The following is a 109,036-nucleotide window of genomic DNA, read 5'->3' on the forward strand; positions in this document are numbered from 1 at the left end:
TTAAAAAGAACCAAAAACCGAATGAGGCGGAGTGAGAAGAGCGATTCTAACGGTAATTGGTGGCCACTTTCCTTCATTTTCTCTCCTTTTATTACTTAAAACACTTGGACACAGACTTTTAATATACGTGATATAAAGAATCACAGCAACAAAAAAGAAACAAAAAACTCAATTTAATATACGTATTAGAGGAATCACAACAACAAAAAAGAAACAAAAAACACAATTTCCATTCGAAGTGCACGTGCATTTGCACACATACATAAGTATGTACATACATATACATATGTATATGCAAAAACCGCGAGTTGAATATAATAAACGGTAAATTTCGAGTGGAAGTAACTTCAACGGGCGGCGATCACTTATTACGAACATTTTGACCGCGTTTAGCATATATTTAAGCCCGATTACCTGCGTTAATTTGATTAAATTAATACTTTTACACAGCAGTGACGTGCGTTCGCTGGCAATGCTCGCGAAAAAAGAAAGTGTGGGTGAAGGAGGGGGAGCATAAAAGAGCGAGTCTAACGGAAGCCCTTCATTTTCGCGACTGAGCTCCTCTCTTTGATCGCTTCTCTGAGCTGCGCTCTCTGGCCAAAGAAATTGCGGTACATTACTGTTGGTTTGCACTCTGCACAACGGACCACGTGGTATGTAAATACATATATAATACTATTTAATACATATGTATGTATGTACATATTTTAAGTGTTTAGTTTCTCACATGAATACACGGTAAGATAAGTTTTATTTCTTTCACCCCGCTTGCTCTGAGTACTTCCCATGCTATTCCAAGAGGTTGATGGAAAACCAGATTATTGCTGGTTTCCAGCGGGAACTACATACAATCGTGTCTCATGCAAATGTGTGATAACCGCAATCCTTTGAGCGAGATAACTCAAGGATCCAATTGAAGTGCCAGCCATCATCGGCCGGCAACTTTCGTCGCCGGTCATTAGCGACATCCAATCCAATCTCAATGGGGTCCTGGTCCTTGGCAGCGTCCCTGCCAACGGAGCGCACTCCAACTAAGTTCGGAATGGCAACTCAACTCAAGTCAACTCGTGGCCCGAGGGTCCACACCCACTTGAGGGGACTTCTCGAGGATATGGAGATCGGGCTGACAGCTGCAGGCGGTACCGACTGCAATTAGGAGCGGCACAAGTGCTTCCAGATGACCATCGTAAATTATGCAGACGCGCGGGCGTAACCCAAACATCCAAAACATGGAAATCAAATTTCGATGGGCCAGCGCACAGATGCACATGCGATGTACGGATGGATGTATGGATGGGGTTGGCCTGACCACTCGAAAGTATCGGATTGCCGGGCCGCAGGCGCCTGTGGGCGGGTCCTGCAAGGACTTGCGCCCCAGGATAAATCAGCCGGGAACAGCACGGAACCGCCTGCAGTTGCACTCCAACTCCCGCTCTCTCTCGAAAAAAACTCTAAAAAATAATTAAAGGCTCTTGGACACCCGAGCCAGGATAATGACAGCCTTTGTAATGCGAGACGCAACTTCTCCTTCTCATTCGCCTCGGCGTTCTTGTTAGCGTTTTTCCTTTGAATTTGCGCCGCAAACTTTTGTTTATTTGTTTTGTCAACATTTCGGGATCTCTATTTTTTAGAAGTCGTCTTGGGTTTCGTAGCAAGTTTCGTATTCGTTTCATTTCATTTTGGAAAATCAGGAAATGCAACTCAATCAAACGGAGATCCATCCGTCCGTCGACTTGTGTGGCTTTGCTCACACGCATTTTTCACGCTAAGCGATCGGCTCTTTATTGGCCTTAAAAAATATTGTATGTACATATATGTACGCGTATGTATGCCCGCTGAGCCCCCGGCAAAGGGCCCTCAATTTGTCATGCTCGCCGGGTTATTTCATCCTATTTTCATTTTCATTTTCATTCTAGTTGCGTAATGAATTTGTTTTAACCGAGAAACTGCCGTGTTGTGTCAAACACACTTGTGCTTAATTCGATAGTAGAAACTCTGTATTTATTATAGATATTAATTATATTTCAGTTAACTTTAAAATGTTAATTTATCTAAAGTTTCATAAGATAACTATTTTGTTCATTTTTTTTGTAACTAACTAACTTTGTAAGATTATTACACACACTCATTTCTTCTCGACTCACATCACTATTCACAAGTGGTGCTATTATTCTGAACACGACTGTCGCTGCCCAAAATGTGTGGAGTGAACTCTCTCTGCATGTGGCGCTTTTCATTGGATTTTCATTAATTTGAGCCGTGTAGTTTTTCCTTCCCGCTGCTTTTTTTGATGCTGTTGTTATCGTTGTTGTAATTGGTGTTGTTGTTATTATTGTACTTTTTGTGGTTGTTGTTTTTGAAGAGGGCGCGTAATTGATTTGTGGTTCATGCATCCTAAGCAAACAAATTGGATTTGCAGCGGTTGAGCGGTGAGTTTCGGTGTTTTTTGAGGGGCGAAAATTTGGGAGGCAAATCAGTGAAAATCGGGAAAGTCGAGGGGAACCAGGTTTCAAAATCGGCGGGTGACCATTGCAAAAATGTGTATTAAACTGGTAAAAATAATGGGTAATATTCCAGAGCCAGAAAGTACCAACTAATGTACATTTGACATTTGACATTTGATTGGAAAACAATCGAATAAAGAACCAGATAGTACACAAGTTCGCAGCTATGAACTTGTGATACTTCTTCGAAAGCCCATCTAAGCATCGATTTGGAATCGTATTCGACATGAAAGTGCCCCAACAAATTATAATCCAATTACTGCTTGCTCCAGCCCCTCGATGGTGAACAATCCATTATAAGGGTCCTTCCGGCGGCCACTCCACTATAGTAATACCCCCCTATAAGCCACGAATCCGAGCCGTTTCATCAATCATCCGCCCAATCAAATTCGCCGACTCATTCGAGTGACTTTGGTGTTGCTTTTGACACATTTCTCGAGCGCCAAATCGATCATTATCAGCGAATGCCGTCGTCGCAAACGCCCCACAAAAGTTAAGTAAAAACAATATAGACGTGTATATATGTATCGGTATACCCTTTAAAAGTCAGTTTTTATTGTAAAACTAATATGTGCTGGAAGAACTTTAGCTACAAGTTGATTGAAAAGTAATCATATCTCACTTGGGCTATTTATGTGATCTTGCATGCTTTCTATCTCGACTGATGTACCCTCTTTGTTAGGGTACGATTATTCAAAAATGACCAAAAAAGGAGAGAACGATCTGTGGAAAGTAGTGGGCAGCTCATTTGGAGCCCTGATTTTTGGTCATTTGGCGTCCGTTTCGTTCGCCTTGATTCGCCCTGTGTGCAAATTAAGTTTTATTAATTTAATTTTCTAACGAGCCGAGTGATCCGCGCCGCGATTTATGACCCCGAATTATATATTGAGACATATTGCGTACGGTTTTGCGGCTTATTTATTTCTAATTTCGTGCAGAGAAGGCATCGTAATGACCGCTGATGAGGTGTTTATGACCGCGGCCAGGTATCTCGGATATTTTGCATTAGTCACGCTTATTGTCTTCAGCCGAAACGGGGGCGTTTCTTGGCATTCGGTTATGGGTTATGGGCAATAGGCTTTATAGGTCGTGGATCGGCGTTACCCCTTTGTCTTTGCGCCGCATTTCCCGCCGCTTCGAACTCGGGGGCAGTCATTAGACACACAGGGAAACCGCACCAAAATCGAACCGCCAGATGAAACTGAAAACGTGAGAAATTGATTTCGATATGCTGGCGGTGAGTGAGTGAATCGCCGGAAGCCCATCTCTTAGGTGTGGCTCACAATCACATGCAGGTTGCGTTTTGGGATATATGAGCTTTTAAGTGGCGTGCATTCATGGACACCATAAAAAAAAAAAATAATAAAAAAAAAATAGAAAAAAAAACACTGCCAAGGAGTTTGCAACTCATTTTGTCAAGGTCTCATCGAAAGCTCCACGCGCCCCAAAAAAAAATGGAGGCTTCCATCAGTGAAAGTGCTCCCCGATGAAAGCCCGTGAATTACTCGCACCCATTTGTGCGAATTGGTATAATGGAGCGGCGTGCAGGAATGCCCTAATCGGGCCACTGAATACGGCCATCTATCTATTTGGCCAGGCCAAATAGCCCGGTCTACACACAATATACACCAAAATACACCCCCACTCCAAGCGGCCACTTAGCGGAACTCGAACTGTACGGCGCCCAAAAGTGCAGTGCGGAAATCAAACAATGCCATTAGGCTAATAATTGCCGCTCGTTATTGTTGTAATTGTCGGCATTGGAGGCTCTCTAGCTGCCAGCCAGACTAAACGTATTAATTAAGCTATTTATCTAAACTAATGCGAGCATTTAGTGGCCAAGACAAGAAGCAAATTGCACTCATTAGTCCGGCAGTCCGGCAGTCCGGCACTCCAGTCTTCGATGAGCCAGCCGGCCAATCGGTTTTTCTCCCAGAGATAATTGGCCCGGATAAGTAGCAAGTGGCCAGGATTGAGGAATGTTTTCGGGCCAATTGGAGATATCGTCGCTAGCCGGCGGGGCGATCAGCCTGCGATGCGGCGGCTATATCATCATTAAAGCCGCTCCCTGCTCTTAAAAACGGGACTGCGAACACTGCACTCGAAAAAAAGAACGCTTTCTTCAAACGCAACTTGTGCGCTCTAAGCCTTCATTTCACTTACAAGATAGTTTCGAGGTTACCCTTTCTCGCAGTGCAGCTTATCGGCTGCCGCGTCATTAGCTTGATTATGATTATCAATGAGCACATCGCCAACGCCGTCGCCGTGCCACATTAAACAACACAAGAACTTGTCTTTGTCTGAAAACTGGAACTGAAACTGGAGCCAGGGCTCTTTCCCGGGCTTTTAACTTGGCTTTGTCTTTGGACTTGGACTTGCTCAACTGACCGCTGAACTTATTTCACAAATTAATCGTTTGCCACGACAAGGAGTCCATCGGCTGCACCTTGAATTAAGCACTGGAAATATCTTCTTTTAATTAAGAGATCTATCTACAAGTAACTTATGTTATAGATTGAATACTTTGCTATTAAGTGGCATTTTTGTTAACTTAAAGTTCGAATTTCCTCACTTTTTGTATACTTCAGGGTATTAGAAATTCAGTCAATTCCCGCTGTCGCCATCGCTCGTTTTAATTTTCGCCTTAGTTTCGTTTTTGGGGCTTTGTAGCTCGTTCTCCGATGATTTCAAAGATCTGGGATCTCGGTTTCGAGATCTGGTGCGGTTGATAAAAGCGTTTGCCTGCTTCCCAGGCGGCGTGACAAATTGCCGGGACGCAGGTTTCAGATTGGTTTTTGTGCTGCGGTCGCAGGGTTTTTACCAGCTCTAATCATTGTGATTAGCATAATGATGTTGTCGCGGAGGGCGATGTACATACATGCATATATACTATACATCGATTTTGTCAGCTGTTGCCGGCTTCTGATTTCTTTAATGGAGCCCGGGGACAGAAGCCGGAGTCGCAGGACCCCAACTCCTGCACTTACACGTAATCATAATCGTAATAAAAGGCCACATATGGTTGCCAGGTAGCGATAGCTGGGGTACGCAGCTAGGGGGTCAGCCAGGGATAGGTAAAAGCTGGTGGGGGGACTGGCGGGGAGTTGGCCACATGTGCCATCCACACACACACTCGAAGCGAGTGAAATGTGCTCATATTTTAGCATTCCCAACCCCCAAAAGCAACGCAGGAAAAAGTAAAGCGGGCCATCAAAAAGGCAACAACATCATCATAAGCAGCATCCCCAAAACACTCGAAGAAATTGCCCCTCATTCTGCATGCTACGTGAATGTTTGGAGTTTTGAAGTTCATGTTCTTACCTTCAGATACTTTCAATGCAAGCATAAATATAATATATAATAATTCAGAATTTTGAAACGCATGAAAAGATTGTTTCGAGTGCTGCATGCCCCACCTTTATGGCGCTTCCCCGGCTACAATAAAAAGCCACAGAAACTGTCACCAGGCACAATGTTTGACAGATGGACTTGCTAGCTGAAGCCGAGCTCATCTAATTTTTGGTATTTGTTCTCGCTGCCGCTGACGGGGGTTCCTGAACCCCCCAACCCCCCTGCTACCGCATATTCCATTTCCGAAATCAGATTCGAATGCGCTGCTCGTGGATGGATCCTGCTCATCGCGTGTATCCTGCAAACCGCAATATGAATGAAGTTTTAATAGATGTCTACGGTGACACATTAAAGACCAGCCAAGCAAAAAGTGTTTGGCGGGGTGTGGGGGAATAGATGACAATGGGAAAGAATAATGAATCGCGCGATGCAAAGATACAAAGATACAAAGATACAGAGATACATGGGATACATGGGCTACAGGAAGATATATGCGGCAGAGGCTGGCAATATGAAAGTACACGGAATCACTCATATTTTACGACCCACACACATCTGGCACTTTAATGGGGATTGCTTGCAGCGGGCTTAAAAGATCATAAACGGCTGTGCTCGCGGTGCGCAAAGTTCATAGTTCGTGGAATTATGGGGGCCCAGAGATTGAATTTTAATTGGCGCGGCTTAAGAGTAACTGCATTTTATTGTAATCGCATTTTCAAGGAATACGGCCTGGGAAAGAGGGCGCATACAAATGGCATTGAAAATATGAAATCGCTGTTTCACAGATACTAGTTAGTAATTAGAACTAAGGATGAACAGCTGTCCAGCTTAGTAACACTGCGGTTTTCCCCTCCCCCCGCCATTTTTGAACGCTTTGTAATTTTTCATGGAGCCTTAATGTAATAACGGGAAATATTCCATATCGAAAAGGAATCATTGCAGCGCCTTTTATCGCTGGCAAAGTTTTGAAAGTTAGTCACTTACCTGCGAGTCGCCCCACCACACTCATTTCGCTCCTGGACCTCCGGCAACCTTTCACGTTGTTCGCCATAAACATAAAAGTTGCCTGCTTCCTTCCGCCGAACAGATGGGCGGCGGAAAGGGGGGCGTGCCACTTTTGGCAGGGGTGTTGCCACAAAGCCCCTGCATATTGTATTTATATTTTGTGATTTTAATGCGGCATTTTGTGGCTGCGGCTTTCACTGTAAGTGTAAGTGTGTGTTTTTTACACGTGCACTCAGCGAAAAAGTGTGTATCCTCTTTGTGGCCCCGCTTCATTTCCCTGTGAAAAAGTCAGCAAGGAAGAAAAAGCTGCAACTTCCTTTAGCACAAAGACTCGCATGATTGATTAAGAAACTACATTTCGCTGCGTGTACATGTGCTCAACATTAGCAGCAACATTTTTATGACATAATTTTTGTGTTGTTCACCAGCAGAGAACAGCAAAAGGTGGCACGGGGGCACCCAACAAAAAAGGTGAGCCACCGCCAGACAATCTGCATATGTGGGTACGGATTGCGATCCCCCACGTAACTTCGATGACCCGGCAGGAGTCTGCAGGATGGGATTCCGGAATGGAGGCGGTTGCCTTGGACTCTTGTTTTTACCCAGCACCACCTCCCCGTGAATTGTAATTACAAGCATGTAACCTAATGACACGCCGCTGCCTTTGGCCCACCCACTGCAAATCTCCTTCACATATATATGTGTATATGTGTATATATAAGTATATATGTGTGTACCCACCTTCGAAGGAAGGGAATCTCTCTTTTTTTTGGGTTCTTCTTGTGGCTTAAGTGGAAAATGTTGTACAACAAAAAATTGTGAGGGAAATGCAGGAAAGTGCGAGGTAAGAGTCATATCATTGCTGGATTTTTATGCCACGGGCTTTTACTTTAAATTTCACATTACTCAGAAATAGTACAGCATTAAGCGAATTAAAACAGAGCAGTGCCACCGCATGATTTAATAATTTTCCAGCTTTAAAATTTTCAAGCAGCTTAAATGGAAATTAGCTGTGAACGCAGCGGGTTAATGAAGACGACGACTGACATTGGCGAGGAATCGTTATACGCTGTGACCTCTGACCTCAGCCCGAATTCAAGTGCCTAGCGTATTCCTTTGCAGACAGGACACAAGCTCATTAACACACGGAAAAGTGTGGAAAACAAAAACGCGTCCCAACATCGCCAATTGCAGGTGTAATATTTCAATGTGCGTGGGCCTTTAACCCCCAACTGCCCCAGCTAAATTTATACTCCGACTGGGCTGCAACAAATACACTGAGAGAAATACAGCACATTGGCATATCTCATGACTCGTTGAAACAGAATTCCTTGCCAATTTTCTCGCAGTGCAGGCAGCGCAAATCGCACGGAGTAGCTGGCTGGCGAGTTATGTGCAGCCTAGAAAACAGGCTGGAAAGAAAACCAGAATAGAACCTCGAACACCCCGACCTTGTGGGTGGTTGGGTGTATTATCTTTTGAATTTATTACCTACAAATGTTATTTCTAGAACGTTAGACACCGCGCGTTCGCTGGAAGCTGCGTTGCAAGTCGAGTTTTATGCGCGTTCATTAGGGGCACCATGGAAAACACAAAAACCGAAGCCTGAAAAATACGCACAAGCCGAAAAACAGAGGAAAAAAGGAAATTGTGCGCAGGCAAGAAGGAAAGCCAAGCCGGGGCAAAAAACATCATTAAATTTATGAGAGACTTCGGCCTGGCAAAACACGTAAAACAGCTCGAAACAAAGCAGCTTTGGGGTTGCGGGGATATATATGCATATATATATATCCCGATAGGGGACCTCAACTTTGGCATAATTATCCCAGGTGGTTCTTAGGCCAAAAACTAAACATCTCGGCGGTTTTCCGGAATTTAGCGCAAGCGAAAGTTTAGTTCAAGCCGAAGAAAGGCGAGAAGAAATGTTTTATGTGCACGGCTGTGATTTGGCGAACATTCTGCGCAGAATGACCTTTGTTTTTAACAGGTCAATTCAATATAGTTCACTAGCGAGACACTGGGATTTAAACATATAATTATGAAGAATCTGCTGCTTCGGGCACTCTTAACCCTTTCTGGCTTAACCCAATGGCAGCCGAAGGCCAAACTGTTGCATTTCCGCCCATCTTGCCTTTCCGGTCTTTGACATTCACAACAGTTTTTCCCGGCAGGCGGCGGCGTGGTGGCGAAGGGGCAGGGTCATGACAGTTAGTCATAGCATGTTTACAGAGTGGGTGGTGGGCGAAAAACACACACACACGAGCGAGCGAGCGAGCGAAAAGGGGTGAGACTATGGGTGGAAAAGCAAGACAGCGACAGCGACCATAATGGCGTCATAAAGATGATATCATAATTTCCTACTTTGCTTTCCTTTTTCCCCATTATTGTGCTGCGGTCTCCCTCGCTCACAACACTTCCCTTTCTAGCCCGCTTCTCTCCGGTTTTCATTTGCTTTTCCCGCTTTTCCTGCTAACTGTTATTTGCTTTGCCCGCATTCACAGTAGGCAATCGCAGTGTTGGAAACTAATCCAAGGAATTCACTAAGTCAACTATCTAAAGTGTTCGGTTGTTATTTAGGATCATTATTTCAGCTTGATTTTTCTTAATATGTTATTTAAGCTAAAATAAGTCAGCTAAGCCATTTAGCTTTTAATCTAGTAATCTCTCAAAACATTCTTGGCATTATTTTAGATAGTAATTTTTTATAGCTAGTCAACTCGTTCGACTTTTCACTGTACCTTTGCAATTTTCAGTTTTATTTTTCCATTTATGTCCGCTGCTTGTTTAGCGTTTCTATTTGAATGGTGGCCAAACAATTCGTCAATATTTGTCAAGCCGTTTGGTCAAGGTGCCAGCTCCGCCTTAACCCCCTAAAGCCCCCGTGCCGCGGCCACTCTTAATGTGCTTGCAAATCGTTCCAGGAAATTGAGTGAGCTGCACACTCCAAGGAGAGGAAAAAAGGAAAAATAGTAGAACACAAAAAAAAAATATAAAACGCAAGCAAAATAAATTCCCTTCGTTTGGAAAAATTATATGAATAAATTTAATTTTATCAAGCGCTGGCGAAGAAAAAAGCCAAGAAAAAGCGGAAATATTTTGTACAACTAAACGGACCATGGCCGCCAGAAAAGCGGGGGATCCCCCAGACCGGAAATGCTGTACATTGAGGTCCTGCGATGTGGGGAAGTGGGGAAATGCAGTGGAAAGGGCTCTGTCTTTCGCTCCCCAAACTTAGAATCTATTTAAAGGCGAACGTTCGCCTTAAGTGGCGGCCATAAAAAAGAGTTGCGGAATCTGGAATTACGCTTCAGATCGCGACGAGCGTGGAATTCGCGTTTTTAATGGGCTCTACTTGGAAAGAGCACTTCCAGTTTGCAGTCAATATTTGCGGCTTAAAACATTTTCTGTAAAATTATGATCGTTATTATTATTTGGAAAAAGAATTTCTGAAATGAGCTACCAAGAAATTATAGATGTTTTCTACACTAAAATGTATAATTATTTGAATGTCAAATATATTTTCAAATCAATTCAAACATGAAAACGTGGCAAAAAATGCAAAGCTCCTAATTACCAATTAATGGGTGGCCAAGGAAAAGCTTTTACGACTCGTTCGCTTAGGCCATATTTCGTGTTAACATTTAACGCGCCCTAAAAGCCACCCCCCAAACCGCAAAATGGCCCCAACTTTAAGTTAATAAAATTTTATTTGCCTTTCATTTTCATTTACTTGAATTTTATTATTTTATTTTGATCATGCTGGGGAGAGGAGTGGAGTGGGGCGAGGGGCAGTAAGCCAAATTGACATGAAATCAAATGAAGAAATTTTTATGAAGCTATTAAAGCGAACAACAACCGAAACGGAACCGAATAAATAAATAAGAAACTGCAAGGACCTCAAGGAGCAAAAAGCCGAGAAGAAACATATTTCAGCGGCGGACGGAAATGGGAATGGGAATGGGAATCAAATCAAATCAAAGTAAAATTAAAAACCCATAAAAAAGCGCGCCTTAAGCCGGAAAAACAACTGGCGAGTGACAATATTAAATGGGCAAAGACAAAAACGAAACAATGACAACAAATGGAAATGCGCAATTTATATATTTGAGACTTCATTGCGAATAGATTGAAGGCATAAATTTAAGTAAAAATTCGTATATCATTAGTGTTGATAAGCTCTGAATGAATAGATCCGATAAAACTGTAAATGCATTCGATTAAATAGAGACACATATTTGACTAACATACTGCTCCAAATCCAGTTGGCAAATCCCTTGGAGCCGAAACGCAAAGTTCCCCATGAAATTGCCACCAAAAATTTACATTAACCCCATGGAGTGTGAACGTAAATATGTGCCAGCACATATCTCTTTCAGAATAATTAAATGCTAAAGTAGTGCCAGACTCCTCGAGGCTTCGGCGCTGACGCGGCGTGTTGGGCTTTGCCGGGAAAAGCCGGAAAAGCGGGGAAGCGGGGAAAGCGGGAAAAGTGTCAGCCTCGGTGGGGTTAAATGGCAAAGAAACTGAAAAGGCACACACACTCAAATGAATTAAAATGCAATTGAAATATGGCAAATGGCATGCGTCGGTTGTCGAGAAAACGGCTTGAAACTCTGATGGGTGGAAAATGTGAGGGAAATGCAACAAGCTTTCGGTATTCTGCATTCGATGCAAAGATGTCGCAAACATCCCGAGAACTGAGGCAAATAATTCAGAAATGCTTTACTCTAAATGCAATTATATTATTAAATATAATGTCTGATATAATATTGCACATACGTTTCCTTTTGAGCGATAACTCGCCGCTCAGCAGGACACAAATGTGGAAACGTGTTTCATTTTCACAGAATAATTTAAGCAAAAGGATGACTAGGAAATTGAATCAACAAATCGATTTTCACTTCAATTTTTTGCATTCATAGGCTTGAAACAAGTCGAATTTTAATAAAATGTGGGCTGTTCTTGTAATAGATGAATATATATATATTTTTTGCAACCAATCGCAGACTTTCACTATTGCCGCTCAACGAAGGAAGGCATTTGGCTTCATTGATTAATTGTTTATAATTTATTAGCAGCTAAGCGCCCAGGAACTTAAGTCTAATATTTCCCAGTAGTTTGCCGCACTCAATCTTTTATTCGTGCAGAGCTTATTAATATCGCACAAAGGACATCAATCAAACGGACAAATTGAAAATTATTCCACTGGACGGCAAGGTTGCAAAATGAAGTATTGAAATATTGCCAAGATCGCTTAATTATAAATTGGCGCATAATTAAAGAGCAACAATTGCGAGGACAATGATGTCTCGTCGTCGTTCGTCATCACCATCATCAGGTTCAGCCACCACGCTTTTCCAGCCCACCCACATTTCCACACCCATTTCTGCTCGGTCCGAGCGACGTCTTAAGCTTTGAAAACACTTCTTTGTGTCACTCTGGTATTTAACCTGGAGCTTTCGCCGCCAGTGGGTGGCTAATTGGAAATTTAAATGCCGCTCCAGCGCCCACTGATGCTGGCACGCCCCCTGCCGCCCACGTACCGCTGCTGTGGCAACGTCTCATGTCTAATTAAACGTGAAAATCCTTGACCTTTGAACCTTTTGTCGGCTGGGTTGGTGGCAGCTCGGCTCGGGAAAACCTCCAGCCAGCGGGGCCAAATCGAAAGAACAGGAAGTGAAATATTTGCGTTGGCATTGCTTTGACAGTGTTTGTCTGCACGCCGTGCACTGAGCGAAAAGGGTGCTAGCTTAGGATATATATCAGACTCTATTCTTGTACTTTGGACCTCTGGATTTTGTTGGCCAGTGTAGGCAGCCCCTTCTATGCTCTGCAGCGATGACAGTGGCTCATCTCACAAACATGTAGGGGTAAGGAAAACATTTGCCATTGTTGTTCCAAATGGCGTCACTGGCGTTGCAGCAGCAATTGTTGAAAACGCAATTTCGATTCGGGTCGCCCTACTCCTTCTTGTTCCTCGTCTTCATCATCATCACTGGGGCTGCCCCTCACTTTTGTATTTTTGTATTTTCGTTCTGGTCCCCCGAGCCACTCGAATCGCATTTCAGTTGGAGTGTGAATCATTTCCGTTCGAATTTGGTTCATTGCATGATTTTCACATTATACTCGCAGTAAGAACGTGGAACGTCGGGGGCCGACAGGGGTTAAGATCTTGGCAGGACCCTCGCTTGATTGTGTTTCCTTAACTTCTTTTCGAGCGCAATTATTGACGTGTGCCCCTTGGAATAAAAAGAAAAACGAAAATAAAAAATAGAAAATAAAACGCCAACAATGAGCGACTTACAACAGTCACGGTGCTTATTTTCCATTACAACTCCATTGATACTTAAGCAGTTTGCCTACCCTTTGCTTTTAAACAGTTGACTATGCCCGGCTCTTTGATAAATGTGCTGGTTACTACGAAATGAATTATTGTAAAACTAGAAACGTTATTTCAGTGCATTCATTTTTCCGGCTAAGAATCGATACTACATACTAATGGATAGCACAACGTCTGCTACGCGTTTCTCGCTTTTCTCCTCCCTCGTTTCTTCAGTTGGTATTATTTGCGCTCGAACGGCTTGAGTAGCATAATAATTGCCCTACTAGCGGCGGAAACGGAAGCGCTCATCACGCATCCCCCTCCACATCTTTGCTCTCGTTCGCACCCACTTGAGGCGAGCGTAAAAACAAAATTTTCGGCCTGACTAAATAGAAGTATCAACGCCGAAACTCAATTTCCAAACAACAACAAGCGGTGTGGCTGTACACAAATATATCAAACGCAAATACAATAACACGGGCATCAGGCGCTAAGCACACAAAACTTTAATATTTAAAATTTTCTATTGAAATGCCCGAGCAAACAGTCAAATACGAAAACGAGCGGGAGGCAACAAAACAAATCTGAGAAATGTACAAAATGCATAGACCAACGGAAGTGCCAAGCATTACAGATTTTGTAGGCCACGATTCGAGGCTGAGATACAGTGGACTAAAAAAATACATTTTATTTGTTAAACTATGTTACTGAAAAGGAAAATCTTTTCAAAAGATTTTGTACCAAAATTATATGTATTTTGCTTACAATTTTGAAAATAACCGACCAAACGTGAAGTGTCATACCTCGTTAGACTCGTAATTATATTGCCAATCGATTGGCATTCAAAAAAAACATTTTAATTTATTTCCGTTTTTTTTGCCAAAAATCATGATTAAAAAAAACTGCAAAAAATGGCAAAAAATATTTTTTTCCAAATCCGCAAGAATTTGATTAGGGTGGTTTCATTGGATCATTAGCTGCACAAAGCAGTCAAAATTATTGCACTGTGACGCATTTTAGCCAAGTTATGACAAATTTACCCCTCGTAGATATCGAATTTCCGTATAAATCCGATTACTGACTAAAAAAGATTGTTAGAAATAGTTTTTAATTCAGTTGATGTCATTAAAATTAAATCCATCCTCTGGTTTTTCAACTCGTTGATACCACTGTGCTTGAGGCGGCGCTTCCTTCCAATTTCCAGCTGTCATCGGCCACAAAATAACAAAAACAAGAGCGACTCGAACAACTGCAATCATAACAACACTAAAGAGGCAGAACACAAACAAAAGCGGCAACAACGTCGTAAAAGGGCAACCGAAATGAAAAAAGAAACTACCAGAAGAATGCCAGAAAGAATGAAATGGGGGCGGAGAACTAAGGGAAGAAAGATAAAAAATTCAAAGTCAAAACTGCTCGTATTCTGGATTTTCCGGAGTGCAGCAATTAGATTAAAGCTCCTTCCTCTCTCTTCTTCACCCACGAAAGCCTTACCTTCTGCGGATCGCATAGCACTGTCTCTTTCGCGCCATGTATAGCCCTCTCTTTCGGCAGACAGCTTCCGTTGTTCCGCCCTCGATTATGCGGAAACAACTCGAAAGGCTCAAGTACAGTGAAGATTGCACGAATGCAATTTGTTTCAAGTTGAAATACAATTTAAATCTTCAAGTTCACTGTTATAGATTTTTATTATTAGGCAATTTTTTTCTATTATGATATATTCTTTATAATCCCTTGACTATGCTACAGATTTGTGTATGTGTATGGATCGCCTAGTATTCCTAGTTCACTGTACCATTCATCTGCGGCTCATTGGCATTTGAAGCGTCTCGTGTTTCCGTCGCACATCTCCCTCACTCCGCATTTAGCCCCCTCTCTTTCTCTGTCTAAAGTCGTTTGTCGTTTCCACTAAGTAAGTAATCCCGATAAATAAGAGGAAGAGGCGACCGAGCGCCAAACGAGCATCCAAAATCCCAGGAAATATGCACAAAAATGTACATAAATTCGGGGGAAGGGGGCTCCCCAAACTGATCCACATGGACACGTGTGTCCCGCTCGGCATCGCAGCACCCTCTACCCGTCCCTGTCGCCCCGCCCAGGACACCGTATGGCCCTCTCGCTCCGTCCGCACCTCGGCATACCGCTCAACTACCTCATCTGCCGTTCTCGGCCATTCATTCCCATTCATTCAACGCTTCATTGCTGCGGTAATTGCTTCCAAATGCTTAAACGCTCGCATTGTTGTTGTCCCCCGATACACTGAGCGAAATTGGTATGCAAAAACTCCATGAACGAACACTAACATTTTTCACTCTCAAATTGCATTGATGCAACTCATGTAAACCCAATCTTATATTTGCTAAATCTTCTTATGCAAAAAGTTTTGGATGCATTGCATCGTGGTTTTTCTCGCAGTGCACTCTGATTTCTTGGTGTCGTCCCCACTCAGCACTATCTCTTCCGACTTCCAGTTTTCGGTTTCAAGTTGGGATGTCCAACATGTGTCGTCGTCATTGATTTGTTGTTGATGGGCATGCGACGGCTGCTGAGCTGTGCGAGTGCGACGGGGCGATGGGGCGATGGACCGGGACATCGGCTGTCTCGTTCTATTGACATTCGTCTGTCACAACCCAGAAATCAAAATTGGGGGAAAAAAATGAAAAGCGAAACGAGATCCCTGGCCCCAAAAATTTCCCAAAGACGCCCCTTTTTTGTTGTTTTTTCGGTTCTGGTGCGGCATTTTTTTCTTTTTCCTTTTTTTTTTTTGGGAGGCGTTACTCGTAAATTTTGGTATAAAAACATTTCGCACTATCGAAGATAAAAACGCAGTGCACTGAACAAAAATGTGGCCACGTTGCAGTGCACAAAATTCTTAAATTCTTTCAGTACTTAAAATGTAAACTTAAGAAAATAAAAGTAGAGTGTGTGAGGGTTTGTAAAGAAGTGGGCGGTGGGTGGCTAGTGGGCGGTTCGTGGGTGGGATTGGCATGGAAAGTTCTCAGTTGCATTCTGGGCCAGCTTTTAATTATGGGCCTGGCCTTTGTTGCAAACATCTGTTGTGTCTTCTTCACATTGCCTCCTTTTCCACTCATGTTCTTTTTTGCATGCGCATTTTATTTAAATTTTTAACCCCATTCCCAATCGCAGGGGAAAATAAGAGAGCAGCAGATGCGTGAATTGTCAATAGTTCTTCGAACTGGAAAAACTGGAGAGGGGGAAAAGCGCTTTTCAAGTGCTTTGTCACGAGATCACAGTGGGAACTTGGAGGCTGCCTGGCAGAACTGCAAAAAGTATGAATAACAAGCTTTAAAAAATTTTAATTTTTTTATTTTAATTTAAATCTATTCGTGAAAGATTTTCGCTAAAATTAAATCATGTTTTATGCATCAAATGACATACAACTATGTAGATATTAAAGCCCTGCTTGCTGCAAAGATTAAAATTTAATTGAATTATTTGTATAATTTTTAAAACTAAGCCATTAGCATATATTATTTTATAGTAATATACATTAGTGAAACCAACCTGGCGATGCCCACTGTGTTTTCGCAGCATTTGGGTGACCCATTCTCCGGTGGAAATGGAAGTGGCAGTGGGACTCTTTATGCCAGTTTGTCTTATCAATGTCAAGAGTTCGCCTTCCCATATAACACTTTTCCCCCGCGGGCCTGTCGCCTCCAATATATGACTCCAGCTAGGTACAGTCGAGTTCAAGCTATTAGCATAATAATGAAAAAACCAGTGATTCAATTAAATCAATCTTAAATAACCGTTGACCTAGTTTTAACTTTAAATCTTGCGATACTTGCAATGCTAGTTATAATTGAAAATTCGTAATTTGCCAGCGCATTGGTGGGAGTTATAGTTTTTAAACTTCTGTATGTATTTATATTTATAGTTTTACACACATTGCGATGTGGGGCATGCTGTTGGCGCTGTCACTTTTGTGTGGCACTTCCGCTTGTTTTTTTTTTCGTAGCTGCATCTGCCGGCCACCAATCAAGATTTTAATGCGTCGGGCCCGATGGCTAATTTATGCCGGGCTATAATATCACTTAAGCCCCCCGATATCTTCGCATGTGCATATGTAGGAGGCTCCAAAAAACGCTGGGCTGTTACCGAAAGCAGAACTGTTATATCCTTAACATGGCAGCCGACAGCCAACGACCTGGTTTTGAAAGCACGAAGCTGCCTTCGTTTCGCTTCGTTTAAATTTAGTACAACATGCTAGCAGGGCAACGGACAGAGAGAGAGAGAGCGAGAGGGACAGGCCGCGGAGCGAAAGAGAGGGAGCAACGCTCGGGTATTTTATTTTTAGCAGGCAGTACGGCACGCGAACTCCACTTTTTGGGAACACTTTTCCATGCCGTGCGGCTGCGGGAGGGGGTCCCAAGCGGGAACAGTTTTCCCCCCCAAGCATTTCACATTGTTTTTGCATGCGCGTGTGCCTCTGTTAACGCCGACGTCGACGCCGGCCGAGACGCCACAGCAGCGACGGCCAAAGAGCGATTTTCCTATAACAAGTTTTTAGTACGTGTTCCGATGTCGAGTAATTCGGTTGCGTGACGCTCGCAGCAACAACAAGCCACAAATACAACAACAACAGCAGCAAGCACAACATAAATTTAAATAATAAAACAGCCCCACAACCACAAATACTGCATCGCAATGAAATAAACAACAATCGCATAATGCCAGCAACCAAATTTTTTGAAAGTGCAATCTGTGTTTGTTCCTAGAATTAAACAAGTCTATAATATAAGTCACGAGAAACCATGCCGAAAAATCGAAAATAAAATCCTCAAAAAAATCTACGAAAATTCTAAAAAAAAAAATCACTAAAAAATACCCAATAAATCTCAACATAACAAAAAAAAAAAAATTAATTACTTTTTTTTGTTATTGTGTGTGCCTGTGTTATTGTGTGTGTTGGCCAACTTCCTGTGCAACCGGTCTGCAAAAGAGAAATATCCAGCCCATTCATTCAGCATCCGACGCTAGTTGCACCTGCAACAAAAAAGAAAAAAAAGAAAAAAATACGCAACACAACTAAAAAAGGAAAGAGAAGCGTTTTCTAGAAGTAGAAGTTGGCGACATAAACCCGTTTTTTGAGTGGGGGAAACAGCAGCGCCTCCAAGGCCAAACACGATATCCACTTGGTCACAACAACAACAACAACAAAAGCCACCTCGCAGGACCGCAGAAAACAAAAAAGCTGAGAAAAAAAAACACAGCAGCGAGCAACTTTCCACATTTTTCCTGGGCATTTTCCTTTATGGTAAGTCGCGTTTAAAGCACTTAAGTGGTGTGCAACTTGTTAAATAATCCAAGTTAAATTCAATTCGCACTAAGCTTCAGTTAACACAATTAATATTTTATCTAATATTTTTAAGCACATTATTTAAATTTAAGTTTTAAAGCACACACACACAGACTTTCCTAAATGCCTGAAAACCTGTGACTAGCCTGAAACATTTTTAGTTTTTACGTATTCCAATTCCTTGAAGGAGCTCTCACAATGTTTGTTTTATGTGCGATGGGTAAACTTAAAAAAGCCCAGAGGGGCTGGCAAGGGTTAAGAGGTCTGAGCTGGGCTCGAGGACTTTTACTCAAGACCGAAAAATGTTTCTCCTTCATATTTGATGCAGCTAAGTATGCTATGCTTTATTTCCCCATTTTCCCTGCGAGCTTTTCCTTTTGTTTAACTTGCATTTGGGGGGCTGTTGCTTGAGTGCAAGTGAAACCCAAGCCGGGCCAATCATCAGTCAATCCAGCCATCAATCAATCAATCAATGCAAAATGACTTGGAACTTTGTTTTCTTTTTTTGATGTCATGAGGCCGTGGTATGTACATGGCGAAAATGTTTCAAGTCAATTAGGCAAGGCGCCCACGTCATAAGTGTGTTAAAAAGAAATGAAAAAGGTAGGTGGGTACGTGGGACGTGTTGCCCGGGGGTCAGAGGTCGGATTCCGCTTCCGGACTGCGCTAATGGAATGACCAGAACTGCCAGACTTCCACAGCTGAGCAAACTCACTTGGGTGTGCTGGCTTACAAGGGCTATTTATGTTGACTTAATATGCATAATTATTTAGTGGCTTTTTTTCTCATTTAACGCTGAGTCTGCACAAGTTAATTAAATAGTTTGACCTTCTCTCTCTCTCTTAAGTACACTGTGAGCTTTTCTGTCTAATTATTTTACTTGTAATATGACATATTAGTACTATCCATGATAATTTCTAACCACTTTTCAACTATCCACAGTTATTTGTATGCAACTTAAAGAGTTCCAAGCTCCTCGCTTTTGCGCAGACAAACTCTTTGACAGATGAGATTTCATTTGGCTTAGATTCCCGTGCAATTTAATTGTAGTTCGCGAGCGAATCGCTTGAAAGTCGGTGAAAAACCCCTGCGCGTTTCCCACTCCATTAACTTTTAGCCAATTGCCAAAAAATGACAAAAGACAACAGCAACAAACAAAATTCTTGTTTGCCAATCAAATTTTTCAAGTGAAGACCACAACAAAGCAACTGGCGAGGAAGAACGGGTAATAGCGACAACAAAAAAAGGGGTGGTCGCCGAGAGGGGGCGGGGGGCGGAGTATTCGGAAAAATGTGGGTGGAAAACCTCAACAAACCAGACCAAAAATATTTCTCTCTTCTCCTGTTTTTTTGGTGTTTCACTTTTTTTCGTTCTTTGAGTCATAAAATTTCTGATTTTTTTCAAGTCGAAACTTTTCTAATCAAATTAAGAGTAAGGCAAATGTGGGAGTTGGGTGTGGGCGGCGAGGGCGTGGCAGTGTGATGCTGTGAAAGTGAAAATTATCTAAGCCAATTTAAAGTCCAGCGAGATATTTAGAGTACAGTGCAGTTCATCAACTTTGGTCCAGTTCTCAAATAATAAATTTTATAATAAGTTAAATATACAAAGTATAGTAACTTTAGACGCTTAGATTAGACTACCATGTAGTAGTAGTAGTTCTTCAAAAATTGACAAACACACACAGTGGACTTTAATAATCGGCAACAAAAAAATATATGAAACTGAAATGTGGAACAATAAATCCAGCGCCATAGCAAATGGAATCCGTATCCGTAAAAGTGCACACAACTTCACAGACTTCTCAACTCTGATCCCTTGCCAGTGATTTAACGACGTGAAACGCACTGTGCTGCCCCATAAAAATGTTCATCATCATTTGTTGCTTCGCCCAACTGCAAATGGGCAAAAGTTTACACATCTCAATGACCTTGGGTACCAGGGAAAAAAAAAATACCCAACAACACCCACACCCACCGTCAAAAAAAAAAAAACATATTTATTTATAAATACGATGCGAAAAGCGGAGCGGAAAAAAATAGAAAAGTTTGCTGCATAAAACTGAATTACCGGAAATTGGCCAACAAAATAAAAGGGAAATAAACGGCAATGCGAAAAAATGCTGGAAGCCCTTGGTTTTGGCCAAAAGTAGGTGGCCAAAATGGAGAAGGAAACGGAAAAGTTTTTTTACCTACTTTGAAAAGCGGGAAGAAGCTTGGCAAAAAGTGAAAAATACTCACGAGCATAGGTACTTATATAAATACATAATACATATACATAAACAAGAAACTAGTGCCAAACTTTGCTGCCAAAGTACGATTGCTCCCAATCAACCTTGAAAAATGCAGCTTTTAACTATCGATGGGTATTTATATTTATGATGCAAACAGCCAAATAGCATAACTATTCTTGCTGCAGATGCTGGCCAATAAGAAGGTGCTGTCTTGCTACTAAAAAGTATATTAAGTAGGATAACTAAATATTTAGTAAAAGTGCCACAAGTAGAACTAAAGTTGCTCCTTTCCTTATACAAGTTGTTAAATGCCTAGGACTTATGAAGAAACAACGAAATTATGTGCTTAACTTCTGGTTTTTCCAGCAGCTCGAAAAAAGTGCGCCATAATTTCAGCATTTTCCTGAATTTTCATTTAAATTTGCGTGCCTTTTTGCGGCTCCTGATGCTTTTTGTTGTAATTGCAAGTGCGCCACTTGCTTTTGACACCTGCTTTTCATTGGGTGGCTTTGCTGGGGTGTGGCAATTGCCGGCGGGGGCGGGGGTCATTTATTATGGCCAGCTTCTTGGCTTTAACGAAAACCCACTACCACTCCACCCGCCCATTTTTCCTTCGGCTCTCTCACACTTTTTTTGCTGTTGCTGGCTGTCGCCGTTTGTAATTGACATGAAAATTTAATACCATAATTTTATTTTGCACTTGGCCTACACTCCACGCCCACCTACCAACCGCCCACCGCCCACCGCCCACCGCCCACGAACGCCTGGTGTTTGCCTTTGTGCTTTTTTAGATTAGAAAAGTTTGCGTCCTTGTTTGTAATTTTTATTTTTATTTTATGTATACATTTAGCTTGCTCTTTTTCTTGTTTTCCTACGCCTATGCAGGCCAAGCTGTGAAAAGGGCAAAGTTTTCGGTCAGCTCTCGAGTTTTTAAAGTGGACAAAACTGCAGTTTTCCCCCATTTCTTCGCATTTTCCCGGCTGGTCGAATATTTTGCTGAAATAGATCGAATTCTATTGAACTTAAATGTATTTTACACGATTTTTGCACAAGCACACTCTCAATTTCTTCAAATAAACGTATTAAATTACAATTTTAAGTCCACAACATTTTCACATGTCTCTGCAACCAAGAAACATTGTCAAATATCCAACCAACTTAATTTTTATTAAATTTTTTATTAATTTTCATTCGCCTGGCGAAGGAGGGCTCCAATTGAGCTGCGATTGAGTTGAGTTCGTCTCACTTTGGTTAATTTTCATTTATTTGCAGGGGTGGCATTTTCATTTCGCTTTGCCGTTGTGCAAATGTTCCACTGTTTTTTCCGGCAGGGCTTTCTTTCTTTCCTGATTTTTGGCATGTTTTTTATGTTCGTTTTTCCTTTTTTTTTTTTTTGCCCGAAGTTTGTGCCTCCATTTGAGCAGAAAATCGCGTCGCTTGCTGCCGGCGCTTTCTGCATTTGAATGACCTGGCAGCGAGAGAGCATGCTTAATAATTCAATTCATAGGCCCAGTCACGAGAAGGAGTCACGGAATACAAAACATATAGTACAAACATACCTATATATATATATATATATATATATATATATATATATCTGTATCTCTGGGCACATTATGGTACGGTAGAAACAAAACAAAACAAAAGAAAGGCAAAAGGCCGGCACTGAAAGAAGTTGGCCACTCATCCTTCGTTATCCCTGAAGGGCCCTGGCATCCTTAAACAGAGTGACACCGTCCAGGAGCTGGCCGACCCGTCCTGCCCTTGCCCATTTCACCTCCACATTAGAGCCGCTGTCTGTTTCTGCTGTTTGCCTTCATTTGCATATACAATTTTTATCCAACCAGCTACAAGCGTTTATTTGCCGACATCCCGACCATGTTCCTGTCCATCTTATGCTCCAAATGGCGAAAAAGTAACCGAAAGGTTGCAAAACATGGAAAATCGTTGCAAAAACACACTCTTCGATCACGAGCATCCTGAGGAATATCAGGTATCGAAGCAACTCTATCAGATATCGAAACTATATTGATTCAGAAATCACCTGGCATTTAAGTGAGCCAAGTAAGCAGCGACTTTTCTAGAACATTGCCTAAATATTTAAATATTTCAACTTAGTCAGCAATGTTTCATTGATTTGGCTGGCTCTTTACTCATATTTTTTAGGCCCACTACATGGCTGACTTATGTATGTATATGTATGTCTATGTTTGTGTGTGCCAGACAAACATCGGCTGGTGGATGAGGGGGGTATGCGCCCCCGGAAAATGCCTGCTCATTTGTAGCTGGGAAATTGCTTTGGCTTGCAGGCTGGCCGAAATTTAATTTGCCTAAAATTGTTAAATGAAGCCAAACTTCAGGCGCAGACAGGCGCACACATACACAGCTCAGTTTGTACTTACGCTTTGTTAATTTAGTTATTAAAAAGAGATTTTTTAGCTCATTGAGCTTCCTCGAAATGTTGTGCGCAAAAAAAGCAACTATGCATGTATGTGTGTGGGCTCTTTATTTTACGCATAGAGGTAAACGAACATTTCACATCATCTCATACATGTTCGGGCTTGTCGAGAGGTAGCTTCTTGGTCATGCTCCTGGTTATTCTTCTGGGTATTTCTTCGGGCTTCGGAACGTTTACGGCCGCAGCATTGGCATCTACGGTAGGTTTGTTTTTTGCCTCTTGAGCACGTGCCTTGGCGCGTACAGCGGCCTGTTTGAGAATGCGTTAAAATTGGGTTAAAAAAGATAGAAATGAAAAAAAAAAAATGATTACTTACAGCTCTAACCTGGTTGAAGTACTTGTCTTTCCAGCTCAAATTAGACCTTTTTAATACTTCATTTGACTCGGATGGTGATGCCGGCAATTGATGGGCCAATCTGGCCAAAATTTTCTTCCACAAACGTTTCCTATTGCGCCAGGAGGTCATTTTGTATAGGTTCTTAACGCTATGAAGCACGCCAGAATTGTCAGTGTGACTCGCCACCGACGCGCCAATTTATCCTGCTTAAAGTATGACCATAACGCATAATGCAACATTTAATACCAGATATATAGCTGATAGACGTGGTAGGGGGCAATACTAATTAATGCGACCACTCCACCAATAACCATGTCGCGATTTCAAATAAGTGGTGCAAAGAATTCGGAGTTTCACCCGTGCTCTTGATGCAAGGTATGCAAGTTGAGGGGCCAAAAAGGAAAACAGCCTTGAGGACCAGTCAAAAGCTGGAAAATGGTCAGGAAAATGGAAAATGGTGCTAGGCCAACCCGTTGACTATCCAATCACTTACTCCACTCATTCATTCATTCGCTCATTCATTCATTTCGGACTCAAACTCGGACTCTCGGGTCGACTTTGCATTTAAATCAATTTAAGCGTTTTACAGTCAGTTGAACCTTTTGTGCTTCATGTCATGTGCACACCGACACACACACACACAAACACCCGCACACAGGAAAACCCACAGGCATAGAAACGGAAAAATGAAATGGAAAATGGGGGAGGTGGAGGTGGGAAAGTGAACGGTGGCTTCCAAACTGCACAGCAAAGTCGACCGCAAAAATAGAGATGGCTTGAAGAAATAGAAAATCCCCAAAACAGAACGCTTACGAGCGGTATTTTTGTTTTCGAACATTTCCCAGCTAATAATAAAAGAATTTTTTATTGAATTTTCAACATTCTTACAGTAGATATTCAATAAAAGAAATACCTACAGCTATGTGAATCTGAGGTTCACGGCCCATAATTCCCGATCAAATGGTATGGGTAGGGTTGCTGATTGTTATGCAACGCTTGGACTGCGATATTCATCGATTCGCATTTCGTAAGCTCATCACGTGCTCATCTCTAAGAAGAGATGCCTGTGCAGAGCAAGAAAGAGATGGGTAGCAAATTATGCAGACACTTAACTATGCCATAAAATTATTCGAATTCTGCATCAATTCTTTGCATTCGTATTCCTACGTACGTTCCGGATACTATCCCCTTTTGTTTTTGCTTTCGTTTATAACTCGAATTTTATTTATTTTTGCCCAATTCGCAGAAAATATGTGAAAACTTGCGTCTCCACTTGCAGGGTTCGTATTGGAAAGCAAAACAAGCAGTTCACTGGGTCTAGGAAATTCAAAGACCTAACAACACTTGGCGCACGAAAATTATGCAGCTAAAAGGTTGCTTACATCGTTTCAACCTATTAAAAAAAAAATAGAAATGTTGGAAAAGCGTAGAATTTTGATGTGATCTTTAGTAATCAAATGGCAACTTAAATTCTGGTGCTTAACCGATTTAAAATGATTTTTTGCGCTGTGGCAGCAAACGGCGGCGGCAGTGATGATTATTATTATTTTTCCTGGCACCGCTACTTTTGTTAAACCCAAACAAGCGTGTGAAAATTGCAGCTGTGTAGGGACGCGAAACAGGATGCAGGACACAATGGCTGTGTGCGTTGTCCTGGCAACAACAATTGTCACAATTGTTAAAAATTTATAATGATACTACGAACTTTTTATGTCCGTCTGGGCACTCGTGTAAAATATTAAGGCAGCCCGCACTAACAAATTTGTGAAAACATTTATTCACTCCGCATTATGTACATACATAAACATACATATATGCACTATTTTTTGTGCGAAAATTAAATACAAATGCAATTTTTACAGTCGCACTGTGTCAACAACAACACCCGCCGTCTTTCCTTTAATTCGCTTTGCTGTTTCGTTTTAATGAATTTGTATATGTATATGTTAAACACATTTCGGTGCCACAAAATAATGGCAAAGAGAACATAAAACAAAAAACGGTAACAAAAAGACAACAGAAAAACGGCAAATGATAATGAGACGGAGTGGCGGGAAAAAACCGAAAAACGAGTTAGCAGCACAAACAGGTAGCATTTTAAGAAAATTACCATTATTTATACAAATTATTTGTTTATTTTACTTAGAGCATTGCAAAGGCAATAGACTAGTGCACCACACAAACATACATGCAACACGATGAATACATGGAAAACAAGTAAAAGCCAAAATAGTAACATCACTTTCATTACCGCCGAAAATCAATTGATTTGCATGCAGCTGTGATTTGACCACAATTGAATCGATTAGCAATCCCTCAACACTTTCCCCGCTAATTGCATTCCCTGTAACTTTTTTGCGAGTGTCGCAGCATTCCGCCGAATGCCGAAACAACAATTAATTAATTAAAAAAAAAATAACAAAAAATTAACTTTAATGGGCGCATGGATACATCGGCATGCTGATTATAAATATTTGCGCGCCGAAAAATATTCTAACTTGGCTTTATTGCGATTTGCCGCCGATTGCCAGTGTTGCAAAACCACCGCCTCACAATTTGCGATGATTAATACGGAACAATGGGGGAAAGCGGCGAAATTCCGTGCGGTGGGCGGCAAATTGAAAACCCAATAAAACACTCAATTTATTTAAATTGCATACGATTGACAATCCGCACAATTGAGCGCAGATGCACTCGAAGAAAAGCTAACTTAATCGCTATGCTAGTTGTAGGCATTATACTATCTAGAAAATCGAGCAACAAACTCGATAGTTTTGTATTTATGTATTATTGTGATTTCAAATAACTAGAATATTTGGAATTCCGTGTCATTTTACGCCGAACGCACTCATTTTATTCCATTTCACGGAGCTCTTCCTTTTTTCGGGCTTTTTCTCCTGGGCGTGCGAGTGTGTGTGGTATATGTACATGTGTATGTGTATGTATATGTATTATATATGCAGCTGATTAGTTAAACAGGACACGTAACGCTTACCACAGCAAAAGTGACAACAACAAGCGGCGTAAAAAAAAAAACACTCGAATATGAATGACAAGCGGAATACAAAATGCGCGAAAAGAGACAACAGAAAAATGGGCAAATAAAAACGTAAGCAAATCAAAAATTTTAGGGCAATCGGGAAAGCTGCAAAAAAAACAAAAAAAAAAATAAAATAAAAACCCTCAAGAAAATTGTGCGTTTTCACGAGGCGGAAAACGCTGATTGGGCCAAATTTCCTCTTGACCGAGATTCGGGATTAGGAAAAGAAAAGAATACACAAGCTATTAGCAAAATGTGAAATGAGCTTCCCATCCATGCAACTCTGTATTTCTCAGATGCGAAATTTAGTCAAATTCCATTGGTTTTCAATTCAGTTACTCAAACTTAAAGATGCGCGCACCTTGAACTTATGTTACTTTTTCGCAAGCATCTTGTTTGTTCCCATCGCCGAATTCCCGAAACTGCGGCAATTAGTGGGCGTATTGGGTGGCCACGCCCCCCGGCGGCCTACGCCCCAGCATCCCATTTGTCATAAAACATAACTCAGCAATTGCCCATGCCCCAATGAGCCCACGTACGCCCATCAATTGTCGTTTTTATCAGCGTACCATGTCGCGAAATGTTGATTTTTTTTTTACCATACACTCAGAAAAAATGTGCTACGAATGCTGTAGCATAGTTAGCAAAGCATATAAAATATAAATTGCTTGAAATCAATTAATATATTTGATAAATTTGTGGTTTGTCTGATTTTAATTGTTATTATTATTATTTTTTTTTTTTTTAATTTTTCCCATTTCTCGGTTATTATTTCGCGCAGTGCCTTTATTGCTGGCTTTCCTTTTATTTTACTCGCCCTCCTAAAAGTGGGCAACAAAAAAGTGGGTGGCAAGTGGAACAGTGGAAACAAAGTGCGTATTATTGACGCCCCAGCCTGTCTTCTTTGTTGCTGCTGCCGCTGTAGCAGTTACAGGGTATTAAAAAATCGAAATGCATGCGCAGTATGTTTGCGCTTGCAAAGATTAAGTTGTTTGTGGCGCAACAATTGATGAACCAAAACCTTTAAAATGAGCAAAATAGCATTAATCCTATAGCTGTGATATTTTTTTAAGTTATTTAAGTTTCGGGCAATTGTTGCAAATATTGCTGTTGTTTTTTCCTATCTATTTGCAGTTTCCATCGCCCGATTTTTGATACTGTGGCCCTCATCTTAACTTGGCTAATCAAAAGCTTACTTGTGTGTTTTTCTGCGTGGGCTTCTTTGTCTGCTCAGCTTGATTTCACATCAAAAGCTGGCAAGCTGGAAAAGTTAAATGCGTCGAGCGGATACTTTTGATTTTTGACATGTGTGGGCATTTTCCGATTATTCAAATTAAAGCCGCCTGCAAGGCCATCAAGAAGCCAAGGCAAATTTTTGAGATAAAAGCATTTTTTACACTGCTGGTTAGATAAACAGTTTCTTTTTACCTTTTTTTGATATTAAACTAGGACTTAACACACACTTTCTTGGTAATTCTATTTGGTTGCATTTAATTTATTAGCACTAGTTAGTGTTTTTGCAAATTGCATTATTCGGCTTGGCTTGTTTTCAAAATGCTCGTCGTTCGTTCTCGTGTAAAGCGGAGTATATTGCCATGCCCCCACGTATCTGAATGCTCATTAATAATTGCAGTTTTGGCCAAAATGGAGCAGACTGTAGCCATTAGTGCGTGGCCGCCTCATCCTCCCGCAGGACTCATGAAATTCAAAACTATCTCCGCCGACCCACCCCCTTTCTATATTTTCCAGCTCCTCAGTTGCCCCTCAATTTTGCTGCTGCAGCCGATAAGGATGTTTAAAGTCGTGGCTGGGGCGTCGTTAGTTCACCGTACGCACCCCTGCCGCCATTTGTCGCCCAGCCAGTGGTATATATGTATATGCACACTATCCGGCATACCCCAGTGCGTATACGCAATATTTCAGTGCCAGCCCCCCTCCGACGTAATGCAGAAAACGCATAGGAGGGTCTGTGCGAGCTGAAATGTTTGGGCTGCTATCTGTTTTAGGCCTGGTTATCATTACCCAGCCCCTGCCACACCCCCGTGTCTCATATTTTTGGCCACAAGAAAGGCAATGCGTTTTCTGTCTTGTCATATGATTCAATGAATTTTTCACACAGCTCGGCAGCAAGGGGGTTCATTGTGGGTATGCACTGAGAGAAAGCAACCGCTGTTCTTCTTATCTATGCGGCAATAGGGAAAGCATTCTCAAAAAATTGAAAATAAAATCCAATCTAACAATGAACGTAGCAAATCAGATACTGGAATATTTTTCCTCAGTGTGGCGATGTCCTGGCCAAATAGCATGACAAATGCATGCAACTCGGCAGGAGCGAGGCTCCAAAGGACGAAAGGGGAGATCGCTTGTTACATGCGAAGCCAAAAAACATTGCAACCCAAGAGCAGAGCCGGGACAAAAGGGGGGTTCCTGGCGGCTTCCTAGGGGGGAGGGGGGATTGTGAGGCGACTGGTGTTATGATTGTTTCACGAGCTGACAAATAGAGCAACATGGCTGGCGGATGGGGGTCGGTTGGTTGTGCAGCCGCACTTTTAGCAAAATTTATGCCCCTCCCTGGCAATGAGCAATGGGTTTCGGGGAAAAGCGCCATGGAAAAGCGGGCTAAGGAGCTGGTAAATCGAGAGATATAATGGGCGTGGCTGCAGTAGGCATATGCTGCCCAGAACTCAAAGTCGATGCCAAAAGTGCTGTGTTTAGCTGTAGCAGTAAACTTGTTTAATTCCAATTAATAAAATAAAAAAAATAAATATATCAGGCAATTAAATTAATTAATCAGGCAATCTTAAATGAACGTAAAAAACATGCTTAAATCACTTGAAATTCATTTACCTGACCAGCAACTCATCATTGCCTTGAAAATCCCATTCAATTTCCTGTTCAATATCCTTTAATCAGACCGAAAAGTGTGCTACAAATTCCGGCCTTTTCCTACATTATATCAAAGTATTTATAGATATATATCTATATATATATATCTATCAAAATTAATATTGCATAGCCAAGCAGGAGAAGGAAGAGGAAGCAGAAGAGGGAGCAAAAACAGCCATTTGCCTGGCACATTAATATATTTATCAAAATCGTTTCCTTGCGCGCTTTTTCCTTCGAACGAATATTGTTTTTTCCATCGTCCTGCGAAACGACGTGACATAATTAGCAAGGGAAGGGGCGTGGCCCGTGGCATTAGGGCGTAAAAATATTAATTTCCACTTAAATGAAAAATTATGCTCAATTTGAGTGCCGACGCAGCAAATAAATTTTTGCACATAAATTCCCAAGCGCTAATAACAATAACAATAATAATCAGCGACATTACGGAGTATTTTGTTTCGCGCGAAGGGGGGAGGGGGGGAGTTGAGTGGGTGTGTCGTTGTGGGCGTTTGCCCAAGTGGGAGTGGCAGCTAATGCTCGGCTATCGTTGGGCGATTAAAATTTTGTTATTAATTAGATGCGCCCGGTGTCGTGTAATAATTCACAGCTCATCCATATGCGTTGCACGTGTGTGTGTGTGTGTGGGTGTGTGTGTCGGTGAGTTGTTAATGTGTTGGGCATTAGTGTGAATGTGCGCTTGTGTGCGTATGTTTCATGTGGCAATTAAAGCGCTGATCCAAAAAGTCCTTTAAAAACACGAGAAACATCTAAACTTTGGGTACATTTATTTAATAATGCGAAAAAAGTATTTGCAAATTACGTATACGCCACCGTAGTTATAATAATAAAATTAAATTATTTTGCACTTTGAATAAATACGCTTTAAAGGGCCTAACGAGATTTTTATGTGAACGATTTTTTGCGGCCAAAAAAAAAATGGAAAAATGTTGCTCCAAAATTGAACAGCTTTTCAGCATTTTGTGGCCTTGCCTGCCCCGCCCACTCCTTCGCCCCCCAATAACGCCCCTCGCCCCGCCCCCCTTTAACTACGCCCATGGCCGGGGGCCGCTATCAATTTCAATTGCGTTTATGCCGCTGGCAGTGTAATCAGTTTTTCGCTTATTGCCGCTAACTTCGCCGCACACAACGAGGTCAAATCAGACACGACACGCCCACTGCCGCCCACTCCACTGGAAATCCACTCATAGAGCCAGAGTATTGGATAATTGGGCTATGCGAAAAATCAGCAGCCATCACCAAATCCCTGTGTACATACATATGTACACTATTGTCCACTTTATTTACTCTATTTAGTAGCACCGCTTCATTTCCATGCCGCACTTTTCAAATATTTCCCCTGTGTGTTTATTTGTTTTCTTACTTCTTTATTTTTATTTTTTGTTTTTGGTACGTTTTATAGTTTAGTTTAGCCGAAAAATGTTCTTTTGTTCGATTTGTGTGCCTGCAATTGGCGAGAAATTCAAATTAAATCAATTTTGTTTTTGTAATTGGAGCTTGTCAATTGCTTTGATGTTGTTGCCACACGATTCGTTATTCTATTTTCCGTCTGTTTTCGGTTAAGCAAATAAAATGCAATGCCACACAGAATGGCCGAGTGGAGAAGCAGAAATATACAAAATTGACATAAACTAAAGAAAAATATTGCTGACAAAATCGTTATAAACATTGATTTTCAACCTGTTTACCTGTTTTTTCTCTTTTTTTGTCCGCTATTTTCAGGTGAGTTGGCAAACAGAGATTTCGAGTGCTTTCAATGGGCTGTGTAAACTTGATAAGTGAGTGTACTTTGGTAATTAAGTTATTTTCACTGCGAAGGTAAAACAAATAAACCCAAGAAAATCCTCATTTATTTAAAAAGAAACGGGGAAATACGGGAAAAAAATAACAAAACGCCATTCTCCTCCAATAAATTTATTCACATTTTCCGCAAGTTTCCATCTATTTTCCAATTTATTTCAGCCCCCTCAAATAATTTTTTGCAGTTTGTTTCGAAGACAGATGCGGCAAGAGGTGAATTCATTTTTAATTAAAAACAAGCCACGCCCACCGCAAAAAGTAAAGCACGCAAAAAAATTGCGAAACATAACAACTAGGGATAGAATATACACAAATATATAGTTCATATACATGTACTATGTACATATATATACCTAAAAACCACAAAAAGCCCCTCTTTTATTTATTTTATTTTTTTGCCATCTTCAGTCAAATTCATTTCGGGTAGAAAAATGTTAGCTGTGTGCAGTTTCTTTTTTTTTTTGCCAGTTTTCTTCTATATTTTTATACTTTTTCCTGCGACAGCTTTTCATTTGGCCGTGGAAAACCCCGTTCCATTGCCATTTCCATTTCCATTTCCCAGCATCCCAATGAAGCACTTTCTGGCTTAATGCCTTCCTAATTGAAAGTTGCAAAAATTACAGGTGAAAGAGACGGCAGAAAGTTTTTGCCCAGCAAACCGCAAATAATAACAAGAAGGAGTGGGAAAAGCGCCTGCTGGGAACAAAGCCCGCGACGAGAGGAGTGAAAAACGAGTGGAAACGGGTGGAAAATGTCGAGCTATTGACTACAAAAATTCTACAGCAGCACCCAAAAGAACGCAGAAAGAAAACGCCGCTGCAAAAGATAAAACCAAGGGATATTATGAAAAGAAATGCGGGAAAAGTCTTTCTGTAGATTTGTACATTTGCACAGGCTATATATTTATTTTCCATAAAATAAAAAAAAAAGAAATAAAAACAGTCCTGCTTATTAAGTTTCAAAATCTCTACGAATTTAAAGCCCATTCGATATGTGCGTATATTAATTAATCTATATTTTTTTTTGTATTTAAAGAGATATACTTTTTTTTACTTTTCTTTGCCAAGTGCCACTAATGCACTGACCTTGACTGTGCCCGCCAGCTGTTGAGGTAGGCTAAGCAGCTTATCTGCTGGCAAATGCATTGGAACCGCGTTCTCAATCAGATCGGGTCAGCGCCCACTGACACCCATCTTAACCCGCAAACGCCCCCGGGCAGGCGCTTAACCCATTCCAATTGGCAAGTGCCCATTAGTCGGGGGCCATTTAATTAAGCGGGCGTGGCAATTGATTATAATCGGCGGCTACCGAAAGCGAACGGCAAACAAAACGAATATCGAAATCCAAATCGAAGTCCAAATCCAAATCCGCATCCAAATTGATTGCCAAATTGAGGGCCGAATAACGAATAACAGGCAGATAAATAAATACATAAAAGGGTGTAGGTCAAAACACGCGTGACCTTGCCGAACATTTTGCACAGCAGCTTTTCCCGCTGGCCATAAATAATTTATTGCAATTTTCCTCTCTCATTAATTTGCCAACAGTCAAATGGCAAATAATCGGAGCCCCAAGGCTCCAAATAATTCCATTAACTGGCAAATACAAATCCAAATTACGCAAATAAAACGGAGTTTCGTAATTTATTATGTCAATCAGCCGGAGGTAACACTAGCCAAGAATTATAATCAGTTAATATGCTTAAAATCGCGCAATTTGATTTCCAGCTCATCACTTTTAAAAGCATCTCCATTAAGAAAATAAAATAAGATTTTTTTTTTGCTATGATTATTGTGATAAAAATGTAACATTTATTAATCTAGTCATTTCATCTAGTCGTTTTTCATCGCATTTTATTACCACTTCACCAAAGGGTTGATTTAGTTTGTTTAACACTTCTGTTTGGGTTTATACGATTAATTAACAAATTAATTGGGGGGCAAATGCGGCCTCAACTTTACGCGCCGCTAAGTCAACAGAAATCGAAAACTTTTCAAATTGTCATAATTATTCAAAATCGTTTTCCGCCCAATTTGAATACAGTTGGGCCCGCCGCTTTTTTTTTTCTTTTTTATTACTTTTCCGAGCGGCGATTCCAGAGACGTTCTTTCCTTTAATCACGCCTCTTTGATTAATGGCTCTCCGGCAATTGACAGGAATTTGTTGTTTGTAGTAAGAGGGGGAAAAAAAGAGGAGCCACGAAAATAGAAATAGGGCTAAAAATGTTGCCAAGAATTTTTGCGGCCCGGCCAGAGACAAGCGACAATGAGACAAAATTGTCGCAGATTTTTCTCTTTCTTCTGGATTTTTTCCTATTTTCCATGCCCTGCGGCATTCAAATATGCAACAGCAAAGCGGCGGAAAAGCAGGAAAATGGTGAAAATGGGTTGGGAAGAGATGCCTGGGCATGCCAAAGGTAGCTGCCAATTTATTTTGCATTTTCTTGGCCGATATTGGCCATCCCTTTTGCTTCATACTCTTCCCAAAAAGGTAAAAGAAAAAAATAAAAATAAAAATAAAAATAAAAAAAAAATTCATTTTGTTAAATCTCTGATCGAACTTAACTTTTATTTAAGGAAAATTCAACCAGCGCAGTTCTTTGACGAATTAAAAATTTAACGCAGAGCATTGGTACTCTATAATTTCATATTCGTTGTGTGATTCTTTGGCATTTTTTTTTATTTTATTTTTTTTTTTTGGTTCTGGCCCGGTTTCTTCTCGTTTTTATCGCGACATTTTGCTGCATGTGCGAGGGTTTTTTTTCCAAGGGGAAAGTGTTTGGGGGGCTTGGAATTCCTGCATAAATCGCATTGATACGGGCACAAAAAGGAGCAGGAGCAGTTTTTCCCTTTGTTCGCCGCTAGACTTGGCCACGTTTTATGGCCACGCCCCCTCTTAACCCATGAGAGCGCCGCCCTGGTCTGCTTAACCTGCACGTGATGTGAAAGAATCGCTATGCCAGCTGAGCCCAGAACGTGTCCTTCCTCCAAACTCCCAACTGCAACTCCAATTCAGATCTCAGCTGGAGTCTACGTCTGTCCTGGGACACTGAGAAAAAAAATGTGTAACCCAGCGGAAAACATGAAGCTAAGTTGCACAGGTTCCAGATACAGTAGCTCAGTTTGTTCTCGGTAAACTGAATATAACTTTATTAAGTTCTGGTTTCTTGCAGTGCAGTCCTAATGATAAGTCTGAACTTTTTGGGGGGTAAGTTGGCCAGGGGTTATGGTTATATCCGGAACTCTGGTTGCATGTGAGTTCATGTGACAAATGAGCCAGCAGCCAGGATTCAAGAGTGCGGAAAGAAAGAAATTTGTAGATAAAAAGCAGTTTGCAGTTTGGCGGAGGAAGGGGGGCAGTAGGGGAATGCCATCGGAATGCATTATAGCATTGTGGTATCAATATTTGATCGGAGATCCAGTTCACGTTCGTCCATTTACAATTTAGATTTTCATATTTTGGGCGCTTATACCCAACTAAATTAAATACCAAGAAATAAGATTAATACTTGTATTTTACACGATATTTGCGACACACCAGAAGTTCTCTTTAAGCCAGGCCAAAAGGAACTTTAAGCCAAATGCTCCCCGCCAGTGAGCAAATTTCCCATCACTGATTGACTGCCAAAAGCGAATAATTCAAAGTTCCTGACAAACTTTCCCTTTTGTTCCTGCCATTCCTTTTCCTTTCTTTTATGCTCTCTTGTTTATTTTTTCGACTCGCTTTCGCCCTTGATTTTGTTTTTTTTTTTGGCTTTTGCGAACTTGGCCCTAGAATTTATTTTTATGACTCACGCACTTTTGCGGCTTCCGCTTGGAGCTGCTGCTCCATCAAAATGGAGCCATCAACACCTGCTTAGAGGGAAAACTGGGTGGAAATTCAGGGGGGAGGTAAGCGAGAGTGAGGGGACCAAAGCGCGAAATATTTATTTCGCTGGCAGAGAAACTTGGCTTTGAGTTATGGCCGGCTGTCTGCGGAACTCAATTTGAATAAATTGTTGAAACAAAACTCAAGCATATATGCACCGGGAAAAAAAAGGGTGGGCACACGCGCCGCAAATGTAAATAAAAAGCGTAATACACTCGCACAAAACTCAAACAGAAGGAGCAAAGCCATAAAAATGAAGGCTAAGATGAGGGTTAGGTCCTGCGGGCCAGAGGACCTGCAAAATGGGGGCAGTGATTTGCTTTCCATCCCCCCTCCCGCGCCAAACTTTTCGCGCTGCGACTTTAAAGCGAAGTTTACGGATTGGTAGCGAGTACTTTTCCTTTTTGCCGTTTGATTTTTCCCCCATTTGTTGGGCATTGCAATTGCCAACAGTTGGGAAAGTAAAGTGGCGCTGGTAGAGGTTTTTCCATGTGTGAAGAATCAAGGCGCATACATTAGAAAAAAAGAAAAAGAAAGTACAGTGCGACTTGGAAAAGAACGACAGCAGGAGCTAACAATTCAATCAAAATGAAAAGCAATTAGTTTGGCTTAGAGTGAGATGGGGTGTTAACTTGTTCTTTGCAATAAGAAAAGTAAAACTTTGCTCTTAGCGTGCGTTCACTGTAGCCGCCCACGCGGCTTTTAAGCTTATTTACTGCTTATATATTTTAACACTCCCCGTGCCCCTAAAAACTGGCACAGCTTCCTCTGACAACGCCCCCACCTACCCCCACCCCACGAAGTTCCACCTCCCCCTCGAAGTTCACCCCTCCCCCCGCGCAATGCGAGAAATGAAACCGAATAACAACAACAAACGATTTCCCTCGGCCTGGTCGGCGGTATTGGAGCGGGCTTCAACTTCAATATATATTTTATTTTTCGGCAGCACTTCCGTGGCAGTCAGCCAAACCCCCAGTAACCCCCCACCCCCCCCCCCCCTCCAAAGGGGCATCCCGAGCGGCGAATCCTGCAGCCACCCCCCTCTCGATGGCCCTCAACATGACAAATGGCTGCAAATCGTCTTCCTGTCGCGACCGCCGCGTTGACAGCAAATGGTTTTTCCTTTTTTTTATTCTGTTTTGGGTGTTTTTTTGTTGTTGTATTTTTTATCGTTATTTTTCATTATTTATTTATTTATTTAGCATTGCGTTATATTTATGCCCCCTTTCTTGCGCCTTATAGGACAGCTCGAAACATTCTTATCTGCAAGTTATCCGGGTTTTCCGCGCTTTCATTTTTCTTCTTCTGGCTAGCTGCCACAAAATAGGGCCACCATTAAAGTCAGACTTTAAGCAACAGTTTGGGCTTAAAGTATTATTTAAAAAGCAACTTTATTGGTCTGAATGTAATGCAAGAGCTCGGCAGCCAAGTTGGAGATAAGACTGATTTAAATAAAGCCATTCACCTTGAGAGTAATGGGAAATATTCGTATTAGGGTCCTTCAACCGCCGCCCCTTCCCCTTGAAATGTCGCCCAAAAGTACTCGACTTTGATTTAAGCCGCAACGCCCACTGGCAGGGCTCGATTGAACCCAAAATGAACCCGGGACAACCTTTTCCAAATTGGTAAATTTGCGAAATTCAAGCGTTTTGAGGTTTGGCGACCTTTCAACCCTTCAACCCACCAAAATGTCCGGGCACCGCAGTCTTGTCAACTTATTTAGTGCTCGGCCGCAAGACCCAATCACAAACATACGAACAAGATGGGGAATATTAGCTAGAGAGTGAGACGAGACATATGGGCGGGTGGGAGAGAGAGAGAGAGAGAGAGGGAGAGGGAGAGGGAGATGGACAGCCATACATACATACGTAGGGTATATGGCGCGGGAAAACAATGCACTGGCAACACGCAATCCAAAAAGTGAACTAAGTTCAGAGGCGGAAATTTCGCAGCGACCGCAGCGACCAGAAAACAGAACCGAAAACCAAAGCCAACCAACACACCGAGAAGCCGGCGTGGGGTTAACGGGGGCGTTAGGGGGTTAAGAGCGGCTGCCAACTAAACATTACGCATACGCCTCGTTGTCTGCGCACCTACACACACTTGACCCACAGATGGGGCTCACATAATAGCATTAAAGAGTAGTTTTCATATGCATTTTAAAGCATATATCTAGATATTATAAACTAGATATTATTACATTATTTTATTATGAAGATCTTAAAGGTCGCAACGAAAAAGCTGGCCAAAAATCCATCTTGAACATGAATAGTGGTTTGTACGCAGACATATCACATATGTTCATAGATCGCTAGAATGGGTTATATTGTTTTGACCGCGAGTGTATGGACGTCTGACCATTCGGCGGACCAGCGGCAGCTGGAAAAGCTCTCACAAAAGAAGCAAACAAAGCGGAAGGAAATAAGGAAAAAAGTGGGCGACGACCTTTTCACGAAAATTCATTGTCAAGCCGTGTGTGCCGAGGAAAATGAGGGAAAATGGGGGAAATGGGGGAAATGGTGGATGCCGGGGCGCGAATGAGAGGGGGAATGAGTGGACCTGCACCTGACACGAAACTGTTGACGAAGTCGGGCCACTTCAAACAGTTTTCGCCCACCCGACGACCTCCCGAGGCCGTTTATTAAAACTAATTAAAATGTTTAAAACATTTATAGAACAAACGGAATGAAGGGGAACGAACGAGAGGGGGGGGGGCGGTTCGCCAGCACGGGAACAATACACTGGCAAGGACATTCAAGGGGAGCGAGTCCTTAATTGCCGCAATTAACGTTGGCAACAACGCACCAACCCAGCAACGCCCATTCTGAATTTTGTTTTAGTACCAGAACAAAACCGGAAATACTTTATGCTATTTTTTTTGCTTAAATGCAATATTTAGTGGCTTAAATTGAAGGCAGTAACTGTGAGTGCAAAAAAGTGAGTGCTTTTCTAAGAAGAGATCCTGCGAAAATCGGCCACAATTCGCTTTCGTTGACCTCGTGTAACTTTCGTTTGCCGGATTTCGCCGCCGTATTTCCCGCTGGCATCCTTCGGAGGATTCGGAGGACAAAGATCCTTGTGCGTCCGGCACTTCATCAATCCCTGCTGCTCGCCATATCCCTTTCTGAGCTGTTCCCATTTTAGTTTCTGCGAGCCATTCACAAACTGCCAAGGAGCGGGATTTTGCTCCCTTTATTTTCGCCTTTATCCAGCAGATTTTCATTTTTTTTTCTTTTTTTACTCCTCTTGATTTGCATTTCTGCTGCTGACATCGATTTGGCCGCTTTTCAAGTGCACAATTCTCTTTCATTTCCCTTTCCCACACGTCTCCTCTCTGCTCGCGATTCCTTTTGTTTTCTTCGCGATTTTTTGTTGGTGGATATCGTTGCGCGACATTTGCATAAGCCCGCATAGAGCCACGCCCACCCCGCCCTGCTGATCCATGTTGAGTGTGCACTGGAAAATGAAAAGGCCTTCGTTTGATCGCAAAACGGTGAAGATGCGAAAAGTAGTGCTAGTTTATACTGTACTAAAGACGGGGAAAATCCTTCAAGTGATCTGTCTAGTAGTTAAAATATGCATTATTGCCAAATTCAAGGATTTATAGCTGCCTTTTTGGGCCGTGCATATTGGCTATATGGTTTATATAGCACCCACTGCACTTTATTATTTACTGCATTGCCAATATCGTCGTCGTTGCACTTGCACCCAGCCACCCACTGCCACTGTTTCCACCCCCTGCAACTCCCCCGCACCCCCGCACCACAGCTCCACTCATGCGCAAGGACAAAATGCTTTTCCAAATTGATTGAAGGCGCGCTTCGGCTAGATAACTAATCAATACATTATTGTAATATTATGCCTAAATCTAACAAAATTTATCTGTGCAGGAGGAACCAAGAACAATTTAACACTTTTTTTTTTATGAAATTCCACATGAAATTAAACAAAAATACATTTTTGATGGCCGGAAAAATGTACTTAACTATTCGATGGTAGCGCAAAATATGAAATTCCATGCCACATTTTTCATATTTCACATTTTATCTACGAATCTTCCAACCGCAGGGCGCAGGAATGTATGCAACATTTTCTGTTATTCAACTGCACCAAATTATTTTGGAAAAAAAAGCAGCAGGCAGGGCAAAAAAAAGCAGAGAAACCAAATGCATGTCCTAATTGATGACAGGGCAAACATGGGCCAAAGCAAAGAAATAGGAGAAGTAGTGGAGCCAATAACAACAAAGGGGGGAAATCGAAACTAAGCAAAACAAAAGCTAAAACCGAAACCAAAAAAAGAAAAAAAAACGGAAAACGGAAAACGCAACGAAGTTTTGCACAATTTAGTGCACATTGTTGCCATTTATTGTTGTTATTGCCGCTGTAAAATTGACTTAACTGTACTGCAACAGCAATAATAGCAGCCCCCGACCCCTCAGCCAGCCCTGACCTACACTGGAAATAACAGCACGGCACAAAGCTCAATTCACGTTTGTAGTCATTGAAAGCTTACTAGTTGTGCAAGGTCACACTGCTGGCTATCCCCCATCAAGCAAGGGCACACTGCAAACTTTATGATGATCCCAGCATATTCTAGCATATTTTTAGTCATACGATTTTTCCATGTGCACAAAGGCATTAGAAAATCCCTCCTTGGTCTAACCCTTTTTTATTTCGTCCTACTGGTTGGGGAACTTTGTGCCCATTATTGATCCACTGCATATAGGAGAGACTATTCCACCTTAGCAGAGGGGCGTAACCTCGCTCAACTCTCGACCCCTGCCCTTTCAGAGCCCCTCACCTCCCCCCCTCCGCCCATGGGAATGCCTAATACGGGTCTTTATTTAATTTAATGCCATTTTGTGCTGCCACCCCACACAAAAGGGATGAAGCCGAAGGAACAACAACCGCAGGAGCAACAACTTAATATTCATAATAATAATACGAGCAAATAGACTGTGCGAGAGATAGGAAAAACATCAAATGCCACAAAGGGCGAGCAGGATGGGCTTCTTTAAAGGCGCATATAGTGTTGTGTACTCAAAAAAAACAAAAAATAATAATAAAAAAATGGAGCAAAGAGTTGTTTATACCTTGCATTAGGTCGCCTTGAATGTAGTATATATTTATGTGACTAGTGAAAATATTGCATTAATTTAGCAGTCGCTTTCATTCACTTAAGTTCGCCCTCAAAATGCAGCGACTTCTTGCACTTTTCAATGTGCACTCAGCATAAGCTTTACAATTTCTTTAATATGTGTTTATTTTGCTTGGATCGTGCACCTTTTAGCTGTGCCACTTCCACATGTTGACACGCTGTGCAAAATGGGGAAATGGCAGTGCTGCACAACAAATGAAAAAGCAATGCTACGATTTCGTATCACATTCTGCACTTTTGGCTCATTTAACTACACAAATTATTTCGTTTATGCCTTGCAATGCGTTTTTTTTTAATACTTCAACGAAAGTTGTTGCAGTGTACTCGTATTCATTACTGCGTGAATGATTCATTCGATAGTCGCTGCAGTTGCAGCTATTCCCATGTAAAAGTTCTGCTCGTGTGTGTGTGTGTGTGCGGTGCATCTGTGTGCCGTGTGTGTTTAAAAAAGAGAGATTGTTTATTATACAGCAGACGGCGGAAGGCAGCGGCGCATTCGCCTCCTTCTTGCAACAATAACACAAAAACACAAAGGGAGCACAACAACAACGAGAAGCACATGTCCGCTTGGGCGCCTTGTCTTAACGCCCCGCGCCCCGCCCTCGCACCCTCCAAATTCCCAGGACAACAGGCGCCTTGTTGCACATGAATAGACACGCACACACGTGCAATTACCAGCACCCACCTACTCCCCCCTCACCCTCTCGTTTTTTCCTTATTTTTCAGTACTTTGCTTAAACGCTTTAAATTGTTTTCCATTTTCCGTCTGTCCTTCTTTTTTTGCTTTTTTTGTTCGTTGTTGTTTTGGGGCAAGGAAAATTTGTAGCTAAGCGCATTTGGGGAATTTAAACTCATTTTGTGAGCCTTTTCGTAAATCGCCCAGGACCTCGTCCCTTTTCCTGAATTCCCATTAAGGGAATACACTGAGTGGGCAAAAGATATGTTTATCCAGGCCCCAAGTAGCAATTTTCCAAGGAGCATGCAATAATATGTACGTTTATGCTAAATAAAAAGAATAATAAAAATAACAATTAAAAGCTTAACCAAAGGCACTTCTATCGCAACATTCAATCGCTTACGGAAATAGTTTACAGTTTCATAATTGAAAATGCAACAAAGTGCGCGGCTTGCCAGCGAACTTTATGCAAAATTTCGTTATTAATTAACGCACTTCACGTAACCGTTTAAGCCAACAAGCAGCTGATGGCCAGTAATGAAATATTTCGCCTGCAGTTAATTACACACAGTTAACTCGTTCGCTCGCCGGAATTCGCCGGATGCCAATTGAATCAATTTCCAATTAGAATTTCACTTCGCCATCGCAGCGCCATCTAGTGTAAATATTGTGAAGCACTTGCACCGCGGGTCGAGAGAGTCCAACATTTGAACTTTGCTCGGCAATACTTAGCAGGGGCGTCGACGGGGGGAGCCACTTTTCGTTGTTACACTGAACAAAAATATGGAGAATATGCAGGGAAAACCACCGCCTGCGCTTGCTGCCAACAAAAAAAAATAATAACAATAAAACCCCCCCATTAATAATATCCCTGGTGCGCCACTGATCTATCGCATATTAGAGGTGCCAAAAGGGAGCGGTGGGCGGCGGGTGTGGTGGGGGCGGTGCGCTCTGCTTTATTGTTGTAGCGCAAACAATTTCGTGTCATCCGCAATTAGGCAGGCTTCAGGCTCAGGCTCGCGTAATATCGATTTAATTGCGACCGGTCGCCGAGGGGGGTTAAGATGGCCCACCAGGGGTTAAGCATATATGCATGAGGTATCCACAACAACAAGGTGGATAATGTGGCCGCGGCGGATTGAAAGAAAAGCGAATGCGACACGCAAGCCTTCGAAAGACGTAAATGAACGATTCCAACGATTTGAATGCCAGTCATTCGAAGATTTATAATTTATACAATTTTGAAAGGAAATCATTATTGAAACTACTTTAAGCCCAATATTCTGGTAGCTTAGCTGCCCGAGGCGCATTAAAGAAGGACACGTTTCAGCTGCGGATTATACCAATGCCAATACCAATGCCACGCCCCTGCAATTCTCCACACTACATGCATAATTGAATTTAGTGTGCCGCTCGGTCTCATTCCCATTCGAACTGAATGAGGTTCCAATTTGATTGCATTAACATTTGACATCGCACAGGAGCACAGGACTTTTGCTCACAATGGTGCAGACGTGCCAAAATACAAAGGGCCCAACACTGCGAGAAATCGGGTGTGGGTTGGTGGGCGGCCTGCCTTGTGGCGCATTTTAAATTGATGTAGCCACTCTGGAGCAACCTTTGCGGATTGCTTTCAGTGACGATGCCACACTGATGTGTGCATACATTAACAAAAGGTTTTCGTCCTTTCTGCAGCCGCCCGTGTTTCTCCTTTGTTTCCGGTGGCCTTCGCTTAATATGCAGGATTTTGTTATTAATATTCAATTAAAAGGCTTCAGCGGGCAGTGGGCGTGGTCGTTGGCAAATGCGAAGGCGGCGCGAAAAGTTTTGCTTAGCTCGCCGATGCTTTTTCCTCCTTCGTTTTGTTTTCCCTTCGACAAACCCCCCCCAAAAAAAAAAAACAGAAAAAAAATTGATGAATTTATTGGCCGAGCCACGCCCCCTCCTGCCCGACGCCCACGACTAATTTATAGCTGCTACTGATGAGCGGCAAGAAGAGGACCAAGTGGCACCAGCTGAGCAACATAAATTTGATTACGATTTTTCCCTATTTTGTTGCTCCTTTGCCGACAGTGGGAACAGTCACGTGTCCCTAAACTGTTCCCAGTTCTTGCTTTTTTGAACACAAAAATTCCAACTTAAATTATAAATAGCTGGTAAATTCCAAAAAAACTGCATTTTGTTGAAATATTTTTTACACCACATCTTTAAGTTAGTCGCTTTGTGAAGTAAACTTCCGCCAACTCAAATAAAAAAGGATAATAAACACATGACAATCCAGCAAGTACGCGTGCGAGTGTGTGCGTGTGTGTGTGTGTTAATTTGCTCCAACTTGCCAGTGTGTGTGTGTGTGGCGTAGTTTTCCAAAGAGGAGGAAAAACTTTTGTTTACCCAATGCTAATGCTGGGAATGAAAGATATTTCCAGCGAAAATTCCTTCGTGAGGGATCTAATTAACATAATGTTGGGAACACCCCCACTCCTGTTTTCCTTCCTTCCAAGCGTCTCTATGACACTGCACTTGTGTGGGTGTAGGTGTGTCTGTGTATTTGCTTGTGTGTGTCATTAGCGTTTTCATGGCATGTGTTTTTCCGCTTTTCCTGTCTCCGGTTTAAGTTGCCGTATTACACAAAGAAAAACGGTGCACTAAATAACAAACAATATGCACGTTTTTTGTGTTAAAAATCTTTGAGCAAGTATTATTAAGTTAATTTCAATTATTTATTTTATTTACAGTTTTCACCGAATTTCTAAACTACTTACTTCTCTCGCTTTTTTTTTTTTTTGAGTCCGTCTTCTTCTGTCGTCAGTATACCTGTCTCTCTCGCTTTTCCTTTTCTGGTGGCATTTTCAGCACGTGCGTTCTCAACAATAGCAACAAAAACAGTAGTACCTAAACTAAACCAAACTCAAGTAACTACAAAGGCAACAAGAACGCCGACAGTCGGCAATTACAATAAACAAAACAAAACGCAGCGAATTCTGGAAAATGAAGGAAACGGTGGGATGAAGGGAGGGGGGGTGTGAGAAAAAGACACAGAAACGGAAAGGAAATGGGTTACTCGTGCAGGGGAAACGACGAGGTGGGGGGGTCTCGAAAAATGTACGATGCCCCGATTATGGTTATATTTCGAAAAAGTACAGTCAGCAGGCAATTAACGCATAATATGCGCATTAAAAGCGATTCTCTAACACTGGATTTAACGAATCCAACGATTATGGAACACTGAACGGCTAAAAATAATAGGAAGAATTATGCAATGCTTATAAAAAGGACACACATTTTACTCAATCCAAAACATTCGGATTCCAGCTGCAGGTTAATAAACCTTCATATTTTCCCTGCTCCACTTCACTTAGCTCTGGACAATCGTAGTGATTATAGTAATTCATGATCTTGGGGACAATAAAAACCAAGTGACACAGCGATGGCAGCCCGAAAGTAATTTTAATGTCTCGCCTGGAAGTACATAAAAGCCGAAGTCGGGGGGCACGGGAAGAAGAAAGTTCCAATCCTCCGGGTCCCAAGCACGCAAAAGAAAATGCTGAAAGTGGGGAGGGGGCGGGGGGTCTGCAGACTATCGGGGAAGTGGTTTTTACTATCCAACGAGAATCTACCGCAACTAAAAACAAAAGTTATGTGTGCACGAAAAATCATGTCCAGTCATTTCCTGTACAACTTTGGCCGAAGGACCCATGGGGTCCTGCCACACACAGCTGGAGAGGGGGGTGGGCATTGGGGGCCTACAAGCCCCCTCCCCCCCCTCCACTCAAGCCAAGCCGCTTTCATTCGCTGGCCTTTTATGGTCATAAAAATTTTATTATAATTTTTAATAATTTAGGCAAGCATATTGCTGCCAGCGCAGCGAACCAGTAGCTATCCAAAGTTTTTCCACAGTTTTCCTTTGCCTTTTGTCAGCGCCCTGTTCCCCCCCGCCCCCGCTCCTACCTTTTTATCACCTGGCATATACGCACGCCGGGCATTTCCGGCTCTATATGTGCCCCGACTCTTCTGGGCAACGGACAAAATACGGACGGACACGGATACAGACAGTGGAGCACAGTAGTCGCAGTCAAAGTGCAAATGCCGTAAATCATGGCGCTGGTAAACAAGCAACAGAGGCAGCAGAGCACCAAACAGAAAACGGGGCGAAAACAATCAAGCAGTTATATAGCACTGGCAAATATCCTGGAAAACTAGTCCAAGCTATAGGCACTCGTTTTTTAGTTTACCCATTTATTGTAACTTTGATCATCAAGAGTTTCAAGTTAAATAGAAAAAGTGGCATATCAAATTTCCCTACAACTCATACGTCTAGTCTAATATACCCTTGCCATTATATTGCCAGGGTATCATCATCAGGAAGAAAAAGCACAGAAAATAGCAAAAGGATAGCCGTATATAGCCATAGCCGCAGCTAAAGCGATAGTGATACGGATTGTTCGGATATATGTATATGCTGTCTTTCGGCGCGTTTCGTTAGCGTTTTAAGCGCGTTTTGAGCGCGTTCTGAGCTTCGTTTTTTTGTTCTGTTTTTTCCGCGCTTTTCGTTTTCCGTTCCATTGTTTCCTCTTTTGAACGTGTTGGTTTTGTTTTTTGGCCCTGCGAAGGTGGTGCCAATTTGATGAAATCGTTAGCATTACCCATGGTTAGATGTCGAAAGGTAGAAAATGGCTGGAAAAACTGGAGTCCTTTTCACTGTTTTAAGGATGAGGAAAACCCGAAAACAAGCTCACGATAAGGAGTTAAAAATGCTTTGCCAGAAACTTATTTCGCATATATGCAATTTAACTTATTTATGTTCATAAGTGTGTAACTTATTTGTACTTCTGCTTTAAATATTCTGCGAATAATACCAATGTACCAATTTTTCTCCCCAAAAAAAAATGAAGCGAAGAAAAATGCGAAAGGCAAACAAAAGCCGCAAATGCCAAGGCCAAACACCCACTGACAAGGGGATGAAAAGGAAAACTAGGGGGTGGTCCCATCCCATGTGTCATACATATGTTTGGCGGCCTGTTTGTTTATGGGGGCCCCCATTCAGTTGAGGAAATGTACACAAACCCAACGGAAAGTACAAAAATATAGACGACAGAATGTGTGAAAAAACGCGTTACAAAATCGCTGGAAAAAACAAATAAAAAAACTGCATAAGGCTCCAAAATGCGTGCAAAGTTCGCAGCGAATTTTAGTTTTTGGATTGTGAGTAAAAGGAACTTGTAGCAAGAAATGTGGCGAATTTGAAAAGTATTATTTTGATATTTCTTGGTGTTTTTGGGTCATTTGTTTGTTTCTTTCGGTGCACAAATGCAGTTACATTTTGCAGTTGCAGTCTGCTGCAGTTGATGGCACAAATCCAGACAACTGACAACCCCACACATTCCGCTCCGTAATACCAGCGTTTTTTTACCCACCCCCCCTCGTGATGCACACTCTGCTCCACGCTGGCCTTTCATTTGGTTTAAACTTGACCCACAAAACGAATTTTATTGCATTCGTTTGCCATGCGAGAAGTAAAGAAAAAAAACAAAAGTGAAAGGTGGAAAAGGCGAAAGGAAAGGGGATTTTAAACAGTCGGATGTCCTTTGCCTGGCTTGTAATTATTTCTTATGGCATCAGCTTGCATCCCGATTTCATTCGTTGCGAAACTGCAAGCTGTAATTCAATTAAATAGCGAAAAAACTCGAACAAACAAGCTGGGGATTACCAAGGAAATGCATTTTCCCAGAATTTTACATAAGTTGCTAATTGTTTCAAAAATGCTTTATGTTTGATTCTCGGTTTGATTATTATTATTGTATTAACTTTCCATTTCTATCTTCACTTTCTTTCAGCTGAGTTAACAATTTGCCGCTGAAAATGAGCAGAACGCGCAGCAGTCGCCTCCTGGTGCTGCCACTGATCCTTGTGCTGGTCCTGACGCTGCTCCTCCAACCGATTGCCGTCCACGCCAAGTCGAAGAAGAACAAGTCCAGCCAGAGCTCGCACCACGGTGACTCATCCCCATCCTCCTCCTCCTCCTCCTCCTCCTCGTCGAGTGGCTCCTCATCGGCGGCAGCGTCGTCCGCGAATGATGAGAGCAAGCCGAAGGGCGGCGACAATGGTGGTCAGCACTTTGCCATGGAGCCGCAGGACCAGACGGCCGTCGTCGGTTCTCGAGTGACGTTGCCGTGTCGGGTCATGGAGAAAGTGGGCGCACTGCAGTGGACCAAAGACGACTTTGGCCTGGGCCAGCATCGCAATCTCAGCGGCTTCGAACGCTACTCGATGGTCGGCAGTGATGAGGAGGGCGACTTCTCGCTGGACATCTATCCGCTGATGCTGGACGACGACGCCAAGTATCAGTGCCAAGTGGGTCCAGGTCCGCAGGGCGAGCAGGGCATTCGTTCGCGATTCGCCAAGCTAACCGTTCTCGTGCCGCCCGAGGCGCCGAAGATCACGCAAGGAGACTACCTGGTGACCACCGAAGATCGCGAGATCGAGCTGGAGTGCGTGTCGCAGGGCGGCAAGCCCGCCGCCGAAATCACCTGGATCGACGGACTGGGCAATGTTCTCACCAAGGGCATCGAGTATGTGAAGGAACCCCTGGCCGATTCGCGCCGAATCACGGCCAGATCGATACTGAAGCTGGCGCCCAAGAAGGAGCATCACAACACAACGTTCACGTGCCAGGCGCAAAACACCGCCGATCGGACGTACAGATCCGCCAAGCTGCTGCTGGAGGTGAAGTACGCGCCCAAGGTCACCGTTTCGGTGGTGGGTGGCGCCCTGGCGGGTGGCAAGATTCCCGAGGGCGCCGAGGTGATCCTAAGCTGCCAGGCCGACGCCAATCCGCACGAGCTCAGCTACCGCTGGTTCATCAACGATGAGCTAATGACTGGGGACTTTACCACCAAGATGGTAAGTGCACCAGCCGATGGTCAGCAAAAGAAATCCTACAACTCCTTCGATTCCCTTCCAGATCATTCACAATGTTTCGAGGCAATACCACGATGCCATAGTCAAGTGCGAGGTGGTCAATGCGGTGGGCAAGAGCGAGCAGAGCAAGAAACTGGACATCAGTTGTAAGTACTTCATGGCCATTAGTGGCGGTATGCCAGCTAATCCATCCGTTGTTCCACCACCCTAGTTGGCCCAGTTTTCCGCCAGCGTCCCGTTAGTGTGGAGGCCGATCTGGGCGCCACCGTGAGCATGCGATGCGATGTGGCTGGCAATCCGGAGCCCGAAATCGAGTGGATCAGCGAGAACTCCGACCAGGTGCGTCAAACCTTCGATTCACTGAAGTCAATGTGGTGTTTAACACTTTACACCCCAATCTTGCGCAGGTTGTCGGCGTTGCAGCGGAACTGAAGTTGAAGGTGAGCAGCGAAACGGCCGGGCGCTACTTCTGCAAGGCGGTGGTCAATGGGTTTCCCGAAATCGGAGCCGAGGCAACGCTCTACGTGAAGAGGGCGCCGATCATCACATCGCACAAGGTGCAGTTTGGCGGAGTTGGTGGTCGCGTGAAGATCGATTGCCTGGCCTTTAGCATACCGAAGGCGGAGCACATTCTCTGGTCGTTCGAGGGCAAGATCATCAACATGAGCAGCGCCGATCCGGATATATACATTTTCGAGGAGCACCATTTGCCGGAGGGCGTGCGAGCGGCCCTGATTATCCGCGATAGCAAGGCCACACACTTTGGCAAATACAATTGCACGGTGATGAATTCGTATGGCGGTGACTCGCTGGTGATAACGCTGCTCCGCGAACCGGGAAACATACCCGTCCTGCTGGTCGTTATGGGCTCCATGTTCTGCGTGGCCATCATCCTGATGATCGTGATGATCATCATCGTGTACCGCAAGCGGCGCAGTCGCAAGAAGCCCATGCCGGCGGACGTGATACCGGAGGCGTCGCGCGGCGGCGACAAGCTGAACGAACTGAAGAGCGAGCTGCGCTCGAAGGCCTATGACGTGGAGTACTCGGAGGCGGGCGGCGATGGCCTGGCCATTAATCTCACCCACTCCCCGATGCCCGATGTCCAGATGAAGGGCGCCACACTGGGCGTGCCACTAGCCGGGCCAGTCAAGTTCGACGAGCGCTTCTCGGGCGACTTTGGCGGCGATCGCTACAATCGACAGTGCCACATCAAGAATCTGAAGAACCAGCAGGAGACCGCCTACAAGGGCAGTCCACAGGCCAATGGCTACGCCCACTACTTCGAGTACGCCCTCGACTACAGTCCGCCGGGCGAGGGGGCTGCCGGTGTGGTGGTGGGCGGCGGCAAGCTGAAGAACGGTGGCATGAACTCGGCCACGCTGCCTCACTCGGCGGCTGCCTCCGTGAATGGGGGCGGCGCTGGCAATGGGGGCGGGGCCAGTCTGCCGCGCAACCAGCGACACGAGATTCAGCAGTCGCAGCAGGCAAACGGATTTCTCGGTGAGTTACACATATATTCACCCACTTGTGCATTGAAACTGATGTGATCTCTCGCCTTTCGCAGGACAACCGCTGCTGCAGAACGGCATCGATAGCCGCTTTAGCGCCATCTACGGTAATCCCTACCTAAGGACGAACTCCTCGCTCCTGCCGCCCCTCCCGCCGCCGAGCACCGCCAATCCGGCGGCCACGCCCGCCCCGCCCCCCTATCATGCCGCTCGCCACGGCCACGCCCACCACGCCAACGGCGGACTCAAGCATTTCGTGGGCGGCGCCGTGATCACCACGAGCCCCGTGGCAAATGTGAACGCAAACGGGGGCGGGGGCGGCGGCTCGACGCCCAGCGGCGGCGGCGGGGGCGTGGCAGCGGGTGGCAGCGTCAGCGGCAGCAGTTCGAACCTGACCGCCAGCAGCAACACGCTGGCGGCCACGCCCCTAGCGGGCGGTGGCGGCGGCAACAGCGGCCAGTGCGCCCAGAGTCCGTCCGGCCAGTTTATACTGTCCAACAATGGGAAAGGACACACGCAGAAAGGACCTCTGGCCACTCATGTTTAAGCTGCGCGAAGGATACATACATGCATATATATACAGTACATACATATAGAAGGCACTAGCATAACTCATAAGTGTATTTAAAAGCCGAACTTCTAGTGTGTAAACTTTTTTTTGTCCATCGATATTAGCGTAATTCTGGTTCAAGCGGTGTGGACCACTTTCGAAAAGGTCTTGGGAAGTAAGTGCAACTGACTACGGTATATGTGACATGGCTGAAATTGTAAATTTGTAACGTGCAGACCCCAAGAAAAGAGTTCAACCCTTGAGTAAAAATAAACCTAAACATGTGTAAAAACGAAAAACAAAAAACAAAAGAAAACAAAAACCGTATTGTGATTTATAGCGTTAATTATTTTATGGCTGAGCTCGATGAGTTTCGCAGCGGCAAATTATATCAACTAGTGCAAATCTTAAGCTACTTATCGAGTAAAAAATCGTATATCAATTAGACACGAAACGTATCGAACAGAAATGAAACAAAAAGAAAAAACAAAACAACTACAAAACTTCAAAAGTTCATTTTAAACAGCGAGTTGCATACAATTTTAAACAAAACCGAAAATCAATTCAATTATATACATTATTAAAAACAAAAAGCCTGTAGTTAGTTGGAACTAAAAAAAAAGGAAAGCAAACGAAATGCAAAAATGCAGTAAAAGCAGCAAGCAAAACAATTTTCTAAGCCAAAATTTATCAAATTTTTAGACTTAATTATACGTATACATAAAACGAAACAAACTGAATGCAGTGAGAGAAACTTTTAGAGTAAGTGCCGTGTTTGACCTGTGACCCGATCGAAAAGAGCCAAAAGTAAAAAACATCAAACTACACACATGTATATGCATTGAAAATCCGCCATTACTTTGCACAAACACTCGAATTGAATTGAAATCTATATTTTTACGAGATGCTGCAGTATTATTGCAATCTGATCGAAAATCCCGCAAATAGCTGAAAAAGATGTCCGCATATTGGTGATTAAATGAAGTAAATACAATTAGAACCACCAAGCATAAATAGTTCCCACTTTCCAAACTTGCTGATCGGGTTTCCAGGGCCACAGCATCCGGCATCCAGCATCCGTGTGAAAACTTGAATATTTTTTTGTCTAGCCCTAAGCGAGTAACTGATATTTGAACTTAAATCAATTATGTAAAGAAGCAAATGAAATATTGTATATCGTATATATATATAGAGCATAAATGTGTATGTCAACGCTTGAATTAAATGACTAGCTAAGATTAGAGAGAATGTTTGTATTTTTTTTTGTCTGCCTAGTTTAGGTTTAAGCCTATTTATAGACGTAAATGAGAGTACGTGTAAACAATTTTAAAGGTAAAACTTAAAAAGCTTAGAAACAATTTGTAAAACATTTGAGCGATCTACCAAAAAACGCAAGTAAGTGTAAAGCGTTAAATTTTTAACACGAAATGCTGCCTTATGATTCCTCGTTGGGTTCTTAATTCACTAAGCCAATACTGTAATTATTTAATTTATTCGTTCATTTTTTTAAATTTATTCTTTTTCGGGAACATATACACAAATATACAAATGTATGTATCTAGAGTAATTCTGAAAATGCTTTAGATGTCCTTCGTTTATCCTGATTTATACACTCGAATCTAATTCTATTCTTTCCGCGGGCTAATTGCGCAGAGCTTTTTAACTGGGATAGCGTTCCGAAAATCGGAGATAAGGATGGTGTTACATTCTTTGGATAATTGTCAAACGATTCAATTAAGAGTTCAATTATATAGACGTTACACGAAACGAAAGTAATTTCAAATGAAATCCTATTAAGCCAAGTAAAGTATGATAATTGCGAATGTGCGAGGAAGGTTCGGAAAATGAAAACTAAGAACGTATTGCGGGAAAAAGGCAAAGTACGAAAAACCTAACTTAAGTCGAGAACAACTCAAATTAGTTGAAATAAAGATACGAGAACAAAAGGAAAATAAAATACTTCAAAATGCTAGAAGTGCGTTTTTCAATCGGACAAATGAATGCATAATTTTTTCCAGTGCCTGCGAATTTTACTTTGTCGAATTACATACACTTTACACAGCGTAATTTCTACATAACGCTATGACGGCACTAAAACGCCATTGGGCGAAAAGGGAAACCACGCTTCGAAGAGGTTCGGAGCCCGGCTAACGTTATTTGTTCACCAACCGATCTCGAAACGCTGCGAAAGAGCGCGCTGGCAAGATGGCTGCCCGCCATACGGTATCTTTTTCTCGCAGCGAGGCGGTCACACCGCCGATTTGAAACAGATCGCTTTTTTCCAGTGGACGAAACGGTTGTGAAAGCGGACGAGCGTAAGGCAGACGAACCTGGAAAGCGCAGAGCACAGTTCTCAACGTTTTTTTTTTTGGAAGTGAGTGCAACAACGCACGCAAAACCGCGCAGCCAACAGGATACACAAACAAATCAATCAAAGCAAGCAAATGCCATGAAATGAAAAGGATGGCCCCAGCGGGAAAGCCGTTCAGCAAGAGCAAGGAGTGCCTGTCGAAGGGATAGCAACGAGAGAGCGAAGGAAAGAGAGAGGGAGAGAAACAAGGATTTTCGAAAAGTGTATCTACCTCGAGTCGCGCGTGTGTGAGAGTGAGACGGAAGCCGAGTGCAAGAAGCGCAAGAGGAAGAGAGCAATACGCAAGCGTGCGGCGTCGGTTTGAATTTGAATTTGTGCTCGATCCTCGCGAAGAGAAAAGCAAGCAAAAGATACACGAAAAGCGTTCTTTTTTTGCCACTTTTTTTTTATGTTTCAAAGCGGAAAATGTCGCCGTCGTCGGGAGAGTGCCTCCTCTTAGTTTATCAAATAAAGCTTTAAAGTCTGAAGTTCAAAACTATACAAGAGAAAACGCGCTAAAACAAAAAATTGCCTAAACTACTGAGACTAGCATACTAAACTCAACCCAAACTCGCTGTTAAACATATCCTCAAAGAGAGACCAAAGAGGAGCGCTAAAGAAACCGAAGCGAGTAGAGGTGAAAAACTGGAAAAGTGGTTAACTGGAAAACTGGATTACAATGCAATCGCAGCGCAGCCGACGTCGCAGTCGCGCACCAAACACTTGGATTTGTTTTTGGATTAACAAAATGCACGCCGTTGCATCGCTGCCGGCGTCGCTGCCTCTGCTGCTGCTGACGCTGGCGTTTGCGAATTTGCCAAACACCGTCCGCGGAACTGGTGAGTAAAGCGGAGACGCCGATCAGAACGACGAGGGGGGGACAGGCGGGGTCGCCCGAAAATAGGGTGGGTGCACAAACTGGAATTCCAGGGGGCTCAAAACCGATCCAAAACGCTCGCCAAAGAACGGTTTTACAGAACCAAAACTAGAGATAAGATGGTCTTGTATAGCTGCAAGATGTGGATCCTAACTTTTAGTACTAAATCGCATATCTAGTTGTCATTTTTAAATGAAGCATACTCGTATTTTCTGAACATTCGAATCAACTGAAATTGCAATTACAAAATATACTTTTGAATTGGACTAGTTCCGCTCAAACCCGTTGGATAGTTCGCTGCATTGCACAGCTAGGAAATGTTGGTCTATAAAATCGGATGCATTCGCAACAGATAAGTGACTAAGCAACCCATGCAACTGTAATCCAAATAGAAGTGGTACAATTGGTGCTACTTAATCTGCTTAATAAGCCCATAGATTGTTGTAAATCCCACCTTGACGGAATCATCGGAATCCCGATGAACACAGCTCCAAATGCGTTCTCAGTGTTTCTCCACTCCCTTTTCGACCCTCTTCGTTCGTCTCCCTTTTGGGCAGCTCCTACTGCTCTTCGCCTTCCTTTTCGTGGCTTGTGTTCACCGCGCTTCCTTTTGCGCTGTCTTCCTTCGCCTCGCTTTGTTGTCGCTTTTCGGACAGGTGGTCGTTTTTTTTTTTCCTCTCTCTCCTTGTTGTCTCGCTGATCTCGTTCTCGCTCTCGCTCGTTCGCTGTCGCTGTCTCGCTCTCCGCCGACTGCGCATGCTCTCTCAGATTTGGAAACCCACCTTTTCGAAACAAGAAAGACCGTTTTTACCGTCGGCAAAAGGCGAGTTTTTCCATGCCCAGCACTCTTTCCTTTGTGTTTTCTCACTGCGCTATTTGCTCGCCAGTGAGTGGCCAACTTCCTTTCCAGCTTTGGAAGCGAGCTCCTCCACACGCCGTGTTGTGCCGCATGCACATGGGGCCTACTTGGTATTTGCATATGGAGCGGCCGTTGTCTAATCACTGAGCAAACACCGAATCGTATCGGATCGGATCGGATCGGTTGTGGGTGTACTTAGGGTCGATTGCCCCAGTAAATGTCAGCTTTCCACGGAACTCGAAATCTCTTCGGCGGAATTCTCGGCTCAGCGATGAGAAAGTATGGGGAATGCAGCTCGAAGAAGATGTATCATAGTAATTTGAACAAATTTGATAATTCTCCATTGTTGTTCACTATTCCAAAATCTAACGAAATCCATCAATTTAAATGATCACCACTAGAAGTTTGATCCCTGAGCACTGGGGAACTTTATTATAACTCTATGATCTCTGCTATTTTTTCAAACAGCTGCAACCGAAGAGCGTTGAACTATTATTTTTATAACTTTTACCTGGGCATCGTTTCCTGAGCTCGGGTTTCCGCCTCCTAAACTCTTTTTTTGCTGGCTTTATTGGCCATGGGCGATCGTGTGATCTTTGCACAACGTTGTAGTAAAAGGTAAATAAACAGGCGAAAAAATATACAAATAATTACGCATATAGAGCGGGTTGTGCAGGGTGAAAAAAAAGCTGAAAGTAGTAATAACAAAAGTGTAAATTGATGCCAGAAATGTTGCAAAAACTGGGCAACCTTTACATTCAGTTCACTCGATTCTTCTGCTGCTGCTCTAAGAAAAAAGTGTTCGAAGTTGGAAAAAAGACAAAAAAAAATCTCTCGAATCTTCATGTGCATTTTTGTACCGATTAAGTTCTCACAAATTTACGCCCCATTAGCTCCAATCCAAGTTTGTTCAACTTTGTGCGATCGAACGCCTGCATTTAGCCAACAATTTAGGGTATTATTTTTTGCAGGTTTAATGTGGCACGTAACGGTTTCGAGACCAGAGACCAGAGACCCGAGAACCAGAACCAACCACCGCATTCGATTTCATCGTATGTGTAGTAGGAATAAACGACAGCTGGGCTCCTGGAGCCAAAAGTGAAGCAGCAGGAGCAGGAGCAACCCCTGCGTCCTGGCATATTGCACATGCGCGTCCTTTTTGCTGTTTGCTCAAAGATCAAATTACGATATGCTATGGCATGGCACGGCATGGTGCGTGAGCGAGAGGGGAAACGAGCGGGCATAGAGTAGAGTATCGCTTCAGATACTTTTGTATCTGCGCGCTCTCTCTTAGCTATTTCCTGTATATCCTGTGTGCACCCCAAAACTAAAGAAGTGAAAACCCAAAACACATTTCTTGACTTTCGTAAGTCACGCACACGGCGGATCCCTAATTAGCCCTCGCCTAGACTTCAGTCAACATAAATATACTACATAAAGTACTATATATGCACGAATGTGTATGTATGTTTGTATGGCATGTATGGCGATGCATAACCAACATGCCCATGGTTATGGGTCGTAAAGTGTGCACTTTATGGTCGGAATGGATCATCCACATAAAGCTGCAACCAAATTTAATGGAAATAAAATTTAAGGGGCAAAGGAAGGACGGGCACTTAAATTGAAGGATCAACTGGAGATGAGGGTAGGACTACCTAGATTTATAGCTGCGAAATCTACGTTCTTAAGCATGTAGAGTCACAACTAGGCATCATTAATAAATACCATTTGAATAAATAATGCATTAAATGATCGTTAAAAGATGTGAGAACCAATTGGTAAGAATGCCGATACTTCAGTTAGTGAGTAAAAACACTGCAGTCATTAAAAACCAGCTCAAATGAAACTCGAATTCCAATACCTCAACCTTAATCAATATAAATAACTCCGAACTGTATGTCTGAGATGCATTTATAACACCTAAAGCCAAAAACCAGGCCAATTCCCACGAATGCACACCCTTTTCCAAGGACGCGGCACTTAAAAACGCAGATTATTGTGAAAGTCTGTCTTATTTGGGCGTCTCAATTAATTTGAGACAACCACTTATCGACCATTTACTGTCGCATTTATTAATTAATCGACGCCGCCGACGATGGCCAACAGGGCGAAAAAAAAACCAGGAGTATCACTTGAAAATATAACTTTCCCATCAGTAACTTAAGAAGACTTAATTAAAAAACGGTACTCGTATATGAAATCAGCTAATTTCTCAAGTGTTAAATCTGCTTTTACTCCTTGCCTTTCGCCTGGCCAAAATCAAAAAAACCTGTAAGTGATAAAGTAAACTTCAAAAAATAAGAAAAAAAAGAAAACAAAGTAAAGCAGAGGAGTTGAGGAGTCGAGGAATCTTGTTGCCTGGTGGTCACTTGATATGGCATTGGATATGCGGCAGAGCAGTTCCGTTCCGTTCCGTTCCAGACGATCCCGATGCTCGATCTCGATCCTGTTTTTCGGGACACACCTTTGAAACCAGAATTGGCCAGGCTCTTCAGGTAGAATTTCGTTTGGCAATGTGCAGTCTTCTTCTCGGTATCTTCGCTCTCCGGAAATCCACAATGTTTTTGCGCGCTGTCTTGGCTGATATTTGTTATTTGTTCCCATAGTCATTGCATAAACATGAAAATCATTTTCCCAGCCCATCTCTCTCTCCAGTGTATATGTTGACAACTACTTTCCAGGTTTTGTCTTGGGAAAATGCCTCAAATGGCCAACGAATGAATTGAGGTTTTCTTCTCTACAGATATGTAAGTATGTGCAGATATGTATGTACTGTTTTGCTGGCCAAACTAATTATGAAAACAGTCCTCACATGTGTCGGCTGCAATTAAATCCGCTTAGAAAAATCCACGGATTGTATGGATTCTAAATCTCAGCTCGGCTTGGCTCGGCTTGACTTGACTTGGCTCTCAAGTCCACTCTGCTCTTCCCTTCTCGGCTTTTATTGACTTTTAATGATGGCCAGGCGAATTAGTGCGCCCTGACTTACTCTTTCTGCCATGGCCAGTTTAATGAGTTTTCTTTATGGCCAACACATGTACATTTCGAGACGGCAGATACAGGTACTCACACACAGATACTATTCGAGCCAAGATACAAGATACACACAAACAGAGACGACGAACGCACTGACCGAACAAGTTTTTAGTTTTTTTCCCTCTGTTTTCTTGGGTTTTCTTGGCTGGTCTCTTTGGTCTTCTCTCCTTTGTGTGGCTGGTTCTTGAAGTATCTGAGAGGTACAACAAAACAAAAAAGGCTGACAACCTCAGAAGAACCCCTCCTTTCGACCCAGCCCCGCCCCTTCCCCCCTCTAAGAAACACCAACACCAACAGCAGTTTTTATAGATATTACCCAAAGTGTCTTGTTTGGTTTGGTTTGGTTTTGGTTTCTCTCCTTCGTTTTTGGCCCGGTCTCTTCTTGTCTTCCAGGCTTTTGGGCTTTTAGACTGCGCCCCTGCCACGCCCCCTAGAAATCCCCCTATGTTGCCATGCGATTTACTCCGATACTCTTATACAAACAGATCTCTCATCTTCGAAATGTGGAAAAGCAGTAGGAAAATATCGATCTTAATAGTAGTAACTTATCGTTTCTACTAACGCAGCTATGAAAATATTATAAGGAAAAAACTTAATTTTCCTCAATACTTTCTCGTGTATTATTAAATTGTTGTAAGAATATAAAACTTGAAAATATTTTATAATTATGTCAAGTACAAGAATAAGAATAAGAAATTCAAAAATAATTTGAAAATTGCCGTTGTATGCTAAGTCGCAAGAAAATTCGTTTCGATGCCCTGGTCTTGTCATTAAAGAAATTTACGATTTCCTGGGCAAACGCAATCAGTTGGCATAGAAACTTCATGTTCTTGGCCAGGCCGACTCTGGCCTCTCCCTTTCTCGCTCTATTGCTCGCTGTATAGCCGTCTCTTTCCCGTCTTCTATCCTGTTTTGGAGGAGGCAATGAAAAATGACAATCATCATTATATACACTTGAGCGGATCGACGACAGTCGCCGATCGTGTGCTCGTCGTCTTCTCAAGTTGAAACTGAAATTGCTCCGACTTTGTCGTCTCTTCCTTCTTCTCCTCCGCCTTCTCCTTGTCTTTCTCAGTCTCCGTCTCCATGTTTCTCTTCACATGCGTGTTTGAGAATCATCTGCAGAAGGAGAATAGAGATCGGTCCAAGCTCAAGTGAGTGGTTGACTTGAAGAGATGCATAGATACTTTGGCTTGCATAATAATAATAGTAATGATCGGTGGTCGAAGGAAGAAGCCATGCAGAAAGATACGGGATGATATGACCGAATGATACTTTTCATGGTGGTCTTGGGAGTCTCAGAACCATTGCAGATACCCTCACTCACAGCATTAGCAAGGAATTGTGCATCATTCAATGGCAAAGATACAAGAAATAACTGCAAATTTGCTCACTTACGTCTAAAGGTAGATACATTGTAAAGTAACTAGATACCCTGATAGATCCTTAAAAGAAATAAAAGGCACCTTTGAAACTGCAGGATACACAAACACTGAGATAAACACATGCTTCAAGCTGCCACTTGAAAATGTATCTCAAATTTCAAGCGTCTGACACTCGCTGGCTCTGAAGTACTTAAGATGAGAATCTTGAAGGAAACATGTAAAAAGGACGTCTCTGTTTTGGCTTGGAAGTTGAAGTTTTAACTATAAATAGAATAACTAAGTTTCGATATCAAACTGGAATATTTTAGTATATGTACCAATCTGGAATTTAAAGTCATAGTTTACTGGGTTCTGGGTTCAACTGGGTTCCACTTCATCTGAACGCTCACTTAGCATTGATTAGGAGCCATATCTCGCAGATGCATCTTCCGAGTCTGCAGACTCTTTCTCTTTGACTTTTCCTCTAGTGCTGGCAACCTGCGCGACATTTGCATAAGGCCATTTGCTAGGGCGCCAGAAGAACCCGCGTTTCTTCGGTGACAAATTAGCAGAGGTGGAAAGTAAATATGAATTGAAGACTCTGGCTTTTTTTCTTTCTTTCGTCCATTTCAGTTTTGTCGTTTTCCGAACTTTAACTAAACATTCACACGCTGCTTTGTTGTCTGCCGGAAGTGTTAAATGCTTCAGTTTATTTAAAGTACATATAGACAAGAGGAGTAGAGAGAGAGAGGGAGACGAGACTCCATACAATATCACTCATATGCCATTATTTTTATGGATTTCCGAGCAACAACCCTTTTTGTTTGTGCGCCTGCGCGGCCTTTTTTCAGTTTGGCGCGCATTTCCTTCAGCCTCGACCTCTTGAACCCCAGCTCTTGCTCTCTCGCTCTCGCGCTCTCTCTCTCTCCCTCTCTGCATGCATTTTATATGTTTTTGCCCCGGCGAGGGCGGATTTTGTCAAAGTGTCGCATATGTTTTCAAGTGCACTTCAATTACCAAAAAGAAAAAAGAAAAAACCATATACTTGTGTACATGCATATGGATTACTTACAACTGCAGCTGTGTGTCCTTTCCGGAGGGCTGTTTATCACTCATCCTGCCTGCCGAAACGTTTTCCACCCCCTCTTATCATGCACTCAATTACATCGTCGGGTAGGTCAATTATTCCCATAATATTATCTTTCATTTGGCTAAGCATTATGCTAATCATCCGAGCTTCTCGTGTGGGAAAATAAAGTGCGAGTCGGCGTGGAAAACGGGGGGAAAACGGAGTGATGATCATCAAGTGGAAACAGCGCTCAACTGTGAAAAGTTTTGCGTCTTGCAAATGGGTTTTTTACTTACCACACTTAGTTTCTTTATTAAAGATCATGAAGTTCATAATATTTATAAACTCAACGTTCGATGATTCAATTGAGCAGCTAGTGCAGTTATAAGTTTCCTGTTTCTTTCTATTAACAAATTATATATTATTTACAAGTCGGGCTCAACCCACTCATGAAGACATCAATCAGGGTGCCCATAAACCACATTCTCAGGCACTTCCCCTTCGGTTACAACAACTCGCCCTTTACAACGATCGTCTAATCCGAAATCTATTTCAACATATGTTGCAATAGCAATATCGTAGACCGCAAAAACCACATACTTCCTCCCCCATGTTGCCCCAAAATTATACGTATGAATGGCTTAGGCAGTGGCGGTTGTGTGGGGAGGGGCATTGGAGTTGTATTTTGTCCGATTTTTCCTCTTTTTTTTTCTATTTTTTTTTCTATTTTTTTTCTTTTTTTTTTTTTGCTATCGCCGACGACAGTGGCCTATTAATCTATCAGAAGCTTCAGACGCTTCGGACCAAACAAAAGGGGTTAGCAGAGATAGAGATAGAGGGCCGAAAGAGATGGAGGCAGATGGAGCGACAAAGACGGGTAGAGTGGGTTGGAAAGAGAGGGGGAGCGAGCCAAGGCAAAATTCCATGCCACATAACCCAAAAAGACGAAAAGAAAGAGCGAGACGTTGTGTGTTTCGTTGACGTCGGTTCCCACACTCGTTTATTCGTTTTACGACTTGCCCCGCTCCACGCCCCACCGCCCCTGAGTGCCACTCCCCCTTTTTCCCGCCGCTCGAGCCCCTTTTGCTACTCGATTCTCCACCGATCTCGGCTACTTTTTCATTAACACTTTACAATCTTTCCGCATTTTGTTGCCTGCTGCTGTTGTTACAACGCCTCTGCAGGCCGTTCATTTTCCAAGACCCTCGGCATCTCGCCTCTATACTTACAGCCAAGTCCACAATAATATGTGTGCTTTTCAATTTACCAAAGAAAAATTAGGATTATAGGTCAATGAACTCCACTCGATAGCTTGCACCTAAATCCAATGCAAAAAAAGATGCAACTTGCAACTAAAGACGAGTTGCCTTCACCTTTCAATAACATCGATCGAAATTATTCAAGTTATTCGAGCTGCTCTTGATTTTCCCGCCACTGTATTGCTACTGACCAATTTTCTATTTGCCATTACACATTTATGTAGGCAAAGTACTTATTTATTGCTGGCCCCCGCAGCAATTTGTGATCATTCGCCGCACAGTTCCCATAAAAATAATGATCGCTCGATGATCGCTTCGTTTTCTTTGCCAGCTTATCACAGTTGCAGTTTTTGCGTCGCAAATTGTGTATGAAAATTTCTTTTATCATCTCTCGCCATACGCTTCGAATACAATAAATGTGCATAAATGGACGAGTAAGCCCGAGATCAATCGCAAATGGAAATACTTGAGAGTGCCAAATTGGAAGCCAAATAAATACATGTTGCGGGGGTTAAACGATCAATAAGCAATACAAGTAAATTTGTTCGGCAGATAACAAAAGATTCCTGTCAAGAAACGGTTAGGTGGGCCCAAAAGAACAGTAGCCTGCGATTCGATGAATATAATTATGTATTTCCATTTCTAGTTAATTGCTATTGTTTGTACAAAACACTAGCGAGATCGTTTAGAATAGTAAGACGAAAGCACAAGTTAGGATCACAACTACTTTTTAATCACCTACACATGAATTCACGAGTCTGATGACTTGTTGCATCCGGGCTTTTTCAAATCCATTTACGAATCGTGGCGAAATTGTCGCCGAATAAAAATCATGAATAAACATGAAGGCGGCCTGAGAACAAACTGAGTTTCGATAAGGAAGTGGGCCCAGCGGAATGGTGTTGTATGGACGCGATAAGGCCGAAAAAGTTACTGGTCCTATAGTTTCCTACTTCAGTTGCAAGTAGATAGACACATTGCTTATCCTTCTGGTTGCACGTGGCACGTTTGAGCTTTTCCGAAGTGGAGAGAAAATCTATGATTAATTTAAGCTTTAATTTTGTTTTGCTGTTTTATTTAATATCCCCACTTGCTGACATTCTTGTTGATATGTTTTCGTTTTTTATTTTTTTTTTTATTATTATTTTTTTTTTTTTTTGTGCTTAGAGAAAAGCGTGAGAAATTTTTGGCCGTGGTTTGGCTTTTTTGTGTTTGTTGGTGCTTTTCTTGTTTTAGTTTGGTGTGGTTGCTTTTTGTTTTAGTTGTCGCAGCTGTTGTTGCTTATTATGCTGATAGCGTTTGCTACTTTTTCATTGTTGTTTTTTCTTTTCGTATGTGGTAATGCGAAAAATTTAAATTCGATAAGCAGCATTTGTAAAGAAACAAAAAGCAGCGGAGATATTTCATTATTGTCTTGGCTTCCTTTTTTGTCGTTCATGTTTGTTTGATGTATGTAAATGGTTTTTTGGGGTAATTACAAGTGGTTCATTGATCGCTTCATAGCCGCTTGACAATATTTTTCAGTTGGCAAGGGACCAAAACAACTTAGTTAAATATTAAAAACGAAAAATAACTCGCTCTTGTAACGTGCAACATTTTCTTTCTGTCGTTTCCGTGTCATTTCCATCGATCAATATCACGGATATTTGCAAGTCACAGTCACGCCTGCTTTCATCGGTGATTGCGAAATGTCGTGACTTTGAGATAGCCCCGCACTTGGCCGCCAAACTAAGCCAACTAAAAACCGACAATCTCTATTACACATATCGTTGAGCAAGTTTAATTAGGTCTTAACTCGGTTTGAGCCAACTCAAGCAATTAACAGCTCATTTGTCGGTGGCGATGGAAAAGCGGAAAAGCGGAAAAGCATCTGCCTAAGCGGCGCATAAATGCCGGCCAAAAGCGATTCCACGTTGATTTTACATGTGCGGTAAATCACACGCAATAAAAACCCATCTACAAAAAGCCAAAACACAAAAAAAAAAATATAAACCTACTGAAAAACTGAAAATCTTTTCACGCTCTGTCGATGAAGCGTTGAGTGCCCATACATATGTGTCTGTCTTTCTCGCCTTCCCTGCCGGCAAATTAATTAAACAGAGCCATAAGCCCAGGCCACACCTCTCGGTGAAAAAAAAACCCACTTAAGCTCTGTCCCCAACGAGCGATCTTTACCTGGAATGTGTATAAATTCAATTTCAGACCCATTTGCCCACTCCACTTGGCCACTTTTGTCACACATTTGTCGGCTATCAGTTAGTGCGCCAATATATTTCAGTCTTAATACGATTTTTTAATCGAAAGTTGGCCAGATATAGAATGTTTTGGCTTGGCCAAAATTTGCACATTTGCAGGCTGCCCACCCACAACACACTGATTCTGTGCACTATATTTATATCTGTTGGATTTATCTGCTGGATTTGTGGCATTTGTATATCTTTTTTTTTTACACTAATTGAGGTCAATTAGTTTACAAACAAGCGCGCGCACACACACTCGCGGACAACGAAGACAATCAAATCAAATGCAGAGCAACATCTGAGCATGCTGCAATATTTTTCCTTTTGCATAAATTTCTGCAACATTGTGCACACACTGGTTGTGACTCAATTTGAAGTTATCTCTTTTTTTTTGCATTGTCATTAGCCAGTTAATCAGGCATATATATGTATATATATAAATATATATATCTTGGCCATTTATGCCACGTCTTGTCCACAAGCCATCGATCATCAATGTTTAAAGGAGAAGCGAACAGTGTGCGAAAATGTGGGTTATTAGTGGGACCGTGTATGCTTGCAAAATGCATTATTCATTTGGTCGATCAATAGTTCGTATAGTTAGTATAGTTGATCGATAGTTTGTATATTTGGTCAATATAGTTCCTTTCCATTTATTCTTGGAAATGCTCAATTTGTGCATTCACTCAATTGGCGCTTTAGCTTAAGCCTTTTTTGCATTTGATTTGCGCTCGTGTTTGCAAGACAGTGGTCACTCATTCATTGTGTGTGTGTGTATAAATACAGCCCCCACACATATATACCGCCGCCCCCACTGCCGCGCTCATGCCACGCCCCTTTCGGCAGACAAAGCGATTTATTTATCTCCGCCTGACGGGGGCAATCAAAACTTATTGTCGTCGCCTCGAAATGAACCAAATCGCATGGCAGAACTGTGTTCAGCTGAGTTAGGAACCCCTCTACCGATTTTATAGTTTTTTTTATTCGGACCTCTTGGCAGCGCAGGAAATCGCCACACGCCCAATTAGCAAACATATATAGCACAGTTGGGCGCAAGATATTAGCAGCGAAGGTGTGAAAAGCGTTATGAGTGCAGCTTCAAACAATAATGAAAATAACAAAAAATCTATCATGCAAAATTTGATTAGTTTGAGATGAAGTGAAGAAAATATTATTTTTGCATCACCTGCACAATTCAAAAGTGCCCAGCATTCCGAGCCAATCTGTTCATAACTAATATATATAATATATATAATTTTTCGTACGACTACTGAACCTGAAGAGGTGAAGTGAAATTGGGGGGATTGCGGCTTGTTTGCGGCTTCGTTTGTTTAATTTTGGTTGCCCGATATTTTTCAATGGAATAAGCATAAATTTTGTGTGTGCTCCTTCGCTCTTTTCTTCTGTGTGTGTGTGTAATTTATGCTTAATAATAATTTGATTTGATTGCAAACGTTTCAGTTTTCTTATCCGACGACTTTTCTGCAGCGCTGGGCAGTTCAAGTGCAGTGAACTTTTTGTCTGTGATTGGCAACAATGATGATGATAATAATGATGAAGACGGTGACTTTGACATGCCGCCCGTTTGTCCTTAAAAGGCAGCAAACATACATATATGTGCGATCTCTCTCGATCTTCAGCAAACAGAAAAGAACAAGAATGTTTTTATTCTCCCCCAGCCCTGTTGTATGTAGCATGTCGGTCTGTTCCTTCGCTTGCAACCATGTGGCATGTTAAGTAGACATAAATGGGCGACAAGTTAGCATGATCTTACAGATATGGCGGTTAGCTTTTGGCATCTATAAAGCATAGATTCATAAATAAGCTCAATTGGGAATGTTAGTAGTGTGTTATCCCAAATGGACTACAACTAACAATGAACTTTTCCACTTTTTATCCTTTCAGATACCGCGTTGGTGGCCGCTTCCTGCACAAGTGTGGGTTGCCAGAATGGCGGCACCTGCGTCACACAACTCAATGGCAAAACCTACTGCGCGTGAGTAAAGTTTAATATTAATTTTAATGCATACATTTTATTTGAACCACTCATGAAGAAGTTGTTAAAATAGTTAATGGCTCAACGGATACTGGCTTTAAAGATCACATAATTTATGTATTTCTCTGTGGCATTTGCATATGTCAATCAAGAGATCATTTTCAAGGACAAGGGATTTTGGTGTGCTGCGCACTCTTTTTTAATTTAACTCGAAATTCGTCTAGACAAAAGGAGGTGCGTTGTTGTTGCTGCTGCTCGGCCAGACAAAAGCGCCCGCACAATCTTCCGTCTTGCAGCCTTCGGTCTGCGGTCTCCGGTCTGCAGTCTTCGGCCTGCAGTCTTCTCTGCCGCGGATCGAATCAAATCGGGCTCGTTGTCGAGCGACATTCCTGGCAAATCGGTTTGAACCTAAACGAGAGTCTGGGAGTCTCTGGTTCGTGCCTTTAGCCCGGTTCGCATGATTTTCACTCGCCTCGTATCTCGTATTTCGTATTTCGTATTTCGATTTTCGTATTTTGTTTCCTCCGTGTGCTGTCTGTTATTTATTTCAGCATTTTTTTTTTTATTTTTTTTTTTTTGGTCTTTTGTCTATTTCGCTGTTGTCTCTGCAATAAATCAAATGCGGCCAAAACAAACGGCACGTACGCAACGCATAACTCCGTTTGAGTTATTATAAATAGAGAGTCCGTTCGGAGAGTCGAGCCGGTGAAACGATCGCTATATCCATATATTTTGACAGACTGTCGTCAACGATTTTTACGAGTCTGTGAAGCGGGCCGAAACCTACATGGCATAATTAAAAAAAAAAACAAAAAAAAAACCATTGCAAGAACACACAAAAAGCTAAGATCGAATTGCATTCCAAAGAGTTCGAGGCGAAGACTCATGCTTCGACTATTTCCAGCGATCAACTGGATTTTATTTTTTTTTATTTTTATCTGGTATCTGTGTTAGGTCACCAGAGGGAAGAACGGAAACAAATATGTATATGCAGCTATGGCAACCGATTGTAACAGAAAGTTGGCTTTTATGCCTTTTAAAAGGGTTTTTCTTTTTGTTAGCCATTAGCATGTAAAAAGTTAATATCGGCGAATTTCTCCAAAAACTCCTCTCGTGTTTTGCGCGTCTGCTCATTTTTATTTGCCATTATTGTTGCCTTTTATTTAATGTTCGGCTCAACTGACTCATCAAAAAAAAACACAAAAAACAGAAAAAACAGTTTCATACATCAAAAGAAATGTCCGCCGTAAAGGGGGATGCTGAGGGGGCGTGGCTCGACCTAAAGAGATGCTGCTCATTAACATGTCATAAACCGCAAGCGAGAAACGATTTTTTCTCCGCATTTGTGGCTCCTTAGCCATATAAATCAAACTCATTGTTCTGAGATGGCAGAGACAAAATTGAGACCCCGACTACATGACATTTGACATGAGCAAAAGGCTAGATAGATAGTTGTGTTTCGTGGTCGATCGGTCCACTCCAAACGAAAACCAAACCGTTTGGCAATCAAGTCAATTAAACAAACAAGCTGGCAGGCGGAAAAGCGATCGTAAGAGCCACATAAAAGCTAAGGTTTCTCGGACGCAGAGCGGAAAGCCAACCAGAGCAATTCCAAATCAAGAAAATGTGGTAAATGGATCAGCATGGATCAACCGTAAACGATCCGAGGATCAGTTGGCCTGGGCCACGAGACCGAAAAAATCAGCTCTAATAGCTCAAGCTCAAGACAAAAGTTCAAAGCGATCTTATCGCCAAATCAAAAAACAAACCAAAAAATGGCTTGCAGAAAGAGGGGCCAGCACATATACACATGGCCATTGGCTTGATCGTGCCTTTGATGATCATCGCAAAACCAAAACCAAAAGCAAAACCAAGGCAAGGCAAGGCAACGAAAAGAAAGAGCTAAAAGCGAATGAGCAAAGTAAAATAACCCACGGATCCCGAGATCCAAGAGTCTGCACAACAACAATATATATATATATAAACGAAACAAGAAAAGAAAAAACTAAGCTGGCATCTCGCAGTTTTAGGCTAAGAGCCAAGCGCTTTTATGTAATTGCCCAAAGATAGTTAAAGAAAGAGCCAGCCAGGATCGGTTGACATGTGTAGTCTCCTCTGTGGGGAGGAGAGGTGAGGTGGCTGTCGGGGAAAAGCTAGAAAAACTCTGTTAACAACGAACGCCGAGATCTTACCGATCAAAAAAGGCAAACTGATCAGCCATTGAAACTGCTGTGCTGTTTTAGAACTCAAACAAGATCAGCTTCAATTGATTGTGGAAGCAAATTTAATGAGGAAGTGCACTCAAGAGCGACTAAATTAACACTCGAAATGTAAACTTTTCGCAGAAATACATAGCTCTGGATTGGAAAACTCCCTTCAATTTAGAAGGGTATCTTATCCAAGGATCTAACAATTTCTGGCAACTTGAATTGAATCGCAATTAAACATTATGCCCAGACGTATTTAATCTTCAGAAAGTGAATTAACCGTCGAGTGAGAAAAGTTCGTTGCCTAAGTCTTTTGTTTTCCAGACATGCCATGTGTGTGAGTGTGTGCGTGTTTCTAAATGCCCACACACAAACACACACACACACCAAAAACGTTCGCCGCAGGGGAATAATTTACGTTTTTATTTGAACTCTTGGCTCACACACTTTGCACTTGAAAATGTTCTTTGCTTTCTACCTTGTTCTTGTTCTCTTTCTTTTCTTTTCTTTCCTTTTCGTTTTATGTCTTGTCTTTTCATTTCTTTTCTTTTCTTCTCGAAAAGTGAAAAAGGGGAAAAGCATTTCCAGGCTGCAATTACTTTAATTAACTGATCATTAAGCACATTGGCCATGGGGCTCGTTGCTCGATGCTCGATGCTCTATGCTCTATGTGTGCTGGAAATGACAATGGGAAAGCCAACATTTCATCTGTGCTGCTGGGATGACACATTTAACTTGCGCCAGGGCAGCCATTTTTATTGTATATATATCTCTCTTTATATGTGTATGGGTGTACATCCTTCGGATGTTCGGCTAAAAACTTGTTTGCAACCTGCTCTGATTGCTTTTCTGTGTTACACAAGCTCGAAAGAAACAAGGGTCCCGCGATGCGGAGACCGAGGAGCAGCTCGAGCCCATCCCATGAGATCTTGGCTGCCCGAAAAGCGTAGCGAATATTTATTGTGCATTCCGCTTGCATTTTACATTCTTCGCGAGGAGACCCTTTTGCTCCCTTTTTTATACGTATATGCTCTGTTTTTCTCGTATTTTTATTTAATTTTTGTTTTAGCAGTCGAGGCGTTGGCGTACAAAATTCCTTTGGCCAGGTCTTGTTGCCTCTCTCTTTGGTCAAATTAAAACGTTTTATTGAAACTCAATTAAGTTGCGCATTCTCACGAAACGCTGAAGATGGTAGACCAAGTTGATGATGATCGTTGGATGGATGGATGGATGGATGGCTGGCTGGTTGGTCGGTCGGTTGATGGCGAAGAGAAGAAGCGTAGAAGGCATAATGTTAATTATTCGAATGTGGAATGATGCATTACATAAATCTGAGCTTTGTCTTCTCATAACTCAAATGAAAGATTTTCCCAGGCTTGCAGCTCTTAATTATGCACATATGGAAATACCGTTGGCTTTTCTTCTACTGCCGGCGACAAATCATTTCAACACACCTCATTCATCCACAAGTCGACCAATCCACATATCAAAATTTGGTTAGGTTCACGTTTTTGGTAACTTTTCAACACATTGCATGTTTTTTAAAGTTTTTTTGGGAAAAGCCTTTTTTTTTAAAAAGCTTCGGTCAGCAGAACAGCAGAAACTGCATCACAGACAAAACTCAAATTTCAGTGAGTCTCGATGGGCTTATGCTATCATCAAATAGTTACATTTAAAAATACTAAATTGAGTGCATGAAAATCGTTTTTTACGGTCGATAGTTTAGATAGAACTTCATTTGCATAAAACAAACAAGTTTACAAAGCGAGACAAGCCATCATAAAACCGTTTTTATGGTCCATATCGATAAGATGTATATTCCACTTTATTAAACCAATAAAAGCTTAATAAAATCAGAGTTCTGTATACGAAATTTCCAAAAGAGATATCACCACGTTGTGCAATGGAATTTGGTCAGGTATCTTTCGTTACCTGGAAACTGGAACCTGTGGAAATCATTTGACGGACCAGTGTCAGAAAATGCATTTTTACCTGCTCGGCGGACAATGGGAAATCAAACAAAACCCGATCCGAGGCATACCTCGAATCTCTCCACAAACAACAGCTGGCAATGGATGGATGGATGGATGGATAGATAGTTAGATATATGGAATGGTATCGTGCATGGATGGAAACAGAACGGAAAGAAAATTTGTTGGGTGTAAAATTTGAGTTGGTGAGCCGCCGGGGTCACGCATTTCACTTCATTTCAGTTCGTTTTCCACTCTGTCCTCCCTTTTCCCATTGTTCTTGAACAGCTAAGCAAATAGCATGCCTGGGTGAAAGGAAGCAATAGATAAAGGCCCCGGGATAGGGAGAATCGGGAATCGAGGAATACATGGCCGGGTAATCGGGCGTGTTGCACCTGCGCATGGAAAACCGAACACATTTTCACGTGAAAAACACGGCTCAGCAAAAGCCGAAATGTAATGTGAGAAGTGTGCTCTCGGTACACTAATATTCTGCCCTCTTCTCGCTACTGAGATCCCTCCATATTAATTCACATCATATCATATCGTACATTTGTCGAGTTTTCGTTTGAAGAGCTACCATGAAATCAGATTGGAAAGCACAAGTCGCACTTTAAAGACTCTAGAAATGAATATTGTAAAAAATCCATAATCATGGGAATCCCATAGCAAAAAAAAAATAGATTTAATGAGATCAAAGCTTGGCAGTAAAAACCCAGTTTGATAAGAACATTTACAAAGTGAGCCTTTCATGTAAAATTCCAATCGACAGCAAATGCATTCGTACAAATTGATCAAGTTGAACTAATTGGTGTAGTCTTATCAGCTAATTAAACAAATGGCATCACACAGCAAACGACTTTGGAATCTTTGAAGAGTGTCTCGGGACTATTTGTGCGGTGATAAGCAGTTTCTTTGCTGTCCGGCAATTCCCGCACTTCACTTACTCCACCGATCCTGTGATAATGTGCTAAGATCAGCAGAAAGCTGCATGTGCACATATGAAAAGGTATATTACATATATATAACGTGAATGTGGCTTTTCTTGGCGTATGTGCACTGTACACACAAACTTTTTACCTTTTATTCACAGAGGAAAGACATAAACGAAGCACTAATCGTGTAATGCTAGTGAATTCTAGAATCATATTTGGGCTTATATTTTAGAGTTTTTTAGCAGTGCACGAGGCGTGTGAATTGCATTGGGGAAATTAAACGCTCGAAAAGATAAACGCAGAGGCGAGAGGAGTTGTCGCTCGATCTCTGGAAGCCATATACAGTCATATACAGTGGTCGACAAGAAGAAAGATGAATGATCATCGGGCGATGACATTAAATCATTTGCTTACTAGCCATGGGTCTATGGCCAATACCACCGCCGCCCCTCATCTAGCCCAGAAATCCATAATCCATTCGATACGAGCTGCTGTGGTTACCCATTCAGTCGAGCGATCGTGAGAAGCGAATATAAATATCTATGTATATAGATGTATATCTATGCATATTTCATATTCACTTCATGCCGTAGTTATGATTGTGAACAATTTCTGTCCCGATCGCCGACCGCAAATTGAGTTGGTAGCGGAGATACGGATGCAGAGATGCAGATACAATGATCCGCTCCGATCGGAGATAGATTTCCAGTAATTTCTGCTCATAAAGTAGAATACTTTCAGATTCGCATAAGGTATTTCTTGTTCGCTTAAAATTCGATTTGATTCCAGTTCGCTTCCTTCACGTGACAGCAGGGGTGACTCATTCCCTTTTTGGCCAACTTTACAAAGGAGGCTTGAAACAGAGCAAGGGGTAGGGGGGGGGGGGGGTTTGGACTGGGGAACAGGAGATAAAGCCAGCAACACACACACACACCACACACACACAACAACACACCCAGTGGCTGCCTTGGTTTATTTGCCAATGCGAGTCACGTTTTCTGCCAGCCTTCTCTTTCGCCCTCTCAAAACAAGTTAGCAAGCAGCCACTTGGCTGCTTCAGCTCGAACTGAAAACTCGGCTTGGCCTGTGTATAATTTATATTACATTAATTTTTCCAACCAACATTTACCCCCGCTCCCCCTCCTCCTCCTCTCGTGCAGCAGCAAAAAGGCTGACACCTCATTTGAATGGGCCTTCCCCCCCTTCCCTTCGTCTTCTGCCAACTAACCATCGTCGATTGTATTTCCCAGTTTTGGCCAGGTCTTATCAGTGGGCTAATATCGGCTAAATACCTATACGAAGATTTCACTGCAAAAGAACACGTTAAGCTCAGATTATCCCACTTCTAGTATATGTCGTATGAAAAACAGTAACGAAATTATTTTTCGGTAATTTTTCCAAGTGTATCTGTGTATGCTTTTCAGCCACTCTCTAAATTCTCGCTTAAAAATTTGCAAGCTGTCCTCGATTGCGATCGACAGACTTTGAGGTTAGGCAGGGCCTCCAAAGGGGATTGCTACAAATTAATGCTAAATCTAAGGCATTTTCACACACTTGTAACGGGAAGCTGCCGCAGCAGCATCGGCAAAAAAAGAAGTGATTCGAAAAAGAAAAGCGGTTTTTCCTCGCCTGCTGGCCGGACCAAGCAGCATCATCCCAGCAGCTTCTCCTCGCCTCCATCGCTTTTCAGGTTGGTCAGCAGCCGCCTTAATGATTATTCATTGCTTGTTGCCGCTGCTTGTTCGCTATGTTGCTGTTGCTGTTGGTGTTGCCACTGCAACTGCAACTGCAACAGCAGCAATGCGTGTAATTTTCTCATTGCAGCCGATGAAGAAGCAGCAGCGGCGGCAAAAAAAATTTAATATGCAATCAAGATCGCGCACAAATTACCGTACATAAAAATTGTTTTCTCAAGGGAAAAGTAACAACAAGCGGGCATAATGTTGTCGTCGAGCAGCAGCAACAACGTCGCGCAAAAAGAGAGTTTCCAATGGGAAGAGAGCAGATATTGTTCCATCATGGTCATTACTCAACCAATTTGTAGTATTTTTTCGTTTTGTTTATGCCAGAAAATATTGCTTATTGCTTTTCTATATCAAAAGAACAGGGATTAGCTTAGAAAAATAATTAAATGTGCATAAACAGTTCAATAGGTTTAGTAGCCAACTTGTCCAAGTCCAAGCCTGTGAAAGTGGTCCGAGGAGCAGAGCTCGGGCGGAAATGAGGCTACTTTGTCAGCTTTAACACTTCGGAGTCGTTTGGGGCTGGGATTTATCAGGCGGCGCAGATCTGGCTCCTGACTTTGGTCCACTAAGTCGACAAGTCGATAAACTAGCCAACGACATGGATATGTGTGAAATCACTGCGGCAAAAAGCATAATCCAGTGGGAATGTGGTGCACGGTGATGTTCCTGCAGCGGCGCCACTCTCCAATTTTTCTTGAAGTGCATATAATATGAGTCTGCTGCTGCCTGCCTCATTGCTCCCATTCAAATCGCCAGCTGCAACCCATTTTAATGGCAAACCCGCTAATCCGCGTCTATCTGTATCTTTTCCAGATGCGATTCGCACTATGTCGGCGACTACTGTGAGCACCGCAATCCGTGCAACTCGATGCGTTGCCAGAATGGCGGCACCTGTCAGGTGACCTTTCGCAACGGCCGCCCGGGCATCTCCTGCAAGTGTCCTTTGGGCTTCGACGAGTCCCTGTGCGAAATCGCGGTACCGAACGCCTGCGACCATGTGACCTGCCTCAATGGCGGCACCTGTCAGCTGAAGACACTGGAGGAGTACACGTGCGCGTGTGCCAATGGCTACACAGGTGAGTTGCCCGCCAGGAGAATGTAGCACCAGGAAACTAACCATCTCCACTGCCACTCTCTGTCCACAGGTGAACGATGCGAGACGAAGAATCTGTGCGCCAGTTCTCCCTGCCGGAATGGAGCCACCTGCACCGCCTTGGCCGGAAGCAGCAGCTTCACCTGCTCCTGTCCGCCGGGCTTCACGGGCGACACCTGTTCCTACGACATCGAGGAGTGCCAGTCGAATCCCTGCAAGTACGGCGGCACATGCGTCAACACCCACGGATCTTACCAGTGAGTACAGCTCCTCGACATCGATAAAAAAAAACTTGAAAAAGGGAGCAACTTGCGTTGATATATTGCCGTTTAACCCATCGATTACACATCGAAAACATCGTTTTTCGAACAAAACAAATCGCTGGACATCGCATTCGAATCCGCCTTGTGATTATCAATCGAAGCGCCGATTGTCAATAAATCGAATTGTCAGCGGATGTGATAACTCAACTTCCCGCTGACAAGTGCAAATTGTTTTCTCTGTTCGACAAAAGATCAAACACGTCTGATTCTGCAGCGTTTTCTTTGGTGCCCCCGCCACAAAGCACAAGTCCCCGAAATCGATAACAAATCATCGTTGCGAAACGATTAGCATATTTATCTAAAGCTTGGCCGCTGGCTGGCTTCCTTTAATTAATGGCAATTTAAGAGTAATAATTTAAAAAATCTCATTTTATTTCGGCGCGATTTGCATAGCTTATTGATTTTCGTTTGGGCCAACAACAAATTGCCAATCGGCCCAACAACATTTCCACTCTAATTAAAACACACAAAACGCGATCGACCTATAGAAAATGAGTCGTCGAACAAAAGATCTCAAATTTCCGGCGATCTTTTGTCTAGAAACACACAGCGTTTTACTCTTTTTGGGAACTGGTTCAGGCACGTAAATTAAATTACTTCGTTTACGTTTCATTTTTCTTTTCTTTTGGGTTTTGTGTCAGCTCGAAATCATTTGCATTCTTAATTCGAAACACACAAATTATCCAAAGGGCGAGCGGAGGGAGGGGGGTGTGTGTGGGGGGCATTTAAATATATATCTTTACTAAAAACCATTTGAGCAGAAAAGTGCGATGTGAACATGTGTTTGCTGTTTGTTTTAGTTTAGTTTGACTGCGGATGTTTTCGAAGCAATTAGCATACACTTGAAACAATTTGTTGAAAACGTCATGTAATCGAATTTGAATCTCTGAATCTTTTCCAAAGTTGCACTTCAATTGAGATGCGCTTCATTTTTGATCCTTTGCGTCTTCAAAATGTACACAATCGAAGATAAATCGCTACGATTGCGAAGCGAATGGGGGGCCTAAATGATCTTCTGCCACTGTTGAATGGCTGGCAGGGCAATTAGCATAAATTTCATATTCGATTTGGGGACTTTATGATGTTTCTATGCTAAAAGCTGCGGCCAAAGCTTAGTCATGCTTTAGTTTATGAGGTTTTAGGTTTTCTGTTTCGTTTCTATTTTGGCAAGACAGCGATTTTATTTGTCAACTGTCAGTTGGTGGGAATTTATTAATGGAAACAAACTGTCGAACACAAGCGAATAATTAAGTGAATAGCTAGGCATTCGTGATTCGATATTCATGGCAATTGGAATGGAACCATTGAATATTGAGCGGTTTAATGCATGAATAATTTTTCACGGGAGTTGGTCAAAGGTGAACTGCATTTTTTCGAGTGCAGTAAATGCTAGGTAAGATATTAGCTTTTTGGTAAATAAAGTCCAACAAGGTGGTGATTCATAGCTTGTAGCACCAATAATTGAAATCTGCGCAGATTTCACTCGCTCAACAACAAGTCAAAACAAAAAAGATCCCGAAATCCCATCTTCATTTGAAAGATAAAAAATTTGAGAGAGGCCCTTGGGCTATTGGCCTGCTGAATTTCACATGTCAATCAAAAATCAATTTTTTTCGAAATGTTTGTCTGTTTTGTTTTCTTTGTTAGGCACCGGCAATTTTCAATCCAATGTAATTTACTCGAAAACCTTTTGGGGAGATGGCGAACTTAGCAAGAATGGTGGGGATTGAGAGAGATTGCGGGGTTTCTCCGAAGAATTGAGATCCCCAAAGAGTTCTGTTTTGGCCATGCTGGCTATTTCCAGAGCCGCTCGTTGGTGCCTTTTAATTGTTTAATTTAATTAAATGCTCTTTAATGGTCTTAATTAGCGCTGGGAGGGGCGTGGTCTTGTCCATTGGCCTTTTAAGGTGCTCCCGAGGCGGCCAAAACACAAAACCAAACCCGTTTTAATGGCTGAAAAACATTTCTCAAGAATCCCAGTGCAGTTGGAGTTTCGGTTCGGCTTACAAGGCACAAGCAAATTAAGTTTAAATCACATTATAAAAAAAAAATACAAAAAAACGAGCAGCATAAGAATGAAAGAAGAAGCGGCAGTACGAAATCAAAGTGAACAGAAACCCGGCCATAAAAGAGAGTCCCAGAGAGAGATACTCCACTGGAGTTTTTTTTTATAATATATCATTGTTTTTTTGTTGTTTTTTGTTTTGTGGTAACCGAAAAACCGGTCGAAACTCCTCTAAGCAATATACAAGCACACACACACACACACACACCCGCTCGCATTAAACCCCTCGGATTGAGATACAAATCCAGATCCGAATCTGAATTCGAACTGCAAAACGGAAGTTGAGGCCAGGGACAGATTTTATGGTTTCCCTGGCATGGCAGTAGCCTGGCAGCCAGGCCGAGCTTAATTGGTGTTAACCCGCGTTTAATTGCTCTGCTCGCTTCTGTTCTAGGTGCATGTGTCCCACGGGCTACACGGGAAAGGATTGCGACACCAAGTACAAGCCCTGCTCGCCGTCGCCCTGCCAGAATGGCGGAGTTTGCCGCTCGAACGGTCTGTCCTACGAGTGCAAGTGCCCCAAAGGTGAGTGCTAGTTAATAAGCTAAGCTAAATTCGATATCTACTGCTTCAGTGGGAGCCAGGTTATTGGAGTTAAGAAGATTGTAAATTGTAATAACTGATTGTAATACACGAACCATTAATACAAATTCAAGTTACAATAACCCAACCCCAACTAAAACTGAAAATATTGGGCACCAAATAGTAATATAATATAACCTCTTATCGCGGACTACCCACATACCAGATTTCATATTCCTGATCTGAAACACAGCAGAGTTACGATGGGTTTGCAATTTGGATATTGGCTGATTATTCCTTTGAGCAAAGTCCACCCGAGGCTTTGAGTTCTCAGCAATCAGGAGAACGTTTCGCCGCTTTCCGATGAGAATGTTTCTTTGCGCCTATCGATAACCAGTTATCGATGATGGTGAGTCATGACTCATGACTGGCCACGAGCCAAGTGGGGAGGGGAGCATGAAATAGTCGCCCACGCCGAAGTATCTGAAGTAGCTGCCACAAGGGGCAAACTCGTTTGTCAGCTAAAAACCCCTTTGCCGACTCTTTTTTTTCGACCGGCCCAGCATCATTCATCAGTTTTTGACTGCAACTTTTACATCGCAGCCCATTCCCAGTGCATTTCATTCCATTCCACCGTTCCGGGCGCTTTACAAATTTAAAGATCGTGGCCCCATCACCGCGTCTTTCTTCTGTTTCTTCTGCAGCTTCCTCTCTTCTGGCGGTCGGGCTTCTTCGGCTTCCTTGGCCGCTTGTGTTGCATGACCTCCTTAGGGCGTAACTGTGCTTAAGCATCCAATCCGCCCCGCAGATCATTGGTAAAAGAATTGGTCGGAGATGCCAGTGGATGGACCAAGAAGACGGGGAAATGATAGCCCCTGGAATTAGCGCAATTTTCGCCGGGATTTGCTCACTTGAATAAGCTTTTCTGATGTCTAACCGCCTGGGCATGAAACTGTTCAAAAATGAATGAAAGAAGAATGCTGGGTACCAAAAATAGCAGAAGAATTCGCTATATAATCGAAGTTACGATAGGTTACCCACGAAATAGTATCGTTTTGAGATGATTCATTTGGTTTTGGCTAGTCACACGTTTTTTGTTTTTGAGCTAGTCTAATTGTTTATACTCACATTTTATGAAGTTTTAATTTTTCTTCAAAGGGCCGCTTCAATCTTTTTCCTCTTTGTGTTTGTGTTAAATTATTTTTAACGTTTTCCTTGTTACTTTTTCGGTGCCCTCAACTTGTTTTCCCAGCGAACAATTTTAGTGAGTTGCCGCCCGCTGCTGTGCTTTTATTTTTTCTTTATTTTGCATAATGAGTGCAACTCCGACCTGCCCCTCCCCCCCCTCCGCTGTTTTACCCCTCCCATTATGTTTTTTGCACTCTTATTGCAACGTGATGTCCACAGGGCGATTCGTGTCGTGTCGGTTTCGTTGTACGTTGTTCGTTGTTGGGTTGTTCACTGGCTGTTGTAATTCGGTTGGAATTGCTCAACATTAGCCAACAGCCTAAGCTAAAAAAACAACAACAAAGGCAGAGTGCGAAAAAGGCGTTATAACATTTCCCAGAGCAATAAATATTGCAAATTCCTACTTTGGTCACACTTTCACACGATCGCTGCGAGCATGGCTGAAATCAAAAGCAAGCTTCTAGGCAGTCCGCGTTATAATTGGTTGGAGCTCCAAAGGTCCATCCCTAGATACTCCCATACCCATTCCCACCGAAACCAATTAATATGAGTCCATTTTCCGCTACAAATATTGCCAATTCCTGTTTACACTCCTATTTTTCACACGATCTCCGGCTGATCCGATCTATTTTGCACTATTCATATGCGCTTTCTGGCTCATTAGAATTTTTGATTGGTCGCAATTAAAAGGCCAGACGAAGATACAGAGCGAAGCTTATCAAATTGTTTTAGCTCCCCTCGCTGCAGTTTGTGCAGCCCGTAAATTGTCGTGTGCAATTCGCATCAATTGAAATGAATTAATTGAAAATTGCACACAAACACACTCACACATGTGTGCTTAAATGCAATGCGAGCAATTTACATGATGAATACGAAATTACAATAAGAAAAACCCTGAATGGGTGACAATTGGCGACAGAAGGTTAAAGAGCTGATGTAGAAAACGGAGGGATAAGACCATCGGGCCCTTGAGGATCTAAGATATATGTACATGCCACATTTAAAAACCTAGATAATATAAGTTGGAGAAATCAAAACCTTCAAGAAATCCTTAAAACTTTTCAAGATTTCCAAGTAACCGAACATTTTGCGATAGCGGAAGTAAGGTTAATTCGATTGGGTTATTGGTTTTCAAACAGTTTTCAGAGTTCAAAGTGCGGTCACTAAGTGACTGGGTGACTTGACTAAAATCGCAGCAAATATGAAACATGTGTTGTTGTAATGTTGTTATGTTATGCGCCATCCCTCTCTGCTGGGTATATTTTTAAATGTAGGGAAAAATGGTTAATGGTGTGGGGTACACTTAAAATGTCACTTTCATCACTGTTTTTTTTTTTTGGTTTTTTCCTGTTTTCCTTTTCCTTTCCCCCTACGATGCAGCAACAAGTTGCAATTGCAAATAATAAAAATAATAATAAATGCCGCACACGCATGCATAAGCCTGTGTGTGTGCTTATGTATTTGAAGCCCTTCTTTTGTGGCATGGACAAAAAAAACCGACCAAGCAAGAAAATCCATTAAAAGAAACAAATCTCGTGGGCGAGAGCGAGAGAGCGATCTTTCTAAAAAATATAAAAAAAATACCACTGCAGGCACATAAAATGCGATTTAATTCCTCCAACACACACAACACCAAGAAAAATAAAGCGCAATGAACGAAGTCCAAAAACTCGATCGAGAGAGCAAGAAGAGAGCGAAAAAATGAAGCATAAACGGCATTTTTCCATTGTTGTGCGAGAGGGAAGGCGGCAGTGCGAGCGAGAGGGCAGATGGCTTGGCGCGCATTTGACCGCGGCAGCGACGCAGCCGTCGACTGCGGCAGAGGCTTGGGGCAAGATATGAGACCGTGGGAAAGAACAACGAAAGACATGACGTTGCTGTGTATTTGTGAGTGGCCGCATATATGCTGCCACAGCAGCGGGCACAAAAGTAGTGCACTCACGAACTATACAAAAATCCCTTAAAATTTTACCACGTATACATATCGAATAGAATACAATGTTAACTGAATTCGAACTAAAATGTCGCTTAAATGTATTATTATATATTACAACTGTTTGCAAACATCAAACTTTCTTTTATGCTGCCCTCTGGTGTGCGAGTGTGTTTGCTTGCTCGAACGCTGACGGCTGTGTGTGTGCGTCTGCGCGCTTTTTGCCTTGCCTTGTCTGTTTTCACGTTACACTTTGTTTGCCCATTCGCTCCGCATGCGCAGCAGTGCTGCCAGCGAAAGGTTCGAGAAGTAGCCGAAGCGGAGCAAAGAAAAATGTAGCTGACTTTAGGGCTCATATTTGTGGCTGGAGTTGGCGGGAAAAAAGCCAAAGAGGCAGCGCCAGCGCGCAGCCGTTTAAATGCGAAGCGCAGACGCAACGGAGGAGAGAGAGAGCGCATTTGTCTTGATCTCCTTCGCGCCCATGCTCTCTGAGAAACTAACATGTGCAGCACAGCTGCAGAGCAACTACAGCTTTAAGCGGCCCGTTCCTTTTGTTCGATTCCTTCGCTTGCCCGCTCTTCCCCTTGTTTGCATTGTTGTTATTATTGCTGCTGGTCTCTCAACCACTTTTTGTTGCTTTAAACGTTTATTATTGAAGTATTTTTATGATGTTGCCATAAATCTGTTTATGCACTTCACTGCACTGTGGGTGCGAGTGAGAAGGGTTTAGTCAGCGAGGGGGTGGGGTGGAAGTAGAACAGATGCACGCCAGTGTGACCGTTTTACCCAGAAAACTAATATGTTCTAACAAAAATTTAATTATGCTCGGAATTACCTATTTTACTGTAAAACTCACCTTAAAAATGAAAATATTGGTCACCCAAATGAAATAGAAACTTTTAAATGGATTTGAAGTGGATATTATAGCATTAAAACGAAAGATCTTCAGTACTAATGGTGACAATGTGATTTACACCCAAGGTTTCGAGGGCAAGAACTGCGAGGAGAACTACGACGACTGCCTGGGACATCTTTGCCAGAACGGAGGAACCTGCATCGATGGCATCTCGGACTACACCTGCCGCTGTCCGCCGAACTTCACGGGCAGATTCTGCCAGGACGACGTGGACGAGTGCGCCCAACGGGATCACCCGGTGTGCCAGAACGGAGCCACCTGCACGAACACCCACGGATCGTACAGCTGCATCTGCGTGAATGGCTGGGCGGGCTTGGACTGCAGCAACAACACGGACGACTGCAAGCAGGCGGCCTGTTTCTACGGAGCCACGTGCATCGATGGCGTTGGCAGCTTCTACTGCCAGTGCACGAAGGGAAAGACGGGGCTGCTGTGCCACCTGGACGACGCCTGCACCTCGAATCCCTGCCACGCGGACGCCATTTGCGACACGAGCCCGATAAACGGCTCCTATGCATGCTCCTGTGCCACCGGCTACAAGGGCGTGGACTGCTCCGAGGACATAGATGAATGCGACCAGGGATCACCGTGCGAACACAACGGCATATGCGTGAACACGCCGGGCAGCTACAGATGCAACTGCTCCCAGGGCTTCACGGGTCCGCGCTGCGAGACGAACATCAACGAGTGCGAATCGCATCCCTGCCAGAACGAGGGATCTTGCCTGGATGATCCGGGAACCTTCCGGTGCGTCTGCATGCCAGGCTTCACGGGCACCCAGTGCGAGATCGACATCGACGAATGCCAGTCGAATCCCTGCCTGAACGACGGAACCTGCCACGACAAGATCAACGGCTTTAAATGCAGTTGTGCCCTGGGCTTCACGGGCGCACGATGTCAGATCAACATAGACGACTGTCAGTCGCAGCCATGCAGGAATCGGGGCATCTGCCACGACTCCATAGCGGGCTACAGCTGCGAGTGTCCGCCGGGCTACACGGGCACCAGTTGCGAGATCAACATCAACGATTGCGACTCGAATCCCTGCCATCGGGGCAAGTGCATCGACGACGTGAACAGCTTCAAGTGCCTCTGCGACCCCGGCTACACGGGCTACATATGCCAGAAGCAGATCAACGAGTGCGAATCGAATCCCTGCCAGTTCGACGGCCACTGCCAGGACCGTGTGGGCAGCTACTACTGCCAGTGCCAGGCGGGAACCAGTGGCAAGAACTGCGAGGTCAACGTGAACGAGTGCCACAGCAATCCCTGCAACAATGGAGCCACCTGCATCGACGGCATCAACTCGTACAAGTGCCAGTGTGTGCCCGGTTTCACGGGCCAGCACTGCGAGAAGAACGTGGACGAGTGCATCAGCAGTCCGTGCGCCAACAATGGGGTCTGCATAGACCAGGTGAACGGCTACAAGTGCGAGTGTCCCCGTGGGTTCTACGACGCCCACTGCCTGAGCGATGTGGACGAGTGCGCCTCGAATCCGTGCGTGAACGAGGGTCGCTGCGAGGACGGAATCAACGAGTTCATCTGCCACTGCCCGCCGGGATACACGGGCAAGCGGTGTGAGCTGGACATAGACGAGTGCAGCAGCAATCCCTGCCAGCATGGAGGCACCTGCTACGACAAGCTCAACGCCTTCAGCTGCCAGTGCATGCCGGGCTATACGGGCCAGAAGTGCGAAACGAATATTGACGACTGTGTGACCAATCCCTGCGGAAACGGAGGCACCTGCATCGACAAGGTCAACGGCTACAAGTGCGTCTGCAAAGTGCCCTTCACGGGCAGGGACTGCGAGAGCAAGATGGATCCCTGCGCCAGCAATCGGTGCAAGAACGAGGCCAAGTGCACGCCGAGCTCGAACTTCCTGGACTTCTCCTGCACCTGCAAGCTGGGCTATACGGGCCGGTATTGCGATGAGGACATAGACGAGTGCTCGCTGAGCTCACCCTGCCGGAATGGAGCTAGCTGCCTGAATGTCCCCGGGTCGTACAGGTGCCTCTGCACCAAGGGCTACGAGGGCAGGGACTGCGCCATCAATACGGACGACTGCGCCTCGTTTCCGTGCCAGAACGGTGGAACCTGTCTGGACGGGATCGGTGACTACAGCTGCCTGTGCGTGGACGGCTTCGACGGCAAGCACTGCGAGACGGACATCAATGAGTGCCTGAGTCAGCCGTGCCAGAATGGAGCCACGTGCAGTCAGTACGTGAACAGCTACACCTGCACCTGTCCACTCGGATTCTCCGGCATCAATTGCCAGACGAACGACGAGGACTGCACGGAGAGCTCCTGCCTAAACGGTGGCAGCTGCATCGACGGCATCAATGGCTACAACTGCAGCTGTCTGGCTGGGTACTCCGGCGCCAATTGTCAGTACAAGCTGAACAAGTGCGATTCGAATCCCTGCCTGAACGGAGCCACCTGCCACGAGCAGAACAACGAGTACACATGCCATTGTCCCAGTGGCTTCACGGGCAAGCAGTGCTCCGAGTATGTGGACTGGTGTGGTCAATCGCCGTGCGAGAATGGGGCGACCTGTAGCCAGATGAAGCATCAGTTTAGCTGCAAGTGCTCGGCGGGATGGACGGGAAAGCTGTGCGATGTTCAGACCATATCCTGCCAGGATGCGGCGGATCGGAAGGGTCTGAGCCTCCGGCAGTTGTGCAACAATGGCACGTGCAAGGATTACGGAAATAGTCATGTCTGCTACTGCTCGCAGGGCTACGCGGGTAGCTATTGCCAGAAGGAGATCGACGAGTGCCAGTCGCAACCGTGCCAGAATGGAGGAACCTGCCGAGATCTCATTGGAGCCTACGAGTGCCAGTGTCGCCAGGGCTTCCAGGGTCAGAACTGCGAACTGAACATTGATGACTGTGCCCCGAATCCCTGCCAGAATGGCGGCACCTGCCACGACCGGGTGATGAACTTTAGCTGCAGCTGTCCACCGGGAACGATGGGTATCATATGCGAGATCAACAAGGACGACTGCAAACCGGGAGCCTGCCACAACAACGGCAGCTGCATCGATCGCGTTGGAGGCTTCGAGTGCGTCTGCCAGCCCGGTTTCGTGGGTGCCCGCTGCGAGGGCGACATCAACGAGTGCCTGAGCAATCCCTGCTCGAATGCCGGCACCCTGGACTGCGTCCAGCTGGTCAATAACTACCACTGCAACTGCCGACCTGGACACATGGGTCGGCACTGCGAGCACAAGGTGGACTTCTGTGCCCAGAGCCCGTGCCAGAATGGCGGCAACTGCAACATCCGACAGAGTGGCCACCACTGCATCTGCAATAATGGATTCTACGGGAAGAACTGTGAGCTGAGTGGCCAGGACTGTGATTCGAACCCCTGCCGGGTGGGCAACTGTGTCGTCGCGGACGAGGGATTCGGCTACAGATGCGATTGTCCGAGGGGCACACTGGGTGAGCACTGCGAGATCGATACCCTGGACGAATGTTCCCCGAATCCCTGTGCCCAGGGAGCTGCCTGCGAGGACCTCCTGGGGGACTTCGAGTGCCTCTGCCCGAGCAAATGGAAGGGCAAGCGCTGCGATATCTACGATGCCAACTACCCGGGATGGAATGGCGGTTCGGGATCCGGAAATGATCGCTATGCCGCCGATCTGGAGCAGCAACGGGCCATGTGCGACAAGCGGGGCTGCACCGAAAAGCAGGGCAACGGCATCTGCGATTCCGATTGCAATACGTACGCCTGCAACTTCGATGGGAACGATTGCTCCCTGGGCATCAACCCGTGGGCCAATTGCACGGCCAACGAGTGCTGGAACAAGTTCAAGAACGGCAAATGCAACGAGGAGTGCAACAACGCCGCCTGCCACTACGATGGTCACGACTGCGAGCGGAAACTGAAGAGCTGCGACAGCCTCTTCGACGCCTACTGCCAGAAGCACTACGGCGACGGCTTCTGCGACTACGGATGCAACAATGCGGAGTGCAGCTGGGACGGCCTCGACTGCGAGAACAAGACCCAGTCACCGGTGCTGGCCGAGGGCGCCATGTCCGTGGTGATGCTGATGAATGTGGAGGCGTTCCGCGAGATTCAGGCCCAGTTCCTCAGGAATATGAGCCACATGCTGCGCACAACGGTGCGGCTGAAGAAGGACGCCCTGGGCCACGACATCATCATCAACTGGAAGGACAATGTGCGCGTGCCGGAGATCGAGGACACGGACTTTGCGAGGAAAAACAAGATCCTGTACACGCAACAGGTCCACCAGACGGGCATTCAAATCTATTTGGAGATTGACAATCGCAAGTGCACCGAGTGCTTCACCCACGCCGTGGAGGCGGCCGAGTTCCTGGCTGCCACGGCGGCCAAACATCAGCTGAGGAACGACTTCCAGATACACAGTGTGCGGGGCATCAAGAATCCCGGCGACGAGGACAATGGCGAGCCGCCGGCGAATGTGAAGTACGTGATTACCGGCATTATACTGGTCATCATTGCCTTGGCCTTCTTTGGCATGGTCTTGAGCACGCAAAGGAAGCGGGCGCATGGCGTCACCTGGTTCCCGGAGGGATTCCGAGCACCGGCGGCGGTTATGTCGCGGCGTCGACGTGATCCCCACGGCCAAGAGATGCGGAACCTCAACAAGCAGGTGGCCCTGCAGTCGCAGGGTGTTGGCCAGCCGGGTGCTCATTGGTCCGACGATGAATCCGATATGCCGTTGCCCAAGCGCCAGCGCAGCGATCCCGTTTCCGGTGTGGGTCTGGGCAACAATGGTGGCTACGCCAGTGATCACACCATGGTCAGCGAGTACGAGGAGGCGGATCAGAGGGTCTGGTCGCAGGCCCACCTGGATGTGGTCGATGTGCGGGCCATAATGACGCCGCCGGCGCACCAGGATGGCGGAAAGCACGACGTGGATGCACGCGGACCTTGCGGACTGACTCCCCTAATGATTGCAGCCGTTCGAGGCGGAGGCCTGGACACGGGCGAGGACATCGAGAACAACGAGGACAGTACGGCCCAGGTGATTTCGGATCTGCTGGCACAGGGAGCCGAGCTGAATGCCACAATGGACAAAACGGGCGAGACATCACTGCATTTGGCAGCTCGTTTTGCTCGAGCAGATGCCGCCAAGAGATTGCTGGACGCCGGAGCTGATGCCAATTGCCAGGATAACACGGGCAGGACACCACTGCACGCTGCTGTGGCCGCCGACGCCATGGGTGTATTCCAGATACTGCTTAGGAACAGGGCTACCAATCTCAACGCCCGAATGCACGACGGCACAACGCCACTGATACTGGCCGCTCGTCTGGCCATCGAGGGCATGGTGGAGGATCTGATCACCGCCGATGCGGATATCAATGCGGCGGATAACTCCGGCAAGACCGCTCTCCACTGGGCAGCGGCGGTTAACAACACCGAGGCGGTGAACATTCTGCTAATGCACCACGCCAATCGCGATGCCCAGGACGACAAGGACGAGACACCGCTGTTCCTGGCCGCACGCGAGGGCAGCTATGAGGCGTGCAAGGCGCTGCTGGATAACTTTGCCAATCGCGAGATCACCGATCACATGGACCGACTGCCGCGCGACGTGGCCAGCGAGCGACTGCATCACGATATCGTCAGGCTGCTGGACGAGCATGTGCCGCGATCTCCGCAAATGCTGAGCATGACACCGCAGGCCATGATCGGATCCCCGCCGCCGGGTCAGCAGCAGCCGCAGCTGATCACACAGCCGACGGTCATTTCCGCCGGAAACGGCGGCAACAATGGCAACGGCAACGCCAGCGGAAAGCAGAGCAGCCAGACGGCCAAGCAGAAGGCGGCCAAGAAGGCCAAGCTGATCGAGGGCAGTCCCGACAACGGACTGGACGCCACGGGCAGCTTGCGACGCAAGGCCAGTTCAAAAAAGACAAGCGCGGCCTCAAAAAAGGCCGCCAACCTGAATGGCCTGAATCCGGGCCAGCTGACGGGAGTGTCGGGCGTGCCGGGCGTACCGCCCCCGAATTCAGCGGCACAAGCAGCTGCAGCGGCAGCGGCAGCCGTGGCGGCCATGTCCCACGAACTGGAGGGATCGCCGGTGGGCGTGGGCATGGGCGGGAATCTGCCCAGTCCGTACGACACCAGCTCGATGTACTCGAACGCGATGGCCGCACCGCTGGCGAACGGCAATCCGAACACAGGCGCCAAGCAGCCGCCGAGCTATGAGGATTGCATCAAGGTAAGCGGAGTGGGCTGTGAGATCAGTGACGATGGAACTGGAAGTGGAAGTGGTTCACTAAACGCACTCATATTTCTATTGCAGAATGCGCAGTCGATGCAATCGCTGCAGGGCAACGGTCTGGACATGATCAAGCTGGAGAACTACGGCTACTCGATGGGCTCGCCATTTCAGCAGGAGCTGCTCAACGGCCAAGGACTCGGGATGAATGGGAACGGCCAGCGGAACGGAGTCGGGCCCGGCGTCCTGCCCGGCGGCCTCTGCGGAATGGGCGGCCTGACGGGAGCCGGCAACGGAAATAGCCACGAGCAGGGACTCAGTCCGCCGTACTCGAACCAGTCGCCGCCGCATTCGGTGCAGAGCAGCCTGGCGCTTTCGCCCCACGCGTACTTGGGTGAGTTTCAAGTCAACACATGTTGCAATTGGGTGCTAGTGTTTATGTATTAATCTTTCCGTTCACACGTTACAGGATCGCCATCGCCGGCCAAGTCGCGACCCAGTCTACCCACCTCGCCCACCCACATCCAGGCGATGAGGCATGCCACACAGCAGAAGCAGTTCGGTGGCAGCAATCTGAATAGCCTGCTGGGCGGTGCCAATGGAGGGGGCGTGGTCGGCGGAGGAGGAGGTGCTGCAGGTGGCCAGGGGCCACAGAACTCGCCCGTGAGCTTGGGAATCATATCGCCGACGGGCAGCGATATGGGCATCATGCTCGCCCCGCCCCAATCCTCGAAGAACAGTGCAATAATGCAGACGATATCACCCCAGCAGCAGCAGCAGCAGCAGCAACAGCAGCAACATCAGCAGCAGCAACAGCAGCAGCAGCAGCAGCAACAGCAGCAACTCGGAGGCCTGGAGTTCGGTTCAGCGGGCTTGGACCTGAATGGATTTTGTGGATCTCCGGGTAGGTGGTCACTCATGACTTTAGATGTTTGTGTGCTCCATGACTAGCTGACTAATCGTTCTACCATCCCAACTTGCAGACTCATTTCACTCGGGTCAAATGAATCCGCCCTCGATACAAAGTTCGATGTCCGGCTCGTCGCCGTCGACCAACATGCTGTCGCCGTCGTCGCAGCACAACCAGCAGGCCTTCTACCAGTACCTAACGCCTCCGAGCCAGCATTCCGGCGGCCATACGCCGCAGCACTTGGTCCAAACGCTGGACAGCTACCCGACGCCCTCGCCGGAGTCGCCTGGCCACTGGTCCTCATCCTCGCCGCGATCGAATTCCGATTGGAGCGAGGGCGTCCAGTCGCCGGCGGCAAATAATCTCTACATTTCCGGTGGCCACCAGGCCAACAAGGGATCCGAGGCCATCTACATTTGACCGTGAGCGCGAGGTGATCTGGATGATCGGATGATGGATATCGCGCCAGGATAATTGGATGGTTTGCCAAGGATAACAGCAGAGGGACTCTTAAAGAGTCCGCGGCTACGTTCGATCTAAAATGCTATATATTGTAATTCTCTAATCCCTAATTATCTAATTATGTATTTTTTCACGCGACTTTTTTTTTTTGTGTGTCTATAAGTTTTAGATGTTAGTTCGAAATACGCAATTCTAGCGGAAGAAGCGTCATAAATTGTAGTAACTTAAATTATTTTAATGCTTGTTGTACAGTGCGCGCCGATCGCATATATATATATATATATATATATAGATATTGATATAGATATACCAGTTAAGAGCTCGTTTTGTGGCGCATTTTATTTTATTGTCGTAACGTCATCGTAGCTTCCAGTAAAAAAAAGAACAAAAAAACAAAAGAATCAACATAATGAGATGAGGAACTAAACTTAGCGCAAATTCTGATTGATCGATAATACGTTTGTGGGACATTTGTAGTTGTAAGCGACCATTATATCACTAGGCCATAAGACTACGCTAAGTTTTTATCGAATTCTACATTTAATTGTGGCCCACATGCTATAGAAATACATAAATTTCGTAGTTCTGTAGGTTTTGAAACTGAAGTGCTTATATAAACAAAATTGTTAGACCGTACACCGCATCGAACCTTTTTTTTTTACACCGAGTTTTTTTTATTATTATTATTATGACTATTATGTATTATTACATATTGACTAAGCTAAACTGTAAAAAGATTCTCATAACTGTTTGATTTAAGTTGACACATACAAATACAAAAGGACTTGCAAAAATTACACAAAAATCACCAATGGAAAGATGAAAAAAAAAAGGAAAAACCCCGAAATGACAGTAACCAGCCAAGTTTACTATATATATAAGGCCCCTCTACGATCTAAGTTGATGAACAGATATTTTCAAAAAATATACAACAGAAAAACACACTTAGAGAACCGCAAATGCGATTTTCTCGTTCGATTTGCACTAATTTTAATTTGAACGGTATTGCTTTCTTTCGTCTATATTTTGTGTGTAAGTTTTTAATGTGTAAATTGTAAAATTACTTGTTTTCCTAACTTAAACAGCCAGACAGCAAAACGAAACTGCAACCTTTTTGAGATAAATAATAAATATTAAATAATTATTTTAAAAGCCGTGTGTTTATTTCATATTATGTGTATAGATTGTGCTAAAAACGAATTCTTCAGCTGGAACAAAGTATAACATTTCCATTGTGACTAATGGAACTCTGTGCAGTTAACCTTTGACCCCCACACGCAGGAAAAGAACCGTTTTTCGTACATGCATTTAATGTTAACTATACTTCAAACCTTCTTAGTTTGGATTAGTGTTCTTGTGTTGTGTGCGTTGTGTTATTATGTCAAAAAAAAAACGGACTATCAATATTTGGAACATTTCGACTAGATCTCCTTCTTGGATTCGTCCACTTCCGTTTCCGCTGCCAGTGCTGCTGTTGCACTCGATGGCGGATTTTGGGATTCCTCGGCGGGGCCAGCACTGGCCTTCTCCGGTTTCTTGGCCCCCGGAACGAAGGGGCAAGCGCCGCCCTTGCACTCGAAGGGGAAGTGGGGACCCTTCTGGATCACATTGCCCTGGGCGTCCTTCTTCTCCCATGGATTCCAGTAGCGCAGGATTATCGGCTGCACAAATTTGTGCCAAATGTACAGAAGCAGTGGAATGATGAAACAGGGCACGCAGACCATTGTTCTGCTTAGAAGCGGGTCAAAAAAGGGCTGGTTACTGGTGTGGCAGTGATTACGACTATTGCGGAACGTACCTTTTTAAAGTTAGCTTACTGGCTCCGGAAAATCGTATTTCTCGCTTTGATTTCCTTAATTCAACTATTTATTTATTGTCAAAATAAATCTGTCAGTGTAGCCAGTTCACTTGCGTTTGGTATTAAGCCTGAAAACGCCACGCATATACTGTTATCTGGAAAAAATACGTACTCTCTAGCAAAGATCGCCACCGGTTGGACTAATATAGTCCGGACTCGAACCAGCTAGCAAAAACCTTTTGAAATATTAACCCTTGTGTGCACACCTTAGCTTTTACAATACAGTTGAAATTTTGTCATATCAAATATTTATTTCATTTGCAGGTTGCTTAACCCATCAAAGGGCAGCGGTAGGGAGCGCCAGAGCGACAACAGTACTCCCTGCCCGCCTGCAGGTTCGTATTAACCCATTGGTTGTGACAGTTCTTGATGAACAAATAGGCCCGTTCCTTGTGGCAATCGTGACCCAGTGCGGAGCACACTATATTTGCGGAATTCGGCAGGTGTTGCACGATCTGAAAAGAACGGGTGAGTTTTATAGAGCGCTCCTCCTCATGTTCCCCGCGTCCAGTACTCACCGTCTCTAGGCATTTGGTTTGACACTGCTTGCGACCGATGGCGTTGCAGGGGAACATGTGATCCAGCTCCTGGTGGATTAGTGGCTTCGTCGGCAGGCCATTGGGGATTTGCGAGGAGAGGAACACGCCGCAGGTGCACGGCACTGGCTGATTATCCTGGGGAGCTGCAGGTAGTCCCGGTGTCGGTGGCAAGGGAATGGTGCTAGCCAGACTGGGGGTTGTGCTCAGCGGACTCGTGGTTGGCTCTATCGATCGTGTGGATCCTTCCGACGAACCGGTGAGCAGGGCCTCGCCAACGGTCGATTCTGTGGTGGCATTGTTAGCAATGGATTCCGAGCTGGCTTCCAACTCGCTGGCGGGCGTTGTCATGATCACAAACTCAACGGCCGTGGGCCAATCCTCTGCGGCTGCTGTGCTGCTACTGGTGGTGCTGCTCATGGTGCTGGTTTCCAGCTTGACAGGCTTCGTCTTCACACGCTTGTCCTGGATGAGGTTGCTATTGCCGTAGAGCGGCTTCTTGTAGACTATCTTGGAGGCCTCCAGATGGATGGCCAGCAGAAGCGTCAGCAGCAGCAGGGAATTCTTAAAGGCGCCTGATATATGATATGATATCAGAAGTGATCTTTAGCTAATATTACTTTCAAAGCTTACCCATCTTGGTATCTCTGAAACACTGAATACTTCTGCCTTTGCGCCATCCATTTTATAAGCCATTTCTTACGTGGCTTGCAGTTTTTCAAGATTTCAGTCTTCCATTTAAGCCGGCCCCCAACGAAGTTCAAGTTGTGAGAACCGACAAATTGTGTCAGGGTTATGTCTGATTAAGCAGAATTTTCACACCGCCAGTGAAATTCATTCATTTAGAGGAGAGTAAGAAGAAAGTAGAAGATTTCTTCCGAAAATTACGCTTATTGATTATTGCAAAGATTCTCAATTTATTGGATTGTTTACCTTACCTTTCTAAACTACTTTCCAAAATCTTTTTAAACATCCCGCCAAACTGCAAAAAAAAACTGTTATGATTATAATAACGGGTGGATAACATAAATAAACGACCGATCAAACAGCAAATGTTATCCAAATTATACAAGTTATAATATGATAATAGTAACAATCGTTTCAGCATAAGCAAATCTTTGGTTTTTAACCTCATTATAGATTTAATTTTATTTTCATGTTTGGTTTGTTTTTCGTTAAGTTAGTATTTTTTGTGCTGTTTGCGGAACTTAACAGAAATACCAATATGGGGCGGGCAACATTTGAAAATATATACAGACTATCGATATGTATCTTGACCGAAGTGTTAAATGTATGTTACTTGTTAAGCTCAACAATCCAATCGATTTATGCCATAAAAATGTCCAAATTATCGTTGCTTCAAATGATTTAAGTACAAAATTCGAGTTTCGATAAACGGCTAACAGTGCCGTACTCACCACGGTGCGCCCAACAGCACACGCAGCCGGCTGTGGTGGGTTCGCTGGACAGGCGGTGCGGTGAATATACTAGTTGCTGGAGCTTGCCGCAAAAAAGAAAACAAAACAGATCGAAAAACACAGCAAACAGCAAAATTATACGCCATTAATTACCCGATAAACTCACCGATGGCCGATAAGCAGCGGCTAAGTGACCCGTAACACCCAGCGATAAGATCCAGATAAGATTGGAGTTAAATTTGGGTTTGGCATCCGCATCGAAATCGCCGCTATCGGAATTCACTTGCTCACCAGCCACCGCGCCGTCCAAGGCGTCCAAGTTTTTGATCCAGAAATCCGCACACACACCCATACACTGCCAAGATGCCCGAGTACGTGCCGGCACGGGGCTTCAAGGAGATGGAGAACCTGATCAAGCTGTACGAGAACCAGCGCAGCCCCATCTACATCTACTTCTACGGCGAGAAGGACAAGGAAGGACGCAGCTGGTGTCCGGACTGCGTGGCGGGTAGGTGACGAACTCTCCTCGCCCACCGGGGCAACCGACAGTAACTCGTTACTAGTCTACTTCTGCTTATCGCGCTTCTCATTTGTGGTTTTCGGTTAGTTAGTTTCCACCCAGGAACGCTTCACGTAGCTAACTTGAGTTGCTTTTGGTTTGATTTTCGCTCTCCATTGTACATTGTCTTCATCATTTCGATTCATTTCATCGCAGAGTTATAACATAAAGAAGTGGTGTAGCATAAATTAAGTTAACCCCATTATCGCTGATATTTTCCAGCCGAGGAAACTATCATGAGTGCCTTCCGCAACCACGCGCCGGCGGATTGCTTGATCCTGGTGGTGGACGTGGGCAGCCGGGAGTTCTGGATTGGCAAGGACAACATGTTCCGAAAGCCGCCATACTCGGTGGACGGCATACCTACGCTTATACGCTGGAAGGGCGTGGAGCGCCTGGATGGGGATCAGCTGCTCAAGTCGAGTCTCCTGGAGCTCTTTTTCGAGGAGACCGATCCGAAGAAGTCCAATTTTGTCGCCCAATAAAACGCGATTTGGCTTTGGCTTAAACTCACTTCCACTCTCTCTCTCTCTCTCTCTCAATCACTCTCTCTTCCGCTGCGGCCCTCTCTTGGCTGTGCGCTCAAATCGGTGGAGAGAACGAGTGGAATTGTCGTGGGAGGGGTGGTGCGAAAATGGGGGAATGGAGAAACGGGGGAGAACAGAATGAGTCGAGCATTTTTGGCTGGCAGCGCGCCGCTCGGCACTTGCTCGTTTATTTGCACGCATGTCGTCGACCAGGACGAATCGTTTGGCAGAGCGCGGCTGAAAAAGGAATCGAAAACGGGGCTATAACGGTAATAGCGGCACACGCGTCCAACGGTAAACACGCGTGCCAACGCGCCATCTCGCTCGCACGCGCTAATGCCGCGGTTTAAGTTTCGTTTTATTTTTTGCAAGTGTTCCAAACTAAAAAGCCTAACAAAACACAAAACCCGAAACAGTTCTCAAGAAATAGGTAAATGCAATGGAAAATAGCTAAACATAACGGAGAAGCGCAAAGTACCGTTGAGTTTGCAGCACACGACCGCACAGTTTTGCAAGCTGGATTAACTGTAAACATGCTGAACATAAACAATGGAGAAAAACGTGATAGATCCTGCCGGGAAGTGAATGCTAACTTGTTTTAAATCAAGAATGGGCTGGCAACGGTAAACGCTGTTGCGTTTTTCTCTAACGGTTCTTAAATAAAATAAATATTTAATTACAAATATTAAAAGTTTCGTAAGTAAAGTAACATCAAAACTAAACTAAAGTAAAAGTATAAAATGAGTATATTTAGCAAATTTAGAAACCAGGCAAACGCATTTACCGTAATTTCTTAGCCAAAAACCCTGTTGCTTCGGCCGCGTTGCACATTAATTGTGTGGCAAGACTGTTGCTTCTCGTCTATGATTTGCTTGGTAACTTTTACGTTAGATCATTGACAAATCAATGAATAAATAAATCAGTAGCCAGAGACAGCAACATGCACCGTGATCCACTTGGCGGCATGGTGCTAAATTATTAAAAACGCGAAGATGACAACAAAATCGTTCGAACGAGTCGCGGCGAATGGTTAAATGGGAAAGTAAAAAACAAATAAATTAAATTAAATTGGCAGCGATCGAACTGGGAGACAGCGAGGAAAATGCTGAAGGTTGCAAAAATATATGATTTTATCGCCTCTCAGGCGCTACAAATTTCGTTTGCCACACCATTCGTTCTATATTATTTATTGGCACTTTCAAAAAATATCGCATATTATATGTAAATTTGTTCTCTTTTTAATGGATACATGCGCTTATGGTTTTAATGGCTCAGCCCAAAAATATGCGCTCATTTTTTTCCGTTTACATAAAGCGAGTTACTGGTTTAGTTGGTTTAGATATATTAGATATATATGTATGTATATTCCAAATTCCTTAGCCGAAATTTCATCTATAGAAAGTTGAAGAAAAATATGCACATTTTCGCCATGACTTGACCTTGGCATATTTAATGTGGCGAAAAATTGAATTTAATGAGCAGTCAGAAAACATTGGAAATTTATAATAAACGAAATCAAATTCTGATTTCGATGTCTTTTTTCTGTGCGGACTTCGTTGTTCTGTCAATTAAAGCCAGAAAATTCTTAATGAGGCACGTAACAAGCTAGACAGCTGATCGTTTGCACCCCCACCCCTCTACAAAGATCGCACCCCTGACGATCCAAATTCAGCGAAATGTCATTAAAGAAGCTCGTAAAAATCCGAAATCCAAATTGCAAATAAATTAAACATACGCAGAATACGAAACCGAATGCATATACATATTATAATTATATTATATACATAACGTCCATGCGGATTGGCGGATTGGTAGGATCCACAAATTCTTTTCTTGGGTTCTAAATCTTTTAACGCAACGGATACTTGTATTTATTTTGGTTTTGCCAACCGCATGCACCTGCAATGTTTCGATTTATAGTGTCATTGAAAATCATATTTTATTTATAATCTCTTTATGCGAGACGAGATTCTTAGGATCTGCATCGTTGTATACTTCATTTATTATTGCTCTTTATATTTAATTGACGCATTTAGTCCATAGGAACAGCAAAAGCAAACGTGTAGTGCATATAGAAACGATATGTGCAAAAGTTATATCTATAATGATGATATAGCTGATACATGTGCCAGTGTGCACATATTTTATATTTGCTGCGCAGACCTCTGTATATACATACATGTATAAATATATATATATATACATATATATTTATCGGTCTATATATATTGAATTTTCATAAGCGGATCGAAATCAAAAATAACAGGAAAAAAAAATGAAATATACGCAAAAATCCAATCAAATGTCACACTCGGTTGGATCTGAAGAGCAAAGAGTGAATTTTTGTGAAAGGTGAGGGAAAACAAAATATATACATATATTATATATATATATATCGAACAACTAGAGGTAGGATCCAGATAATTCAATTCAATAGTATGAACAAATTCGGAGAAAGATGTTTAGAACTCAAAAATAAAGACATTACATAATTATTATATGGATTTCTTTTTCGAAAACTGACCCTTCCAGTGTTTGAAGTCCGATCGTGTGGCCTAGAAAAAAAAGATGAACCTTATCAATGCGCCCTACCCCGCCGCATTTAACCCCATAGTGCCCCCGCTGCCTTCACTTTTTCGGCAGCATTTGCCCCAATTCGGTAATGAGCCATGTGGTCAGCCCCTAGGCATTTACTGACCGATTTCCCCAAATGAATGCGATAAATTAACGTGTACTACCTAAATATGTGAAGGGGGAGGGGCGGTCGGGCGGTATTCTTATCAGAATGTGCAGAAGTTCCAACTGATAGAGCGTTCGGGGCAAACAAAACCTAAAACGAGACCGAACGAGGCGAAAGTCAAACAAACAACAGAAATAACAATTTTTTGCCGGCAACGTTGCTAATGACGACACTGAAAAAAGGGCGTTGAGAAGGGGGCGGGGCCGAAGTGGGCGAGGGGTGTCAACTGCCGCGCGCTATTTGAAAATCGTTAACAACGTCAATGGCAACAAAAGTGCAGCACATTTTCTGAAGCTGCACTTGGGGAAAAATAAGATAGTATTTTTCCAAAGTTATGTGTAAGCTAAACAAACAAGTGCGAAAATAATTACTTTAATTTATTTGTTTATCACTTTATAGCATTTCAGTTAATTCCACTTAACAGCAGTCTGATAGCAGGTGCTTAGAATGATATGTTTAGAAAATTGATAAGATATAAAGAATAATTTATTTATTTCATATCAATGAAAAGGGCACTCGGTAATTAAAATTACATATATTTTTACTAAATATTTGGAGCAATAAATGCATTTCATTGATTACGATTAACTGTTCCTACTATATATAAACCCATATTTTGCCATTTTTAAGGATTCATTTTTTTTATTTTCCTTATGTATATGTGCACAAGGGATATCGAATATCTTTTATTAATAATTGTAAGTTATTTCGGGTACTATTTGTTTTGGAAAGCTTCCGTTAGCCGGTGGTCTTCATTTCAATTTCTTTTGGCTTTCATCGCAGCCCCCTCTTAACCCTACATCGCCCACCCCCTCCTCGTTTTTTGTTGACGTTGGCTTAACACTTTCCGACCTTTTTTTCGATGCGGTTCGATGGCAACGGCGCTCGAAACTCAGAATCAGTCGGGCTGCGTTGTCAGAGCGGTTCTGTTCTGCTGCTCGGAACTCGGTTTCCGATTCGATTCCGATGCCAATTGGACTCTCACTGGAGGCACCTAGGCACATACAGTTCCATTTGGTGTTTGTTTAATTGCAATTACAGTACGCAGTGCCAGCAGCAATGGCCATAACCATCATAATAATAATAAAAATAACAATAACAATAACAATAACGAACGACAGCACAACAGCAGCGCCAGCAATAAACAAATTGATTTGTCACAACGAAGATCGGCAGCCGAGCAATAAAATCAAATAAGAAAGAAGCTCGTGATCGTGATTGTGATTGTGGTTGTGATTGTGATTGTGATTGTGATCATTACCGAACATCCAACAACAATCAAGATTGAGCGTCGTCGTCGTGCAATTTCTTTCTGCAATTTCAGATTTGAGTGCAGCATGTGACGACTGACTCTTCTCCAACTAGTTGATCAATTAGTATTTTCAATTCAATGGATTCTGCGAGTCTAAATCTAATTTTCGAACACTGAAATAACCCTGAAGATCGTTCTCGATCTCAAAGATATCTTATCTGGCGCGCAGCTGTGATAAAGTTATCTAAACAAGTTTTATAATGTAGCACAATGATCATTAGATGGGTACTAACCTGTCTGTATCTTCTGGAACTGATAAGAATGGAAATTGCTCCTACCAGAGATCGTTAATGATATGTGGCCTGGCCAAGATCACTATCTTCGAGTATGGAATCGTTCACACTTTTGATCTTCACATGGTGGCTAGCTAACCCACTTAGTTTCCCCTCTTTAGTAAATCAATCAGTTATGAAGTGTGTTTGCTTGAGTGGTTAGAGCTTCTTGATTGATCGGTGATCAGAGAACTCGGATCGTGTCAATATTTGAGTTTCACTTGTTGACTCTTCGAATTGATTGGGAAATTTGTTCAGAGATCTCGAGCAGCCTTTGATGATGATGTTTTCGCATCGTGATCTTTTACTTCCTGTGATGTGATGGCCAAAGATGGAATCGCTCTGAGCGTTTATTTATCGAATTCATTATCATATAATGTTTTCATGTTTAAATATTGCACTAGTTAGATGGATACCGTACGTTTCTTCAACGGTATTTGAACTTGTTCCCTTTTGAGATATGATTAATGAAAAACCCAGAGAAGATATTCAACAAATCACGTAGGTTTAAAGGGTTAAACTTCTATTTGTTGACGTGATCTTCTTGATTTGCTTTAGTTATAATTAAGATTTGTCCGCTCCGTGATTTCCCATTTCCTCTGCTTAGTTTTCTCTCACGTTCCACGACGTTTTCGCTTTCCATTTTCATTTCCATTTTCAATTTTATTATGACTTTTTTGCGTGTGCGATTAAAACCGCCCGTCTCTCTCCGCCGTTCAGCATGCCGTTCTATTTTCTACTTTTTCCATTTTTTTTAAAATTTTTCTATTTCGAATTCAGAGGCTGTTCGCTTTATTCAATTTCAGTTGGGTTTCAGTTGATTTTGGCGCGTTGTGCTTGAGCGATCATCTCGCCGCGAAACGCGATCCCCGATTTTGGCCTGGAAAAACAAAAAAGCAATCAAAGCAATGCGAAACTGATTACAATAAGTAGTAGTAAAATAGGAGCACAGAAAGTAATACTAGTAAACTGGGTTCCCAGCAACCGATAAGCCCACTTATCTGTGCGGTCGTGTGTGTTTCTGCATATAATATACGCCATATACTATATGCCATATACTACATACATACATGCGTAATACGTAATCATTAAAATTGTTTACAGTCTGCGGTTGATAAAGACTTTGATTGAAAATTAAAGCGTGCGCTAAAAAATAATTCGGATTCGATAATAAAAAAAAATCTTTGACTTCATTGCAAGGAAGATCCGAAGTTTTGTTAATTTTTTTTTTCGGTTACTGTGCTAATCAAAAATTACAAATCAGAAATTCGAAATTTTGCGGCGATAGGCCAGCGGAAGCTGATAAACAACAGAGAAGCGGCGGCATCTGGAAAATAATAAAACTCGAAGGTTTGAGGTGAGTTTCCTTTTGAGTGTGAAAATCGAGTGGAAGAGCGGCGGCTGCGCACTTCTTATCGCGGGCTTTTCGCACAAGGGGGTTTTTCTCTACGACAAAAAACTGTCAAATGAGCAAAGAGGCGGAAAAGAGACGAAACAACAACAAATGCAGCGGAACAAGAAAAAATGGAAAGCAAATAGAAAACGACAACAAAAAGCAGCCCCAAACAACAACAAATGTAACGCGGAAAAGGCAGTTTTCTTTGGCCGCAGCAGCAGCAGCATGCGGGAAAATCATCCGCAAGCCGCAAAACAAATATGATTCAATAAATAACTAAACGCAGATAGCAATAACCATGAGCAATATCTATTGAATCCATTTAAATAAACCGCAATATTTTTGTTAAAACTACTTTTTTTTCGAGTGCCCAAGTGTGTGTGCATAATGTTTTTAAGTAAAGTCACAAGCTGTGGAGCAATAATTTTAAACATTAGGTGCCAAAAAATGCAATAAAAAACCAAACAAGCTCGGCAAACAAATGTATAGTGTTTGAAAACAAAATATGAAACACTTCGGGCAACTAAATGAATAAAGTGTCGTGGTAAATTTATACATATACGTGGATAAATCAAGGAAAATCGAAATTTTCCAGCCCAAATGAATATGCAAACCAAAATAAACAACAAAATAACATAGGCGGCATTCTGCAGAGAGCAAGAAGCAGAGCAGAATCCGAGGAGACAAAAGGTAAGTGACCTTCTCCTGCACCACCCACAACACCACACCGCCCACTGCCACCCACTACCACCCACCGCCACCCACTTTCACCCTGCAGTGGCAAAAAAGAAAAGAAAAAAACAAACTCCCGAATCCGAAGCAATTAAAAATTCTCAGCTCGTTGCCGTTTGGAGAGTGAGTTTGAAAAGGAAAATGTTGCACGAATTTTCATTGCCTTCTCCGTGGAGTCGGAAAAGTGGGCGGTGGACATTGAATTTTCCTGGGCCAAATAAAGGCCAGAGGCTGGCCGCTGTCGGCAAACATTTTGCTGCCTTAGGTTTATTGAATTTTATTGTTCTGTCGCTGGAGAAAAGCGCCTGCGTTGGGAAAACTGCGAGAGAAAAGCGTAGTTGAGTTTGAGACCTGGTGCTTTGAGAGATTTCACAGGGAGGATGTTCTCTGGAGAGAATTGCAAGAGAGAGAGAGAGAAAAGGGAGAGAGAGAGAGAGAGAGTTATCTGACAAATGAGCTGCATTCTCTTAGATTTTTTACTCCGAAGAAGCGATGGAATTTAACTTATTTATTAACAACATATTCCACCTAATAATTGTAGATAATAATTTCGCTCTATAATATATTCAATGAGAATGCAACTATAATTGTGCTCTAGATTTCGAGAGTTTGTTTACCTAATTCTCTACTCACAGGAGATCAACTAACAACAACTAACTTGCAGTTTACAATTCCTAACTTGAGTCGAGCTACTAGAGTGGCCATCAGAGTTTTCCGCCAACTTGAGTGGCTGAGAAAAGTGATACTCGGAGACGATGTTCCGAGTGGCTTTGCGGGACTTGAGTCGCTTTTGTGCAGACTTTTGGTTCGTGGCCTACCACACAAACACACGGAAGGGCCGCTTTTCAGCCGTTTTCAGCCGTTTTTAGCCGCATTCCTGGCGTATCACGTTTGTGTGTTGTATCTGCCGGATTGGCAAGGGAGGTGGGCGAAAGAGGACCACCCACCCACATTTTGACTCTGCTGGTTACTTAACCAACGGCTCTGGCATCATTTCGCTTTCAGTTTTCCCTTTTTCCCGGTCGCATTTCCCCCACATTTTCCTCGGTAATTTTTTTTTTTTATTTTTTTTGGACCTGGCGTCTTCGGTTTTTGCCACTTTATGGGCCCTGTCTTCCTCTTTTTTTACGACTACGTTGTCTTCTCCGTGGCGTTACTTCCTTTTGCTTCCTACTTCGTCCTTTTGTGACGTCTTTCTTTTTGTCCGTTCTTCGGCGCTACTTCCGCTCCTTCGGCGGCAACAACAAATTGGCGCCATTAGTAAAATTGTAATCAAGGCATTAGCATATATATATTTTCTCTGGATAACCGAACATATAGTGGGAATGTCGACCTTTACAAGATGCCACCAAAAATAATAATCAGGTGTGTTTCATTGGAGTAGTTGGCAAGGTCACTTACTTAATGGTGCCACATTTGTTGGGTACTTTTTCGCCTTCAAGGGTTAGATAAATAAGATTGATCAATTTCTATCCTCTAAAATCTATAATTCAATTATGGCCAAGTTCTTGGCCAAGTTCGATGTTCTGACAGCACAAAGCTTCGCTTTTCCCAAGTGGCAAAACTTTCCCTTTCTTTTCTTCGCTTCATCGCTCGCTTATTCTTAAGTAATCCCATAATAACACTGATTAGAGGACCTACTCTTTAAAGTTGAATCGACAGCCATTTGGACAACTCTGATTTCTTTTATATATCTATTTATTTTCCCATACTCACACAAGTTTCCTTTTATTTTTTTTTGGCTTGTTCAATCAACACAAATCGGTGGAAAACAAGCCCAAATAAGAAGAGGGAAAAGATTTTCAAACAGCCAAACCTTGTCAAATAGTGTAAAGCAAATGTTTTTATATTAGGTGGCCAGAGCGAAAAGTAAAGGGAAAACTGGGGAAAATGGAAGAGGTGGAAACCACCGACAGGGGGCGCCACTAATGAGGCCCTTGGGGAACATATTAAACTTCTGGCAGCAACAAAACAGAAAAATCCAAACATTCACACATGAAAATACGATAGACACACTAAAAAAAAAATAAACAAACCGTGAGTAGTTAATTTCAAAAGGTATACACACTTTTCCGGGAACTTACGCTAAACATTGTAATGCTAATAATTAGCTTTAAATAAATGGTATGTTTGGTTTTGATTTGTTGAAAATTGACGATTTGGAGCAATAACTTTTCTCTCTGTTGTGCGGCGGAAAATGGGAATGGGTTTTGTTGCCGAAACCGATCGTATATTCTTTGGAACTCGGGTAACTTTTTAATTTAGAAAATAAACAAAAATGGAAACACGATGGCTGAGATTGAAGAGTGGTAAATAATGAGAGTTTTTCGGCGTATTTCGCTCCTGACTTTGGGCAAAGACAAATCGCAGAGGGTTACCCTTTCTCCACCCAATAGAAAACCTCCTAAAATTTAGCAATAAACAAGAAAATAAAATCCCAGAAAACCGAAAAGTTACACGCTCAACGCAACTGACTTACAAAATTAAAGTAATAATAACTTTGTTTCACCACCGCCCCTGTCCAGAAAAACTTGGTTTTCCCTTCAATCAGGTTTGTTTTTCCTTCTTTGCATTTGTCCTTTCGCTGTGCGTGTGTTCGTAAGTTGGGGAAAATTATTCTTCGGCTCTGGAATTCCATTTGACAGAATTATGCGTTTTCCATATTAAAGAGAAAAATGCAAATGACTGAAGAGTTTCAAAAATTTTCGTTTAAAATAACATGTTGTGTAAACAATGTGGCAATATGAGGTTAAGTTATGTTGCACCAAACAAATGAATAACTTATAATATAATAAAGAATTATTTGATTTAAAATATCATCTTACATCAAAATTTCGAGTGTTAAGATATATATTTTTTGTTGAGACTTTTGCTCTGTTTAGTGAGTCTATATTTGAAATAAGCTGTATATCCTATATTTGCCTATGCCGGCAAAACTTTTGACTTGTGAACTTTTCCGCGAAAACATAAGAACATAAAATAACACAAAATACGCTGCTGCTTCAGTTGGTTTGTTGTTTTCTTGGTTTGTTGGCTCTGCGACAACACAAGCAAACAAAAAGGCAATACCAGCGGCCAAGTCAAAGTTGCGAGTGGCCTAAAGTAATATTAATGGGCATGGCAGTTCATTGTTTAAATTTCCGCCCCCAAGCCCCAAAAAATTGTACCCCCCCTCCCGCTCTGCCAGGACATTTGCCCCCGGCTTGCTAGTGGAGGAAAGTGCTGAACCCAAAAAAACCTACACAAATAACCGCACTGCAAGAAATACTGTTATGTGTTAGAAACATATGAAAGTAGCGAATTTAAAATGATTGCTCTTCTAAGATGAAATAGAAATTAAATATGAGATATATAGAGTATATAGAGTACACAATAGTAAGACATCTGAAATTATGATCACATATGAAACCCTAGTTTTTAGCAGTGCATACATTTAAGGGGCTTGGGGCGCGGTCAAAGAACACTCAGCAATTATTTGCATACAACACTCATTGCGACTGTGTGTGTGTGTGTGTGTGAAAAGCGCGTGAAAATGTTGGGAAAAATAATAAATGAATCAACAAACATTTGAAACGAACTTTTGCATTCCCCAAAGGCTCGACTAAAAAACTAAAGAAAATGTGCACGCATTTTTGCAGATTTATTTGGGCATTTAATGGGAATTGTAGATGAACAAAAAATCAGTATAGACACCAAAAAAATGTAGTAAAATACTAATAGTTTGGATGTGAAAAATGTGGTATTTATATATTAAATAAAATAGGAAGCTTAAGGTTAGTAGAATTTTAAAAATTGAAGTAGAAAACATATTTTCTAACAAGAAAACCAGAAAGGAGAGGAACTGCTTATTATGCTGGAAATGCCATAGTCGAATGTCAAAATGCCAGGACAAACACTTATTTGTATATACAAAAATAGTACAAAAGAGCGAGAGGGTGCCATGCGCCACTTGGCGGGGCGAAAGGGAGCGCGATAGTCGCTGGAAAAGCGAAGAAGAAAAGCCCCTGGGGGAGGGGAGGGGTGCGAAAAATTCCTGAAGTTCTTAGCGCTAAGGAAACCGCAAGCCCTCTGGCGGCTCTTTGCCCCCATCTCCCCATCACCCCTTTCCCAGATTCCCTCTACTTTCTCCCTGCTCCCCTCTTTTCTCGCTGTGTATGTTTGTCCAGGGCTTGGACTGGTATTTTAAGTGATTTAATGTTTGGCTTTAGCTGGAACAGATGAAGTTGAGGTAATATGGGGGGCAACATTACACCACACACCCTCCAAAAAATAAAGAAAGTGGGTGAAAGGGCGAGGAGAAATTATAGAGCACGCCGAATGAAATTTGGGTGCAGTTGTGGGTGGTGAAAAATGCTGTTGCTGCCAAAATATTTCCAAGCAAATGTTACGCATACTCAGCATAAATCTGTCCATACACAAACATTATTTTTGGCAAATCCCAACATTCGTAGAAAATCAGTGGGGGAATTATGGGCAACAATTTGGGCCACAGGTGCTGAATCCCTGAACCGGAGATGCCGTTTTTACCCACAATTAAACGCATTCTCTACGCACCCCAACTACATTTCAGGTTTAGATTCTCCTTTTCCTGGAAAAACAGATGCCGTTTGGCTGGGGGAAAGATAAAGTGAGCGCAAGATTAGATAAGTAGACACGTGGTTGAGCAAAACAGTTTGTTTAAGTCTATGGGGGAGTGCCAAGAAATTGCAGTAAATCAAAAAGTATAAAAGTTGAGTAGTTAAAGCCTCTTTATTCACTAATTTGTATTAAAATATCAAAAGAATTGTATATATATTCTATTTATAATAAATGATTCCATACCGAATCGATGATTCCAACGCTTTGTTAGCTATGATACATGGGCATTAATTTAGCTAACACGAATACATTTAGTTTGGTTGAAGTTAAACATGGTGACTTTAGGGTGTTCCTTACACATCCTGATAGGATTCATATACATTAACTTGATGATATGGAATAAGTGCTTTTGCCTCTTACACCGTCCTTCAATGGTATCAGTAGCCCCAGGATTGGGACAGAGATTTTCCATGCCATCCAGATTTTCCCCATCCCGTTTAGTGCTCCCTTTTTTCTGCTGACATCGTCTAATTTCAATTTATTTAGCCTACCAATGACAAAGCAGAAAATGCACTCGAGTCCTTTGGAACGGAGCCTTGGAGTGGCTGGCTAATTTCGATGTCCTCTGGCTTCCTCCGCCTTCCATTTTCCACCCTCAAGTCAGCACTTTTCCGAGATTTTGCTTTTCGGCAGCCCGGCAACCGAAAATCAACAAGTGAAAATGCAAATGTGATTATTTATTAAGCGCTTTAAACATTTTTTTCTCGAGTTTTATTTGAGGGCGTTCTCCCATCAACAGGTAAACAATTTGCTTTGCCTTTGTTTGGCTGTGTCGCATTGAAATGGAAATTCATGGGAAAATTCAATGCGAGAAATGTACAACCGATTGCCTAGTCTTTGTTTTCCTCGGCTATTTTAATATTCTTGTATATTTTCTTTGGGGTAATTGCACATAAGACTGCCTTCTTGATTAAACGTCAATGGGATTAAAGTATTCGTTATGGCTTTCCCTACCGTTTTCCCATTCCTCGCTTTCCACGGCTTTTCCGCTGCTGTTGTTGTGCATAATTTTGGCTTCGAACGGTGAACAAAGATGGGAAAAATTAATAGCGGGGAAAATTTGGCCAATTTAGGGATGCTTTTTACACTTTTACATTTTATGAAATTTTTCAAAAGACTTTGCTTATGCATATTTATACTCGTACTGTAAGCATACCTTTTTCGTGAGCTTCATCTTATTAAACTTTTTAATTTCCATTTAAACGCTCCATATTTATTTATAACACATCTGGGTTATTTCGTATGTTCCAACACGAATTGTTCGTTAGTGACAGAATATCGCTAATTAAATTAAAATTGTTTCAGGCGTGGGGATTACCCCAAAAATGTAGAGTGCGTAAAATGGAGGGGCGGGAAAACTTGCTTTTCCCAGGGGTGAAATCCTTAATGAGCCTCTGCCTTCGCCTTCGCCTTTTCCATTTTGTCCCGTGTTCCTCAACAGTTGCTCGGCTTCCGTTGCCTCGGCATGCAAATTAATTTAAAACAATTTCTTTTCTGGTTTCTGGTCCTGGCAAACTAATAAGGTATACAAAATATTCAACACCTCTCCCGTACATTCAGCGATTTCCAACACAGCGCTGGCTGAGATACTAGCAAGGTTATGCTAGCCTTGCATATTGTTTAATATTTATATACGTATCTACTGATAAGAAAGCAGGATGTTCGTTTTTAAATATAAATTTAAACTTTGATAGACATGCAAACTGTACTCTTACTTTGGGCTCAGCTGTGGGCGTGTGTGTATGCCACGCACGAAATAAGCATCATTAGGCGCTTGGCAGGCGCGCCTTAAAACGGGGAGTGGCCGTGGGCGGGGTCGCCAGGTTGAAGATGATTTTCCGAAATATATATATATATAATGTTTGCCACTGCATTCGGTAAAAATGGGCGACAGCTGGAAGATGCCTTGAGGGCATTTTCATTTTACACACAGACCGGGCTCAAGTTACCAAAGTGAGAAGGAAAAGCGGCTGGTAAACGGGAAAGGCGGTCCTTTCACAAGAGCAAAAGCATGTCGAGCCCAAAAAAAAAGTAAAAAAAGAAGGTGTTCCAGCAAAGCATTAGAAAGATGGAGAAAGTCGCAAAGGAAAATGATGCACAGGAGCCTTTTTGCGTGTAAAAAAAGGACCTTTGTCGGGCATTTTTTCGGGCTCTTTCGGTTTTGCCTTTCAATATTGCGTATTGGCAGCTTCTTTAGCTTAAATGAAATGAAACGCAAAAATGAAGATGGATCGCATAACAGGCACAGCAACAACGCTAAATGGCAGCGTAAAGTGTTGCTAATGGAGTGGGGAAAAAACAGGAAAATTAAGAGGACAGTGAGTTCTTGAGGAAACTAAGCTAAAGCTGACAAGCTAAGCTTAAGCATATATATATATTTAATAAATCTAATATAAGGGATTGAATTTGTGGAATCAATTTAGACAGTTTTAACTGTGTATAATTATTAATTAATAATTAAAAGCAGAAATACATATGTGTTATGTCATTCTAATGTGCGTTTTTCTCTGTTTCTTTGCAGGTACGTTTATTCTTAAACTCGAACATTACAATTAGTTGTGACCAAAACGTATGTATCTAGGTGTACGAATTGATATACATATATATCAGGTTTTTATACACTCCAAGCCCGATCCAAATCCCCCAACGTCGTGTGTTAAACAAATTGGCATTAGTTTAATTGGCAGTGAGCGGGTAACTACTTAGGTGGCTGAGTGGTTTGATCCACAGTGCATCGAACGGTGGCAAATTATGGCTTATAAAGTTCCAAATGAAATTATAGCCATTGAATTAACTAATTGCATTTCCGTGGCCACCCAAAAGGGGTTACGGCATACACATGCAGTACGTACACGCGACAAACAGCACAAACAGCACAAACAGGACAAACAGGACATGCTGGACTCCCCAAATTTCCCCTTTCCGTTGGTTAATCAAGTATAATCAATGGCTGTGTCCTGCTTCTTAGGGATGATTACATTCTGTGGACTGCGGTCAAGGAATTTGAGCACATTTCTGCGTACATTACTTAACATTTCGATTAATTAGCCGTTGCTCACTGTAGGCAATTTTGAAATACAACTACAAATTGCCGCAGTTGAATAAATATCTTAGAAAGTGTGGCACAATAAAATTTCGAGCAAAGAATCGGGCTTTTTGCAGCATGAAGCAACTTTGCAGTTGCTACGTTATGACGTTTCATATCGCCAGCCCTTTTATCCTGAGTCCTTCGCATTAGCCTTGTGGTAGTCCCTTTAATGCGCTTAACATCTCCTCAGCATCCTGAGCATCCTGAGCTGCTGTTCCTTGAGCACACGATGGTGTGTGCCCGATTGTGGTCGGGATTCGGGATCTGGGAGAGCTCAAAACCCTTCGAAGTACAGTAGGCAAATTTTCGATGTACCGACAGATTATTATGTTTAAGCAAAACATTTTAACACTACTAAAGAAACATATTTCAGGTGGTACAAGTTGAAAATATGTGTATAAATATCTTGGGAGCAATACTTTTCCGACTGAAAAGCAAGGTTTCATAACTTTTTTTTCCCAACTGCTTGATTTGGATTAAATGCTTAACAAAGGAAATACTTTATTCAAACCTTATTTTCTGCGTGTGTATTCTCACACATGTGCATCGAGGGCGTTCTTAATGATGCGCAGTTCGCACTCCAATCTTGAGTTTGGGATTGAACACAGAGACCTGGAATAAAAAAGTGGCTAGAAAAGCGGCGAAGGAATAATAGCTTAGCTGGGGAGCGGATGTGAGGGAAGCCCCCCGTGAAAACTGGCGAAAATGGAGCGCCCTTAAGCCTTTGCCATGGCAATTTGTTTCGCAACAGTTGAACAAATTTAATGCAATAAGCCAGCAGGGCGCAAAAAATCGTAATCCCTGTCTGTTAAATATATGTGTTGTATTGAGCAACATATGTAACATTTTTCACCAACACTGGTTCCAATTAAGTTGTGAAAATATGTGCATACTTTTATCATAAACTCAAGAACACGTAATTTCGCCAAGTGTTATTATAGCGCTGCCCCCATGGCAACGCATCGAATCTGTGTCTATATTTTGTGGCCCAAGGATATTTCGTTTAACTTTTTCTGATTGAAATATTCCATTCTATGAAAGAGATGTGTGTGTTTGCTTTTGCCTGGGCCAAAGTTACACAGCGGCTCGTTTCTAATGGTAAGCTGCAATTTATAACAATTTAATTTACACATAACTCAGCACTAAGCTTCAACTAAGCCACAAAATGTGCATCTTCATCCAGCCAAGTGTCAACAAGAGGAACACATAGGGGTTAAGGCGGCAACGGGTTAATAGGAGGGCTACAAATATTTTCCTATTGCAATTTAAAATGTTTACTTTGTGGGGCAGAGCGGGCGCGGTTGAGGACGTTATAAAATGTATTTGCCATTTCGCAATAAAATGAAAATTCGTTGAAAAATGGAAATTCATAGAGAAAAGAGCTAAATGGATGACAACGAGTGCTGATTGTTGTTCAAGTATCTTTCCTACGTATATGTATGTTCATATATTCATATGTTAGACAACATACCATTTAAGTGGTAACCACTCGCAAATTGAAACTGCCCAGAAATATGAGCACACAATGTTGTGATATATTGCAATAACCCAATGGCTTGCACCTTTTTCCCATTATTAATTTTTGTTTATAGGTTTTCGTTTGTTTCAAATTTAATTTGTAAATAAATATTTGTGCGTCTAAACTCATGATCCCTCCTCCATCATCAAAGTCCTCATTCGTCAATCAGTGAATTTGTTAATTCAACTAAAACAGTTTGCCAAACGAATAAAATCGAACGATGTGCGGAGTAAATTTCCATTAGACGGTAGAAATTCGCATATAAATCAGCATAATTTACAACTGTTTTTGGAAAACTTAAGTATATTTATATACACACATACAAATTGATCGTAAATCTTGGCCATTTCGCCGAGTTCTTTTTTTTTCTTTTTTTTTGCCTGCCCTTGTCCGATTTGCATTTCCCTTGGGCATAAATTTCGATTTTCCATTTCTTCCTCTTTGATCATTCCATTTCAACACGAATTAGCATTTGGCAACTTAATTAAAACGATTTTTTCACATTTTCTTTTTTCATAATTTTTGGGACACTTGTGCAACAAGTTGACGGCTGCCGGTGACGCACAACAGAAATTTATGATTACCGCAAAAACGAAAAACCGAATTTCAGAAATTATGAATTTTATTTATGCTCTTCTCTCCCCAAGTTTGCTGGCCGACGCAATTTATTGGAAAAATGTAAATGAAACATAAATATAAGGCGGTTGACATGTGTGTGCGCTGGTCTTTAGTTTTTCGCTTGCCATCTCTGAATATTTTCCTTTGGCCGATTTTCTTGAGGGTTTTTCACTCTTAAACCATTTTCAATTGCATCGTTAAGAGCTTTGAGGTCATGTGCTGCTTAGCCTTTCGCTATATGGAGGAGATGTATGTATATATATATATATATATATGTTAAAGACTTGGAGGCAGGCACCCGGGTGTTTTTTGCTCGTACCACAAAACACTCGGATATTT

General features: G+C 43.1%; 6 protein-coding genes across 6 annotated transcripts; 3 read left to right on the plus strand and 3 right to left on the minus strand.

Annotated features, from left to right (window-relative positions):
• The first annotated feature begins 17,702 nt into the window (after positions 1-17,702).
• On the plus strand, positions 17,703-51,903 carry LOC117146940 (irregular chiasm C-roughest protein). The gene is made up of 6 exons (XM_033313590.1): positions 17,703-18,460; positions 46,807-47,872; positions 47,934-48,036; positions 48,102-48,229; positions 48,298-49,393; positions 49,458-51,903. The coding sequence occupies exons 2-6, from the start codon at positions 46,832-46,834 to the stop codon at positions 49,946-49,948; spliced, it is 2,859 nt and encodes a 952-aa protein (XP_033169481.1). The 5' UTR covers positions 17,703-18,460; positions 46,807-46,831; the 3' UTR covers positions 49,949-51,903.
• Positions 23,228-23,656, minus strand: LOC117147079. The gene is made up of 2 exons (XM_033313842.1): positions 23,507-23,656; positions 23,228-23,439 (listed from the first exon to the last, which is right to left on the minus strand). The coding sequence occupies exons 1-2, from the start codon at positions 23,654-23,656 to the stop codon at positions 23,278-23,280; spliced, it is 312 nt and encodes a 103-aa protein (XP_033169733.1). The 3' UTR covers positions 23,228-23,277.
• A 323-nt stretch (positions 51,904-52,226) lies between the features above and the next one.
• Positions 52,227-88,409, plus strand: LOC117148177 (neurogenic locus Notch protein). Its single transcript, XM_033315445.1, has 9 exons — positions 52,227-53,140; positions 64,914-65,004; positions 72,675-72,937; positions 73,007-73,211; positions 75,737-75,867; positions 79,967-86,112; positions 86,197-86,506; positions 86,582-87,016; positions 87,096-88,409. Exons 1-9 carry the CDS (start codon positions 52,981-52,983, stop codon positions 87,440-87,442), a joined length of 8,088 nt encoding a protein of 2,695 aa, XP_033171336.1. The 5' UTR covers positions 52,227-52,980; the 3' UTR covers positions 87,443-88,409.
• Positions 88,410-88,810: 401 nt separating this feature from the next.
• Positions 88,811-89,401, minus strand: LOC117148178 (UPF0729 protein GD16342). The gene is made up of 2 exons (XM_033315446.1): positions 89,283-89,401; positions 88,811-89,212 (listed from the first exon to the last, which is right to left on the minus strand). The coding sequence occupies exon 2, from the start codon at positions 89,206-89,208 to the stop codon at positions 88,906-88,908; it is 303 nt and encodes a 100-aa protein (XP_033171337.1). The 5' UTR covers positions 89,209-89,212; positions 89,283-89,401; the 3' UTR covers positions 88,811-88,905.
• A 172-nt stretch (positions 89,402-89,573) lies between these two features.
• On the minus strand, positions 89,574-91,386 carry LOC117148075 (follicle cell protein 3C-1). The gene is given in 5 exon segments (XM_033315283.1): positions 89,574-89,797; positions 89,861-90,453; positions 90,512-90,526; positions 90,529-90,677; positions 91,297-91,386. Coding segments are annotated over 4 exon segments (840 nt in total). The 5' UTR covers positions 90,575-90,677; positions 91,297-91,386; the 3' UTR covers positions 89,574-89,611.
• Positions 91,360-92,368, plus strand: LOC117148079 (thioredoxin domain-containing protein 17). The gene is made up of 2 exons (XM_033315286.1): positions 91,360-91,804; positions 92,078-92,368. The coding sequence occupies exons 1-2, from the start codon at positions 91,660-91,662 to the stop codon at positions 92,338-92,340; spliced, it is 408 nt and encodes a 135-aa protein (XP_033171177.1). The 5' UTR covers positions 91,360-91,659; the 3' UTR covers positions 92,341-92,368.
• The last annotated feature ends 16,668 nt before the right edge of the window (positions 92,369-109,036 follow it).

This window comes from Drosophila mauritiana, chromosome X (assembly GCF_004382145.1).
Source record: "Drosophila mauritiana strain mau12 chromosome X, ASM438214v1, whole genome shotgun sequence".
NCBI classification, from domain to species: Eukaryota; Metazoa; Arthropoda; class Insecta; order Diptera; family Drosophilidae; genus Drosophila; species Drosophila mauritiana.

Coding starts and splice junctions, on each gene's coding strand:
- LOC117147079 (XM_033313842.1), bottom strand. CDS start 23,656: ATGACCTCCTGGCGCAATAGGAAACGTTTGTGGAAGAAAATTTTGGCC. Junction 23,440..23,506: donor ACTTCAACCAGGTTAGAGCT/GTAAGTAATCAT, acceptor ATTCTCAAACAG/GCCGCTGTACGCGCCAAGGC.
- LOC117146940 (XM_033313590.1), top strand. CDS start 46,832: ATGAGCAGAACGCGCAGCAGTCGCCTCCTGGTGCTGCCACTGATCCTT. Junction 47,873..47,933: donor GGGACTTTACCACCAAGATG/GTAAGTGCACCA, acceptor ATTCCCTTCCAG/ATCATTCACAATGTTTCGAG. Junction 48,230..48,297: donor TCAGCGAGAACTCCGACCAG/GTGCGTCAAACC, acceptor AATCTTGCGCAG/GTTGTCGGCGTTGCAGCGGA.
- LOC117148177 (XM_033315445.1), top strand. CDS start 52,981: ATGCAATCGCAGCGCAGCCGACGTCGCAGTCGCGCACCAAACACTTGG. Junction 86,113..86,196: donor GCTATGAGGATTGCATCAAG/GTAAGCGGAGTG, acceptor TTTCTATTGCAG/AATGCGCAGTCGATGCAATC. Junction 87,017..87,095: donor TGGATTTTGTGGATCTCCGG/GTAGGTGGTCAC, acceptor CCCAACTTGCAG/ACTCATTTCACTCGGGTCAA.
- LOC117148178 (XM_033315446.1), bottom strand. CDS start 89,208: ATGGTCTGCGTGCCCTGTTTCATCATTCCACTGCTTCTGTACATTTGG.
- LOC117148079 (XM_033315286.1), top strand. CDS start 91,660: ATGCCCGAGTACGTGCCGGCACGGGGCTTCAAGGAGATGGAGAACCTG. Junction 91,805..92,077: donor GTGTCCGGACTGCGTGGCGG/GTAGGTGACGAA, acceptor GATATTTTCCAG/CCGAGGAAACTATCATGAGT.